At 39.9% G+C, this 144179-nt stretch overlaps 4 protein-coding genes across 27 annotated transcripts in view; 2 read left to right on the forward strand and 2 right to left on the reverse strand.

Moving 5' to 3' along the window:
• Positions 1 to 12021: 12021 nt before the first annotated feature.
• fnbp1 (formin binding protein 1) lies at positions 12022 to 78608 on the reverse strand. Of its 20 annotated transcripts, XM_023338837.1 has the most exons (21): positions 56889 to 57042; positions 55691 to 55806; positions 49217 to 49273; positions 48156 to 48303; positions 42075 to 42137; positions 39701 to 39805; positions 37333 to 37347; positions 35251 to 35379; positions 35026 to 35172; positions 32081 to 32272; positions 29217 to 29405; positions 25936 to 26028; positions 23535 to 23549; positions 23209 to 23244; positions 20433 to 20542; positions 20201 to 20333; positions 19609 to 19730; positions 19299 to 19492; positions 17473 to 17631; positions 16594 to 16645; positions 12022 to 15406 (listed from the first exon to the last, which is right to left on the reverse strand). In XM_023338837.1, exons 1-20 carry the CDS (start codon positions 56928 to 56930, stop codon positions 16635 to 16637), a joined length of 2076 nt encoding a protein of 691 aa, XP_023194605.1. In that variant the 5' UTR covers positions 56931 to 57042; the 3' UTR covers positions 12022 to 15406; positions 16594 to 16634. The 20 variants fall into 20 exon arrangements, with proteins under 20 accessions (XP_023194605.1, XP_023194607.1, XP_023194610.1 ...); XM_023338839.1 differs by lacking the exon at positions 16594 to 16645 and having other exon boundaries at positions 56889 to 57041; XM_023338842.1 differs by lacking the exons at positions 12022 to 15406; positions 16594 to 16645; positions 56889 to 57042 and adding an exon at positions 78259 to 78608 and having other exon boundaries at positions 16652 to 17631.
• Positions 78609 to 82220: 3612 nt separating this feature from the next.
• LOC102232433 (1-acyl-sn-glycerol-3-phosphate acyltransferase alpha-like) lies at positions 82221 to 97772 on the forward strand. Of its 2 annotated transcripts, none has more exons than XM_023338578.1 (6): positions 82221 to 82656; positions 90097 to 90269; positions 94313 to 94488; positions 94605 to 94700; positions 95910 to 95982; positions 96351 to 97772. In XM_023338578.1, the coding sequence occupies exons 1-6, from the start codon at positions 82484 to 82486 to the stop codon at positions 96506 to 96508; spliced, it is 849 nt and encodes a 282-aa protein (XP_023194346.1). In that variant the 5' UTR covers positions 82221 to 82483; the 3' UTR covers positions 96509 to 97772. The 2 variants fall into 2 exon arrangements, with proteins under 2 accessions (XP_023194346.1, XP_005798044.1); XM_005797987.2 differs by having other exon boundaries at positions 82228 to 82656; positions 90097 to 90230.
• A 4552-nt stretch (positions 97773 to 102324) lies between these two features.
• On the reverse strand, positions 102325 to 116416 carry egfl7 (EGF like domain multiple 7). 3 transcript variants are annotated; one of them, XM_023338449.1, is made up of 9 exons: positions 116184 to 116415; positions 111390 to 111568; positions 110793 to 110915; positions 109504 to 109616; positions 108234 to 108329; positions 107901 to 108101; positions 104234 to 104310; positions 103518 to 103680; positions 102325 to 102783 (listed from the first exon to the last, which is right to left on the reverse strand). In XM_023338449.1, exons 2-9 carry the CDS (start codon positions 111467 to 111469, stop codon positions 102764 to 102766), a joined length of 873 nt encoding a protein of 290 aa, XP_023194217.1. In that variant the 5' UTR covers positions 111470 to 111568; positions 116184 to 116415; the 3' UTR covers positions 102325 to 102763. The 3 variants fall into 3 exon arrangements, with proteins under 3 accessions (XP_023194217.1, XP_023194215.1, XP_023194216.1); XM_023338447.1 differs by having other exon boundaries at positions 102325 to 103680; positions 116184 to 116416; XM_023338448.1 differs by lacking the exon at positions 116184 to 116415 and adding an exon at positions 114548 to 114720 and having other exon boundaries at positions 102325 to 103680.
• A 25405-nt stretch (positions 116417 to 141821) lies between these two features.
• Positions 141822 to 144179, forward strand: part of LOC102223081 (torsin-1A-like) — a 3613-nt gene continuing 1255 nt past the window's right edge. The window contains exons 1-4 of one of the 2 annotated variants that reach the window (XM_005815423.3): positions 141822 to 142132; positions 143304 to 143569; positions 143648 to 143823; positions 144108 to 144179. The exon at positions 144108 to 144179 is cut by the window's right edge and continues 56 nt beyond it. In XM_005815423.3, the coding sequence (XP_005815480.2) occupies positions 141934 to 142132; positions 143304 to 143569; positions 143648 to 143823; positions 144108 to 144179 (713 nt within the window). In that variant the 5' untranslated portion in view covers positions 141822 to 141933. Of the gene's footprint in view, positions 142133 to 142246; positions 142546 to 143303; positions 143570 to 143647; positions 143824 to 144107 lie in introns of those variants that run through there. The other variant, XM_023338538.1, reaches the window with a different exon arrangement.

The following is a 144179-nucleotide window of genomic DNA, read 5'->3' on the forward strand; positions in this document are numbered from 1 at the left end:
CCCAAACCGTGACTTTAAAACCGAGTTATGAACTGACTTTACATGTGAATGTTCCGATGGTGTGAATACTTTCGTGTATACTGTAGCTTTGTATTTACTAAAGAGGCTATACGAGCCGTGCCATGTGTCTGATCGTCGGAAAAGAAATAGCTGCAAACCGGTTCAGAACTTAGCAGCTCTTTCCCTCATAAACTTTTAGCAGAGGGCCAGGATGTGTTTTGAAGCACATGGTGTTCAACAACTTCACCTCATTAGATGATGTCAGTGTTGTGCACTCAACATGTTTCCACTGCACATTAGCTTTTTCTTTTTTTTTTTTAAACAAACATTGTAGGTTTCAAGCATGTGACCTACATAATGCAGAAATGAAACTAGAGAGCTCCTCGCTGCTGAAAAACAAGGCAAACAGAGCTTTGAGTGGGAATTTAAAAAAAAAAAAAAAAAACACCTCTGTCTCTCTCTCTCTCTCTGTGGGAATTTAATTTGTGATTTCACTAAAGCTGAACTTGCAAATGTTAGCGAGAAAATAGAAGAGAGCAAAAAAAACAAAAATGTTTTTAGCTCATTAAGTCGAACCAGGGCAAAGAGAGAGAGATGTTTTTCATGGCGGGCACTTAATGCCAAGTGATGTGACTGATGACATTAGAAACCACTACAGTACATTCAGGTGTTCTAGTTCCAGTGTGTAATTCTTTCTAAACGACCACCGTGCCCTTATAAAGTAGCAGATTACTACTGAATGAATATGTGCTCATAATGTCAAGAAAGGAAAATCCATCTTCAAATCTTGAAGATGCCCCCAAAAAATAAAAAATACAAGTAAAAATGTTCCCAAATCCAAGACTTAAGAACATTAGAATAACATAGCGGGTCAGTTTGGGAATGTGTTGTTGGTTCTAAATAGATCACGTCACTGTAGCCATTAAGCTAAGAATAACCACGGCTTACACACATAAAACAAATTACTTTGTGTCTCAGGCTGTCCTCGTCTCATTGTATAAGAATAAAATTATTTTGTAAGAATTCCTCACGTTGGAGTCGCTCTGTTACATAAGTCCTGATTTGGTGTTTCTACAGACTTCTGTTCATCCTTTTTTTGCGGTTGAGGTGTTACATGTTTGGGAAAATTAATCCCTCTGGTTTTGGACGCCGTGCAGCCGGGAGGATTTTTGCTGTTACTTTTAGTGCTATTGGACAATTGCTATGACGTGTAACTATGGTAACAAGGTATTTGGATTTTTATTAATTTATTTATATACAACTGGGAGCAACTAATTGGCGTCTCAAAAGCTCACATAATACCTGAACAACGACCCAAAATCACAGAAGAGTTGAAAAAGAGGATTCATGCTTCACACATGCAAAAGCAGGACCAAATTGCAGAGAGAGAGGAAGAAGTTAAAACTATCTCTTTCATCGAACGTAACTGTGTAGGGTGACATCACAGACTCCAACGACTCTCGACTTTCCAATCATACAGCCAGACAGAGTTAAAGAAAGATAGAGAGAAGCGGCAAAAGCAAAAGAGGTGGATTTGCCAATAAATGATGGTGTCGTCTAGAGAACGGCACAATGGGGTATCGACTTGGCTTCCTGGTTATTGAGCTGTTAGCATGGCATTCCAATCATGCTAACAGCTCATACAGAAGCATTCTTCAGTCAGAGGCCTGTTTAGACTTCTTGCAAGACTGACTGCTACCAGGGATTCCTCCTACCCATTCACAAATACTCTTTGAAGATACTTAGATGATTTGAGTTACAATATTTAATTTCCCTTTGTGAGTAATAAAGATTTTTAGAATAGAATTTGAAATATATTTGTAAGGATATGAAACTCTGAGCAGATAGCTCTCCCAGAATATAAATACATATATAAAAAGGCGTGATCCTCAGCTTTAGAAAATGAGCAGAGCTTGATTCTTCCTAATTCACCTTGATGATTGTGTTCCTAACGCAGTGAAATCACTAACGATTCTTACTTGACGCTTCATGGTTACCTCTTAAGAGGAACAAACTATGAAGCTAAGCCAAAAATTTTTTTAAATCTGCTGCAGAAAAGTGGTGCGAATCTCCCACACGGCTTTGCTTTTTTTGAAACGCTGGAACATGAGGTCAAGAGCTTCCCAAAGTCTGCCTTTGAACTTCAAAGCTTATAGACTCGAGCTGTGAGAAATCCCTTCTACACTGACTGTTGCATCACCCGCCAGGCCCTCCTTACAGCAGCGACATCAAATAACAGATTTCAAAATGTTTCTTTTTTTTTTCTTTTTTTCTTTTTATTCTCAAACTACGAGATTTCCTGAATTTCAGAGCAGAAAAAAAATGTGACGGAAGTTTGCACAGAAAGATTTCAACTCTTAATTACAGTCGTTCGGCGCGGTAACTATTAGCGTAACAATTGAAACCTGTCAGATGAAATCATACCAGTTTTGGACCGCTGTGATACCTGCACTCCTCCGGATAACAAAGTCTGCCTTGTGGGACGGCGACGCTTTTACGGTCGTGTTTGTTCTCCTGGCGGAAATAACAAAAACGGCAACAGCAGTTATTGTCTAGAGCACGTGTTGTCAAACTCGAGGCCCGGGGGCCAAATCCGGCCCGCCACAGCTTTTTATGTGGACTTCTAAACCTTCAGGATAACAGTTGTGTGTTTAACATGTAGACTAAAATATGTAAAGGCAATCCAACTGATCAGCATTAATGTAGGCTTATTAGCCCAGAGTAGCTTGTATTGTGTAATGTGCCAACTTTCAACTTCTTATGTGATAGCAACAGCTAATGCTTCTTTCTGAGCATATAAAACAGCAGAATATTAGTGTTTTTACTATACTTTTGTCAGAAGCTTTTTGCTTTTTAAACTCAAGAAATAATTCATAATAAACTTTTTTTTTTTTTTTACCCAAATGACCTTTTCACCCTGCATGCTCAAATACACAAAGTATTCCATTAACTTCGCCCGCAAAAACCTCTAAATATTTCTCCGGTCTCCTAATGTTTGCTTGAACATGTATGCTCATGTATGTTTGCCCACGTCTCAGCTGCTGAAACAAGCGCAACGAGGCGGCCGAGCGAAGACAGTTCGCAGCCAGACGAAGGAGTAGCGCTGGCACGTGAGGTGGAGAAAAGTTGTTTTTTTTTCTAATCCAGTGATGAAACTCGTCTTCGGTTCGGCAGTGGAAAAATCTGTTTCAGCGCTTCCTGCTCTGGTAGCGTATCAAGGCAAGTAAATCTTGATGTTTCTGACGCAGAGGAGAGCTTAAGCCAGACGCCAGGATTATCCTGGAGGAAACAGAAATATAAATTCGGGGTTTTTTTGTTGTTTTTTGTTTCTGTGTGAGTGAAAAGGAGAGACAATCCTCGAGATGCTTCCCTGGAAACACTTTATGCTGTTGGGTGGTTGGGCTTGCTGGTATACCACCTCTTATTGCAATGTGAGATTGAATAAAGAGCCAGGGGAACCTGTGGGGAACAGACAAATTACTTGCCAACCAACGTTTGAATCTACTGACTTCTTTCATTTCTGAAACCGGTTCTTGCAGCGCTTGGTCTACTTGTGCAGCTAATATTGTTTCCGCGCTGATGTGTTCTGCACACAATTACTGACTATCGAACGCATATGGGCATCTTTAAAGCTAATGCATCAGGGGCCTGACAAGTAGCAGATGACTCACATAATGACCAACTGGTGAACAGGACTTTAAACAACCTGTTAAATTGAGGCTTTTAAAGTTGCACATTTCTCTAGAAACGTGCACTGAAATATCTGTTTTTCTTAAATGTTAATAAAACCTGCACCATACATTTTGATTCCTATAGTCTGGTTTGGGGGTATTTTGTTTATGTAATATAAAATACCCCCAAACACGTTCTGATTTAATTAATTTTCTGTTGCATCTTAAATAAGCATCAATTTAACATATTCTTTTAGTTATTTGGTGGAAATACATATGAAGGAATCCTTTAAGTAATAAATCACTTGTAAATTAAATATTTCAAAATTCCTAATAAACCACATTTTGGCTAGAATCCATTTGGCTAGCATCTATTTAGCTATTTAGCTAGTCCATGATGAAGTGACTTCCTTTACTTTGTCTGAAATCAGTCAAATTACGGTACCTTTCTGTAGAAGCACAGCCAATTCAATTTCAGTCAGCTGTGCAAGGAAAGAGACACTTTAAAGAAAGAAACAGAAACACTGGGCTGGCAGTACTTTCAGTGGTAAGACATATAGAGAGAATACAGAAAGTTAAAAGGCTACAATCGTCTATATCTTGATCCAGGAAAGAAACACGGCTAAACAAGGAGCAGTGAGCCATGACTACATTTTATGGAAGGATTACAGCAATATCTTTATTCTTGCTAATCCAGAAAAAGAAAAAAACATATGTCTCAGTCAAAGCTAATCATATCTGATTCAGTTCAGTTTGCTTATGCTGTTCCAGTTCACTGCGATCAAAAGAAAGACAGGTCCAATTTTATTCCTATTATATAGCTATATGTAAATATTGTCTAAGCTAATCCTACATGTAACACAGAAGGTCATTTAAGATCATACTGTCAATTGGTCAATGAAGGTCATTTATTTAAGGCATTGAGTCAATGGCTTTGCAGCGATCCCTTTTCCTGAGCAAGAATGGGGGCAACAATGGGAGGGAACAGAAGGAAAAATAAATCAGAATAGGCTCAGTGTGAGCGGCCACCTTCCTTGGACAACTGATGTTTGAGAGGATAGAAAACAAACATAGAATCACATAAAACACAGGTCTGGGTGCACTTTCTATGGAAAAGAAGATCTCAGTAGAGTTAAGTGACTCTGTCTTTGTCTTGGAAACAGAAAAGATAAACACAGAAGAAGGGAGCAAGGGATGCTTTCTGTGGAAAATAACTCAAAACTTCAAACTCAATGATTCAAATCAAATAATGCTGTTAATGTTTATGTTATTGATCTGTGTGTCAACTGAACATAGAAAAGAAACTAAAAACTTTGGCTCCATTTTATAGCTTTTGCTTTTTTTTTTTGCCAAGGCTGCAGATCAATATTATAGATATTTCACTTGAAATAAAGTTTGCTATTGGGATTTTACCTGATAAAAATGCTGCCCTGAGGAAAAGGGGAAAAAAGTGACCAAAACCTATAAATCAAGTCGAATCTGGCATGATAACTGACACGTTGTAGTTAGCATGATCTGTCTTTTGGCTGACATCGCAAAAAAAACTTGGGAGACTGTTTGTAGATTTAAGGACATTTTCATTAGTGAAGCCAAGAGACTTTTTCTTCTGATATCGTTGACTCCTAGAGCCGTTTAAGGAACTAGCTGAATAAATTAGATCCGCTCTCCTGTAGGCACCTGGAGATTTCTCCGGTAACGAGACCTTTCACTGAAAACACATTGTTGGGTGATTTAAGTTTCTTTCATTCACTCAGTTGTGGATGGATGTTTCCTGAGAAGATGGAAGTGAATCCTGATTTAGTGCATGTAGTATTCGTTAGCAGTACTCATCCTCAAAATCACCTAATCAGACAGCCTTCTGTTTCCCTCTTACGCCCACAAACGTTTCCACATTTGGATATAATTGACGAATTAGCCTCGACCCCATTAACTTTCAGGGATTTTACTACCCCCTCTATATGACTGGTTTCAGCATCTCCGCTTGCTAGATGACTTCTCTGTGGTATCGCTGCTCGGAGTGAGAGTTGGCCTGGAGGTTTGCCACAGCTGCAGTCATAGCGGGTAAGAAAAAGACCTCATGAAATCGTCCAAAGATTACAAAGAGTGGCTGGAGCAACAGAAGTTCCTTTGTGCTGCGGTGGAGGCCCGTGGTATTCCCTGTGAGGACTCACCGTTTCTTTCCAAATGCCATTTTCTGCAACTGTACATGAGTGCACATGTGACTCACGATGGGATCGAAGAGAGGGGGTGATGATTGAAGCGAGCCCAAAGGTAAAAATGGATTTTAAAAAAGTCACTCTGCAATTTTAAGCGTGTGGCCCGTGGCCACTGTGGAAACCAAATTACAACTCAGGGTGGAGAGGTCGGCGAAGGAATGTCATTGTTAGGGTTCTCATCAAAACCGCGCAGAAGGAAGATTTCAGCAACAATTAAAATGAAATATATAGAGGTAGGAATAGAAATCTGTGCATTTACTTGAGAGACTTTGTTTTCTGTCAGTGATATGATGCTGCTAAATTTTCAGAAATTTCATAGATAAAAAATTTATGTGAGCACAACTGCAACAGGGCTGAATTTGCTCACCCCCCCCCCCCCACCAACCCTCTTTGCCTTGGGAGCTTTCCTTCACTCAACTTTTCCCCGACTCGATGCCAGCACATTTTCCACTTCTGCGCCAAAAGAATAAACGGGATCCATCAGAATTCTGCTGATGCCTGGGGAGGAAAAGAAAGGGGTAAGAGAGAAAGGGGAAAAGGAAAGGAAATGAAAAAAGGAGTGCGCATGGGAAGCATAAGAGAGAAATCCTCCCAGACTGAGAGGTGTTTTATGTTCTTTGACCTGCAGTCGCATGTCTTTCTCTCTAATTAGCAGCACGTAATTAGAGAGCGAAGCGGCAAGTGGGGCTTGCAGGCGGAGAAAGTGAAACGTATCTGCCGACACGCCCTCAGGTCTCGTGTAAACACGTAGGGCAGATCAATGGCGGACTAACCAACCCAGCTCCAGAAGCGATGACAGGACAAATTGTTCTGAATGTGTTTGAGAGCACGTTCGGAGCTAACTTTAGGCCAAGCGGTTTTTGCATGCACATTGTCTTAGAGGAGCATTAAAACCCCTCAACTCCATTGAAATGACTTCTAGCAGCATCTATAAATCTGGCGTTTTTGGTAAAGTGGCAAGAGCAGATACGATAGCGGAGGAAATCCCACTGGTGTTTTGCTTCAAGCCGTGTAAGGAACCCACCAAACATGTGGAAGATGGCGGTCTGATCAGACGAGATCAAATTTTAGGTTTGTGGCCAGCATGAAAAGATTGAGATCTGTTAGATCTGTGGATCATTACAAATTTCTTCTGAGTTGAAGCTGGTTTTATTTTAGGTTTAGATCTTAACCGCCTTGAAATTGTCATAAAATATGTCTGTAATGTCCACCAGCTGTCGGCTGTAATCTCATTTTTTTTCCCCCTTCCTTCCCCAGTCAGGAGTTGGAATCCGGTGGAGTTGATTAAAAATCCGTAGCTATTGGAGCACAGTTTGGACGTAGCCTGCCACCACGAATGATAAGGCTGGCAATGACAGCGGATAAGCTTTTACTTTTACATTTTCATCTGTAAAATTTCACTCATAAAGAAGAAATCTGAACTGCTCAGCTAAATGTGGAGTCAAATCTTAGACCTGTGCAATGCGAGACGGTCAGGTGTGATTAACTCCTGTATTCCCTAGCTATTTTTGGTTTGAAGCTGCACTATATATTTTTATATAAATATTTTTTGTTTTATCTGCTTATCAGAAGACAGTAGCCAAGTATTGGTTTGCTGCTATTATAAAACAGAAAAGGTTGGCCAGCTGGAGCTTTGTAGAAAGGACACACCGAGTAGCTCCTGTAATTTGCTGTTTGCTCTGCTTTGTGTTTTTTTTTTTTTTTTTTTGTAAAAATAAATATGTTGCACCGGAGATGAGTTGGCCCATCATTTTCAGCAGCAGAACATTTAGCAAAGCCAATCCATCTGTGGTTGTTGACAAAAACGTAAAAAAAGTTAACGGGCATGAATAATTCTGCTAGGCTGAGGGACGCACAGCCATCAGGAGAATACTCAGCGCCGATTTAATCCTCATGAGAAAAATCCTGAGCATCAAAATGTGAACTCTTAACAATTTCCACTGCTCAGAACGTAACTTTTCCAGATGGACGAACCAGTGGTTTTTCTCGCCTTTTACCAAATATTTCTTTTCGGTGCAAAAAAATAAAAAATAAAATAAAACCTGATACTCTTACGTTGGTGAAATATCTGAGCTGGATGGTATTAATCTCACCCAGTTGCTGAAATCGTTTTCACATTAACTTGGCTTTTGGTCATTGCCTAATCCAGGATTGTTTGGTTTGGGAGAGAGAGGAGGAGCAGCAGGTGTCGTACTTCACAGCAGTAAAAGTTCTCCATACTTTAAAGTATCTGACCGAATAAATCAGGAGGAACCATTTCTAGAACGCTGATGTATTTTTCAGGAACGTTTTTCTTCTTCTCTTTTTCTCTCCCTACTCTATCCACACCGGCATGTGACTCAAACACCTATCAGGCACGAGGTGAGGAGCTTGATGTGTTTTGCAGACCACCGCTTGGCAAACCCAACCCAACACCAGCGGCGGCTCAGACTGGACCGCGTCTCCAGAGGTGTGCTTTCCTCATCAGGCGGCCAGCTCCTGTCGCTCCGGCCCAGACAGGAACTGCAGCCGTCACGGAACGGAACGGGTTGAAAGCAGCAGCAGGGTGAGATCACAGCCGGGGCAACCAGACAAAACTCTTTACAGGCAGCACCCGGCTGTCGGAGGCAGAGCAGAGGTGGCAAATTTAAGCCACTGGAGGACCGCAAAGTTCATTAGATTAAAAATGCAACCAAAAAAAACTGTTTTAGTGTCATTTCTTGTTTGTTTGTTTATTTGTTACTTCTACCTGCTCAACAATAAAGACGATTTTTTTTTTTTTTTTTTGTATAAATTAAATAAATTAAAGACCAAAAACATAAAAAATGACTTTGGACTGTTGCATAGATTTAAAAAAAAAAAAAACATTTAAAAAAATAATAATTTGGTACATCAATTATTTTGGCCATTCTTGGCTTATATTCATGGGCCGAACAAAATCATTTCAAGGGCCACAAATGGCCCAATGGCCACACTTTAAACACCCCTAATATAAAGCAAAAAGCAGCCCTGGACAGCAATGTTTAGTGTGGAGGATCACAACTGTTATTATTGAGGACATTGAGGTATTTTACCAAGGAAGACTAGATTTAAAAAAAGTAATCTGGATATTTTTTCTAAAGCCGTTATTAGCATAAGTTCCCTTACCTCTAGCAGACAGATGTCATATTGCTCTGCGTTTGTAGAGAAGGTAAAATCCATCCTCACAGTGTGGAAGGCTATTGGTCAAAAGGATCAATTTAAACCATCTTCATGACTCAGTACCATTAAGATGCAACCTGTGCTCTTCTACTGCACCGTGCTCGTCACTTCTTTTTTTTTTTTTTTTTACTCCGTTAGACCACCATGGATCTCAGTTTGACATTTTTATTTTTTGTAGATGTTATAGTTTCCTTGTGTACAAATTTTTCCATACATATTTGCATACTGTCTCATTTTACTCCTTTGTGGATTTTTTTTTCTCAGTTTTTATCTTGTACTCATAGAGTTGTTTTCAATATTATTTTTATACTGCCTAAGAGATCTTATTTCTTGTAATGTTTCTATTTCTGCTCCTCTTTTTTTTCTGCACACTGGCCTAACTGCATCCTGTTGGGCCTAAAGCGATGCAGAGGCCATTGTTAAAATCTGAAATCAGATGATGATGGCAGCTGGCTGAGCTGCTGTAGGTGTAACAATTCCTGTCTTTATCATTTTTAACAAATTTTCAAACCTGACATGAGAAACGCAACCAAAGCTGAAGCTTGGTGAATAAAAACAATAACGGTTCTTCCTATTAGTTTTCATGACACTTCACTAAAATTGTGATTTCACTTGTGTAAAAACCCTAAAATGACATTACTGCATCACCAACACTTCCTAAAAAAAATTTAACCAAGCTAACTTTTTCAAATTTTTCCACCTTTCTAAGTTGATCAGTGTCTAGGAACTTTAATTTATAGGTCAAGAATTTCTTTCTTCCCTCTGGTATAAATGCAACTTGACACGGAGGATTAGTTCTTCTTACCGCTCCTCAAAATGGGCAAGACAGGTCAGGCATTTCAGTGGCACAGCTGGGTATTGATCAGCTACAAAGGCACAGCTACTCATCTGAGCTCGATTGTATAATCAGAGTAATAATTACGAACTAGGCTGAGTGAGACCCAGAGCTAAAGAAATGATCTCTACAGCTCGCTGACAGAAAACGACCGCCTCAGCCAGTTATTTCATTACGTTTTTATGCATAATTATAGCTGAGAAAACTACAAGTCATCAATCTTAGCAATAATTCATCACTGTCCAGGGGATTTAGTTTAATTATAAAGTGGAAATGCGGCAGGAAAATCAGCATCGTCTGACCTGCTGAGGTTTTGATGTGGGCAGCAGTCGCTCCGTGCGCTCAGTCCAGTTCCTGACGCCCCGCGCCGCTCAACTGTGAGTGGAAATTGTTGTGTTGTCTCAGATGGGGCTCCTTCCTCTCACTGCGGGCAGGCCAGACTCCACAGACCTCTTTAACCCAACCGCTCACATCACCAGAAGCCCTCGGCCGTCCACTTCTGCACCGTCCGCTCAGACAAAACGGAGAGGTGACGGTGAGGTCAAGGTTCCCTGCTCATCGGTTTTGCCCATGTGTCACAAAAAAACACTACAATAAGCAGTCATTATATATATACAGTATATATATATATATTTATATATATATATATAAAAGCATGCAAATTTTAACAACGTAAACTTTAACAAGATGGATGCGATCAGAATCTAAGTGGCACAGATTGGCCCGTTGCAGTGATGTATTGTGAAATTATCCGTCTTTTGTGTGTTTGATCTGATTTGGGTTTCTTTCGGCACTTTTAAACTAAAGCGGCGCTCTAAAGGAAAAACGATCTCGCAGAGTTTTGTGCTGTACCGATAAAGTTTAAACGGGGTCTTTTAATCAAGCTGGCCCGAGGAGCGTTGATGAAAAGCTATTCTAAGGCAACGCCTGCAAGTAATGCTAATTGATGAGCAGGGCTTTTCGCTGCCAAATAGACCAATTATGAGTGCAGAGTGGAAGTAGCTCTGAATCACGTTGGAGAGGGGAAGCTCTGTTTTGCTCCAGAGGATTTATTGGGACAATTTTATTATCTTATTTCAGCCATTTTGAGCCACTTTTCTCAGGTTTCAGAGGCCTCGATGAGCGTGGTGGGGGTTGTTGTATGTTGTGGAGAATATGTCAGAAAACACTACTTGTATGCAGTTTGGAGAAAATGAATCGCTCATGCCATGATATACCATTAAAATGCCTATTTTTGTTCTATAAAACACAACCATATGAAGAAACCGACACATCTACAGGTCACATCGGATTCTTATTTTCTTTTATATCAGATTCATGTTTTACACAGACATTTCTAAACATACAACTTAATTTTTTTTCTTTTCAAACTGTTTTGTGGAACAACGTGTACTTTTCCACAACTTGTTCTCAAGTTGTTCAAAGTTAAGAGGAGCTTCAGGTGGAACAAGCCTCCACCCTGCTGGTCGCTCCATGAACTGCAGCCGAGGTTTGCCATTACGTGCATTTTTTATTTTTTTTCCACCAGCTGTAAAATAACAAAGCCTGCTTTGATACAATAAGACGCTTTTGTGCATTAAAGTGAAGCACACTACTGTCTGCAGTAGACCCAGTCAGTTTATATGGCTACTGTATTCTGTTACATATTATGGAGATCTATTCATTAAAATAAAAATTAAGAAAATGAACATTTTGTAGGCAACTAGCAAATCTGCAGGATCGACTCACTTCAAATATTTAAAATTGCCTGTAAATAAAGCCACCTCCTTGACTAATTTATTAATTAAATGACACTCATTCACATAAATTACCTTTATTTCCTCAGAGCAGCTTATCAATATAATTATTATTTGCTGTTTCTCTGTTCTGGGTTTCACCTTAAACTCATTATTTCTGAGATATCATTCCATAAATGAAGTCTTAAAAGAATAAACAGGCTCCTTGGAATAATCCTAGTTTTTTTTATTATTTTTGACATCATAAAGCCTAATAATCGGACTTTATCTGCGTATAAAAAATGTGACTTCTCAAACACACAGTTGTAGATGCACATTAGCGCAGTAATGACTGACGAACGTATTCGCATCGCCAAGAGAAAAGAAAAACACGCACATCGTTCTTTCTTTTCAGGCATATTTAATTGGCACATAAAATTAAACACAATACAAATTATTCAGTGCTCCAAAACAACAAGCATGGGGCCACCAAATGGAACACAAATGAAAAAGTGCAAAAAACACACCATTTGGTAGGTCTCATAAAGGAAAAAAAAAGAAGTCTTACTAGTCGAAGCAAATAAATCCGCGGTAAGACTCTCCATATAGTTAAAATAGATGTTTTCCTTTTAAAACTTTTTTTTTTTTCCTTTTTAATAAATTCATATATACTCTCTCTGACTCCATCATGTCACATCCTCTGTACAGGCAGGTGATTCTGAGGGCTAAAAGACTTGTGGTGAGGCAGATCGCTGCCGTAAATCCGCCACTTCGCTCTCGACGTTTATCACAGACGCAAAATAAACTCGGAAAAAATCTTGACGTGATGAGATGGGGGAGGGTGGGAGCCTATTTATAGGTCTGCTTAATCACTCCTCCACATGGGAAGTGTTTATGAAAACCTGCGGTAGGTGGATGCTGAACAGAACGCAGAACAGTGGGACTGTTTGCTTTATCTTTGCTGTCGAGAGGAGTCTCATTTAGGTGGGATGAGAAACAGAATATTCTAACAAACAAAAAAAAAAAGACACAAAGAGGAAGAATCTCAAAGAGTATAAACAAATAATAATAATGAAAAAGTTGAAATCTTGTACACTATGTGCCGTTGAATGTGGGGAAAAAGTTGTAGTCTTCCAGTCTGAGAGTTAGGCATGGGTCGGTCTGAGTTTCTGATAAGATGTAACCAAAATGTATGGCATGATCTAATTGCTTTTATCCAAAACTCTTTTGTGCTCTTGTGTCTTCCTAATGAGCTTTTATTTCAGTGGAGTAAAATATACCTTACTGTGTATTTGACACTGAAAACACAACGGAGCTCTTGTGTGCTTTGCATATCCCACGTGTGACGCAGCTAAAGAATCACCTCGCCATGTCGAGTGCTTAAAAAAGTGAAATGAATTCAGAAAATACTTCTACGGCCACTTGGTTAGGCTCTCAGAAATTTTGGGGGTCAGCTAATCTGCAAATATGAATAAGCGATCCTGATCTAACGGCAAAAGTAACGTACCCAGTCCTAAACCAGCAGAACACTGAGAATACCACATTCTTGACCCCAATGCACATGTACTAAAAACAACCAAAACAAATGCACAAGCCTAGCGATAGCGGGAGAAATGGCTTTTGGTCTTTTAGCAAAAACAGAAATGAACTTCAACCACTAAAATATGACGCCATTCCATTTTTATTTACATTTTGTGAAGGAGGTTTTGTTTTGCGACGCTCACGTCTTCAGACGTTTTGGTGTAATTTCCTTCAGTGACTCGTGGTGCAGCACCACCAAAGGTGAGGAGGTAAACAGGTTTGCTTCTTTCGACAGTGCAGTGTGAAGGCGAACTGCACCAGCAGAAAATTTAACAAATGTTCCAATTTTTGTCCCCATTCGAACCGAATCTACTTGACAAGTATGAGAAAAACAGCAGTAAAATTCTCCCAGTCAGATGAGCGACAGCCTGGAGGACATGGTGAAGAGGAGAGGCTTGTCATATTTGGAGAAAACTTAAGCCACCTGAGTCTTTAAAAGGAGTTTAAACCATTGAAATGTTGCTAAATGTTTGCAGATTTCAAAAACCACGGCATCCCTTGACACCAGTAATCCGGCCCATGCCTACAGACACCTTCATCGTATTAAACAAATCCAACTACATCTTTTTCGTCCCACCCGGTTAAGGCTCAATTCAGGTGATGATCTGTATGTTGTCACACTTCAGTCTCAAGAAAATGTTCATCACAGTACATCTTCGTATACAGTAGAAGCGGGGATTTATTTTATTTTTTTTCTAAGTTGCCTAAACCAAGCAGAGACATTTCCCACAGGGTATTGGACTGTAAACTAGCCACAAGTCGCATTACGTTTTTACAAACAAATAGAAAAGGACAGAAACTCACAAGAGGTAACCTATCTATGTGTAAGATCAGTCAGAAAACAACATTATGGCTCCCTAACGTCATCATCTGTGATTACACTTTGGAGCACTGGGAGAAGGAGGCGGGAAAGATCACATATTTGCGGTTAAAAACAAGGAAAACATGCTGTTTGAACAAACAAAAAGGAAATGTACATAAATATATATATAAAAAGAAACGTTTTAGAAAAACCACAGGCACTGAACCCAAACAGTAGCATTCAGGTTAATTTAAACAGTGTGACCAGGCAATGAGGGTTAAACTGAACAGAAAGGCTCGAGGCAGCGGCAGCAGGACGGAGTGGGTGGGTGGGGGGTGGCGTAAGCCGCCTCTCCGAGCCGCCAGCAGAGGGGGGCGAGGAGGAAGACAGGGCAAGCATGCACCGCAACGCACCACACGCCCCGAGCCTTGGCAAATTAAAAAAAATAACATTTAAAAAAAAAAAGCAAGACGGGGGAGGCTCGAAGCAGCTGTGAGACAGGTAGCCTGAGCTGCCTGAGTGGGGGTAGTGGGGGGCAAGAAGGAGAGTGGGAACGAAAGGGTGTGGTCAGAGAAAGGAACAGACACAGAAGTGACGAGACATGAGTACTGTGGGGTGAGAGTGACGGGCCTCCAGCCGATCCCAGGAACCTGAACGTGGTTTGACACAAAAACAAAGAAAGAAAGCAGAAATACAAAAAAAAAAAAAAAAAGGTGATCAGCACCTCCTGTTTCTGCTTGGATAAAACCTGCAAAATGAGTGGTTGAATTTTTTTTTTTAAAAAAGAAGACGTTTTTAAGGAGTGAAGGGTGAAGGCGATGAGACTGGGATGAGTTGTTTTAGGAACTTTACGGCTTCGTGCGGCTGTGTTTTAACGTTCCCCTTCGGGCTCCTGCTGCTCTTCCGTCCTGTTTCTGACCACACGCTTTCCCGTAATTGTGAGCGTCACAAGAAATTAGGCAGAAGAGAGAGAGAGAAAAAAAGTGCCAGGCAAGGGGCAGCGTTAGGAGCGAGGATGCCAAAAAAAAAGCCTCTTCATGGCCGCAAGCAGAGTTAGTGACATTAAGAAGCAAAGCTCTGCTGTAAAACACCAAGGATGAAATTGTGTACTGTCCAATGAGTCGTGGTAGGGGGGAGTTAAAATAGAAAATGTTATGAGAGCTAAAACCGATCTCTTTTGTTCAGCGGAGGAAGCTCGACGCTGCCGATAATAATAATTAAAAAAAAGTTTTTGTCAAAATGTTTGTGTTGTGAATTTCAGCGGCATTCTTATCATCCATCGCTCTCTCTTTCTCAGATATTTTTTTTCTTTAAAGATTGAGCCCATCTTTCACTTTTTCACACCGTGGTTTTCTCCGCGGCTGCTTGCCCTGCCATTCCTCTGCCAGCCTCTCACTTTTAGGAATCTGCAATTTGAAAGGAGAATACACACAAACGAACAAAGAAACAAACAAAAAAAAAAAAGACGACAAAAAAAAGAAGAAAGTTAGTCTTAAAGGAAAAACTCGAAGATCCCAAATATTTAAATATGGATAGGAGAGGCGTTGTGGTATATGTGAAACTGCTAAAAGTAATAATAGTGAGTTATAATGTGTGGTGCGTTGCAAAATTATTCATACCCATTCAGCTTTTCCACATTTTACCATTTTACCACCACAAAGTGTAATATATTTTATTAATATGCAGATTTTGTGAACTGGATGAAAAAAATATTCATATAAAAAATTGTGGGTGGCATCCATTTACGTTCATCCCCCTTTAAACTGTTACCTTAAATAAAAGGTTTTTTGGATAACATTGATAAAGAAAAAGAGCCAGGAAGATCAGACAGCGCACTGGGTGGACTAAAAACTAAAATTAAAGTTACACAGTTTTAACTCGAATTAGGCTGAAAAAAAATCCCAAACTCACTCTACAATCTAAAAATGGCAGTGACCCTTGATCTGCTTGAAACTGAGCTAATTGACAGAGGAGACTACCTAAAAACGTTACTAGACTAGTCCCCAAAATGATTCAAACTGACTGCAAAAGACGTGCCTCAAGTGTTGTCAAGGGAGGTTGGATATAATTGCAAAAGCAATTTTGTAAACCATAATTTTCCTTCCACTTTCCATTTTTTCACTACTTTGTGTTTAAGGTTTAAATTCCCTGGTGATAACGTGATAAAATGTCGAAACAGGATGAAAAAGTATGACTTGATTTTGAACAAGGCACTGAATATCTGTAGATCGACCAAAGACATGTCCATAAAGCTACAATCATCACCTTATTTAGCTTTTGTCTGACGTGAGGTTACGCTAGTAAGCAGCCATCGCACTTTGTCACAACATGCCAACTCCAAGTCATGACAAAACACTCACAGATGCTGCAGCATGCAACACTCTTCAAAAACTCTCTGGTAAAAAAAAAAAATGCTATAACAAACCCTGTGAAAGCCAAACTGAGGCCTTTGCATCAATCTGAGAAGGAGTCAGTCTGTTATGTTGCGCGAAATATTATGTGGCAGTGAAGTGGAATGACAGAAGGTGTTGCTAGAAGACCCATGCAAGACACCACAGAGCTTTAAAAAGTCGCAACCTCAGCTCAGTCTCACCATAGAGCTGAGAGCGTCTGATCTCTTTTTCCTTTGTTCCTTTACCACTGGCCTGGAGAGAAAGACCCAGAGCAGGCCAGCAATACGGTTATCAAAAAGTGAATCGAGAATGTGGAAAAAGAGCAATAAAAAAAAATGCAGGAAACTGGATTATTATTCTTATAAAATAATCCCTCATTGGGAACAATAATTGGTTTTACATTTCCTGATGTGCCAGCATCTATAATATTAAAGGCATGCAACATTTTTAGAGTTGAGGTCACGGATTTTATTGTGTTTCTATTACTTATCGGCCTACAGAAAGTAACTGAAGACATCAAATTAATACAGCAGAGCTCGACAGCGTTTTGTCTGATTGCACATTGAGCATGTTTGTCGTTTGGGTGCAGCGAGTTACAAGAACACGATTCAGACGGTCTTTCAGGTGGTGAATCAGACCCCTTGAATAATATTATGATAATTCAAGTCCACATTCTAACATTTAAGATTCTAGCTCAAGTGTAACCAAGAGGTTTGTGTTTGAAATGTATCAGTGATCATTGTCAGCAGCTGATTTTGTCCCACAACTTTGACTGGAGGTGTCATGACTCGTGTTGTACGACCACTGGGTGGCACTGCAGTGAAAATGTGTGCCTTGTCCTCAGAGTCTTCACAGAATTAAAAGGCACGCTCCCTGCATAAACTGTCATGAGGCACAGCAGACAAATCTGATTGGTCCTTCCCTCTACGGAGACGGGAAAGACGGGAAGTGCATCTTTCCGAGCGGCTATTAACAATCTCTAATCTTTGACCCAGTCAATAGAAAGATATTAATTAAAGTAACAACAACAAAAATCTGTCACAGGGTGAGCTTGCCGAGTTAGATGTACGTCATAGCACCTTTGGCATTCGGTTCCAGATTGACCTCAATGTAGGACGTTGGGACATATCCTTCTTCATCCTGGTTCCTCCGAACCCGCGTCCAGCCATCTCCTTTGTCTTCTTCTATGACGTACAGAAGCTCGCCCTCGGCCACGGCGATGGTGCCTTCGTTATGACCTGCGCAAGGAGAGAAACAAAGTGGACGTCAGCTCCTTTAAGCCTGAGGAAAACGGCAAACTGTTTAGTTGAAAAGGCATCCGAAAACATTAATAAACTAATCAACACAAAACGGCTCTCTGAGCATGAGATAGAGGAAAACAAAACTGGCAGCAGTTTGCAATGGAATGGCATAACATCCACCAGTTCAGTTATGCAAGAGCTTCTGATTTATCTAGCATTAAGATCGTGTTCCTTAAGAGTGTTTAAATAAAACATTTAGTGATGAGACGAAGATTGAACTTTTTGGTGTTAATTCTAAGCGGTACAGTATATGTGGAGAAAACGAGGCACTGCTCGTCACCTGCCCAATACAATCCCAACAGTGAAACATGGTGGTGGCAGCATCATGCTATGGGGGTGTTTTTCAGCTGGAGAGATAGGACGACTGGTTGCAATTGAAGGAAAGATGAATGCAGTCAAAAACAGAGATATCCTGGTAGAAAACCTCTCCAGAGTGCTGAGGACCTCAGATTGGGCAGAAGGTTCACTTCCCAATGGCATTTCTCATTAATGAAAATCTGAAAAGTGTGGGAACCTACTGTAGGTCTGGACTTTGACTGGACCATTTTGCCATTTTAAATCTTCAACCCCACTTCACGTTTTCTGCAGCCTTTAATAGGAAAAGCAATTCCCAAAACCTTCTTGGTCACCTCTCCAATTAATAATTAATTCATAGAATGCTCACGTTTCAAACTTTATTTTCTAATCAGTTGAGTTATAAAGGAAATGATTTTATTTAGCGTTATCACAATCAAAGGAGGGTGAAAGCAAATGAAAGCCTCACTTTTTAAGATTTATTTATAATGCACTTTTATGCTTATGTCTAATTTTCCTCGTAATTTGTGGTGGTCTACCATATAAAAGTCCTATAAATACATGTGCATTGCGGAGAGGTTTGAAAGTTAGTAAGAACTGCTTAGCTAACAGCATTTCAGGCTTTTATGGAACTAAAACAGACAGAATTGTTCCAAATTGACTTCAATGTCTTTGAAAATAGATATTTATGGAGAAAGTTAAGCTTTGGTAGCTTTATGTTATACCCATAAAAACGCAAAAAAGGCAATTTACTGCTGAAATGCTGGACTTGAATAAGAGAACACAATGAGACTTTGCACCAAGGCATGAAGGGTTAGAATTGGTTGCCACACACAAACGCAGGACATTTGAAACATAAAATAAAGGTAACCATTAATATGAACAGCAAAAAGTTTCTTTTTGATCTTATGTCAGCAGTCTATAATACAGACCAACTACAAGTAGATGCATCATTTTTTTCAGATGACTTAAGCTTCTTTTTCACTCTTAGGAAGAATTTAACATTTGTCGTGAAAGGAAGCCAATAAAATTTCACCTTTACCAAGTGGGATTTTTGTACCAAACAGCTCAGGACGGTTTGAAAAAGAGGAAGAGAAAAGTGTCTGTACTTTTTTTTTCACATCCCTCCTCCACACATTTCCACAGAAACATCACACCCTCCGCCTCCTCGGTCGAAGGAATCGAGTTTGTCCACATCCTTCAAACTTAGATCATTTCCACAAATGGCAGGCCTTTCCCAGCATCTAGCCAATACCGGTCATGTGTGTGTATCCCCAAACTATATCTCATACTTTACGGCGGCATGTTACCTTCGAAAGGGTACAACGCTTTGCAGGTGCCGATGGTGGCCAGCGGCTCGTCGTCATCGTCGAATTCCTCGTCGTCCGGCATGGTGGTGGGGATGGGATTGGGGTTGGGGTTGGGGTTGGGGTTGATGTTGGCTTTGACCTGAGTTTCTGTATTCTGCTCCTCTGTGTAGCTGCCATCCGGGCTGCTCAGGGGCCAACACACACATTAAACATACAGTGAAAACATTTGCAGTTTCCTACCACACACAAAAAAGAGCTTCATCTCATTTTTGTTGGGCACAGAACTCATGTTTGTCTGAATATGCCATACCTCTCTCTGTCTTGTGCACAGTTATTGCTCACTGCTACGCTGCTCTGAGGCTCGTAAAGTCCGCTTCTACGATGTGAGTCGCTCTTCGAAGGCATCCTCTCCTCTACTTCCGCTAACCACCCCTGAAAAACAGATGTACTGACTCAAGGGCGCTATCCAGAAATTTTACACAAGTAGGAGTAGCGATACTTCATAAAAATATTATGTAGGTAAAAGCAGCAAGTACAGCGGAATAAAACTACTTCTAAAAGTACAAGTTATTCAAGCAAATGTAACTGAATAAACTAGTCACTACCCAACTCTGCTAAATGTATAAAAGTTTCTGTTGGCGCAATGACAAGAGGTTGAAACAGTTATGCATACTCCTGCAAGGCAGTATGGTGATTCAAAATAACCAGCTCCCTTTTTAAATAAAGCTGTTGCCGACCGCTCAGTCTGCATCCACATCTTGTCCTAATATGGACAGGTTAGCATTTGGACCAAAACCAGCTTTAGCGCCTCATTTTTTTACTGCTCTGAATGTACAAACATCCCCGCTCCACCAACATTAACACTGAAGAGAGCTGAGAGCTGCATCTGGCTCTGGACTAACCTCAAACTTCTGCACTTCAGCCTGGAGCTTCTCGATGTTCTGGCCTATTTCCGTCAGCCGGGGGTCGACGCTGGCCGGGTCGCCCATCTGGGGGTTCTTTATGTACACATCTTTCATTTTGGTCAGTGCATCCCTGGGAAGGAAGAAGCAAATTTAAGTCATTGTCGCATGGGTAAAAGACTCAAAATTCAAATATATTTTTCTTTTTTTTTTAAAAATTAAAAATAAAAACCTCTGGTCCATCTCTTTGTGAATATCTTTATTGAGGTCGTCAATCTTGCCCTGCAGCTTCTTCCTCCTTTGCTCTGGTGGCAGATGACTGAAATCCTCTGGTCCAGATCCCTAAAAGACAAGAAGAAGAAGGAAAAAAAGGGGGACAAAAAGATAAGGGGACATAAAATCTCGTAAGAAATTTTTCGTAAGAAATACGACAAATTGACAGCCTGCTATTTGTGAGCTGCTGTTTCCAGAGTGACCTTGTCTAGACAGATGCAGTGTGTCCATTTACCAAACCCGAGAAAAGGCAACGCTTTTAAGTTCTGGTCCAGTTACACGTCTCAGTAAAAGGAGATACTGCAGCCGCTCTTTAACACATTGAGAACTAGAGATTAAATGTTTGCCTGTGAAAAGGCTTTTGAGGCCGTTCACCTGTTCAGTCGCCACTTCTAATCTAGCACTCTCTGAGAATGTTCCGGAAGTGTGAGTTGGCTATTGGGTTTCAAACTGTGTGATTGCTCTCTGACGGGACCGAATGCTCCTGATGTGGAGGTTAAGGGAGTGTAGAAGGTTTTATGATGTTTTCCAGTCTGAATTATTATTATTATTATTTTTTTTTTTGCTGCAGAATGAGTCACAGTGGAGAACATTCTGTCAAACTATCCTGGATAGATTCATTTTGATCCATATATGAAGCTAATAAAACATTAAAAAAATAAAGCGATATAAATGCTGGGGAATTTTTTTTTACAATGGCATGTTCTCTGCTTTAGATCACTTAACTTTTCATAAATTAAAAGACCTCTTTTTTTAAAAAACAACTTATATTTTTTGATAACTATTAATTTCTGAAAATTCGTCATAATTTTTTAAAGAACCAAACTTCTATCTGTTTTAAAAAAAAAATAAAAACAAACTTGCAGAAAAGAATACTTATGTCGGATGTTGAAATTTATGAAAAATGAAAGAAAGCACAGTTTCCAACTTGATGACAAAAAAAAAACTAGATTTAAAATAAATATCACCAGTATTTGTAGTGTCATTCTGTCATAGAAAATCAATTTATTACTTAAAAAACAAATAAAATCAGCATTTGCTATTAAATCTATATTTTGCAACATTAATTTAATGAATTGATTCTGTATAAATTCAAGCTAAAGTTAAGAGCCGTTGTGGAAGACCCAATGAGCCACTTGGGGCCCATGGAGCCACAGGTTGAAGACTAGTGGCTTAGACCAGGAAGACTAAGGGGAAGAGAAGATAAAGATGCAGGTGGATCGAACAATTTAACATCGTCTACAGAGGAATAGCTAAAGTTCTGTTTCTCTGTAAAATGTTATATAAAGCAAGACTCAGAAGTGTCCTATAAGCAAAGGTGGGTTGCTAAATAGTTCTGTCACTGTTGATTCAGTGTGGACTGAAGAGGTGAAGGCTTGTGGTGGGTCTCTCTGAGGCAGCTGGAGCTACACACTGCAGCTAGATCAATACAGGGACCTTACCCTTCCTCCCCGTATCACCATGCAACACTTAACCCGGCATGCAACATAACAAACATCCGTCAGTCATCATGCAGGGACGCCATGCGTCTTCATGAATTAGAGCTCACAAATCTTAAATGCTAAGAAAATGCTAAGATGTGGTTTAACTCGATGTGCTAATTCTAAAGAGAGATATTTGGTGATTTTACATTTTCTTTGGACTGAATCTGTTGATTCGATCATTTTGCATGAAATCAAAAAACCCAAAGCATTCACAGAAACTGGATTCCCTTTTGAAGTCAGTCTAAAGGAAGAGGTAACATTTTTTGGGAAATACATTTTCTTCTCAATAGTCTTGTACAAAACACTCACAACTCCCCAGTGTCATGTTTAGCATTCAGGTGTCCTGAATTTGAATGGACGCCTGTATGCCCATAATTGCTAATGGAACAATTATGGAACTTGTCCCATTAGCAAAATTGGGGAAGTCATTACATTAAAATGATAGTTGTGACATCGGGTGTAGTTCAAGTTTGCATAACCTTTGATTGCTTCCACTTCTTGTCATGTTACAACTGCGTGAGAGACCCACACAAAGTATTTCATCACTGAGAAGCGATGCTCAAATATTTATACTAATAAAAATCTGAAAAGTGTGGTTTGTCTGTTACCCCTTAGTCAAAGGTTTGTGGAATCACTCTCGGGTTTTACCATTTTGTTAGTTTTTGTGGGCATAACTTGACCACTTTAGTCCATCTAGAAAATAGCAGCATTACTGTCTTGTGAAATATTCCGGAATATCGGATTTACGTCTGGCCTTCAACTAGGTCTATTTAATATAAAAATGCTATTGTAGCAACTAGGTAACCCTCCGCCTCAGTTTAAGGTCTTTTGCGGCCTTGAATCGGGTTTTTCTTTCGGGTTTGCAATAAATTTAGTTCCATAAATTCCGACTAGCTTCCCTGTATCTGTGCTTCTTGTCTGGAGTGACTTGTCAAATGGGAAGCATTGTCCCGAAGACGTTAAAAGTGAAATGAAAAAGTATTTCCCAAAACTGTTTTATTAAGCCAAGAAAGTAGCATCTCATTCACAGAAATATTATAATTAAGTTGATTTTCTTCATAAGCATGCCCACCATTCTTGTGTTAGAAACGGAATACTACAAAAGTACCGGCATGCAGTGTGAGAACATGAGACGACACCTTCTAATTTCAGTCGGATTAGTACTTGTTACGGAGATCTAGCAATTTGCTCCGGACAGTGAGGATTACAGGGGCAGACTAACGGGTAAAAACACAGAGTAAATGTGATCACCTCAATGAGACTCCGGACGTGGGAATTGAGTGTGATCTGCACCACAGACACACGTTTCAGGAGAGACAGGACGAGAACACAACCACAACGTAAACAAAACAAAAAAGCACAAAAACGATAAAAAAAATAAAAAATAGCACACAGATGACATAAATTTCAGGTTCACGGTTATGTGCAAATTAATTTCACAATTTACTCGTATTCAAAGCAAAAACAAAAGGAGCACAACAAAACGTAAATTATTAAATTGTTACAGGGCCGGGGAGGTGACATGCGTGCTTCGGTCATGCCTCTAATGGAACGTGCAGTTATACGGTCATGCTTACCAGCTTGAGAGAAAGCTTCATGGGAAGGGACAGGAGAGAGAAAAAAAATGGCGAGAGCAGGAAGGGAGAAAGAGACAACAGATAAACGTCAGCACCAAGTGAAACATCACAGCCATTTATTCTCCCAAAACAAACAAGCAAAAAAAACCATTTACCTTCATGTCATAATAATGCTGTATTGTGCCAGACTGCACCACACGAGGGAAAGAGAGCACTGAACGATTTGACTTTACTAAAAACACACTTGTGACATAAATAAGCCCTTTCAGAAATGATTCCACTTATAAAGCCTGTCCTCTCTTTTCCAAAGTGATGAAGTTTAACATTGATGTATTAATGGAACATGAGAGGTACAACAGCAGGGGGGGAACCTCACCTACATCATAAAGCATGCACAGTGAGATCAATTTAAAGTGATGACAGATGAATGCAAACGCAGAGACGAGAAGTAAACAGAGGTGAAGGGATTCGTTTTTTTTTTTTTTCTTTTACTTGTCTGTCGACAGACTGTTGATGTAGTGACACAGAGGGGACGGCAGAGGGCGCCAAAAAGCCAGTGTTCACATTAGCAGGTCTGCGTGTTGACATGGAGGCAGAAAATGAACACAGACAGGCTGGAGAGACTTGGTCAAATTCACAGTTGTTGGGAAGAAAAATTAAATTACACATGAGAATAATTATGAACTGAAATTAACAGAAAAAAAAGAGAAAGGGTTTGACTCAAAGTTGTTTTGCTTTAATATGTATATATGATTGGCTGAGTGATCTTTGGAGCAGGTACTGTTGGGGTTTTGCGGGGTAACATTGGCTGGTAGAGCTGGAGCAGATGACTTGTAATCCTGTTACAGGTTCGTGTACTGACGAGGTCCACTCTCATTAGTCCTCTAATCAAGTCATCCAGCTGGAATGGCTTGTTACGATCCTCACTGCAAAGCCCTGGAAGACTCGCCTTTACCTTCACACGCATCAACTGCTCTCACATACTCCAAGAGATTTCTGGATGTCGTTAAATCTACGTTGTGTATGTCATATTTACAGTTTTAAAACGCCTGCGGTTCTGGTGAAATGTTTCAATGTCGTCACCATCGGCATGAATATATTATTTTAAGGCCTTTAAAGGCGCATTTGAATTGCAAATGAAAAGATTCAGACACAGACTACATTTAAAACATTTGCATGCTCAGATTCAAATTTGTTAAGTCACAATTGTACATGACAGGGTTTACTCTAGGGTTTATTTTCAATCATAGTGGTGGGCTGATTGGGGGAATAGGTTTTTAATATTATAATCAGGGAGCCTTCACAGTACATCAGAAACATTACGCATGATGGCCAAACTATATTAATTAACTATGTTACTGTCGTTGAAATGTAACACACATTACATCTAAATTCCTGATTTAAGCAGCAATTTTTGCCCATGATGCACATGAAACTTTTCAACGGCAATTGTTGCAACAGTATGAGCAACCAGATAAATTATGACCTCATTGGAAATGCAAAAGGCAAGTTGTTGACAGGCATTTTAAAATTTGGATGGATTACATGGATAAAAAGTTGTGAAATTTAGCTTTCAGAGTGCATCTGTCTTGCTTCCCCTGTTCAGTGACAACCTATTACATGCTGAAGCTTTACCGTAACTGATTATATAATAAGTGCTGCTAATATTAGCAATCAATGTGCAACCTAGCATAAATTTTAATTTGTATGTTAAACTCCAGACAGACACATATATACAAGTGTATCATGGCTTTTGCAGACAGACAGCATCATTGTAATATGGGACACCGGCACACAGAAAGCCCTGGAGGGGTGAATTCTTGGCACTGCGTGCTGAACCCAGATCCAAAGTGTGACTAACACCTCGTCCAAACATGCGTCTCCACCGGACGTTTATTTAGCACACAGTTGGTGAATCCTGAGCGGGATAGTGGTAGCCACACATCCCCACATCCACAATCTCCGCACATCCTCAGGTGCTTGCGACACTTTGTGAATTGACCCCTTTTTACAGATACGGAGCAGGGGGGGAAGCCCCCCGAGACAGCTGCAGGACACTTCAACACCCCAAGCTGATAACATGTGATGAGGGATGAGATCACCATCTTCTCCGATCATTCGTCTCGATCCCGACACGTGACACAGCCATGTGATGAACACGGAGCCAGATGCAGACACTAGCCTCCTTTGTGAGGTAGTTTTGCCTCATTAATTGGGACCAACGGTCTCCTCACATCACTTAAGAAAACGAAAAAAAGAGGCTACTGCCTGCTTTTCGTGTGGCCTTACTAATCACACACACGCTCGCTCTCAATACTCATTCGCTCTCTCTGCAAACATGTATAAACGTGGTGGGATACTCACTGTCTCCTAACGTAAAACTCAAAACACGCACACTTACAATATATTGCCTTGCTTCGAAAGCATATGTGGGTTGACCCAGAGTCCTCTTCATGAGCTCTTTGTGATAAATGAGCGAGCGTGGGGACTGCTGCTGTAGTGGCAGTCAGAGAGAGTAAAGCTTAAAGTCAGGAAAACAAGACCTTAATGACTGCTTGCCTTATGAGATGGTTCCTAAAGCACAAACCTGCTCTTTCTACTTCCGTAACAACAAACATGCAGTGACAGCGGATGGATTAGATAGCTTAATATGCAGCACACAGAGGACTCTCCTGCAGGGGGTGCACATCTTTCCACTGTGCACAACTAGCACACCTCCACAGGCGCTTTAATCTCCAGTGTAACACTGTGTTCTCCTTGCAGGAAGCGGGTAGAGAAGCCAAATCGTTCCTATTGACTTTCATATAAACACTGAATAACACTAGAATTGGGGGTTGAAGCTAGATCTGTCTTTGATAAATTTCTCCACACAGGTGTCTTTATGAAAAAGATGTTTCTAATGGCACTGAAGGCAAGAAAAATTATATTTCTTATTTCATATAAACATTTAAATAAATGCAACATGTACAAGGCAGCAGCCCACAAAAGTGATGAATGGATTGACAAATGGCAACTGGCATCAGTGCTTCACAAAGGTTTTGCATGGATCTACACTGTCCCATCACACGACTTATATGGAAAGCTATTATATTCATATATTAGAACAAATTGTGCTTCACAGGGCTACATTTTGTTATTCCTAAATGAAATAATTAACAAAGACCTTGCTGAACTACCCTTCTAACAAGAAACATCAAGAGAAACATCCAGCACCTTATAAAAGTATTTATACTTCTATAACTTTATTCCTCAATTTTGTCACCTTATACCACATACCTGATTTTGTTTTACATTCAATTTAGTGGTTTAGATCAAAGTATAAGAATATGTAAGAATGACCCAGTCACAGTCTATAATTAAATTTGCAATATAAGATTCAAGACTTGACAAATTGAGGGTCATGGATGCTCTTTATTCCTTTTGATTGAGCTGTTTTGTGGCGAGCTTGGCAAAACCTTCACTCTTTATATGTACAAAGCTCATAGACCCAGATGTCTCTAAATTTAGCATACTGAACATATATTTATATGAAAGGAACTAAACATACGAAAGCAAGTCCCCATTTGCTTCCATGTCACAATAACACACTAATTTGTTTTTGTAGATCATAGCAGATCTCACTGAAATAAGAAGTATTTCTGTAAGGTGATGACATTTGAAGAAGTTGGAGTATGAACACTTTTGCAGGATGCTGCAGCTGATTCTAAGTTAAGCTTGGAACAAGTAGTGTGCTCACAGCTGTAGCTATAAAGAAATGTTAGCACAGATTCTGCCACTGAAATTTGTAAGGTGTCCTCCAAGGGTTAGTTTACACCTTTCCTTAATTAATTTTCTCCCAAACAGAAGGTCTTTCAGTTACAAAAAAAGTCTAAATTCAACATGTCGCTACATATTGAACCTTGCCACTAGACGAGAAAGTCTGAAAAACGTATTTCCTTTAACCACTTCTAGCATCCCCAGGAACCTTCAGCCTTCTACTTCGATCATTTAGAGGTCCGAAAACAATGCCTGCAATTTATCTCTGATCTTTTTCTTTTAAAATCTCTCTTCTTGAAAGTTGTTGCAGCACTTCCGCTTTCGGAAGAACGTGCGCTTCCTGCTACATGCGCCCAGTGTCAGAAAAACTACACACTTCCCTCTTCTCTGCGCTCCCTACCGTCATTTCCTCCTCAGTGATATTCACAAACCGGCCTGTTGCCCCACGTTTGTTCTTTTCCAGGTCATGTTTGCATTTAGGTTTTTACTGTGGGTACACGCTGTCCTTTAAAGTCACGAACACATGCAAAGGAAAAAAAAAAAGACAATTGTTTGCCCGGAAGGAACATTAAAAACGACAACCTTGTTCCTGAGATCAGGGAGAGCTGGATATGGGAGGGAGTGGTCGCATGACAGGAAAGTATACTCTGACCTTCCCCAGTGACCGTCACCCAGTATCTCCACTGCAGCTCCAGCTAGGACTGTAGAACAGGAACTGGTGGCGACATAAACCAGGACACCGGGTTGGTGCTGATAAAAACCACCCACCTAACAGCCTTTCCAAACCCCCTCTCCTGGCCCTTTTCCATCACTCCACTCTTACCATAAACTCACGTTCTTTGTTTTCTGTCTTTCATATCGCGTGCATCAAAGCAAAACTAAAACAATCTGTCTCCAACGTAGACTGCAGAGTGAGTAGCACAGAGGAGGTGGGGGGGAACCACTTCAGTCTCCATGCTACTGCCAGGAACGGCTCAGGCGTTTTGCATCTTTCTGTCAGAGGAGGAGAAGGAGGGGCAGCGGAAAGGTGAGAGGGTCTGTCGCTGTGAGAGCAGTTAATATGAAATGTGAAGGGGACAAGATGAAGAGACTGTCGGTGAGTCAGATGAGTAACGGGGACTCGTAACTATGCACCACAGAAGCACGCAAGTGAAGCTGAGCACTGCATGAGATAAGCTACTTACTCGATCAAAGTTCTTGTCAGATAGTTTCAACAGTTGTTTTCAAATTATACGTATTCAGCTTGCATTGTTTTCAAACTGGCATAATAAAGCTTGGGAAACATATTCAAACCCTTGTAATTTTTCACACATGAAAGAAATTTCATGTTATAACTGTTATAACTTAAGGTAGGGCTTAACTGTGAAACAGATGGTGCAAAGTGTTTTGTTATAAGTGAAATAATCCAGTGGAACTAGTACTTTCGAAAATCAATATTAAGGAATTAATTACTTGAAACAAGTTCCTATATCTTGCTGAAAAGATGCATGTAAGTTTGTTTTTTGCTAAGATAATTACAATAGAAACTAGACCAAAAATAAGGTAATTGGTAAGAATTTGTGTTTTTGCAGTTTACTAAGTAGTTGATTTCTGATTTGACTTAATTTTATTTAGGGGTATTAGTATAAAGGAGGCTGAATACAAATTAAAAGCAGATTTAAGTTCGTGGAAATTTTTTTTTTTGAAATTTTAGGAACATTTTACTTCAGAAGCATCCATAACTTTTGTTTTTTTTAGTTAATTACGATAAACAAGCAAACAAAAAAAAAGCTGTAACGCAACAAAATGGGAGAAAGTTCAGCGGGTTTGAAAAAGGTTTGCATCGCTTCGCTCATGCAGTGCAGCAGGTGCGGAGCTCAGGTACAGGTGTGGACACACAACCACTCATATAAACACATGCACAAAGCTCACTGGACACACACTTACCCCTCGCCTCAGGCTCCGGAGGCAGTGCATTTTGGGTTTGGAGGCCATGAAGTCGTTGAGGCGATGGGAGAGGGGCTCCTTGTGCTGCTTGGGAGACTGGGGGTCGTTGGGAACAGCAGAGGGTGAGGGCAGGGATGAGGCTGGGGGGGCAGGTGGGGGCTGACGGGGGGACGTTAACAGGGACATAAGCTACGAGTGTGAGAGGGAGCCGTTTCGAAAAGGAGAAGGAAGAAAAACATGGAAGAAGAAGAAGAAGAAGAAGGGGACGAGAATCCAACGAAAAACAGACAAAGGAGGAAAAGGAGGGAACACAAAACGAAATAAATAAGCCTCCTACAAATATTAAAAAATAAACGCACAACAACAAAAAAAGCCAAACAGAATGTAAAAGACAACCAAAGGAATGCCAAACCCATTGTATGAGTGCTTATGTTGTGGGAACAAATTAACAGTTAAAACATAGAAAACCAAAAAAAGACAAACTGTTAAAAAGAACAAAACGATCAGCGTGAGTTCAGGGTGCAAAGCAAGCAGCTGCGACAAAGCAAAGAGTTTGAATCAAAGCGCATGCCGGAATCCATTTTAGAGATCCTTTCTCTGCTTTTTTTTTCTTCTTCTATCAAGAAGGAGTAAATTACTACATCCCAGAGGAAATTCATCACTGAATTCATCAGGTCATCAGGAGACAGAGCTAATTGCCTTTTTCCATCCTCAAACCTCAGAACAACTGGTTCAGATGTGAGACGATGAAGCAGTGACAAGGCTCTAGACACGATAATGCACATGCAAAGACAGATTACGCAGAAAGACTGCTTTTGTTTCTTTACAATTAGAAGAAATTACAGCTCTTTTTGTGTGTCTGTTATGCCTGCATGCAGATATTTGTTGTGTTTAAATTAGAGATGCACCGAGAAATTGGTTTGTGATCAGAAAAGACTGATTTCTAGCTTGACTCGACCTATCAAACTCCAAAAGTCTACATTTTTTTGGTCGGTGAACGCGCCGTCGCTAAGAGCTAATAGGCTAAAAAAAAAATCCCGTTACTGAGTGAAGAACAACCGGTGAATTTTCAGCATTATCGAGATTGTACCAAGCTATTTAATGAAAGAATATTGTTTAAAATTAAAGTTGTGCTGACCATTCACTTATGATAATGCAGGACTTTCAGCAAATTACAGGAAGACTGGTTGGTCTTTTTAAATTTCGATCTCTCCATTTATGATACTGGATACTAGATTTAAAAATTATGGAATTAAGGTAACAAAGAACATTGTCTAAGAAATGTACAAAGTTTAGAGATACTGATGCTGACCACAAATATTTTGGTAAATGCAACTGTTCATTACTTTTTCAGGCCAATGGTGAGAAATCACCTCTGTTTCTATAAACAGTCAGTGCCTCCAAAATTTTATGATTATTTGTGCTTTTTTTTTTGCAATCAAAATGTGATTTTGCGATGCTACTTTAGAAATATTTGCAATTATTTTTTTCCTCATTAATCCCCAAACATTACTATTTTTTAGAACACTTGAATAGCTTGATATCAGGAGACTTTGCCCTAATGTATGACAGCAAATGTCACTTTTGTTTCTTGCCAAGTCTATAAAGAACTAACTTGAGATCAAGTAAGACTGAGGACTCGGTGGTAGAAGTAAGAAATACTGTCACCTGCAGGAGGGAGTTAGCAGGTTTCTTTTGTTTTGTATTTACTGTTTGTACTTTTTTGTGTTTATTGATACATTTGTTGTAGCTAGGTCATTTTAACCTTGTTTTTGTACAACCTTTGTTTCTAGCAAGAGAAATTATTCATTGTCCAGGGACGACAGATGAAAAATAGCATTTTGGTAAATTCTGGTACATTTACAGAAATGTTAATTAATGTTTTAGTGCAATGTTCCCCCAGGATAAATTACATTTCCAAATTAGTACCAATGTTTTTGATCATTTTTGCACAAAATTTTTAAATAGTTATGTATCTGTTGCTGTTACATGAATTTCCACGATTGTGCAGTCGTGAAAAACTGGAGGGACTGAATAGTTAATGACCACTTACTTATAGCTAGCTGGATGGCTAGAAAAAAATAAGAATCATATCTAAATTCTTCATAAGCAGGTCAAAGCTTTACAAAAACCAGACATTGCCCACAAAAACTCAGACTGGTGCATCTCTAGTTTAAATGTCTTTCCATAAGGTTACATGGAGTAGATTACACTAGTGCCTGCTATGATTTTTTTGGCCAAACACACTCACACACATACACTCAATTACTCAATTACCTTCTTGGCTACTTTAATATTAACAGTGCTACCAGCCCATTAGACAGCCAAAGGTCAGATTTAGAGTTCATAAGCCATAACCAGAGGAAAACTTCATGAAACTGATGACCAGTGGAAACGAAAAGGGTAAAAAGGAGAGTGTTACTTAAGATTGGACAGCGGGTTATCATCTGCCAGTTGAGTCCGCCCATTAAGCAAAGATAGAAATCCATTAGTGTGTGTTATATTAAAAAAAAAAGGTTGGCCCCAACATCGGTGAGGGTGATTGAGTGGGAGGAGGAGACGGGTGGCAAATAATAACAACCAAAAATGGCAATAGTAACAAAGAACTAGAAAAGAAAATTCACGAGCTTAACATAGTGAACAAATATCGAAGAGCACTAAAGAAAAAAATGCAAGAAAATGATGCACTGCAATTAGTGTAGAAAGTCTAACTTATACTAATTAATTTTCAGGTAATGACAAGAAAATCTGAGCTGCCTCCAGCTTTTTGTTCCACAGTATGCTCCAAAAAGAGCAGGCTGCCCTCCCGGAGAGAACAATGCATCGAAACGAGTGAGGCTTTTGAGTGCAGCTCCGTGCGTTACCTTGTTCTTGTTCTTAATGAAAGGCCACAGTTTGGGCTTGCTCTTGCCGGCAGGCTTCTCTTTGCTCTCTTTGGAGTTGGACAGGCTGTTCTCGGACACCGTCCTCTTCATGGCCTGACCGTAGTCTTCAAACTCCACGTCGCTCGGGGGCTCAAAGCCAGACTTGAAGGACTCCACCACCTGCTGAGAGTCCTAGAGGGAGAAAGCGGCCGCACTGGTCAGTGCAAAATGTTTTTATTTATTTTTATCTTCAGAAATATTCAGACGTCGCCATAATAACTACATTTTAAATCAAATATGAGCATACTCATTGCATTTTCTCTCACTGTCTTTTGTTAAGTCAAGCTAAACTTTAATGAGAGACTATTTTGGATACTTGCCATGTTTCCTTGGAAATCAGATGTTTGCATACATTTCCTGACTATTTGGTAGAATTATAAATTGCATGGCTTAGGTCAAATGTTTGTGGTTTCCTTCCTGAAACATCTCACAGTAGTTTGCTTGAATTTTGGCCCATTCCTCCTGACAGAACTAGCATAACTGAGTCAGGTTTGTGGGCGACTTTGACACACACACACACACACACACACACACACACACACACACACACACACACACACACACATTTTCATTAGTTAAACCCTATTTTTTGATAATATTGTTGGTCTTAAGCCACTTAGTAGCTAATTTGGCATTATTTTTAGGATTGTTGTCCATTTGGAAGACCTATTTTGCCAAAGCATCCACTTCCTAGCTGATGTCTATGGATGATGCTTCAATATTTCCATATATTGTTCTTTCCTCATGAAGCCATCTAGAAACTGTTCTCAGTGGACTTGTGGAGATCCACAGTTTTCTTTCTGTCTTGTCAGATTTGTTTTGATGCTTTTTCCATGATGTCAGATGAAGCGGTGTCTGAAGTGCTATTTTACACTAAACAAACAGGCATGTTTGTGTAAAATGTTGTGAATTAAACTTGCAAAGTCATAACATCACCATCTGGGCTTTCCCAAATTTGTATAGCATAGTAACCAAAGTAGATTTAAACCTCTAAATTTAAAGGAAGTAAAGACATCTCTTAAAGATTATAACTCAAAAATATCTGAATTAAATTGTATTTTTCTTGCTTAAAAAAACACACACGTACTGAAAAGGTTTAGGTGTTGTTTGTAAAAAGAAAAAAAAAAGAAAGACAGAAAACCTCCTGGAACACCATCACTGGGAACCACAAACACAGGAAGAAGCTTGTGAATCAGTTGCAACAGACAATGAACTGTTGGAGCTGATAAGACAGTCTGCCTGGAGTTCAACGGGATCAAGGTTTGAAAATCTGCTATCTCCTTATACAGTATGACAGAAGAATAAGACCAGAGTGGAGGAGGAACAGACGAGGAAGCATGTGATATGTCATCCTCAGCCATTGTTTACTTTAGCAGAACAGTTTCAGGCTGGAGTCGTCTCCCTGGAGCGTACTCACGATGGGATCTCTGGGAACAGTCACCTTTGTTTCCGTCATACACCAAGCAACTAGTATATGACATCCTAATTTATGGCACAATTTTTTTTTTCAATATCCAAGTTCTAGAGACCACGAATTAGTGACAGATCTTCAGCTAACAAATGTGCTTTGGCCTCAAAGAAATATTAGAGTTGCGACACTTTCCAACAAGATGTGGTGACCAGAAGACAACGATGGCCTTGAATTTGACGCAGAGCAGATTTTACAAACTCAGCTGTAACATAACATCCATCAACTACAGGCTCTGTTAAAAAGTTCTTAAATCTAAAATAAAATGTTAAATATGTCCCTATAAAAGTGCCATCTACTGCGGCTCGATACTGACTACTCTGTTCATAGAATCCAGCTTTCAAAAGATCCAAAGAGAGTGACTTCTAGAAATAAAGTTGCATTTTGCTACCTTTGAATACATCTATCACCATATCTCTTTGACTTTAATTCTAATTAAATACTTTGGCAAAAACAGCAACCACCGCATCTGATTCGGCTTCCAAAATAATCTAGATATTTTGGAGCAGATCTGTTCCATAACTAGAATTATTTCAAAAGCCGATCAAAAATTATGTGAAGGTTTCTTAGTCTTAGCTTTGTAGCATTTAGTTTCATAAGACATCAATCCCTCCTCTAAACAACTAATGTAAATTTAGGGCTTTGTTAAAAATTCCAAATCTAAAAGCCAAACCCAAGATAATCCTTCTGACATCATAAAGTCCTTTTTTTCAGTTCTTGGAAAGCTCTCCCCCTAAAGGCACAGAGGATGTTCCCACAACTCTTCTGCTACGATGTGAATCTCTCTTAATCACAAGTTCAGTGAACTTTTTCTGCATAATAACAAGTGACCGTTTAGCTGAGACCACTGAGTATAATTTTTAACATAGAGAATCAGGCAAGTTTTACATATGCACTGCAAAAACACAAGTCTTACCAAGTCTTTTTGGCCTATTTTCTAGTGCAAATGTCTCAGAACACATGAAATAAAACAAAACTAACTTACAAGTAACTTTTCAGCAAAAAATAGGAGTTTGTTTTAAGTCAATAATTCCTTAATATTTATGAAAAGTTACTTGTAAGTTAGTTTTGCCTTATTTCAAGTGTACCAAGATATTTTCACTAGAAACTGGACCAAAAATACGTTGTAAGATTTTGTGCACAATCTATTTAAGTTGTTAGTTTTCTTTTAATAAAAACAAGAGTGTTTGTGTTTGCTCACCCACAAAAACCCCTTAAAAAGTCCCTAGTTACCTTGTAATTCACATTTTATTTCATTCTAAAACACCACCCACAGTCCCATTCCACTTGCACACTTCTTGTTTTAGTGCTACCCTAACAGACAGTGTGTGGGTTGTAACCGGCAGCCTGGTTGAGCGAGTAATATGTCCCACATGGGGGCGTCTGTGTGCACAGACAGATAACACCGTATACTCACAGTCTTGGGCTCGATGGACTCGGCGGCTGTAGTCATGCCGTCTAAACACTTCCCCACGATGGGCAGCACTTGGCGGTCCACCTCTGCGAACGTCTTCATGCACGCTCCTACTCTCTCGATCCTTTTCTCCTCCATGTCTTGAAGTTTCTGCAATTCAATGCAGGTGTGAGGTGACTTGCGCTTGCAAGCGGATGCGCGTTTATGCAGCCCTCAAGTCATATTTACCTGAAATATGTTGGGAATTATTGTGTGGTAATGATCGTTCTGCTCCTGGTTGAACTTTTGCAGGTAGGACGAGTAATCGCCCTTGCTGTCAGAAGCCATCTGGTGCCTCATCTGAGCTTGCTGTCGTGCCTGCAGGATGGAAAAGACACACAGACTTGAATACTGTGAATATCTCTTTGCTAAACCTGTGTGTTGATATGGATGTGTGGGTTAAACACAAACCAAATAAAAAAAAAAAAACTACATTTCTATTTGTGAGGCTGGGTCACTGACAAACACATATACAGGAAGCAAATGGACCCACAGAGACAGGTGGAAATCCATGTCAGGAAGAGGCAATGGCCTTAATCGTATGTAGGCCAGAACAAAAAAAAAAAAAAAAAATATATATATATATATATATAAAGAAAAGATGGCAGAATTGGAGGATTTGGATTGATTTGACTGCCTGCCCTATTTGGCCATGATGTTGATTATTTTAGGCTAGTATACAGTAAGGGAAGCAGGCAGACAGTCAGAAACTCAGCAGGAGCAGGTTATTACTGACCAATAGCGAGCAGATGGAGATGAGATAATCTCTGCTAGACTGTGTGTGTGTGTGTGTGTACATGCTGCTAAGTACTCATATCTGTTTCCTCTTTCCGTCAGCTCTGGAGCCCATCCACACATAAATAGTAGCTGGTAGTCCATAGGAAGAGTTACCTTAGGAGCCTGTGATTATGACTAAGCTTGTCACAATAAGTAATTAATCGCATGATTAATTGAAGTTAGTTTGATAGTTTACATCTGATAATTAATATTTTGTTATGGCTTTGATTTCAAGTGGTCTTTATCTCCATTTTATTTATTGTTTTTGGTTGTGGTGTCTTATTTTTGGATAGCTAAAATATACTCCAGTTCCAGTGTGAAGTGATCTTCACAAAATTAAAGTTTATTTGTCTCTCAGAGGGAAAACTTGCTTAACTATACAATGCAATACATGACTTGAAAATGGTCTCAAACCAACAATATTATCGTTTATCACAATAATTACTGGGACAATTTATCGTCCATTAAAATTTGTTATTGTGACCGGTATTTGGTCTGTTAAATACTTGCATATATTTATGAAAAAAGGCTAGAAAGGCAAAAAAGAAAAAATGCGTAAGACAGCTGCGGATACAGACATCAGAGATTAATCTTTTCCAGATATCTATGAAGAAAACTAGACATAAAAACTGAATGGAAAGTTTTTTTTAGTAATTATTAAATAATTTGTTTTACTTATTTAGTTTGAAGCTTAGCTTAGTTTCAGACACTTTGTGAAATACAATTTAAGACACTCAAGAGAAAACCTAAGTTAATTCATTTAAACATTTAACATTTCAACTTTGTCGATAAGCAGGGTCATTTTTCATACAGCAGGAGGTTAAAGTTACAGTTACATCCACTTTAGAAGGATATGAATACCTAATTTCATTTCTTGGCCCACCCTTCTACCACGTTGTGCTGTATATGCTTCAGTTTTCTTTGTGTGTGCCTTTGTAAATGAACATAAAAGCATTAAAAACAGGAGGGTAACATATAACACTTAAGAGGAAAAGTAGAATCACAGATAAGTGAAATCTACAGAACAGAATATGTGATTTAAAAAAAAAACTAGGTACGGTTGCTAACTGTATATGCATGTGAAGCTGAGCTGATGTAGGTGCATGCAAACAGTGTAGATTGTGCTTAGCAACGATATTGTCATCAAGGTAACAAGGCAGGTAGCATAACTCTGAAACCGGCTGCTGTGCTGCAGCCGCATCACATCCTGTTGTCACGTTCCGGAAATGGCTCGCTTTGCTCTCGTCTGTGTGCAAGTAATGGTTGAAGCCTCCATCCATCCCAACAGTGTTACCTTACACTACTGATTCACCAAGACTTTATTCTGCTTTGCACATATAAAAGGCTTGCACGGACACAAAGTTCAGCAGAGGACGGCGTTCAAAGCCACTGACAGGACAGGACAGACCTGGCTCAAGCTGTGTAGGCCACAAAGTCGAGACAGTGTGTTTGTGTATTCGCCACAAACAGAAGTTCTCCGCGCGCTGGACCTACCTTGTTCAAGCCTCGCTTCAAGGCGTGGCATAGAATAAATACACAAACACAAACAGAAGGGTCGTTAGCCGTCTCCCGCTTAAACAAGGTGTTGCCATAGATGCGCATCCTGAATCACAAAGCTTGCCATCACTTTAAAGGGGAAGTTGACATGCAGTCATAGCAACCGCTCACAGTAAATACTGGCTTTATTAAACACAGATATGGACTTTTGGGGACTTTTACTCATATGTAATAAGGAGTATAACATGCTTCTTTTTTTTTTTTTTTAGTTAATAATTTGGGGTATTGTGTAAGAGTGTGAGAGGGCCAGAGTTGGTGATTGGGGGCGTTCCTGACAGACATTCAACAATCTATTAAATTGTCTGCGGTAGAAAAGCAAACCCCAAATCGAGACATTTGCTTCCCAGAGGTTGGAAGAAAACAGCAAGAGCCTCTTTCTCCAGCTCTGAACAAAACCTCAAAAACCTCAACTCAACAAACAGCAGCTCTTTTGCACAGAAGAAACCACATCGGATTTCAGGAAAAAAAAAAAAGCTACTTCTGGAACATTAACCATCCATCTGTTTCCTGAACCTGCTATATCCTGTCAATTACCACAGGAACTATATATGTGTGTGTAAAGTTACACACATTTTCTAATGACAAAAGATTTTGCAAGAAACCTAAAGTTTATCAATTCCATACTGGATTTAAATTGTACTTGCAGTACGACACAAAAATATTCATGCCCCTTGACATGGTTTTGCAGGTTTTACCAACTCAAATTAAGGCTTTTAAAGACCTAAGCGGCGAATTAAATGTAAGACCAGTACAAATACGCTAAAGAAAATCACACTTTTTATTTGTATTGCCAGCCTCTTTTGACGCATGTAGCATCTAACAGGTTGACAACAGAAGTCGGTGGCAAAGACAAACACTGGCCAGCCAGATTTACTTTGGCCTGCTTTGTTTATTAATGTTCTTTATTACTTCCTTCCCATTTGGCAGCTTTTTCCTGTTTGTTGGTCTACCTTATCAAATCCTAGCACATTAAATTGAGGGTTGAGGTTGTTACATGAAAAATTGTGGAAACAGTTCAAAAACGCTACAAATATTTTCCCAAAATTAAGCAAAAGATTAAATTTTTACATATTCAGCTGCATAATATTGTTTCCTTCTTTGTCTCCTTGAAACAAATAGCTGTTCTTTTAACCACATATGTGCTCAAACACAAACTTTGTGGCTAACATCCAAACCCAAACTAGTAGCACATTTTGACATGCATTCCCTCCAATTACTAGTACTCTGTCAGCTCTCTAAAAAAGGAAAAATATGTCTTTCAGAAAACAACAACACAAGATGATCTGTTCTTCATCAGTGTTAATAACAGTTAAGCTACTTGGCTTTCAGACTGTGCAGTTTGTGGGAGTGACATCAATATTGTTTTGCATGGATGCAAAACAATGTCAGGATTTCTTTTGGGTTGGGCCGAACAGCACTGAGAAATGTAGCGCATAATATAGGTGTCAGGTTAGGGTGATAAATGGTAATTAAATGAAATGAAAATTAAAAACATTTAACTACAATTTTCTTGGAATCCAAAACTACCAGGGATAGCTAAGGCCAGCTTCTTGATGTGCTTTGCTGCATCTCTCCAGAAGAGTTCAGACTTCCCCAGCGTGTCCTGAGTGCAGAAAGCCTCTTTCTTCCCAACTATATTTGCATAATAATCACGTCTGAACCGTGTCAGCTCGGAGCCTGAGCCCTGTCTCAGCAGCTGATGGAAGCAGCAGGAGCACGCGCCGCTGACCCATGATGCCTTGCGGGCGTGGGAGCTGAGTGGGTTACGGGCAGAGATTCTTGAGGGCTCTTTTAATTGGTCATGACAACAGGAAATGACATCAGCTACAAACCCACAGGGCCAAAGGGAAGGGATGGATCTGTGAGAACTGGATAGTGACGTTTCATAATATATCTGATACCATCGAGCTGCACGTCGATTCAGTGCGACGAAAAAGCAAGTGCACAGGAGGAATCGACAATTTACCTTGCAACACACACACACACACACAAGTGTGGCATTAACACAGTTTTCTTTGTGACTAGGGCTCATGCAGCGCTGCAGAGTGTTTGGCTGCTTCTCTGCAATGATAATGAGCGCTGAGTTGTGCTACCAGCTTTGTTCGGCAGCAAATCTCTGTGCCGCTGAGACAATGCCAGCTTTGACACAGCATCCCTGGCATCAAATACACAGTCACTCAATCTTTTCGTTTGTGTCTTTCAGGCATGGTGGTATGACAAATTAGGGTTGGGAGGTCAAAATTGGCCACAAAAAAAAAAAAAATGAAGGGATCAGAGGGACCCAGCTTGACTTGATGACACATACCTTTTCCACATCAGCTTTAGTCACGTTAATGTCAGCATCCATCTTCTCAAAGTATTGCTGTGCTCTGTCTGCCTCTTTGCAGTCCCTCTCAAACCTTCTTTTACACTGAAATGAGAAGAAATTAAATTGAATCATCGTTAACACATGCTATATTAATACGAGGTGACCTTTACATGGGTATAAAACGGGCGTCATAACTTCTACGCGTACGTCATGCATGTTTTATGTACTGCATTGTGCGCCGCGAAGGCTAACGTCCGCAGGCTGAAGAATAAACAAATATTCATGGCGGTCATTTGTGGAGAGAAAAAAAAAACACAAGCATTCATCCAACCCTCTGACCGAACAGTCACTGTTTGTAGGGCCAGTGTGCACTCTGAACTGTGCCTCTCCGCCTAACACACAATGGTATCATTGAGCGCAGAGACAAGTTTGAGGAGGGCAAGGCAAGTTATGCATTTCTCTCGCGCTGTTCCTCTCCCTCGTCAAAGGGGCCAGGCGGACATGAGAAGTGGTGTTCTGGGATTTTTCTCTTGTAAGTCCTTCACTTAGGCTAGAAGGATTATTAAAAAACTATTAAAAAAAACTTGATTTTTTTTCTCTTAATAGACATTTGTGTTTTAAGGAGAATCTAAAACTCTAGCTAAAAGAGTTACTGCTACAGTCCTGTATGGTGATTTGTCTTTTTCTTTCCTCAGTTATTACATGTTATTTGCTTGGTAAACAGATTTTGATTTTAATACAGTAAATTTAATTTTTAAAGTAAAATCAGATTGAGAGATCACTATGATAGGAAAAATACTGACATCAAGTTGCATATCAGATTATGTTTTCTCACTTCTTCCTAACTATTTTTGTCACACAGGTCTAGATAGCATTTGTGAGGTGACATGTGTCATACGGTTTTTGATTAGGAATGTCTTCATCTGATCTCAGATATAAAAAAAAAATTCTTCAAATGATTGGTATTGGAGTCCTTGAAAAAATTCAACTCCTTATGCATGTTTTTTGTGGTTTTTCAACAGCTGTACCCACAGCAAGCCATCTGGCTGATGTATAGATTTTGTGTCTTTTCGCCCTTTACAAAGATGCTTACAATGAAAAAGAGACTGTAATGACTGGTGCAGCTCCCAGAAGGATAATGTGTTTGGGCTCCACTCTGTGCTAAGTATCCTCAGTTGTCCCTGGAGAGCTGCAGCTAAAACGCTTGTTAGCTAAATTTGCGCTATTCGAAGCAGGAGAGCAACCATTACTGTAAGTTAAATCTGCATGAAATGAACGGGAACCAAACTGAAATATCCTAAAATAAGTATTTTACAAAAGTTGAACATACTAACACTTAGTCTAGCACTTTAGAAAACTGTTCTGGTTGAAAACAAGAGCAAAATATTGTTTTGAATGTTTTGCTCTTGATGTTTGATATATATTTAGAAACAAATGATAGAGCTAAGCTCACTTTAGTTGATACATTGTCAAAGATTTATAGTAACTGTATTAGTCAAGCTAACCTGTAAAAACTCCTGTTGAGACTAAATATATTTTGCTGCGAAGATAAACAGATAATGCAGCATCTGCAACTTCTGGAAAACTATTCGTCAAGTGGGACACAATATTAGGCCATGTGATACTGATTAATCATAGCAAGTTTAGTTTTTTGGAATTTTTTTAGGATTATACATGGCACAGATTTTATTAACTTTACGTTGGGAGATGCCTAATCCTAAATGACTCAGCTGAAAAATAAAAAAAAAATCCCAATCAAGATCTCAGTAAATATGTTTTAGTCAGAGTTGACTGTGGCTGTTATTAATGTTAATAAGTATAGCATGTTTTAAGGGTTACTGATTGTATCCAGGACTGATGTTCTTAGGTTTGTATGGTAGCACAAAGTATTAGGCTCATGATACCACTCTGGTTCATATCAAACTCTGGCTGTGAACAGGATTAAGGTTTATTCATAAAAGTAAAGCAGACTTGAATCAATAAGACATTTAGCATAAATTTCAAATGCATTTTTCATAGTTTTTTGTTACGTGGACACAGAAAGTCCCATGGGTTCCCTCTCTGCTTGTGGACCTCGCTTGATGTTGCATCACATTAAGGAATATCTAGTTTAAAAGGTGTGAGCGCTATGTAACCTACTGGGGGGTATTAATAAAAGAAAAACAAAAGTATCACATCAAGACATCAAGAAACATAACTTTAAGAGTTCAAGTGGGTTATTTAAACCAGATGTTTTGAAGCAGGCTTTACATTTCCTATTGGAGATTTGACTTTGTTTCTCTATTAATTTTGCCAATTATATTTCATTCAGCCTCTTGCAATTGATGTTAACTTGTAAAGTAGAAGCTTCTGTGTTTTGTGAGCCACTTACCGATTCCAGCTGCTTCCACGAGCTTTCAATGTACTGCTGTGCTTTGCGTCCATCATGGAAATGCTGTGGTGGGACGGGGGGGAGGAATTTAAGGAAATGATTAATGACATCATTCTAATGAGACACTCAAAGGAATTTTAAAAAGCAGGTGAGCCTGACCTTGACATACTAAGGACTAGAAATAGGAAACCATACAATACCACTTTGAATATTATTCATGACAAATTCAACATTCCTTTACAGACTCTGTATGACAAATTTAGGTCAGTTTAAAGCAATTAATGTTCCTTTATATTAGAAGACAGTAACCATTTCAGAGCTGAAATAATGACAGCAGGGAACCAATAATTTTGGGAGGAAAGAGAAAGTAGCCAGTGAAATCATAAAGCTTCAAAGTCATATGTTTGTTACAATGCCTGAAGCAAGGATTTTGCTGCTGAGCTGTTGTCTCTTCTCCCTGTCGGGAGGCCATTCATACTTCAAATTCACAATGATTATTATAAACCCAGTGAAAGGCATGGACACACTTTTTTTCCTTTCTTTGTATGATCAAAAAATGTATCCATGAATACTTTTAAAGGAGTTCTGCAGCAGTGTCACTATCCCAAATGTTGCTGCTCACTGCCAGACAGGCTGGCTAAAAAATGCTACTAATTTGCTACTGTCTGGCAAGTTGATTTAAGTCAAACCAATGAGATCATTTTTTTTCCTGTCTGAAATTGTGTTATTAATACTATGACATTATGAAACTATAGTAGCTTTATTCAAAGTTGCCATTACAAATGGCAACTTTTTTTTAAGTTTCACTTCTCCACTCATGCAATTTGATAAAGTCACCTAACTTACTTGTTTAGCTCACAGTGAGGTTGACGTTTGGGGTTTAGAAATTTCTAGAGCACAAACGTCAAACATCGGAAGAGAAACCAGCAACAGACATTTAAGTTTCCCCGTCTGAGTTTATTTGAATAACCCTGGTGATTCCCCCAGAATTTGTGTGGGAATTTTGGTGAGTTTATCTGACCAAATTCAAGCAGATCAAATAACTATTTTACTCTTTTTTTTAAAAAATCCTCTGCCTCGGTAAAAGTTGACATGAAAAAATAATTTAAATATGTTAGTGTATATTATTTCGTACAAGTTATTTACAAACAACTACAGTAGTCTGCGTTATGTGTTGACCTTGCTTACGGTGCGGTTCAAGCAATAGGAAAGTAGTGCTTCTTAATGAGATATCAGAATGATGAATAAATGAAATCAATAGTGGAGGAACCGGGTGGAGTAATGGCGGTGGACTCCTGGTGGATCTTGGCACTGCTAAGTGTTGCCACACAGAAGCAGCTGCTGGCTTAAACTCCCACAGAACATATGCTGTGTTTCTTCACAAAGCCTCGCTTGGCTTATCTCAGCCCTCTTGTCCCAAAGGCAAACCACAACTATCTCCAGCTTTCTGCGTACTCTAGGAAAAAAATACAAAATAAAAATATAGAAACACAGACCATCCAGATCCAAATCTCAAAGTACTTGCTTTCGGATCAGTTTGTGATTACTTCTAAAGCGTATAATTGTTTCCTTCTTGTCTTAAGTTTGGCAAAGAATTCAAAAGCCTACACAGGCTCTAGGTTGTCAATGGCGTGTCCCTTGGTTACCCACGCTGCGGTCGCTGAGCTCAGTAGCTGAGCTGAATGTCGATGTCTCTATTCAATAACTTACTCTGAGCTTGTGGTTGGGCTTCAGAAGGAAGTTGGTAAGAAACATGAAATCAAGTGAGGTGGTGGGGCAGTAGGAGTTTGGATTCTCACCTGATAAAATACTGGACATGAGAGAGGTTTGTGAGTTATGGTTTACCTCTACTAGTCATACTTCTCATTTCCCAAAGAGTTTAAGGGAAGTTTTACAAAAATGGGAAGTGATCCTGTGTTTCAGAGGAAGTTTGTGAAGGTCTACCAGAAACGAGACTTTTAGGCGTGGTTGAAGTCGTGAAGTCTCTGACCTTCACTTTGAAACACCTTAGATAAAGGTGGTGCTCTCGGTGCTTTGAATTGATGTCTTACAAACTGATGAGTAGATAAAGAGAAGACGCAAAGACGTTCCTGTTAATGTGGAGCATTCTTTTAACTAAATATTTGTCTCCATAACAATGTCTGTCTATAACCTTCCACCATCTCATTTTGCTAAACAAAAAAAAACTGTTTGTAGAAGGTCAAACTACGATGACAAACAGCAGCATCAGATTTGAAAATGTTCACCACACGATGAGCAAACCAAACCGTAGATGATTGAGCTTACTTTCAATCCCATAAAACAGACCATCAACCATCTGGGCTGCAGGTGTTTTTTTGCGAAGGAAACACTCACTTATCTTCCAGATGTTCCGGGATGTTGGCTTCCTACATTCATAGACTCCTGAGATAAATTTGTCCTAACCTCTTGTGGCGAGTCACCCACTCATCTTGGTCGGAAACAGCACAGGACTGCTATCAGCCCCGCTGCTTTGAGCTACGTCAAGTAGCGAAGTAACTCAGTAGCTGGAAACTATTCGACAATTTGAACCGGCAGCTTTGATCATAGCAAAACCTTCAATAACACTATCCTTGTAGGTATCTCAGGAAATAACCATGTTGAGCAAAAACAAAAAAAAAAATATAGAAAAATCTGATTATTTGCTTTTATTTAATATGTGATATGTGGCTTACCACCCAGGGCAGCATGACAACAGAAAACATAAAAATGTTGTCAGGTGGAAGTTTTCTACTACTGATGTGCATGTATATTTTCATAAAGATTTGACATAAACACTGAAAATATTGTTGTTTGTGACGCTAATAGTGTTCATTTTTATCAAAAATAAAATGATATTTTGGTGTTATTTTTAAGGAGTATGGACTGCATTTGATTAAATGTAGTACAAATTCTTAAATGTTTTCACTGGGTAGGTCTGAACAGAATGATTTTACACAGTGAATCTTTTTAATTTTATGTATTAAATCACAAAATGTGCATTTTTGGGGGCATTTGGATTACCATAGAGATATAAAAGCATAATATACTATAAATATACTGGTCAAACTTTGACAGAATAATTTCAGATTAGGTTTTTATGTTGTTTTTTTTTTTGCTCTTTCTGATAATTAACAGAGTTATAGGGTATTTTTTATTTTTCTACTCTGATTGTGATTGTGTATTTGGGTGTGTATGAAGGGTTCTAGAAGGCGGTGCTCGCTGCACCTATAAACTGTGGAATGCACTTTGATCCAAACAAAAAGGGATGAGTTCAGTGACTTGTTCTGCAATCTTATGCATCTGAAGGTAAGGAATGCTTTCCTGTTGCACCATTTCTGGGTTTGCTTCTGTCAAGAGGTGACCATGTTAGTCAGTCATTAACCTGACTTGGTTCACAAGAAGTTGGGAACATCGAGCTGTCTCCAATAACGTGAATGTAGAAACTAAACAACTGTGTTTTCATCAACCTCAGTCTAAATTAAGGAGTGAAAGCAGACTCTATGTTAAGATTCAGAACGCTATCAGAACGTTCTAGTCATTTCAAATTAACCAAATGCTGGAACAAAATATTAAGGAGGACTTAGAAAAACTCTAGTTGGAGCAAAATATCAATGCAACTGTTGGAGAACTGTGAATCAGCACATTCCTAGTCTTAAATGATTCAGGTCGGTATTGGGTGGGCAAAAAATCTTGAATGATCATCATAAAATATCAGAACCAATGAGAAGTGTCCGACTGTTGAATGGTCTTTATATGTTCTTATTAGAGAAGACAACTAAGCCCCGGCCAGGACAGCAACCTGCTGACCGAACAACTTATTATGATTCCTCAGCACAACGCAGTCCAGTGGGACTTATGTTCTTCATCCCATATTAACCTCTGCAATAGTATTCATTCAGTTATTAGCCAATGCATTCCAAAGCCATACTGTTGTTATTGTTTAAAGCTCTTAATTTGCACTGTAAGTCTGAAGCAGGCCAAGCTATAAAGTTTACAAAAATGTTTCTCTGACTCACCTCCACCCTGAGATTAGCAAAAGGTTAACTTTGCGAAACATTCAAAAGGAAGCGGGAACAGTTACACAACAACCCTGCATGGGAAATTAAGTAGGTAATTTTTCTCCTTGTATGCTTGAGGTGTAGATTCTACCTGACCAATAAGAAGCCTGTAGAGACAGCAGTGGGCAGGCCTTTGGCCCACAAATCCGACTGTCTGGGGCCTGGGCTGCACAGCTGCATCCGACATGTACACGGATGAAAATACCAGTAGGTGCTTCATCACACTTGAACATCAGTGGGAGGAGAAAAAGGAAACCAGTGAAATGAAGGGAAGCTGGCGATACAAAGCATGACTGTTTTACAGCCACCATTCAGGGTATCATTACCACTTTCTCTGCAGTACCATGAATGCACTTACTGTAAAAGCCAATGTTTTTTTTATGACTTTTAATCAAGCAAGGCCTTTTACTAATAACAGCAACTTCCTATTCTAATAGACTTTTCTACATGATACCGTTCATTGGTGGTCTTTAAAATGCCAGGGCCTATGTTTTCTCTGTAAGGACACTGTTCTGAGTGTGACTGAGAAATTATGCGCTTAATGTCTCCAGATGGAACAACTCTGTATTCAGGGAAACACTGGCTAGCTGAATGGATACAGCTGAGACAAGACACATGACACTATCAACAGTATCAGCTGTGAGAAAACATGGTGTTCCGATTTTAGGAAAACAGGAAGTAGGACTGGTTTTGAAATGTTATAGTTTCAAAACTGTAAGAATCTTCCATCATCCCATTACAATTGTTCTCCTTTGTAAGGTCCTTTCAAATAGATTCCTGAGAATGAACTAAAGTGACCAAAGTTTTTTCTGGCTATATGCTGCATAGGGTAACTCTGCTAACTCTTCACTGAGTAACACATGTTGCTGAGCACTGCCAGTCAGTTGTTAATAAAAAAAATAATTAAATTGTATACACAACTGCTCATGAGGTGGAAATTAAAGGTGCAAAACCCATTACCTTTAATATGCTAAGTTGTATGCTAACCAACCAATTGCAAGCTAACCTACAGCTTATATTCATAGTTTATTGCCATATCAAGCTAATGATAGATTGTTTAGCTACCAAAAAACACAAAGGCAAAAGGGCATAATATTTTGCGAGATAAGCACATAAAAAGTTTATTGAGAGTTTAAGATTAAGACTAAATTAATAAAGTTATAATTTCCAGAGAATATCATACAGGTCAAGGCCTAGCTAGCTAGTAAGAAGAGAAGATCCCAAAAAAGAGTAAAATAAGATAAAAGAGCAGGAGAATCATCAGCAGAGATGAGGAGGAAAATTCCCAATAAAGTGACATCCTGCAGCGTGAGAGCATCAAAGCTCTATCAAAGGATTGTCTGTGATATGAATGTGAACACAGTATCAGATTATAGATGTGCCAGGCTAATCTAAGCCAGGAGGATTCCCCCCCATGCGCTGGAAATCCCCTTTTGCTTTTGCACCAGCTGCATCTAAAATGAATCTAAAAAAAAGGGGGGGTCTTCGTAGTTTTCTATATGAAGAAAGAGCAACTGCATCAGCCTTGATGCAAATTAGTGTGTATGCTAAAAAAAAACATCCACATCAACATGCCTTTGAGCAACATTCAGGTTTTCCACTCTAGTTCCCTGAACTGTTCCTCAAAGATAAAGGCCTTATGACAGATTGTTTTTAGAACTGACTTTTTTCACATGGCTGCGTCTCTATCTTACATAGTTCCACTATTAATCCGGCTGTTTTTAGTGGTTGTCTCAGTGTTGACTGTCCACCAATTGTAAAATGTATCTAATGGAGTATAAAAGAAGAGACACTTCTGTAAAAGTTGGTTTAAAAAAGCAAAATGTCGCTATATTGTTAGATAAAAGTCTGGTTCTATAAGAAGGACTATCAGTCACATTTCACGCTTCTGCTAAGCCCTTTGGTGCATCTATATTTACACAGCAATGACCTCAGCTCGCATTGAGGGGGAGGGGCTGTTTAATTTCTCATCCCTGCAATGTCAACCTTCACGTCAAGAGAAACTAACTGCAAAAATTCTCACCGTTTTTCTCTCAGCCTTGAGCTCCTGCAGGTAGCGCGTAAGCTCAATGAAGATTTGGGAGGTCAAGTTCTCCGCTATGACCTCGTGCTGACCTGCGTAGTCATTCAGCTCATTAAGGGTCGTGAAGAAGGCTCGACAGAAGGTGTACCTGGTGAGAAATAAGAAAGGATGTCGGAGGCAAAATGGTGGTCGAACACAGGAAAGTGGAGTAGGAGTTTGGATTTCATCAGACAGACATTTCTGCTTTGAAAAAAAGGAACAGTTTAATATTAAAGGAAATGAGTTTAACTTTCTAGATGAGAACTCTACAGAGTAGTGAAATCAGGACTACCGTAAGAGTTTCCATGTCACAATCACGCTTTCACCATTCTACATGTAGCTCAAGAAACTGATATATCACCCTTATCTTTTCTCTTCATTTTACTAAACAGTGTTAACCAGCCGAGTGCTTTCATATCTCACAAAGGTTTGAGCTGATATGTTATTCACAGCGCCTTTAAAAAGCATTCAAGTCTCTCATAGTTTGTGACAAAGTTGTAGAACATAATTTTGAAGTGGGGAGTTTTTTTAGAGTCTGACGAGTCTGTGGTTTATAATATCTTTTGGATCGCTCTCATCTTTCCACACCTAGATATTGATTTTGCTCTTTCTTCTTTGAATTATCTATACCTGGATACAGAATGCTTGGGAACCTAAGACTAAATCATGCCACAGATTTAGATGTTATGGTCATTCTAACACATATTGCTATACTTTCATCTAAACCCTTCAGTTGTCCTATAGTGTCTAATAAGCTCTCTTTAGGGTTGCATTTAGCTTTATCGGTCTTCTATACACACACCACCATGTTTCAGTGAGGACAGTGAGTTTATGTTGATTTCTTAGTCATATTTTTCCACTAAGCATATCGCTTTACATTTAGGTCATAGAGTTCACATTTTGGCATCATTTGACCAGAGAACCCTCTTCCGAAGTATCCACGACTTGCATTGAGTCGGCACCGAGGGTGTCAATACGTCTCCGAGGTACAATGCTTTTTGTTCCACAACTCTTTGACTTACTTGCTCTCTTCTTCTTCCCTTGAGTTCTTCTTGGGTTGATATTTCTTTGAAAGATTCCTGCAAAGACAAACAGATCAGGCTTGTCAGATGTTTCTCACTATAGTGTGCAGACACCATTCCCAACGTGTTTCCCCGACACCGCCCTTACGGACCCGCCAGAGCAACCAGCGGTTCACCATTAAATCCTTCTGAGTGCTCTCCACTCCTTCCTCCTCATTTCGTTTTCTCTCTTCGCGTCATAAATCGTCGCCGCCGACGGGGTGGATGGAGAGCAAGTCACCAGAAAACTAGAAGTGCTTCTCTTAAGCAGCCACTGCCCCTGTTTTCACTGTGGCTGCACATTTGTAAAATGAGATGGGAGCAAGGAGGACGTACAAAATGAAATGTAGAGTAAGCCAGCTTGGATATGGATTAAAGTAATATGGCACTGTGCCATCGTTGGTGAAACAAAGCTATCTGGATTAGTCTGTCGTCGCGGTGATGTCTCTCAGTACCCTTTTTTTTAACCTCCACACAACGTTGAAATCTAGGCTACATCATATTATCCCCCGCCTGATCTACCAGCAAAGCATAATACTGTATTCTGGGCTCTGACAGATGAGGATGTATAGTCAAAATAGCCCCCCAAGTTAGAATGCTGCTATCGAATACAAAATGGACAGATCTAAACAATGCAGCACCCGCTACATTCATTGACTCAAAAAAATAGAAAAAAACTCCACATTTATCTTTGGGAAACATTCATTCAGGAAAGAAAAACTCCATTCGTCAGTTTCCTATGCCTTCTAATTTTGTCAGTGTACTTAGGTAAGGCAAGGACTACACCCATGAAAGGTCACCAGTTTATCACAGGTCTCCAGTTTTTGCACGTTACTTCTAAAAGACCCAAAGATGACCTGTTTTCAGTTTTTTCTTACTTCAGTTTCAGGAAATCTCAAAGAAAACTCTGGCATCTACCAGGTTTTTATGAAAAATGTCCTGGTATTTCAAGGGCTACATGAGGCAAAGAGAGCTAACAAGGTTTCTAGCGGATTTAGATGAGAAGCAGGCCAACAGGATGGAGGCAAAATGCTTTTCTAGACTTCTATCTTTTCTTTTTTACCAGCTCCTCCTTGTTTGCTATTTTAACTAGGGATGCACTAATTGACTGATACTGGCCGAACATTGATTTTTAAAAGCTTGACGTGCCAATACCATTTTTCTTTTTGTCTGAAAAAATACTGAATACAGAAACAAATTTACTAAGTTGGCAACATTGGGGTGATTATTGCTAACCGGCCATGTGCAGACATGACCTGTTGGGAGGGTTGGTCATCAGCCCTCTTGTCACGGCAGACCGAAAGGGGACAGTGGCTTTTCAAACCTTTGTGGAGGTAGATGGTATCAGTGGATAAGATTGGTTTCACATCTAAGTATCGGCCAATCACCCAAAATTAAAGAAATCTGTGCACGCTTAATAGTGATACCACAGAAAAACAAAATGTCACAAATTATTATAGACAGTCTGATCTACTAAAAACATTAAGCGTAGCTTGCAAAAATGTTTCATTTAGTTAGATTTTATGGAAACGATCACTGGGAATTTTGTAAAAACAACAAGTATATCTTAGTATTTATTTCCCCAGTGACAGAATATACGGTACTCAAATCTAAGACGGCTTTGTGCAGATCAAATAAAAGTTTTTCAATCACACTCCTCCTAACATTGCACATCTACATTTTGTATCCACAGCCTGCAGAGACCTGATAAAATTAATTGCTATCTCTGTGTAGTAAGATTATTGCACCTTAATCAATGATGAAATATAAACACTTCTGCTTTGGTGTTCCCAAAAAGGACTCACAATTCCTACTTTAATAAAAGATGCATGTGCTGGGAACACTACATGTTGTGCAGAGCAGTCCGTTCAGCATCCCCCCACGTTTTGACTCCCAGGTGGTGTTTGGACTGTTGCTAGGCAGATTTATCTCTGTGTCTTGCACGGTCTGTCCTTCTCACCTCCTGTATCTAATTATAGCGCCAGTTCCTATTCGTCCATGCATGTCATATTAACACGTGAACTCATATGTGGGTTAAACTGTAGCTCCCTGCTGACATCTTTTACACATTCAACAATTCTCTGAAAATGAAAACTGTACCATTCTTGATTTTTACATGTGTACTTTTTTCACAGATGGCGCAATATTACTTTAAAAAAAATTATATACACTATATGTATAAACACCGGCTTATTGTTTGACCATGTAAGCAATCACTCCTTTTATCACACTTGCACAGCAGTTCCTTTGTTGGCAGGACGTTATTCCTGCTTTATTATGGATTACGCCAGACTAGCATTTGGGGGAGGAGGAGGCATAAATGCACTGATCTGCACAGACTAGACTGAAGTATTGTGCCCGTTTACACTGATGCAATGGAAGAGGATTAATCATGGATTAGAGGAGTATGTAGTTGGTATGGAAATGGCAAGGAGGGTGCAAAGTAGTGTAGTAGAGCCTTCATTGATGGGATTTTTCAACATGTTTTTAATTTGCAAAACATATTTGCAAAGTAGTACAGACCTCACTTAATAGAACTACTGATCGATATTCAGTGCATCATAAGTGAACCAGCTTTGTTGGCCTTTTGCATTATTGATCAGTCAAATGTTTCCTGAGTGTCTCTATTGCTTCTTTTTTATGATTTTTCTTTCTATTTTTCCTTTGCAACAAAACAAACACCACCGATTATTCAATTTCTAGCTATTTGGCTGACTTAGTGAGTGAAAGCAACTGGAACTTTGCAGAAGTGTGTCTAAATATTCATATAATACAAATATTATCTAGCTCATATGGAGATATGCCAGAATGTCAGCTGTGGAAACAAAGTTCACCTCTGAGTCAAGGAAAATCTGCCCAACGACACAGCCCTGAGACAAAAGAATAACATCAAAGGCCCAGCTCCATTAGTTTATTAGATCTAAGAGCTCTGCGTTTCTTTTGGTGCGAGTTGTGGCCGATAGATTAAACAGGATCTCACGAGCTAAGTTGATTATAAGGGATGATTACACCGTGTTCCAAATTATTCTGCAAATTGGATATAAGTGTCATAAAGATTACATTTTTTTGTTGTGTTATTAAATTTATAGATGGTATTCTGTGTCAGGGCTCTTTGAATCTCTATAATTAATTTCAGAGAGCTGGTTGATTAGTTTGTCTGGTGAGCTCAATTAAAGAAAATCTACTTAAGAAGGATGTTCCACATTATTAAGCAGGCCACAGGTTTCAAGCAATATGGGAAAGAGAAAGGATCTCTGCTGATGAAAATCATCAGATAGTGTAGAGCTGTATGACAAGGTATGAAAACATTAATATTTAATAAAAACTGTTGCATTATAGTACTGCGAAGAGATTTGTGGCTGATTCAGAACAAAGATGGGTTTGTACAGATAAAGGCAAAATGAGGAAAGTTTCTGTTAGATACATTCATTGGATTAAGAGAGCAGCTGTTAAAATGCCCTTACAAAGCAGCAAACAGTTATTTGAAGCTGCTGGAGCCTCTGGAACCTTAAGGTGGAGGATCCTCCAGAGGGTTGCACCATTTCATGCTGCAAGGAATACCACTGTGTCATTGGCTGCTGTGGGCATAAAAGCGGAGAAGCTCATGGCATGGTCGCCATCCTCCTCTGACCTCAACCCTATTGAGAACCTTTGGAGTTTCCTCAAGCAGAAGATCTGAGGATGGAAAGCAGTTCATATCAAACCAGCAGCTCTGGGAAGATATTCTGACATCCTGCAAAGAAATTCAAGCAGAAACTTTCCACAAACTCACAAGTTCAATGGATCAAGAATTGTGCTGTGATATCAAAGAAGGTCCTATGTTAACATGTAACTTGGCCTGTTAAGATGTTTTTGATTGAAACAGCTTTTAACTTTACTACATGTGACCACTTAATGCTGCACATTCAAAGAATGACCGTTTGCAGTTCTTTATAATCCATAAAATGTTTAGAAAATCTGCTGTGCATAATATTTGGAACATTTTGCATTTTGAGTTTTTTTATTCTTGAAATCAATACTGTTCTCATGGGGAGCTTTGTTCAGTAAAATTTGATTTATACAGTAATAGTTCATGACTTGAAAATTATACTGACCATCATTTGCATTGACCGTTTAAGAAAATTTGACAAAATATCAATTGCATAATAATTTGAAACACGGTGTAGTTCTTAGGTATGGCGAAGCGGCGCCAGAAGACAAGAGACAATGTGTTGAGCGCACCTGGAAACTCTGTCTCAAGCTATCCTCTGTCCCCGTAAAAAATATTCCTGGAGTTAGCCTCATCCGATAGCGTGTGCCTATGCGAGAATGCGCTAAATAACAGACATGGTTAGGCAGCAGGCCTCTTTGTGTAAGCACGAAGGGGCGAAAACATCCGCTCCATCTGTGGTGGAGCAAGTTTAATAAACCTACAATGGTGAGATGAGCTCAACATGCTGCAGGCACATGCTGACTGATTGAATTATGTCCCATCTATGTTTGTTCAAACATGCAGCTGCTATATATAAATGTGTGGTTTTGTTGCGACACACAATGTTAATTTTTTGCTCACTTTTTCACATTACAGCCAACAATTGTGATTGTTATTAAGAATTTATTTCATGATATTGCTAGGAAACTTGTGACAGGCTGCAGACTGGGGAGGAGATTCACTTCCTGAATCACACTGACCCTAAACTTGCAGCCAGAGCTACAAGGAACATGATCAAAACATATTTAAGAATGACCCAGTCAAAGAGAAACCACTGTGGTCCTTTTGCAAAGGTTAATAAATACAAAATGTGATCTTTAGATGTGGAAAGCCGTTAGACACATACCCCATATCACGTATTATTCTTGTTTCACTTCACAGTTACGTACTACTTTGTACTGGCCTATAAGATCTATTGAGGTTGTGAGAATATGTGAAAAATAAGTGTAACTATTTTTGCAAGGAGCTCTAATCATATGAGAAACATCATGGGGAAAGCTTTTTCTTTTGAATCTGTATTAGAAATCAATAAATGCTCTTTAGAATATAAATGTTCAAACAGATTTACAACAAAAACTAAATCCTAAAGACAACCAAATACTGACAATCTATTAAAAACAATCTAATTGCAGAAAGTTACAGAGGGTTTACTGAAGCAATCTTTATACGAATCCTGTCATAGTATTAGTTATTCATTCTGAAACAGGACAGTTTCAGAATATTTAGGGCAGTAGCCGTATTGACCATCCTCTTTGGAACGTGAGGGGGGACGAAGATGCGGATTTGGGGGAATATCTTCTTCTGTTGCTGACTAATGAGCGGCAGGAGGCCTGAGGAGACGGATCCTCTCTGCTCCAAAAACTGCCTTTGAAAATCAGCGACTGTATCACAACACAGTGTGTGTGAGAGGAGGGGAAGAGAGGAGGAAGAGGAAGAGGAGGAGCCGACACATGTGGTTGGTGGAATAAAAAAAAAAATCTGGGTCAGACCTGGGGTTGATAATGCTGATACCTTGTCATCTCTATGGAAACACAGGCCCCGCCCCCATAACCCCTCACAACCTGACTTCCTTTCTGCCTGAAGCTCAGACCAGTGACAAAAACACACAGCTTCACATGCAAGGAGGAAAGAGGCAGACAGAGAAACAGCTAGACGGGGAAAAAAAGGATGGAGAGGGGAGTCGAGCAGACGTCCACTTTGACTTATTTCACTGGCTGAAACCAGACATTGGGATTGCATGGAAATGTGCTACTTTGTCATAGAGATGCACTTCAGACACAAATTCATTCAAGTACTTACATTTTTTTATATCTTTGCATATTGGAACACTTTTGATTTAGTTTACTATCGAGGAAACAGACAATACCTTTTAATGTTTTAAGGCCAATTAGCTTATTTAGTAGCTAATTAGCTTACTTAGCAACGTGAGTGCTTTTATTAAAAAGAAGATTGACTCATCAGATCTATTCTATGCCTGAATGATTTTATCTGCTAAGCAAGGCAGCCGCTAAAATGTCCAATAACTTTTTCGAATGAAACTTAAACTTCCTGTGACGCTCACATTGCCTCTCATTAATGGGGAAAGGAGAAAGCTGGCTGCAGGTCAACATCACTGGCCCCAAATTCAGAGGCATCTCATTAGACCTGATTCAGGGATCAGCTTAATCTGTTGACAAAGTCTGACATGAATATGATAGAAAGGAAATGCTACTGTTCCCTCTAAAGTAATCACGGCATGTGGTAATGCAAGATAAAACTGCGGTGAAAAAGAAAAAACAAACACACCCTGCTTGATGCCATCCAGCCTTATTTAAACTTTGACAATTTGAGCACGATAGAAATAACAAAACTGGATCAGAAGTGTGTTTTCAAAATGTGACATTCAGATTCCCCGCATAATATGAAGTACACCCACTTTTTTGCCCCGACTGCAACATCAAATACGGGTCAGCTAAAGCACTCACCTAATTTGTTTTGCATAGTTGATTTCGATCTCCGATCGCTCCTTCACAAATTTGTTGTACTTCTCCACAAACTCGATCCCCCACTGCGTGTGCTTCTCCAAGTTATCAAACTGATCCTGTAAAGAACAGGAGGCGAAAATGATTAGGTTGCATGATTAGCATAGAACATTTTATTGAGTGAAGAACAGATATGCACCACAAAATCAGCTGTTGTTCATTTTCAGCTGCACCGGTATTACTGTGACCACGATCTTTTTCAGCAAAGTCATTGAACTCACAATGCTGTTTGTTGTGAGCAGTGTGCTGTTCTTACAGACTGACAACCTTATGTCAATTTTAGAGTTATGGATTGACATTCTCAAGGGAAGGCACATTTAGACCACAATTAGTAATGCTGGTTTCAAACATCATTTTGCCTTTAATTTAAAACAGTATAACCTTATTTTACAGCGAATGCTCTCTATCACATGCGTCACACACAGTGTGACGCCCCCTCTTCCCTTAAAATAAATAGCGACTACTCAAAAAAGAAAGCTGAAGAAAGAAAGAAAGCTGATGAAGAGCTGTTATATGCTGGTAATAATAGAAACCGCAAACAGCTAAAGCTAGCTTTCCGTCTTGACCTACGGAGCTGTTCAAACTGCTTTTAATCATCTAAAAGGTTATGTAAGGGCAAATCTGCACCTTCTTTAGATGGTCATATTGAGTATATGTAAATACTAGCATTACTTTTAGAATGGATTTTGAGGTAAAACCCCCATATGCATGGGGTGACCTTTTCGTTCACATCTGCGCAATGCATTCCCCAGTGAAAGGCGTCTCACCAGAAACACGACACTCGTCTTTCTCCATAAGCAATTAATCAGCGCTACCAGTTTCACCAGCGACTTCTCCTTCAGATCCACATATGATTTAAAAAGTGTGGGATGTTCCAGAGCCTTATAGTAAATCCAGACCCCAGCAGTCTATAGCACTGATAACCAAACACAGCTGCTCAGACTGAAGTCATTATTTAAGACTCGCTCGTGACTTGTGGGGGAAAGTATGAGCCTTGACTTGGCTAAGGTCATGTCGGCAAAGTTGTCAAATGAGGAAAGAGAGCGAATAATTCATCTGGCAAATCAGCACACATACGTCACGTCTAAATCCAGACAATATTACCTAATCTAAACAACAACAAAAAAACATAAAATGAGACCTTGGTGTGGCTCCAACAGTCTCCCATCCTCTCCTCCACCATGTCTTTTGTCTTCTTTGCGTCCGACTAATACGGGGAGAATCTTAGATGTCAGCACCAGAAAAAAAGAAAACCCTATGTGATTTTTAAGCAAACCGTGCAGAATGATACAGCGATGCTTCAAGCATCCTGCACTGAAAGCATAAGTGACACGGGAAGTGGTTGTGGTGATGAAAAAGATGAAGAGGTGTGCTTCAGTCTGCAGCTCTGTGAAGCAATGTCAGGTTGTTGTAGAGGAAAGCCAAATGTTTTTTTTAATAATGCTTAGATTTGTGCAGAACGGTAAAGTTTCATCGCTTTACTTCAGTAAAATTTCATCACATGAGGAAAGATAAAATCACTTCAACACCCCTGAATGAAAACACTCAGGAACTGAACGACTCTCAATTGAAGCACTCAAAGAAAACAATAGAATGAGAAGTGGGGGAGAGGACTTTCCAGACTGCATCGTCAGCCAATTTCAATGACAAATCCCTCATCAACAGTCAGGAAAATCAATGGATAAAACCCAAACAATAAGACTTTCTCTGCTTTGGGTGAAGAATCTTCCTTTGGAATTTCTGTTTATGCTTCTCCTAAATCCCCAAATGCTTTCTTTGAAGTTTGCTCCAATTGAAGTATCAAAACTTAATTTACTTTATCTCAACCACAAAGCGAGAATTCAGAACAAAATAAAAGACAACATGCAGCCCACGTCAGAGCAGCTAAATCATGCACAATAAAAACCTCCTCTCCTCCTCCTCCTCCTCCGCACACATTTCTCAGATTACCCTTTTCTGTAGGGGCACCATCTTATCCGGTGGCTCTCAGCATGGAAACATCCAAACTCTGGAAAATGCCCATTCAATTCACCGCCCTCCGAGTGAATGCGGTGAAAAGCTACAGTTAGTTTGGAGAGGTCATCCGTGGGACCTTTGTCTGGGTATCCCAAGTGGGAGCAAGTGCAGATCAGCAGAAGTGTGCCGAGGTTGGGAACAAAGTCTCCTGACCCCCTCACCACCCCACAACCTTCCACACACAGTAAAAAAGGAGCTGGTTCAAATAATTCCCGATTTTCTGGAAGGAGTGAAAGGGAAAAAAAATGTGAATGAAGGGAAAGATCCAAAGCCTGGCTGGTTCACTCAACAACCAAATGAATATGAGTCCCTGGCTGCCAGCAGCATTCAGGCTTATTGCTCCATCAGGCGTAAGGTGGAATAAGTGGGATGAGAGAAGAGGACAGAGAGGGAGAGAGGGAGAGAGAGAGAGCTGCAAAACAAAGGGAGGGAGCTTGAAAGGACTAGGAATGACACAAGAGGCGGGATTACTCAAGAGGAGATTACATATGGCTGGGGGTTGGGAGCCTCTTTAAGTTTGAAAACCTCTCCAAAATGTGAAAATTGAATAAACTATACAGCAAACCAATAAAAAAAAAAAACAGTGCAAAGCTTTTTTTTCCCCTCCCCTCCAGGGGGTCTTTTTGTGGGCTCTAGTGCCCCTTATATGAAAGTAGGCTGACAGGAAAGGAGGAAAGACATGCAGCAAATATCGCCGGGTCAGGGGAATCGAACCAGCAACGGCCACGTCGAGGACTCAAGGCCTTTAAACGTGGGTCACGCTATCCCCTACGCCACCACAGCACGCCCAGTGCAAAGCTTCTTGATCAGGTCATGATGAGTCACTGGGAGGTGATGCTCTTGCCAGAGTAAAATGGAATAACCATCAGTGGTGCAATTTCCAAGCTACACTAGAAATATCAGATTAATAATTTATTATTCTCAGGCAGGGAACTGTTAAGAAAACACACACATTATGAGAAACGATTGTGGTGTATACTGTTACAGCCTTCCTCTTTATCACATCAAACTCCTGCCATTCCAGCCAGTAAAGTATTTAAACCCATCCAAAGTATCACCTCTCCATGACAAGATGGAGCAGATCTGATAACAAAAATCTATTTAAAAAAAGGGAAAAAAAGTGCAAAGGACAGCACAAGACCATTAGGAAGTTTTCCTTCATTATATGTTTGTTTAAGCTTTGTTTTTGTCAATATAATACATTTCCAGGTCATATGTTTACAAAATGATAACAAAAAAATTAATAAAATAACCAACCACGCTTTAATCAGCAAGTAGTGATATTTGTCTAACCTATTTTTTCTAATTTTCACCAGATTTGATTGTTTTATTTCAATTAATGTAGCACAAGAAAAAAAAATGATTATCCTCAGGTATACCACAATACATATGTTTATGTATTGTGTAAACTGAAAACATAATGTAACGATTCTGTGTTTTAGTTCTGCTGGGGTCCATATGGTTATTTGTATTTGATATAAGTTGCAATGTGATCCTTTTTGTTTTATGTAGTGTTATGGGCTTTCCCTGTCTGACTCTGCTGGCTCCCTCTCACATGTGATAGGCCTGTCATGTGGGCGGGGGATCGGTGGAGCGGGAGTACCAGGACCGGAAGTGGGGAGAGTTCAGAGGGGAGTTAGCAGTGAAGCTAACAGTTGAGTTTGCCCGTTTGTTAGAGGCGTGAGCTGCAGCCTCAGAAATAGCAGCTTGTACTTATTTCTAATAAACCCTGTTGGCGGGACTACATCTGCGGTGTTGGCGTCATTACAGTAAAAAAAAGGGGGTTGGTGTGTTTTTTAAGCCGTGAATAGCTTACAGTTCTCAGTTTTGATGCATTTAATTAATAGAGCCTCCAGATTAGCTGGAGGCTAAAGCTACCGGCTAGTCAGAGAAGGGTTAAAACCACACAACAGCAACTACAAATGCAATTTTATGAGCCTTTAAGCCAGCGGTCCCCAACCTTTTTAGTCGCGCCGACCGGTCAACCCTTTGCGGACCGGGGGGGTGTGGGGGGTGGGGGCGTCGGAAGTATCGAGTCCGATGCTGTCGTTCGGGGGGGTGCGCGCGCAATACTCCGATGTTCTTTTGTTACTCATTCTGCCGCAAGGCTTGACGTGCAAGACGTAACCGGTAAAATCCGGTTTAGGATTTTCAAAATAAAAGATCCGGAAGTAGTTCATTATTTCTTGCGCGGCCTGGTACCAATTGGTCCAATTGGCCCGGTGGTTGGGGACCACTGCTTTAAGCCATCATCGTGTTTGTGTTGAACAATTGTTTTTATTGAATCCACTGATTGATCACACAAGAAACTGAGTTTGGAGGTGGTGTGTCACCAGTGATTTTCCTGAGTGAAACAAATACTTGTGCAACACGTAAAATGGTTCCAGTTAGAGTAACGGTCTGATATAGATCCAAAGTGGTATGAAAATTACAACTACATATGCACTTTTGAGTGAAGGCTGATTTATAGATTTTTACATGGACTTATTTTATTGTTGGGTAATTACTCTGAACTAATCATTTGGATCAGACTGAAATTATTCAACAATGTTTTGTAGCACAGCTGCACTGCTTAGGAAAAATTATGTCATGAAAGACCCATTATTTGACAATATGTATTATTTTTAGAGCAGCCTTTTGTTTTCGTATGGGTTTGAATGTGTGAGGTGATAGATTTAAAGACAAAAATTATTAGGAATTTTTATCTACTTTTTACTTTTTATCTACTTTTTAAAAATATATATATATAATGTCATAATATTTTAGGTTTAATTCGCCAATCCAAAAATGTTCCTAAAGGTCAGATATTAACTACTTACAAACCAGAACCTCACTTCAAACATCGTCAGCTATTACTTTTAATAATAGGGTAACATTTCTGTTTTATTATTTTTTAAACCTGCATCCCCCCGCTGAAAATGTAAAGCACTAGTGTCCCAATGATGTGTATGGTTAAAAATATTTTGACTACAAATGCAAAATGAACAAACTTCTCTTTTACTCAAAGTTCACTCTTGGGCTATGTATGCAAATTATACACTGTTACCAACTCTGTCATGGTTGGCTGCGTTAGGGTCAAACCTGCACACAGAATCTAGTGAATTTTCCTCCTTCTCTCCTACTAAATCCCTGTCCTGACCTTTACCTGCTTCCATTTTTTCATCTGCCAGCCTCTGACGCCTAACCTTGTTCCCAGATCAAGGAATACACAATGTAAGCGATCCCTTCCAGAAACACTCAGCTTGTTATTTCAGGCCACAGCCCCAACTCATTGTGTTTCGCCTACTATTGTAGTAGAACATGAACTGAAAATAAATAGAACTCTGCTACTAACAAATACTTAGCAGCATGCAGGAAATTAGAAAAAAGGGTCAAAAATAGAAGATATTTTAGCAGTTCCTAAATACATAGGTTCCTCATTGGTGGTAAGAAATGAAAACAAGTGCATGTTTGTTTTATAGGAACGGTTTTCTGACCCTGCAAAATCCCTCCTAAGTAGAGAGCTGGGGATTATGGTGCAGGTTAACGTATCAGACTAGTGGTTAATCTAAACTAATGCACATTATTTAGCAACCTGTTCAGTCCAAATTATTCAATCACAGCCATAAGGGGATAAGGGGACACTTTATTAGTGTCCAGCACAGACACAGAATTCATAAAGCAACAAACAATGGGGAGTGTGTGTAGGCGTGTGTGTGTGTAAGTGAGTCTGCTCAGTGTATGGTTTGTTATGTGCGCTTCATCTAAGGGTGGATATAAAGATAAGCCTTCACGCTTACTTCATTTATTAACAGGGAAAAAGTGATGTGTAATGTATAAAATAATCCCGAAGTGGTTGTAATTCCCTTATCTAACATAGATGGCAGTAGAGAGTAAAGTCATCAATCAAAAACCCTCAAATGTAAATATTTACATAAAAGACCTCAAAAGACTCTGACAACTTCTAAAGAAATTTCTGAGTCTCACTGAAAATTGAGCATTTTAAAAAAATCCACATAAAAATGTAATCTAATATTAGATATTCCTTTTTTTAAATCCTAAAACAAAGCTGATAAAGAAATGGAAAGAAAAGAGGGCCAGTAAAGGCCCTCTTGCGCCACATCATAAAAGGGAATAGAGTGAATTTACAACATAATGGTAAAAGAAATTTACTGATTTTAAACTCCCTGAGCAAACATTTCTGGGGACATCTTCGTTTAACAGGTTATAGACATCTCCACGTAGGGCACCGTGCTACTCTGGCAGTAACAGCTGAAATCAATACGCTAATAAAAAGACAAGAAAAGAGGGGAAAGACAGAGCTGCTTGTTGGCTAACAAAATTTTAAAAACGGACAATGCAAACAGGAATTGGCAAACTAGCAAGCTGGAGAAGAAGCAAATGTACCAAAACAGTATTTCATTATTTAGCAAGTTGGTCGCAAACGCACTGTTGTAGTTTTCTGACCCCGAGCTGCACAAATTATAGAGGGAAAGAAAAGTCCAAATAAACAGATCTGAACCTGGAAGGGCGACATGGAGGATATTTTTAGATGAATATTATCAAGGAGAATGGTGGAGACCTCAGTACTTTTCCCTGCCTGTCAGTGGGCGAAAAGAGAAAGACAACATGCTGGGATCAGCAGGGCTTGACAAGACAGATGTTCAGCTGGATGGAGAACAATGAGAAAAGAAGCCTTTTTTTCTTTTTCATTTGTTCAGCATATTGACTGGGGAGTAAAGACTGGTAGGTGGGTTTGGGTTAGTCATGCTGAAAACAACTGCTAACCCCCAAAACCTTTTGCAACGGAGGAGCTAAGTTCTGTTTTAAGACGATGACTTTTTATTCCAATTTTGTCACATCACAACCACAAATTTCAATAAGATTTTCTGCTACAGACCAGCAATGAGTAGAGTCTTGATGTGAAGTGGAAGAAAAGGATATATAATTTTAAAAAATCCATACTGAACATTTACTTAAGCCTGTTTTATTTTGATAACTCTAAATCTAGAGCTAGAAATTGCATCCAGATGTCATTGGAAAGCAGTCAACCCTCACATCCTCACAGTGAAACATGGTGGCGGCAATCTAAAGCTGTGGGGAGGCTTTTCAGTGAGTCAGTAGTGAGAAGGGAAGAGTTGATGGGAAAGTGGATGGAGTTTTGTGCAGCAGGAAAATATTAGAGGCTGCAAAAGACTTGAGATGGGGGCAAAGGTTTACCTTGCATCAGGACCTTAGCTTACAGCCATAACTATAATGTCATGGTTTAGAACAGAGACTTTTTTTGAGATAGAATAGCTAAATCTAAGCTAGAATCTGTGGCAATGCTTGACAGGTTATGTTTAAATACAAAGTTCTACCAATCTCACTAAGCTTGAGCTATTTTGCAAGGGAAATATCCTGGAGGGTTTGGTTTTCTACAAACTATTGTTTCAGGAGGGCTGAATATAAGTGTAGGTTACAGGTTTCTCCAGGCTTCACCCACTCAAATTTAAGACTTTTTAAGACCATTATGAAAGGAATTTAAGACATTTATCTCCACAGAAATCTGCGAACTTTGTCCAGTCAAATGGTGAATAAATTTGCACTTACCTACGATGGACGCAAAAAAGTTATCAAGCTAGTCGACTAGATAAGATATGTTAGCAGTGAGTTACTGGTAGCATCAAGTGTCTCGAGTAGCAGAACGAAATGAAAATGTCTGAGTGTGACTCAAACATTTGTCTGACAGAAAAGACCCGCAAGAAAGAAAATACACTGAATAGACAATATTAAATAGTTCTGACAAGACAAAATTTAAGACCTTTGGTTAACATGTTAAAGGCGAACTTCCATTTTTAAATGAATTAGGTCCTTAATTTAAGATTTTTTTAAGGATGCGCAGACACCACCACAAATTAAGTCTATCACAAAAAATACCAATACAAGTTTGAAATTGTAATGTGGTAGAGGAGTTTTGGAAGGCCCTGTAGTGTAACTTACAAGAAGAGCTTGATGTCGAAACAAAAGAAATACGAAAGGTTTAATTCTTTATTTGTCAGGTAGTCTCATTAGCTAATAAACCCACACCTGCAGAAATAATGAGTATGAACAGAAAGAAACAGCATCCATCCAGATCTGTTCAGTGGGCTGTTAGAGTCCAACCAATTAAAATAACCAACAAACAACTGAATTGTTCCAGCAAAAGTCCTCCTGGCCTCGGTGGGAAAAAAATAAAAAAGTACACAAAATGTTGGAAAATTTGGACTTGTCCTTTCACTAATTATTCATAACCTCAAAGAACACAGAGGAACGAACAGAGTGGACCCGACCGCACACTTCACAGACTCAAAGCGAGGCTCTATCTGTTCAACCAGAACCGCTCGCCATGCATGAGCCGACTGCTGCAGGCAGTCACAGGGCTTCATGATGGTGGGCGTCCCGCAGCAAGAACAAATATTTAACGGAGATGCCAAGCCCCCTCTCGAACACACATTGTGCTTTGTCCGAGAAAGCGGGGTCTTTCTCGGACAAAAGATCGCGGCCCTGTACAGCTACAGTATCAGAGAGGATTCACAGGAAAACATGCAAACTCGCACAAATAAAAACAGACGATGATCATATGAGTGTCCACAGCAGATGTCATCTGATATTTTAGTTCTGGTTATCAGAGTGGTCATGAGCTGCCTGTGACCTCAGCAGAAATGAGGGCCTTTTAATACGGAAATGCAAAGAAATATGATCAGGCACAAACAAAACAGTCTTGGGTAACGTTTTCTCATCATATTTATGAATTTATTTGTACAATTCTAATAATTAAGGGTACGGATGACTTTAATATTGCTAATTAGAGGCTTTTAATGCATACAAATTGTTGTTCTTATTATTTATCTTCAATCACTGACAGACAGAAAAAGTTTTTCCCTCTTAAAGATTTCTTCTATGTATGTGTTTTGTGTCATTGACATTTACTTTTAATATAAATATATTAAAATATATATAATATAAATAAATATGTAAATATATATAATACATGTATATAAAATATATGTGATATTCTGAATCTTTGAGTCCAAATAAAACTCCAAATGTGTTCCTAAACTTATGACAAAAAAACAAACAACTATACAGCAAAAATGTATTTTTTAGACTGCAATGCACTTCCTTTTGTAAAGTTGAATGAAAAATAGGACAAGATGACACACACATTTGGAGGCAAATGATCACACATGACTGAGCAGCTGGTTGGTCCAGAGAGGACACCTTCTGTTTGAACGCTATCAAGGTATTTATAGAAGCAACACCTCGGTTTCTCAGAAACGATAAGAGAAGCTCCCACTGGTACATGTAACACTTCCTGTATGTCTTTCAAACTTCCTACCTATCCGTGTTGACAGCACAGAGAGACATGACGTCCAAGTCGGCGCCTTCCTGTGATTAGTAACTATGTTTACTTAAAATGACCTGAAGTGCTCCAGAATTAAAACTCTAGACGTCAGATTGATCCAGTTGGAAAACCCACAGTAGCTTTGAGCGCAGTCTATATGTCTGAAATGAGAACTTCCTCACTCTTCCGCTCACTTACAGCACTGGTCGTCTTCAAGTGGAGGAGCGTCTGCAGATACTCCTCAAAAGGGCTCGCTGTGGGCTCCTCTTCCTTTTGCTCCTCTTCTTTTTCCGCTTTCACAGAAAGAGCGTTGTCAATGAGCACAAAAAACTGGCTTCTTCTTCGCAACATGGCGCGAGGTTTTCTTGTAAGGACAGCGCAGAAATCGGACGTCCTGGACAAAGTTAATCCATCTCAAGCGAAAAGCAGGTTTTGGTTGAATCTAAAAATCTTGATTGGTTCGATTTCCATAAAACTGTAGTGTAGTGTTAAAGTTAGTCAAAGTAAGGTAATAAAATAGGAATATTTTTATCTCACAAGGCTGAACAGAAGCTCACCATGCCGAGGTAAAAAAACAGTGAGAGAAAGAACCAGTAGGGAACTTAATTAAATGACCCTGTCATTAATCTGATTACTGAACCTCCCTTGTACCTTTAACACCCATTAGGCTGCTCTGTGGATTAAGCCTACTAGGCCAGCCTGAACACACATTAGCCATTGTTCCCCCTGACCTGTTTTTGTTCCATTTGGTACGGCTAAGGCTCTTTAATTCTTATAAAATATATTCCTAGGAATGAAGCAAGCTTTGAACTTTAACATTAACCCAATATCAATGAACTGCAACAACACCTACAACCACAAACTACTTGAAATGTATATAGACTTCCCTAGAGAACAAATTTGCAGAACCACTTATTTGCTGTGCTTAGAGCTGCTAGTCTTTTGGGGTATGTGTTGGAATTCGTGGACATCCATTTTCCAAATTCTCATTTGGATCTTGGTCTAGATTTTACCTTTTTGATCTATACTTTGACTGGGGCACTCTAACACACTGATATGCTGTTATCTGTAGACTGTATATTTAGTGCTGATATCCTGTTTGACATTTAACCTTTGCCCCTATCACAAGTCTTTTGTAGGCTCTTTCCATCAACTCAGACTAGTTTATCTTTTTGTGTTGAAGAAAACCATTCCAACAGCATGATTCTGCCACTACCATGTTTCATCACAAGTATGATGTGTTACCCTGGGTCTCTTGGCTTGGATTCCTTTTAAATAAATGCACGTGATGTTTTAAGAACCACAATTACATTTTTTTAACTAAAGGACAGATACATTCACTTCCTTTCTATTCTTGAGGGTACAGCAAGTCAGCATCAAAAAATATAATTTTCCTACTTTGATTAACTTCCTAAGCTGATTTTTTTTATTAGAATACTTTAAATATGCTCAAGGAAAAAATTGTGAATTTTACACAAATTATTTAGTCACATTCCACAGAAAAATACTGAACCACAACTGGATGGGGATCCACTGTAGTTCGTTTTAGCCAAAGTTTTACAAGAGCCATTGCAGAAGGTCTAAAGAGCCACTTTCGAGTTTCCACACTTCCAGAGTTTGCAGACATCTAGCTTAGGTGAACGGAAGCGCCACATGCTACTTCAAACCGCAAGAGGCATCACGATGTCAGAGTTTGCAATATCAAAAAGGGCAACTTGAATGCAAACTTGGTCAGATCTTGGAATTCAACTGCCATACGTTAGTCCCCTGAATGTCATCCTTATATTTAGCCATTTGGATTCCCCTTGATTTGCACAGAAGATGTATTTGTTTAATAGACAAAATGTTAAAACTCAGATGTGGAGAAATTATAACAAAAAGGGGACTGAATACAGCACACCAAACAATTCAGGGTTTTATTTTAGAAGTGTTTTTTTTTCCTTCACAATTTTGCCTTACTTTACCACGTAAAATCAAAATAAAACACAAATGAACATTACTGTCATTTGTCTGCATCCTGCTCTTACTGTGTAATACTGTAGTTAAAGCCCGGAACATGAAATGAAACAAGCTGGAGGCACATAGGGAGGAGCTAAAACATAATTCAGCAGGCTGAACTTCCTACTTGCAGCACCGTTGCTTCGTAGGTCTTAGGTGAAACTTCTTGTCAAAGCAGCCATGCTGTTGTGACATGTTTCACTTCTAGCTGCACTAAAAAAAACTTAGAATGGCAAGTTTCTCTGCAGAGCCAAAATATATCCTTTATGATTAAGAGTTGTTTTTAAATCCAACTGTGACTGCAGCAGAGATTTTGCAACTTGGAGGAAAAAAAACTCATAAAAAAACTAGTTATACTAGATTATAATTAAGTCAGCTGGCAAACACTGTGGATGTAAATGAGAGACTTCATAAAACATGTTCCTTATGCACTTTACTCTAAGGCCTCACTCCGGGGCTTGTGCACAGTTTCAGTTCATAAATAGATCAGTCAAATACTTTTTCTGTCTGTCAGGTCAGACGCTGCTTACATGCAGGGGCTGTTTCCTGACTTACTTACTCGAGTCAGAACTCAGTCCGAGAAAATGCAGTCACAGTTTACAATTACTCAACCCAGTTCTGAGTAATATATTAAAATTTTTCCTTTCAGTCTTAACAGCTTTGTCGTTTTAAAAGTTTCTAACATTCACAAAAAACGAGGGACTACAATCAAACACACATATTGTCTTAACACCTCACCACTCAGAGGCCTGAAGACTATTTCTAAATATTACCTTAAAAAATAAAAGATAATTTGACTCTTTTTTTGGGGAACATTACGGAAGGTTACAGAACTTTTAAATTATTAATATGCTCCACGCTGTCTGTTTTTGTTTGTTTTTTGGGGGGGGGGGGGGTTTCCTTTAACTCTTGACTCATAGAACTTTGCACAAAAGTTCCAGTGTGACTGGACTGAAGATTTCAGGCACTAAAGGCAAATAAAGAACCTTGAACTTAATATCTTGTTACACTGTGAAGATGGTTTGTCTGCACTGGTGAGGATTCCCTCACGTCGGCATGCTGAAAGCTTGGAGTGACTGGCATATCATGGGAGTTGGCCTTGTCTTGAGTAATTTACTCTGACTGGGGGCGCTCACTACATCTATGTAAAGAATTGAACTTTCAGCTAAACAAGATGAAGTAATTGATAAGTATAACACCATGCCAAAAATTAACTTGCATTGTAGCACACTGTAAATTGTGTATCTTTTACCCCAATACACACATCAGTGCTTAATTTCTTCACGTGGACCCATATAGAATTCATTTTTTGATACGTCAATATATGAAGCAAGATACTATGGCACTGTAGAGTGCCAAAATTTAGACTGTTGCACATCAGCAGTGGCTATGTACTTGTCGTAGGAGGCTATATCCACTCCGAAGCCAACTACTGATCTGAATAATGACAGGCCTGCACAGATAACTGAGCAGTGGATGTTGGAAATAAGTAGGGGACTACATAATTGAGTTATCATTGGAGAGGCTAGTAACTAGCATGCATAAGCTGCTCAGTACCCAGTTAAATATGCTGGCCACTCAGTTACCTGGTGGTGGCCTGTCATTATTTAAAGCTGTAGATGTGAATGGATCTTTTCTACATCTACAACAAGGATGTAGAAAAGAATAGCTTTAGGATAGTACAAATTATACTGCTGTAAAGCAACAGTTCATATAAAGAAAAGAGTGGTTGCTTTAAAGTTTGTCATAAAACATTAAATGTGTGGTATTTTTGAATCTATTACCAGATCCAAAAATAAGTTTTCATTAAAAAAAATTTAATTGATGCATGGTAGCTCTAGAAATATGACAGGGAACCATACATCATCATTTCTTCCTCAGTTTTTCAATAATGTAAACAAAATCTGTCTTTCCATTCAAGATGGGGTTATTAACTTGAGAAATGTATAATACATGGTTCCCTGCCACTAAATTAGCAAAATCTCTGCTGGAGTTTCCCAGGCTTTCTCTAAATTACGTGGCAGCCTTTTCACTCCACCCATGCATGCCTTGTTTCAGGATATGAGAAGAGATGGCACTTATATGAGACTGCCTGACACAAGGAGGATGTTTTTTCTTCCTCGCAGTATGTTTTACTTGATGTTGTACATGACACATCTCATGCTAGGCGGTGTACTGAGGGGAAACACTGATTCAGAAACAGAATTTGATTATGAATGAAACAATAAGTGATTACAACAGTGGAATCAGATCCTAATCTAATTATGTCTGTTGCTTAGCATAACTTACATTTCATGCACCAGTACCAGTTTTGTAGAATTCGGTTAAAAGAAGAATAAGAGGTAGTCATCTCTCATGATTCACATGCACAAGAAGAAACTGGACAAAATCTGAACTCTACTTAACAATATAAGTAGAGTTTTAAAAGAAATGAGGAAAATTCCCAAAGTGGTGTCCATTAGGAGAATGACTCAGCCAGATGAGAGGGAAAAAAAGCAGAGGAGGCAATATGAAGAGATTCAAGATGGGTCAAGAGTGAGTGCTGGAATCATTTTCAGCAGTTCCACTGTTTTGAGGTAGCGAGAGACCACAGTGACATCCTTCAGTTTTCAACACGGCTTTGGGTCATTTCGGATTAAGCCATAAAAACAAAAAAAACTGTGGTAAAAGTGTTTGCACATGAACTGACCACATGTGGCACCTCCTGGAAACAGAGGGATTTTAAGGAAGCACAGTGACTCCGATTTGGCTACAGAAGCATCAAACTCACCGATGCGTGGCCTCAGACCGCGAATGTGCACAGATGGAGAACTGAGACCACAACTCTTTGCTGTCGTGTTTGCCCACACAAAAGTAGGAGTTTAAAATGTATTAACCCTCTATGGCATGACTTTTTATTTTTGTGGGGAAGAAATATTTTCCTGCATTCTTTGGGAGCTTGGTGGTCCCTAATTACATGTCAATCATAAAATCGGACTCTGACACCTCCTGGAACCAGATTTGGGTTTGTTGCCTCAGGGTAACATTGGTCTAGAACACCAAGATTGTCTACACTGATTATGAGAAATGAAATACAAATCAAACAAAAACTATATTCATAAAAGAACTATTTTTTGGACAAAAATATGTCAAAAATCATGCCCCCCAAAAAATAAAATAAAGGAGCAATGTGAGGTACAGCTATGTGGTTTGTTGCCTGAGGGCAACGCCATGCCATAGAGGGTTAAGATGGATTCAACAGACATCATTGCTGCTGTATTTTCCTCCATCTTTCCGGGACGGTAACGAAGCAGTAGAAAAAAGAAATAAGTGATCTTGAGTCTGTTATACTTATAAGCTATGGTTTCAAACTACACTGAAGGATAGCATAAAACAGTGGGTAATTTTAGACTAAAGGTCAACAACCTGAGAAAGTTGTTTGTTCACAATCATCCACCTTGACTTGCTATAAATAGCTAACCATGCTCTCTGCTGCCACTGTTGAGGAAACTTGACACAGTCGCCACCTAAAGACCAAATCACATCGACAGTATGTAGAACAATATAGCAGTACTTAGCAGACTGCAAGGCTCAATCAGTGGCTTCAGGACAATGGCTGATTTACAGTATGACAGCAGTGCTTAGAGACTGACTGTGCAAACAACATGGAGGAAAAAAAGGCAGTGATGAAACATTAGAGGCTGCAACAAACGGTGCTGGGAAGGGATTGAGTCACTGTTCTAAAGACAAGATGACCAATCGGTTCCAGCAACGGCTATCGTTCAGTTTTGAGGGGAGACAACAGCTCTACTTACATAAGATATCCTTATGTAATCCAAGAGGAGCACCTGATTAATCGTTTTTGTATGAATAAACCTCCCCTATTATAACATTTAGCTCATTCACCAGGTGTTTGCTATACCATCTGCTTTTTACAACTTTGATATACTTTTTAAATCATTATACTTGTTTTATAATTCATTGTTTGATAAAAAATGAAAGAGACAATCCAGATGTACTTGTAATTATGGGTGACATGGGCATTAGTTCAGGGCAGCACTTGAAAGTGTAGACAAACAAGTATAATATAAAAACACAACTCATTTATTTGTCCCTGAAAAGTTTTCTATTGCTTTTATACATGTGCACGCAATACGGAGTTGATGCCACCTGCTTGCTGGTGAAAATAGAGAGGTCAAGGTATGGTTGCTGTCAATCATTGAGAATCTGTGTGGTGTGAGGCCCAAGTTAGTCTGTCGTCTCCTTTAGTAGAAGTGGTTGGGTGCAACACCTAAAACAATAAATTAAGAATTAACAATTTATACTGAAAACACAGAAAATATGTCCTCTAAGAGTTCAGCTTTTAGATAATAGTAAATATTGTCATATGAATGCCTAATAAGCTTGAATGTATCAAAAGCAATGGCATTAACTTTGCCCTTTCAACCTACACATGACACTTTGAAGCACTGCTTCGGTTTAGATTTAAAGTCTTTTAGTAAAAGTCTAATTATTTTTAATTTTTGTGCCCATTTTTACATTAGGCCATTGTTAGGATATCTGCTTCATGTCAGGTGTTTCATCAAAATTTAAATCAATGTTTTATCTTCCAGCATTCACACTGTTGTTTGGCAGAAAATGTAGTTTTTTCTAGTTTTGCTGGCGCTGCTTTACAAAAAGCAGAACAGCAAAAAGAACAATAATCTGTGCAACACGCAACTGAAAGCTACAGCTAAATTTAATAAGTGCTACGTCTTTATTTTTGCTCAAATCTAGCAAAAATAGATTTGAGCACAACATAAAAACAACAAGAATAGGAGTTGAGTGATTAATTATGACACATTTTTATGAAATACAGTGAATCAGTGGTGTATTTACTCAAGGTTATTATAAAGTAAGAATCTCATCAGTCTATTCTTATTCCACACACATAGCTTACAAGTTGATAAAACAGTAGCTAAAAGTCTTTAAATGAACAACTTAAAAGACAAAGTCCAAAATCAATGTACAATACATTTCCTTTAATAAAAGCTTGGTTTAAATCTATTATTGCCACCTGTTTATCTGCATATCTAATTTTTCTAATTAAATCCGTCTTCATTCTACCCTCCACTCTCAAGACTGAACTCAGATCAAATGCGGACGCGTTCATCATCATCATTTCACCGTCACGTTGTTTCGAAGGGGCCTGAGGTAGTATCACTGAGCCTGCAGGTGTGTGGTGATGAGTGTAAGATTTAACGAGGAGCCCCGCTGTAGGCTGGCCCAGCTCTCAGGCTTTGATGGAAACAAGGTAGCTCATATTTCAAGTCCTGCGATGTCAAGCGAGCAGCAGGGGGGATGCAACTGAACCCAAAGCGGGGAGTTCAGGGTGACTCATGATGATATATAGGGAGAAGAAGAGACTGAGGAAATCTCAGCCTAACAACAGGCTGCTTCAAAGTCTAAATAACACTTCAAGGAAATCAGCTGAGACATCTCAGAGCTGGGAATGCACAACCAAAACAAGTCTAGACCCCTTTGGCGAAGTGTATTGAATGTCCCTTGTCTTTCCAGACAATCCTTGGCACAAAATTTAATCGAGAACGACAAGCAAGCTGCAAATTCCTAAACAGCGTAACCGAGCAACCCTGCAGCGTTCGACTCACCTTAAGCTGCTGCTCTTTGATCAGAGTTTCAACCTTGTCCATGCTGCCGCATCAATACGTTGTGATCTGCCGAGAAATCCGCCTTCATTCCACGCAGTTGGAAGACAACTGCATGCATCGGTATGAAAGGTAACGTACATCTACTTCCCAAATGAATCACATGTGGGAAGTGAGAAGTTAAAGGTGCAGAGGTGTGACAGCTGGACGGTTTTCCGCTTTACACTTTGGTTGCGAAGCCCCTTTGACACAGTTCCAGTTTTAGATCTGAGAAGTCTCTTGTCTTTTTATAAAGCAGATCTAGCACGGCGTTGAACGTTCACTGAATTAATGTAGCTGCAGAATGTTCTTGCATTATTTCATGTTTTCTTGTTTTCACTATGGTTTCACTGCAAACCGGTCACATGCGCTACCAGATTTTACTTCCTTCTTTGGTTGGATTTGTACATTATCCCTATTGAGGAAAAGTTGCATGCATGTGATTCATGTCAATTTCTCAATTCTCTCTGCTTGCACAAAACATTTTAAAACACTGCCAACTGCCTGTGCATTTCAACTAGGAGTGTCAGCACAGCTCAGTTAGTGAGCTGAATTCTGTCTAAATTTCATCCTTCTAGCCAAAAGCTGCAGTAAGGTTACAACAATTCCTGAGCTATCTAGTTGGTAATTTTTCAAGGACAGGATGGTGACGACAACAAACACTCCCACCCTGTGTTTATAAAGCTGGTGAATACTATAATCACTGCTGTGATGTTGCACTGAAGGCATTCAACGTTTTGGAGCTGAGTGACAGCTGTTTTACCTGAGGCGAGTCGCAAAAGCTGAAAACAAACGGCAACTGTCACAATCAGCTCTGCTTCCATTCCCTCAATTACATCAGCATCATAAGTGCTGATGCAATCGTCACAAAGTTTTTAAACCATTTCCGCTAAGATTTCGTCTTCTTCAGCCTTAATGTGAGTAACATTTCACTTAGATGTGAAAGTTTTTAATAAAACGGCAAGCGGACGGCATATCACAGTCCGACGCGCGCGCAGCCTCACCGCAGTCATGATGGTGAGAGGTTAAGCAACCCTGCTCTAGTTTAACTTCACTTCCTATCGCTTGCTTTCCTGTTCGCAGCACAGGAACAACAGGATGAGTGCATCGAAATGTGTCATGCATGTGATGAAGACAGAGCGCTTGATCGCTGTTTTAATAAATGCAAGAATTAGTTCATGCGAAGAGCTGCAGCTAGCTAAATGAGCAACTTTTTACTTTTAGCCAAGCTGTTCTAATGTGATAAGCTTGTTATCACATTACCAAGCTCGTACTAAAAATATCTATTTTATCTAAGAGACTAAAAGGAACGACAAAACAGATAAAAAGCTGGAGAGTCCGCCATGGATTCGAATTTAGTTCCCTTAAAAAATCCAGTTTAAGGATTCCCAAAAGCCAAGCAGGGGACGCAGTTCTACTTGTTAGAATGGAATAGTCAAAGTCCATACCTTACCCCAATTTGTTTAAAAGGATTTTCTATCCACTCTGACTCAGTTATTTTGACAAAACTTTGCAAAATTTAGTCTTTAATTGTGCAAAGCTAGTAGAAATATGCACCCAAAGAACCAATGGTGCTACTCCAACTGAGCTGAACATAAATGCAAGCCACACTTTCAGATGCTTTTTTTTGTAAAAGATTTTGAAAACCTGTTCTCATTTTTCTTTCTCCTTCCAATTACAGAGCTTTGTTAGTCTGTATAATCCTAAGTTTGTGATTTGAGCATGTCAAAATATGGGAAACTTCACCTGGTGTGATTCCTTCTGCAAGTGTACTGTACATTTAGAGTTGCTAAATGACTAAAACAAAGCAATTTGTCATCTTATTGTAATATTCTTGTCTTGTATTACATATAAAATACAGACACTTATTAGGTGACCTGTTTACATGACAAGGTGCTTAGCTGCACCCCTGTGCATAATGACTAGGCTTAATTTTAGCCTTCGGTACTACAGACTAGTTCTGATTTGCATATCAGCATGGCTGCTCCCAGAGACAGGAAGGTTGCATGTTTTGCTACTCTGACACAACATGTCAAGCTGTGCACACTTTCCAATGCCACGAGCCACCTGCAGAGATGTGCAGAGCGCTCTCTGCTTCCTTACTGAACATATTGAGATTAAAGGAAAAACTGTCTGGACTCCACTGAGTGTGCCGTGGAAACAAAGCTTTGAGAGAGAAAAAAAAAAAAAAAAGGAGAACAAGAAAAAAAACTCACCCACATTTTCTCAGAGTCAATTTGTACGTGTGTAAGCCTGTGAAACACCTTTGGGCTATACTGGCTTTTCTGTGTGTGACTAAGCAATACTAGTGACTCTCACATTGTAAATGTGAGTTAATCCAAGAGTTCCATGTTTTTCCCCAAAAAAAATGTACTATAACTTCATAAATTTCAATATCTTGAATATTATTCTTCCTAATAAAAACTCCAAAAGAATAATAATACAACTCACCTGATATGGACCTACCAGTTTTATAGAAAGTACAATGTTCACAAAACAACAACAACAACAAAAAATAATAAATAAAATAAAATAAAATTATTTGGGCCACCCCAAAATGTGCAGCCCTGGGCTATTGCCCTTGTAAGTCATTTCTAGAGTCTGGCCCCTTCTTCACTGAACCTGTATCAGAAATCCCTTAATGTAGTAGTAATGCTAATCATCAATAATGAGGAATTTTTATTATATGACTCCAATAAATTGAATCCATCAGCAAGTTGCTCAAAGTTATTTTTGTTTGAAGCCTTATAATCTGTTATACTGGCCATCTGGCTGAAACGGTGCTCAGAAACTGAACAAAACCTAACTAGGGTGAAATATAAAATCTTTAGAATATACATGGTTAAATTATAATCTAGATTTGAGCATTTTTAATAATATTTGTCTTCAGATTACATTAAAAACCTTAACTAAGACATGGGTAAGACATGGCTTGTTTAGAGGTTTGAAATGGAAGTAGTAATTGGTTAAAGGGACCCAAAGTCATTTCCCCTTTTGAGGAATACATCTGCCAGATACAACAAGGACACAGAAACTCCATTTATATCTAGATGAGAGGCCACTTTATTCTTTGTTTTTACTCATTTTATTCTAACTGAACAAATGGATTTACAGACAAGCTAATTATCACCACGATAGAGATTTACCATTTAGAAAAACGTTTATAAAGTTGTCTTTTTTTAAGCAATTCTTTTTACAACATTCTGCCAAAAACAAGCCAACGAAGGGCAGTTTTCTTAATTAGCCCAGATAGCAACTCTAACAGCTACTCAACCACATTTGGACATCATCAGATATTGACAGAGGATTCAATTTAATCCAAGTACACATTTGGAAAAAGGCAAAAGCAACCTTTCTATTTATTTTTTTAGGAGATTTTACCCTTTCCACTCTACCATTGTTGATAAAATGAACATTACTGCAAAATATTGAGCTTAAGTCACAACATAAAGTTCAGAGGTGCTTCAGGCTTTTAGGTCAGATGTTTCAAGAAGATACATATCAAACCAAGTCTTATGAAGGTCTATCTCTTAAAAGAAAACATTTCACCTAAAATCTCACCGTCATTTATTCAAAAATGAGTAAAGAATCGTGCCAAACGGCAGGCTCGGCCAATAAAATTACATGAGCCGTAATATATTTAAAGAAATCCCAGACAAAAGGAATTCCACTCCCCAGAGCTGCTTGTTATCACCTCATAAAAACGGTTGGACACAGGGCTGTTTTCATCATTTTCTGTTTGTCTCTTCCCACCCCTTACATCTAAATACGGCAAAATACTGTAACAGCGACAGAGAGGCAGGCCTGATAAAGGCCTACCTGCCTCCTTGAAAGTCGATTTGAGAGGGACGAAACGTGACATCACAGCAGAGGAATGCATTGCAGTGAGGTCACTGAGGCTGCTGCTTTGTCTCCTCCTGCTGCTGTGCACCGCACAAAGGTTTGGAAAAATGTTGAGCCAACATGAACACGAGGAATATTAGATGCCACGCAAGGTCAGCCTTGAGTTTGTAGACACCAGAGGTGGATTTTGGTAATTTAGGCCAAAATATGGCCTAAATCTGAGCTTCACATAAGGTGCTAAAAAGCTGAGACTAAAATAAAAGGTTTTAGATATCTTTCTTGATTGATGTTAAACAAACGAATTTGCCAAAGTATTTGCGTCTCTTCAACGTTTCCACATTCACACCCCAAACTTCAATATATGTCATCAGGATTTTACACGACCAATCACAACTTAGTTGAATTTGTACATGACCCCCCGCAACGCCTTTTACTCTAACACACCTAAATAAAATCATGCTTAACCGGAATCAGTAACCAAAGTTCAAATCTCTGTAACTTATACAGCTGTATCAATACACTTGTTCTGCAAAAGAGTCAAATAGGCGCAACATCGTGCTGCGGAAATTTTTATTTTATTTTTTCTTGACTTTGAGGGACAGGAATATGGATGGAGGGTAAGTACTGGCCTGGTGGCACCCAGGGCAGCATCACAGCAGGTTTAGAATGCAAAGCATGTGTATTTGTTGCAATGGGCCTAATCAAAGTCTAGACCTACACCTACCTAAGAATCTGTGGCAAAAATGGAAAACTGCTGTTCACGTAGGTTCTCCAGTCAACCTGACTGAGCTTGACCTATAAAGTTAAGGCAAACATTTACATATTTACATTTGGAAAGCAAAGAAAGTTGCTTCCATCAACTCAAGAGGTCTGAATACACATACACGGCACACTCAGATCTGTATTTGTAAAAGAAATGAACTCTTTTCTTTTGCTTTGCAGTAATGTGATTTGTGTATCACATGTAAAACCCCTAAAATACATGGAAGTGGGTGGTTGTGAGGTGACAAAAAAAATGTAAACACTGTTTTGTTAAAAAAGGCTAAAATTTAGCAGTATTGCGTGCGGTAACTCCGAAGCAGCCTGCAACATTGAGTACTGATGAAAGGAAGAACCATGTGTACTTCCTCTAGTTACAGCGAACATACTTCCTGTGAAAGGCACGGTGCATGTGCACAATATTTACCTGCTTTGGTACATGTCCATCACACTGTAACAACACACAAGCAGTGTGAGGAGACAGCCTGCAACAACCGCCCCGCGTCCTTACACTGATCTGTTACATTGAAATTGTGAGGGGGTGTGTGCGAAGCGTGATTTGAAACGCACAAATGTGAACTAAAATGGATGGTGAGCTAGCTTTAGCTGCGGGCTTTTTTAGGGTTTGATTCCTGCCCGTACCTTCCTGCCGTCACCGTGACACATGGAGGGAGAAAACACATTAGCCCTGGTGAACATCGCGACAAATTAGCCTTAATGTCCCCGAGGCTGTGGACGTGCGCAGAGCGGCGCATGCTAATAAAAGCGTTGCAATAGCGGTAAAAGATAAGAGGGAAAAAAAATGGGGGCATGCTTATTTTTATCTCCGAACCGTTACAGCCTCCCCAGCTGAATAACTAAAGAGTACATGTGTGGCTGAGACTCACCCATAGCTCCGTCCCCCAGCTCATGGTTTCAGCGCGGTGTCCTCTGAATAATCCACAACTGCTACGGAGGTGGTTTTTTTCCTCAACACGCGCATACAGAGAAAACAGCGGCAGGCAGACGGGGTGTTTTTTTGTTTTTTTTTTCCTGTCTCTGATATATTCGCCTGTCACCAGCTCTTAGCAGTGGGAAACGTATCACCGCTCTCAGATTTTTTTTCTTTCAGTGCCTCATCGTGTCTGAATCACGCCGGATGGTTAGACGCTCCTGCGTAATAATCTTCAAAGTGGATAGGCTCGCTATACGCCGCGCGCTACTCAATGACAGCTGTTCCTGCGCGTGCACCAGCAGCAGAGAGAGAGAGAGAGAGAGGGAAGCATGGCGGGGGGTGTCACTGCGGGGGCTGTACAATAAAGCCTCAACCACCAATACTTTGCTCAGTCACTATCTCCTGCGCAACCGAACAGGGGAGAGGCCCTGTTTAGAAATGCGGGAGAGACGGTGAGGGGTGCTGGGAGGCTCAGGGAGGGGTCACCACCCGTGGCAGATGTTTAATTGAATACTCCCAGTGGGTTGCATGCTAACCTCTGGCGAGCAACCCCACTTTCTCTAGACTTTCGCTCTATAGCTGTTCAATAACCTTTATGTAAATTTGCGCGGCACTCGCCCTGCAGCAAGCAGCTTTGCCGTCCCGAACTGCGCGCACACAGGATGTTGCATTCAAGTTGCACAATTTTCGACGACAGACTGGCGCAGAGTCGACAGTGATCGTAATCTGCCTTCTCCATTGCCATGACTTTATTCAAAACTTCAGACCTCCTGGCCTGTGGTTGTTTGCATATAGTCAGCTCTCTCTTTGCACACATTTTGTCACGTTGTAACCACAAACCTCAGTGTGTTTTATTGGGATGTCATGAGATAGAGCAACACAAATAGTTGGGTGCATAATTGAATTGGGAAGTGAAAATAAATTCTACGTGGTTTGAAAAATAAAACCCTTAAAAAGTGAGCATGCAGGATTTCTCTCCTTGTAAGGCCAATCGGTCCAACGAATACTACATTGTGAGGACCAACTACTTCTAATGGGACTCAAAGCCCAGGCCATTTAAAAAGAGGTGCTGTTTTTGTGTTAGGGCCTAGGTTTAGGAATAGGGTGTGAATTGAGTTTAGGCCAAACAGGGATAAAACTCACTAAAAACGTCTCAAGGAGGAGTATTCATTTAGTTATGCCAAAACTAGTATAGCGTATAGTACAAAATAAATCTGTCAAGACATGACTGTCCACTAACTCGGCCATAATGAAAAAGTGGCTAGAGGAATGGCATTCTGGTACTGGCCTGACACAGGCACTGAGAGTTCTGGTTCACTGATACCTTCCTAAAACCCGTCACACGCAAGCAAAGAAGCTTAGTAGCCCTTGAAGAGATAAGGCATTAAAACATCCTCTTGTTTATCATAAAGAATCCTCTTACTTCTCTAGATTGTTCTTTAAGCAGCTAATAGTCAGGTGTCAGCGGTGCAGTCCCTGTATCTGCAACAGCGCTGCCATCTGGTGGTGAAAAATAGCAAAAACACCCGTTTCTATCACGTTGCCCACGTTGCTATCAACGTAACTAATACACTTATCCCGCCTGTGACTGGAACTGCGCGTGGCTTATTAAATTATACAGGAAACAGAGTCTAGATTAATTTGTTTCACCAGGGTGTAATGAAGAAACGTCTGCAGTTCAATGTTTCTATGATACAAACATGTTTTATTATATGAATTTGACTGTGTAATGTGGAAAAGATATTTACAACTGGATGTCCTTAAGCCTAAGAGACTGCTTGTTTCATGTGAAAAAATAATTCGAACAACACAATACGCATGCACATATATTATGCCTTGTGAAATCAAATGCATGTTGAGCAAGTGTCCTTTCATTTAATTGTTTTGTCCAGATTCATTATTATTAAGCATGTGCAGACCTTTATGGGATATACTGTGATACAATAAGAGTTTTGGTTTAAGTTTAAAAAACTATGCATTTATTAACTATCATATCATAACTGCAGTAATATTGTACACCATCAGGTGGAGCTCAATGTCTTTTTTTTTATGTCAAACAAGTGGTATGTACTCTGGTTATTTGTGCTTAACAACTCAAAGATGCACGAGCCAAAGGTTATTTGTTTATTTATAGGGTCATTTAAAAAAAAAAAAAAAAAAACTTATTCTGGAAAATAATTGGTTGCTTTGTGGTTCTTGATTTGTTTATTTGTCAGTCAGTAAAACCAAAATATATTTACAGCACAGAACACAATGTACCGTAGGAAAGCAGTAATATTTGTATTCATTTTGGTGTTTTTCAGCATTCTATTTTGTTTTTTTGTTTTAATGCTGCAGTTTTTGTGGAAGTACATTGATAGAAATAAGTGCTAGAATATTTCACTCATGGCCGCAGTTTGTTGACTCACACTTCCTTCGCAAACATTAACTCGCCCCACCAGGCCAACTCCACACTTCTTGTTGACTGTGCGTATTTAGTCAAATTTGAACAGTCTAACATTAACAACGGAGTTTACTCTTACACTGAGCCAGGTAAACGTATTCACAACCCATTTTCTCATTCTCTGACCGCCAACTTCAGTGCATATTCCTGAGTTTCACTGCAAGTTGCACACATGTGGGGATGTCTTTACTAATTCGGGGCGTTGCACTGGAATTCATTTAGCCAAATCAGAGAAAAGAAGGTGCACAAAAAAAACCCTGAAAGTCTGAAATTATTCAATCTTGTTGATAAAAACATTTTTGAAAATCATCAATAATGCATGCTTTTCTTTTCACTTCATAATTATGGACTATTTTGTGTTGATTGATCATCCCGAATTGCAAAGAAATACTTTAAAGTGTTTGATTTTAATGCAGTAAAGTGTGGAGAAGTTTACTAATTATGATTCAAAATAATAACAAAAATTAAATCTTGAGGATGTTTTTTTTTTATTTTTCTTATGTGCATGTAAGATGTATTTAAATGGAGGTCAGTAACAGTAACAGTATCTCTACACACATTAGATTAGGATTATCTGCCACTTCATCATAATCCTCCAAATCATGTCAAGTAGAGCTCCTCGACGTAGCCGAAACGTCTTTGTCAGGGCGACTGGACGGTGTCAGATTATGGCCCGGGACTGGATTATTACCACTAATCCAATTGAACATCTGCTTTAATCCGCAGCCAAACTAGTCTGATGCCGAGGGGTAACAGCAAACACCTGGAGATCATCACAATGGTAATTTTGGATGGTGAACCACATAGAAGGGTAATAAAGAATCCTCCAACAGGGCCAGTCAAAGCTATGGATTTACTTTGCGGCTTTTTAGAGGCCCGTGGTGGCGCCAAGACAACTTGGATTTACAGTTTGATGAATGCAGTGCACCAGTTGTAGGGAAACCTCCATTACTGAGACGTTATGCTTGCAGAGTTATAATGTAAGCTTACTGTTGGTATTGTATTGTGAGATGCACACAAGAGAAAGCAATAACAGTTACACGTTGTGGCATTTGGTTTTAAGAAGCAGATTAACTTGATGCGTAAGGATACATTTCAGAATAATGGACAGAGCCGGGGCCCTCCTTGTTAGCGCTAATGTTACATTTGTGAAAGGTAAATGTAACATATGAGTATAAAAAGGGGAACATTTATGGTGAACTTTAGTAGAAGTGGGACCCTTAAGTGACATTTTGCCCAGGATCTTAATAATAATAATAATAATAATAATAATAATAATAATAATAATAATAATAATAATAATAATAAACATTAAGCAGGTGCTCTGCTGCCTGCAGTTTTTGTGATTTCGAATAAACCAGCTGAAAGTTAAGAATGTGCTGACGGACGTCCAGCTGTCTCTGCGCTGTAAATCACTAATTATGCAGCTCGTGACATCTGACCCGTCCGCCGTGAACCAACCGGAAATAGAAAAGCAAGCAAAACTGATGACGATTTGACTCCACCTCATGATGCCATTTAGCAACAGATGAGCCGCGGAGCTTGTTCATTCCGTGCTGCCCACGGTCTCAGCGTCTCTTTCACTCTTGCGCATTAAAGGGAGCCCTACCCGGTTGTGTAATGTCCGTCGGGGTCGCGGCGCGCCCCTTCTCCCTTCTTGGACCGTAGCTGGGCGGCTTCCTCATCCGACCTGCGAGCGCTTTCGGCTGGCCGCGAGTCTCTCCAGTGCATCGCTATGGATGTGGCGTGGATGCTGCTGCTGCTGTTTCCACTCCTGATGTGGACCAGCAGCACGTTTGTGTTCTATTTCAAAAAGTTCTTCTACGTGGCCTGGATGATGTTCCTGGCCATTCTGGGGATTCCCGTATGTTTACTGAAAAGCGGAGGGAGAGACGTGGAAAACATGAGGTGAGTTGGAAATGTCTGACAGTTAGCAGCCGTTAGCCTGCTAGCTGTTTAGCAGCAGCAGTTGTTGATATGAAACATTCAGACGAGGCTGGCTGCGCTTTTATTGTAGCCAAAACTTTTGTGAAAATATAAAAATTAGCCAGCGTGTAGGACGAGGAGAGAGTCTAATATATGAAAAATATTAAACTTTTCTGTCGGAGAAGAAAACCGAAAAAAAAACCCCTAAAAAAAAAACAAACTAATTTTTAATCGTGTGCTATATTAGCCCCGCTCACACGCTGGCAGCAGGAATGTGTTACTGTTAGCTAACGTTGCTAACTCCGGTTGATGTTTGTTTTAGTCTCAGGCAAGAATGATTATCCTGTTTATGCTGTCAGCAACAATCTCAGTCAGTTGTGTAATATTTATAGCATTAGTTAAGAAAGCAAAGTTTGTTTTCCCAAAACAATAGCCTAGCCAAACCAATTAGGAAAATTATACAACTTTTATATGTACTCAGATAGAGATAAATCTTTATTGTCATTGTCACAAGGACAGCGAAATTTAAAAGGTGCCATCAGTATCAATATCCTCCAGCATAATTAATTAAAATCTTTTCACTTAATATGCATACTTTTTCCATTGAATTTTGAGTTTCAAAATAAGAGTATTGGGATTTAACTTCTAGAGAACCTCTGCATGGTACTGATGAGTTCTTTAAAGCTGTACAATCTATCCAGTCGTGTCATTGCATGGGGAAGTGACTGATTGGATTCAATACTTGCGGGCTATTTTAGTTTGCAGTGTCATGCATTTATAATCTTAATGTTAATAATGTATGTTGACAGTTGCATGTACCTTGCTTGTATTTAATTTCCAGAACTGATGTAGATTTCAGTGAGTGAGAAGCTAAAAATCAGTGAAAGTGATGAACACTAGGCACCGATCATAAATTTGTGGCCAATTTTTGATGTCAGTTTTGTTATATTTAAACTCTGACCATCCTATTCTGGTTTATTTTTAAGAATTGTGAATAAGTGTTTCAGATATATATTTTTTCTAGCATTCCTGTCATTGATGTTTAATATTGGGATGTGTGTGACGTCGCACAGAACGCGCACAAAAACAAGCTAGAATGGTTAGCATCAACTGTGAACAGCAGTGTCTGAGAATTTAGACACTATTTCTAGGTGTCTAGAAATAGATATGAAAATTTGGGCCGACATTAACGTTATTGATATAGTTGACAACTGATACTTACTGATATCACATTTGTTATTCCGTTATATATACTAGAAGTATTTTCCTATGCTTTTGACACAGTAAAACAACGACCACACAACTGACAGTGCTTCCATGACAGCTCATATTTATAAGTCGTGGGGAAAATATTGGCAAGCATAGACCAAACTTACAAAATGGCAAAGGTGCAAAAACGACAAGCACCCATTGAATTCTGGCTTTCTGTTGTCGATATCCCTGTGTAAAAAAAAATAGTTGTCTTGCATAGTTTTGCTTCTCCAGACTTTAATTTAAAACACTTCGCTCAAACAGAAAATCCCTAACTTTGAGTCTTCGTCCTGCAGTAACGGCTACCAAAGCAACACATTTTGTAGGGAGCGAAAGGGATGTGTTCACTAGATTTTTTATTTATTTATTTTTTTTAGTTTATGGATCGTTGATCACTGGTCAGTTGAAAATTGACAAATTTTGTTCACCTTCTTGGTGTATCTCTTCTGGGAACCTACTGGTGACTGAACCAAAGATTGAAAAGAGTCATTGCAGTACCCGACAATAATCCTTCATTTGCTTGTTTCTGCTAATATCCTAATGCTGCTTTGTATTTGAATTTCTCAAATCTTGACTTTGCATGTTTTCATCTAGATCTCATACATTCAGAAGTATACCTCATTCCCGACGACGGAAGGAATCAGTTATTTTATTTTTAGCCAGCAAAGTGTTTGGATATACTGACCAGGGTTTTTTCTGATAGACTGCTGCACACATTCCAGTAATTACCTTGAAGAGACAGATGCCAGAAGATGAATTTTTCCTGATTAGGCTTGGGTTACTGAATAGTCATGAGGCAGATCTTCCTGGTAACCTCATCGGGTGCCGACTGCAGACCCCAGGAGTTGCCTCAATGCACTAGGAATAACTGTTTCGCAGTCTGGTGGTGTCATGTTGCACCAGTGTACCATGCTTGCCCACTCTAAGGTTATCTGGACTTGTTGACTGTGACAAAGCAACTCAGTTGGGGTCATACCTTGAACGGAGGGGTGAACAGATTTTGGTGGGTACACGTTTGGCACTCGTGCGCAAAATGGTCAGAGCGATTCGACAGGATAAATGGGGACTGTCAGACATTTTGCTGCCACACAAACGCCCGAATTCTGGGCCTGACTAGGGACTCTGCAGCTGACTTGGAGCCCTGGAATGCATTCAGTCGACTCACTGGGCAAAACAGACTCACATCTGTTCAGTCTGTTCAATGCACCCACAAAAGCTACATTTAATTTAGTGCTTGTGTTTTTGTTTGCGTGCTGTTCTCCAGGGAATTGCCTTGAATTGCTGCTACATTCTGGGTACCAGTCCAGTCTTCATTATCACGGCTGATTCTCATGATAGCAATTAAAGATAGACGTTTGTTTTTTTTTTTCTTTTTCTCATTCATCACTGCTTGAGCTCCGGTTACACCTTGTGCAACTGTACTACAGTCAGTGGGAGACAAGTCTTTGTCTTCATGGCGGTTGTATGTTTGCTCAAACAGGAGGATTACAGAGGAAGTCGGTGTACACGATCAGACATGCATCGCCTTGCAGAAGTATTCAGTCTCTTGAAGACTTCCATATTTTGCCATGCTGTGTGTTTTGGGGGATATTTTGTTTTAGACCGACACAAAGTAGCGTGTGTATAATTAGAAACCTACAGGAAAATGATGCATTGATGTCATTTAGGTTTATGAATAAAATCTAAAGAAAATAAATTTGGATTCAGCCTCCTCATGCGAATACTTTTTAGAATCAGCTACCACACCAGTTACTGCTGCAAATATTTTGGGATAGGTTTTCAGTTGGGATGCATGATGTGCCACATTAACATCGGTATTAACCAATATTAGTAATTTTTTTTGACATATTGGCATCGGTCCGCTAAGTAAAACTGGACTGATTTTGACAACCGACAACTGTTTATTTTAAACTTGTTTCCCTTTGCGTTTCTGAAATAGTAGGGGATTGGCCATGCGGTATTTGTTTGGTCACTTGACCGTGATAGTGATGCAGCGCAAAACCTGTAGGATGTTGAATCGAAGCGATGCGGTCTATTTTGTCGCCGCCGAAAGGGTAGGGAGATGTATAAAATCGGTTAGCGGCCTTAAAAGCAAAAATAATATTAGATATTGGCCTAAATTTCATATAGGTGCATCCCCAGTTTTCACCAGGTTTGATCATGTACAGTTTGACATCTTTGCCTTCTCTTCTTCAAAAAACCACTTTAAGCTGGAGACCATCTTTGAACACCAACTTTCAAGTCTTGCTACCGATTCTCAATTAAATTCAGGTCTGGACTTTGTTTAAGCAATCAGAACACATGAATATGCTTCGGTGTGAATCACTACGTTTTAGATATTTTGCCAGCTAAAGGAGAACCTTCACCTCAGTCTCGAGTCCCAACAATCGTGTAACGGACTACTAGCTTTTAGATGTGAGTATACTTAAGGGTTGACGACAATATTTCAATGTATTTATTACAATAACTTTAAAGGGGATGACGAAATCTATTTAAAAACCCATTACTGTTTCTTTGTCTTCAATTTTTCGGTAGTCGATTGTTTTGGCAGGGAGAGCGTGTCAAATCCTCACTAACACAAATACTCCTCAAGAAACAACTTGTAGATTTCCAAATATGCTACGTCAAGACACCAGATACATCTGTTAGTACAGTGTAACTAAACAATTACAAATATTACAAATATTTATTCCTGCTCCAGTGAGGAACAGATGAAGACTAACAGTCTTAATGATACTTTTAGTTATTAGTTTGCAAACATTAAAGTGTAAAGTTTATCATTGTTATTAGAAAAAAACAATTATAGGATAATTGGCTGCCGTGCCTACTTTTTTTTCCTAAAGTGGGTGAGATCTGACCTGTAACCACATGATTTAGGAAAAAAAATTCACTTATTACCCAAATCCCAGTGAAACTGCTTTATCTATGTGAATTCATTCATTTCTGATGAAGTAATTGTTTGTTCAGTCCCTCCTCCCTTATGATCACGGCCCTGCCCTAGACAAGCTTGACCTTTAACTTGTAAAAAAAAAAAAAAGGCTGACTAAGTTGAGCTGTGGTGTGTCGATTCAGTAGTTTTGTGGATTGCAGGCCAGATTTACTCTTAGTTGTGCACTTTGGTTCTTGCTTAAACATGATCACGCCAGATAAGTTCAAAGGATCTGACTTTTGGACTGATAATGAAATTTGCCCTAATGAAATCTGGTTGGGTTGATTGTAAAACTCTGGACTGGTGTTGCAGTCATTGCAACAGCGAGTGATTGCGTGTCGGTGCCTTTTGCACCGGACTGAGCACTTTATCACCACAAGGTCTTGTTGAAAGGTTACCTTTAAAGCCAGAGTGTGATTTACCAAAGGGGAAAAGCGAGGTTTGATCCTCCCAGTAAAGGCTGTTTGAAGTTTATCAGATGAATGTGTGTAGTATTATTTTTCATGCCCTGTCAAAAAGTCTATAAATGTTTATATTCTCAAGATGAGACCTATTAGTCTTTCTATTCCACATTCCAGAACAAAAGACAGTTTAATTCCATATGGGCTTTGTTTGAGATTAGTTTTGCTCTGTTGGTAGAGTTTGTTGTGCTCATTGGCTTTTTTTGTTGTTGTTGGCGACATCCGACTTCTGAAAAAAATTTTTTATACATACCCGAAGGACTGCTGAAGTGGAAGGATGGTAGAGATTACATTCAAACAAGCAAACATTTGAGATGAAAAGACTTAACGTCGAGTGCCTATAGGTTGCAGTTCACTATAGGGGTGACGTGCAGTGATGGTCTTTCTCCACACATTCTGTTTTGCAAGTTATGTTTAAACAAAAATCAGATTTGTTAAGTGCACTAATAATAGATTTCTGCAGCTTCAACTAGAGCTGTGGATTTCTGTTTAGCCCAGATTTTCTTAATTTTGAGTGATCTGTGATTGGTCGATACTTGTACGTGAAACCGATTTTATCTAACGCCACAAAGGTCTGAAAATCACTGAAGGAACTCCCTCATCAAGTCAGAATGTGTTTGTATTGTTTCATGGGTATTGTACAATATATATATATAAAATAAAAACTAGGAAAATGAAAGGTTTATTGTGACTTTGTAACATCTTACAGCGTTGGTTATATATAAAAAGAAATCGGTATTGGCCTAAATCAAAATCGACAAGTCAAGCTTTTTGAAGATCTGTGATCGGCCTGAAAGCTGCAATCGGTGCACCACTAGTTATAAACATAATAAAAAGTAAAAGGGCAGATTTACATGCCAGCTACAATTTAGCAGATGTGTGATTAAGTTTGGGAACAAGGTAAGTTTACATTAGGTTTGCATGTGTGTGCTTGTTTTTTCTTTAAGGTAATTCTCTTCTTTCTCTGAAGACAAAGTTTAATTTCCAAGCTAGACCAGTCAAGGATAACGATAAGTGAAAACCGCTACTATGAAATTCTCCATTGCTTGTTTGTAAACAGCTTTTTATGGGGCTTCCCTTCCTGGTCTTTTTACATCCTAAAATAAACTCATTTTGACCTGAGGGTGGAGACATGAGTGACATCTGAGACCAGATTGAGCAAAAATACAAACTGCACATGATGCTGCGTCTTCTTTTAGAAAACACTTCCTCTGCTTGATTTGCAGCCCTCGGGCTTATGTCAGTGCAACTGTGTAATAACAAAACCACAAAATGCAATCACAGCATAGGAGTTAAAAATGTGCCTTTTTGCAATTTGTTTACACTGAAACCAGGATGAGTTGCTGTTCAGTCACAAGGAAAAAGAGCAAAGGTCGAGCACCAAGGAATAAAAAAAATTAAAATAAAAATTCAATGGAGTAGTTGGTGCTTTTCAAACCCGGCTGCTTGTGGGCATTCATGTAGCGTGAGACTACAGAAAGTGATTCCAGAGAAAGCAGAACCACCAAATTCAGCAGTGAAAGTTGAAGACGGTGAAAAGAAACTCCACAAACGATCAAAGTCAGACCTGGAGTCTTGTAATTCTTGTGTGCACTGATGACTTCTGATACATTGTTTGAATTTCTATATCAACCTTTCAATCTTGTTACATAAAGACTTCACAGGAACTTATTTTAGTTTGAAGGAAATTTAAAACCTTTGATATAAATAGTGTTTTTCAGGAAGAAAGTTGTGTAGTCAAGCAATGAGAGAATGAAGAGGATGATTTTCAGAAATCTGACAGTGTGAGCTATAATTCTGCTTTTTGGGGGTTTTTTGGGTTTTTTTTTTTTAAAGAGAATATTGAAAAACAATTGCTGAAAACCGGCGGCTCATCAAGAGATCGACTGTTGTCTAGAACCAGATGATTTTTATACACTTGACCAGCTCTGATCGGTGACCAACCAATCAGAAAACGACAAAATTTGACCTATATCAGCAGATGTACTACCAGTTCACACTAACACTGCTGGCTATATTGGTCCGATTTTAGGCAAAACATGAGTTTCTGATTATATTGGGGCTATCTAAAATCTGATCAAAGAATTTCCCACCAGCGCTTGAATCCTGAATGAAGACCCATTTGTTAAAAATAAATGGTTCAGTTGTTCTCCATATAATATCACTTGATGAAGCCTTTTCTAACACTAAACACTACAAAATAATTAAATAAGTATGTATGATTCATGGTGATATCATATCGGGTCAATATCGATATCGGCAAATACTCAAAGCTGTGATATTGGTATCGTATTGAAAGTGAAAACCGTATTAGAACACTCTTACTGCCTACTGTGAAAGTTGTTAATAAGGGAAGGAAATTTAACTATCAAGTTAGATTAAACACAAGATGTGCAAGAAACATCTAGAAAGTAATCTGTACTTCTCACAGAAGCTTGTCAGCTGTTCCTAAAAGCAACATCCAAGACGAGGGTTGTACAAAATTTAAACATATAACTGCGTTTTAGTCATTTTGAAGAGTGCAGTTGTCTCTAGTGGGAGTTGATACAAAGGAGTGATGGTGTGAGCCACAAAAAGCAGAAGAGTGAGCCGGCTGAGCAGCCACCTGAGTTATCATTTGTGTTCTTTTACCTACGGTGCAAGTTGTTTTGTGAGAATATCTGCTGAATAAACTTGATGACATGTCTGTCTGAGCAGAGCATGATGGTAGTTTAACTCTAAAACCAACTATTTTCAGCACTGTCATAACTTTCTTTCCCCCCACCCCTTTTTCCTGTCCAGGATTATCCGTTCTATGGTCCGTCATGTCAAGTACTTGTTTGGGCTTCGAATTGAAGTGAGCGGCTGGGAGCACCTGCAGACAGAAGGGCCTTATGTCATCATCTCCAACCACCAGAGCTCCCTGGATGTTCTGGGTAGGCGTCGTGGTTCCTGTCATGTCACCTCTGAACCAGGTTTTGAGTTTATTTTCAACCAACACGATCATTTATTTTTTAGCACCGACTGAAAGATTTGAAGAGTCGTCCAAGATGGTTGAGCAGATGGTAGTTTCTCCTTAGCTTTTTTAAAAATAAGATCCGTTTCATGGTAGAAACCAATGCTTGTTTTTTTGGGGGTGGAGGGTTTCATTAGCAACATAACCCCAATTTGAGCACACACACACGCACTCACACACACACTCACACACACAATTAGTCCCAGATGGAAGAATTGTGCCACTGAGCTTGTAAAGGGGGGTTCTAAATATAAATCTGCTGAATCCAATCTCTCTGGCAAATGTACAGAAAAAAACGCTCCTGCATAATGGGAGCAATATGGATTTGTTTTTTTCACCCTCTGCTCTGCAAATCAGTAAAAATGAGCAATCCAGTGTTTCAAAGAAGGTAGAAGCCATGATTACGCTTTCAAATGAATAACTTTCTGAATTGCTGCAATGTCTGGACCTCATCTCTTACTGATTGGTAGATGAATTTTATTCCTTCAAGCCAACACTACACAGTGATTTGGGTTCTTATCTATCAGATTATGATAACGTAATGTAAAGATGCCCCAGTTTCATGGTATTTAAATATGGATCACAATGTAATTTCTATTATTTAAGTCAGAAAAGGAAAAAGTCAGATGGATATTATGCTATCAAAAATCAATATTACATTTGCTTGATTTTTGAATCATCAAATGGAAATACTTGCTAAATTTGGCCTTTTTCAGCTAGATTTGCTCTGAATTTTTGCATGTCTTAAATATGTCCAAGTTTTCCACACCAGTTCTTAAATTGGTACCTTGGTTCATTCATTGCTTAATATATAACTTAATGTAATTTCATTTTGGTAAATAGTTGTGGTTGCATTCATTATTTGTATTGTAGTTCTTTCCAGAGAATGTGGAAATTGTTATTGCTTGACAAAACCGTAAAGCTCTTTTTCATTTAGTTATTTCCTCAAAAAATCCTGCTCATTTTGCATTCATTAAGTAATTGAAATGAAGAATTTCTATTTAATTATCTAAATATGAGCTCCTTTGCTATGAAAGGATTTACATCTAATAAGATTTGGCTTAAAAACTAGTGTTTCAGAAGTTGGCTGTCAAGAGTAAGCTGTGAAACTTTAGAAAGACTGCATAGGAAGGCATCAAAGTTAGGTAATGATTAGTGGTCAAAACACTCGAGCCAGCCCCCAGCTAAAACAACATAAGTGAATAAAAGATTTTTTTATATATGTATATATAATTTTTTTTAGATATATATATATCAAATGTATGTCTCTCACTGCTGTGTGTGATAGAGATGTCAATTTCTCTGCAGGAATCTTCCAGAGGGATTTATAAATCTAATCTAACTATTGAAGCTGCTTAATATATAAAGTTGGTTAGAGCCCTTCACACTACATTCAGTCATTCGCATGCTGACAGATGACCATTTGTGTCAATTTATGGTTTATTTGCCTCAGCGTTTGTCTGTCTCTAAAACGGGTCAATCAATGACAGCTTCCCTGTAGTTTTTCTTGCTGTAGAAAACCTTTGTGATCCGAGACACCGAGGCTGTCTGCTGTAGATCTGGAGTTCAACCCACCCTGATCCTGTGGACGCCGGCCAGCCGTCACAGTCCGCTTTAAATCTCTGACCAAACAGTATCAAAGTGCACTTTATAAGGTGGAGGACTGCTGGATGCATCAGTTCCTATGGCCATCCAAGATTTAATATGTCTGTCGGTTCATTCAGAGAAACGCAGAGCAGACCATGACTTCATGAGTCCACCGTTGAGGCCCGGTGCCAAGTATATTACTTTCAAGCTTTAGACCTCTGCTTTTTTTTTTTAAGTAACAATTCCCCCCTTCCTCATTCTTCCTGAGGATGGATTTGTAGAGTTGGTTTTGCTAAAATTAGAACGAATAACAACCCAGCATTTCACTAGAATGCCTGGCGATGCATTTCATCATCTTCGGTTGAATTCTTGGCCACTCTGCTGTGTTTGTTGTCAGTTTTAGTGCCTTTTTTTTATTTTTTTACTTTCAACTTAGTCCTAAATCTAGAGTGTGAAGTGACACATTTAGGTTAGGTGTGTTTACTTCCCATTATTGGCCCAGGAGGAGTGTTTCTCTGTGTCGGTGAGTGATGAGCGCAGGCTCCTGGCCAGCGTGATGACAGCATGAGGAGAGCCAGGCATCTCATTAGTGTAGGAAAAAGCTCAGCGGGAGGTTGACTCGGCATCCAAGTCGCCATGCCAACAGCTGCACTCGGCCATTAATACCAGAGCTCTTTCTAGAGCAGATGTAATTTTCTCTCTCGGTGTTCAGTTTTCCGTTGTTCTCTACGCTGGTAGAAGTTCACTCACCCTTCACTTTTCTGTCCTTTCTTCACCCGACGTTGTCTTCCTTTCTCTTGAGTTTTATGGCTCTGGCATATCGCTCACTACAGAGAGGTTGTTAAAGCAGGCAGGATAACTCCCACCAATAAAGATATGTGGTGTGTTTTCACATTCAGCATATACCTGATATCAGGGATTTAAACTTCAGCAAATCCGACTCCAAGTAGAAGAAGTCAAAGTTCGTCCCAGACTCCTAGATGTTATTTCTTAATAGGATCTTTGTACTTGCTGTACTTGAATGCAACGTGATCTGTCATTGGGCTAGCACTGTGTAAAACGTATATGGACTTGAACAGTATCTTTTTCTTTTTGATTGAACGTTTGAATATTTTGTCTAGGATTCCAATCAAAATCCTTATGTTTGGATGACCGTCCAATTCTTGCATGAGAAACCGTCTGTCTTATAAACCAATGCAAAGCTCTAAAAATCAGTTGCTACCATCTTTTGCTCAGACAGACCCGCCTACCAGGTCACAGATGCATGTGCACGATTAACAATAGTCACCCCACTGTTGCCAACTTGGCTACTTTTCAGACAAAAAAAATCGGTATCGGCCAATATCGAAATCGGCAGATTGGACTTTTTAAAGATCAGAAATCAGCCTGAAAACTGAGAATGGTGCACCCATAATTTCATCACTTTACAATCAAAACGTTTTTAGTATTTAACCGGTGTTTTATCCGGAATAGATAAAAACCTGGGGCATCTGATAGACCGGGGGCAACTGAGTTCAAAGGGAGTGAATACTTTTGATGACGACGTATGTGACGCTAAAAGTCTAATTCTGCAGCAGTACATGTAAAATTAGTGAACCACATGATTTGAAGGAAAATGTTTGCCGAGGTAATAAACAAAGTGCCCACTCATCCTTAAAAAGCCTTACATTCATGTATCTAAAGTTAAGTCCTTTAAAATGTCTTAAATTTATTAGAAAAAAATGAAGTTTGGTTGGCCTTAAATCAGTCACAGGTTGTAAATTTTGTTGTGGGAGGAATATTTAATCTTGTATATTCTATGTAGTTTATTTTTCTTGAGACATTTTTGTCAGGTGAAAGTTCAAGTTGCACACACACATCTTCGCTACGTTCTGTGACTCGAGGCGGTTGAGGTGACCGCTAATTAGCTGCTAATAAACCCTTGCTACCTAGCTTTTTTTGCTTCTGTCGATGAGTGTAAATTATCGCCTGTTGGCCGGACGACATTCATATTGTCGTCCGTTGCAACTCATACAATCTTATTTTGTACAAAAAAAGAATGGGGCTACTACATAAAACATGGAACTTTCTTTTGTATATTTTTGTTGTAATACAGATTTTAAATTTCTTTTATATTGATTTTAAATTGGAGTTGGGGAGACGTGCAGAAATGAGTTAAATTAAGTTTGGGTTTTGATTTTAAGTCACACCAGTCGCCCCCTGCTGGCTACTAAAGAGTTCAGATTTGAAACGTTTCCCAGTTGGCCTAACACTACAGCTTGTGATCATGCACACATATAAAGTTAAATGTTTGTTCATAATCAGATCATTTCTTCTCCTAACCAAGTTACATTTTACACAGCGCCGAATGTAAATAAACCGTGACATTTAGCGTTTCTGTCCTTTTACCACCATAATAACCTGCGTGTCTCTCAGGGATGATGGAGATCCTACCCGACCGCTGCACCACGATAGCCAAGAAGGAACTGGTTTACGCCGGCACGGTCGGCCTCATCTGCTGGCTCGCCGGCATCGTTTTCATCAACCGCAAAAAGACGAGCGACGCCAAGAGCGTCATGGCCGACGCTGCCAAAACCATGCTCGATGAGCAGGTAATCAAAGTGTTTAGGAAACACGGGGGCACGTCTATATCTTGAGGTTGTTTTTGGCAGAGATTTTGGTTCTAAATCACCCTCCTTCCTCCGACCCTCTGTTTCCCCCTCGATAGATTCGATTGTGGGTCTTCCCAGAGGGAACGCGCAACCAGAACGGCGACTTGCTGCCCTTTAAAAAAGGGGCTTTCCACCTGGCTGTGCAGGCACAAGTAAGTGTGTTTGACTTATCGTCGTTTGGCTGCGCTGCGCCGTGTGTGTGTGTGTGTGTTCTCTCACGCTGACTGGAGTCGGTCTGTTTGTGCTGCTATTCACACCCTCATCCTGCTTGTTCCGCCGACTTTGACTGAAGGGACTGAGACGGACTTGGCCGTATTCCAAAAAACTTCTCTCAAACTTTGACTCACCGACACACGGGGGAGCCAGAAGTCTTGCATGGAGCGCAGCCAAGTTATAATGCAGCCTTACTGACTACATAGATTACAGTATCTGCATCCTGAATGATTAAAAAATAAACAAATTTGTAGCATGTTTGTCGAGGAATCCTAGCTTTGATCCTCGTGCACATTGTTTTCTGTTGTTTTATTGCCTCAGATGTTTAGAGCAAAGGTGAACGGAGCTCTCCGCACAGATTGACTGCTGTGTAATTCACAGCTCAGCTGCGCGCGCTTACGATCTTTAATCTCCGCATGCCTGCAGGTGGGAGGTCTCCGTTCTGTCGGTGGCGTTTCGTGGCGCACATGCAGGTGGAACGAATTAAAAAACACGTTGTGGTCTGAAAGCACAGCTTTCTTCACCCTTGAAAACAAATGTTAAGCTAATAGGTTCGTAACTTTCTGCTAAAGATTCGTATCAGTTGACTTCACATGTACATCAGGACTGAGGCGTATATATGTCTATACAAGTACGGTACCTTACATTTTCATAATTTCTCACCACCACAAACTTTTATTGAGATTTTATTTGATTATGTGTAAGCACAAAGTAACGCGTGACTGTGGATGGAGAAAGATGCATGGTTTTATTTAATTTATTTATTTTACTAATAAAGATCTGAAATGCGGCACACATTCATATCCTGCCTTGAGCGAAAACTGCAGTTATAGCTGGAAGACGTCTGATGGTAAGTTAAACACCTGGAGGATGAGAATTTTACCTTGCATAGTAGATGAACCTCCTTTATTCTCTCTTTTAATCGGTATTTTTGAGTTCTGTAGATATTTTCTGTTGGATCTGGACTTTGATTGGGTCATTCTAACACAATTTTGCTTCGCTTTGATTCATTTCACTGATTACAGTCCCATACATTTAAAAACAATAAATGGTTGTAATAAAGGCATGGATGGTCTTTTCAATACAGGATATTTCTATTCTGATATTTTGACTTCTTTGTCTCCCTTTTTTTATTTTGATTTTTTTAGGTTCCCATCGTACCTGTAGTCTTCTCCTCCTACAGCAGTTTCTACCTTCGGAAAGAAAAGCAGTTCAAATCAGGTAACTCTGCTCTAAATGTTGCACAGTACTTATTCGGAGTGTCCCGATGCAACTTTTTCACTTCCGATACGATACCGATATCACAGCTTTGAGCGCTGGCCGATACCGATATTGACCCGATGCGACATCCGCACAAATTGTACATACGTTTCTTACTTATTTTGTAGTGTGGAGTGTTAGAAAAGTCTTGATCAAGTGATGTTAGAGAACAGTAGTCAACACGAATAGGTATGAGAACAACTGAGCCATTTATCAGACCGATTTCCGATATCGGTATCGGATTGGGACGTCCCTAGTATGTAGGCACATGTTTTTGAGGAGTAAGATGATGTTTGATGGTTTTTATTGTTTGTTTTTTTTTTACACAGGAGTCATCAGGTTGAGGATCCTTCCAAAGATTGAGACAAAGGGACTGACCTCAGACGACGTGTCTTGTCTGTCTGACCAATCGCACAGCCTGATGCGTACCGCTTTCCTGGAAATCTCCGACTTGGTAGCCAAGAGCAACGGGCCCCTAAAGCACTGAAATATCGGCCAATACAGCCTCTTGTTTTTTCTTTTTCCAACCCGTGTCGGAGACCTCCCAGCCCCTCAGACCTCTCTGCTTTCTCCCGGAAGGCCCCGTGGCCTGACCGGGAGACGAGACGAGGACGTCTCTGTCCTCTGGCCCGATCGGAAGAGCTCAGTCAGTCCTGACCCTCGGCGGCGCTCGCCGCGGCGCGAGCGGAGTGACGGACGGCAAGCCGAACAGTACGGATGTGTGTCATTCATGCATGCCTTCTGGATGACTTTGTCCGCCTTCATTGTTGCTTTGTACTTTGGCTTTATTTCCCCGATCTTGAACAATTTTTGCTTTCCTTTCGCCTTTCTCCCTTCCCCCATTTTTTTTTTTTTCTTTGTTGCCTTTTGTTTATTGGACAAACTTTGACGGGGTTTTTTTTTCATAACGTCTCTAGATATTTATGTGCTCCTCTCATATTGCCTTGAGTTTATTTTTTGGCTTTATAGATATACTCACAGCCCCCCATCTTTGTCCTTCCTTTGCTTTTTAGTTTTTTCTGACTTTTCTGCATTCCAGACTCTTTGCTCAAATGGCCAGCGGAGCGGGATCTCCACCAGAAGTTGGAGGAAACGCTATGAATTCAACTCTTTTACGTTCACATTGGCTCAGTGGCGTGACGCCCCATCAACGAACCGATCGGTGTCTTGTGTTTGTGGTCTTTTTCCAGAGCAGCAGAAATAACCGTCGTGCAGCAATCAGCAGCAAGTTTCCTCTCGCGGTCTTCTGTGTATTTTTTTGTTTTGTTGTTTTTTTTGCTCTATTTATTATTTCCACATAGGATTAGATTTGTTTTCCTGCTTTTTAAAAGCGAATCACATGTTTTAGCTCCTTAGGAACAACTATATATTTGAAATGTGTCAGAAAGCGACTGACTTTGTGTCTTGAAGTGATGCCGTTTTAGCATTACAGTTCCAAAGTGCAAGCTACCTGCTGTGCCATGACATTTCCTATAAAAGCGTCTAAGGAATGCTGACTGATTTACCTTTTACCAATAATATGAAGCCGATCTAATGGGCGTGTCGCTAATTCTTATCTCACTCGATTAGCAAACCTGTACCCAATAGGAGTTTAAGTTAAAAAATCTATTTTTGGGTGACTGAACTGAAGTTTTTGTTGTTGTTCATCTTTAAAAAAAAAAAAAAGTTTTTTAGTTTTGATTAAGTTAAGACTTCTTCTCCAGAGGAATTACTGCATTATTTGAAATAAATAGTGAAGATTTTTGGCCTTATTTTTGATTGGTTGCTGTTGCACTTTGACATTTCGGTATTTTGTTTTTCTTTATGTTGTGTATTATGTTCTAGCATTAACTTATATTAACCACATCAGACTGACTGACTTCCTGTTATTTTTGCCTGCAGGTTTTACTCACTGCCTTTACACTGTAACCTGTTTTGCCCATCAAACACCGTTTAAGAATGTACTGCAGTGTTCAAGATCTTGTTTTTGTTCTTTACTTTTTGATTATTATTATTATTTTTAGCTACAGCAGCCCCCATTTTTTGGTAACCCCTAAAAAATTGGTTGAAAATCCTTAAAAATGTTTGTTTTTTCTCCTCAGTAGCAGATTTTACACTGAAATGTCTGCGATACATTCAAACTACGCAAGTTTGGAGAACTTGCATATTGCGTAGACAGACCTCTGACTTAATTTAAAGACATGTTCTCTCGTCTTCCCTGTTTTGAAACGTGGCAGAATAGAAATGTGTCGCATATTACTTATGTACCAGGGAAACAGAACATTGTTGATTGCTAATGAAACGTTCCTCAGCAATCTGATCATCTTAAACAAGTGAATAGAAATAATTTTGTTGCACATACTTTGTGCAACAAACTAATACTAATGTTTTAAAAGGTTGAAGCATTCATAGCAAGGAAGCGTACTTCTTGGGGAATCGTCTCTAGATTGACCAGAATTCTGTCCTTTTGCAGATTTTCTGTTGGTTTTAGGTCTAGAGGGTGAAATGCAAGATGGTTGGTATTGTGTCTGAAGACTTTGACCAAATATTTTCGTCCATTATCCTACCAAAATACCCCAATTCCCAAATTTCTTTTCTTTTCTTTTTTATAATTGCCCTAGTATTTCAAAAAGTGAATGATCGCTTGGACACTTTAAAGGCGCACTGGCTGGAAAACGTGCCCGCAGCATCACAGGTCCTCCAACGTACTTCACAATAAGAGTGTCTGGTGCCAAAAAAGAAAAAAATCAGGTTTAATTTGACCAAAGCACTTTGTTCCATTTAAACTCCCAAGTAGAGTTTAACTAATGGTCTTTAAGTCAGAAAAAGGTTGTTTTTTTTCTTTCTCTCTTCTTTTGACCATGTAGGTACTGTCACCTAAATGTCAAAGTTTCATTAGGTGCTGATCAACCTTTTTTTAATATTTTATTTTATTTTTTTAAAGAAAGCATAAAAATACATAAAACTAATACATTTATGTTATAGGTACCACTAGGGGTTAAAACAACAAAATGTACTCAAATTAAAAGTTAGGTTTTTCTGAAGTATTTTTGCACGTCTCTCATCAGGGTGCCGTATCTGTTCTGTTCTGTAGCGTACAGCAGGTTTAAGCACCTAGAAGTTTTTTCTTTGAGCTGCAAATTTTCTCCCAGCTTGTTATAAACACAGTCCTTCAGAGTAATGGATTCGTTCATCTAGACCAGTGGTTCTTAACCTGGGTTCGATCGAACCCCAGGGGTTCGATGAGTCGGTCTCAGGGGTTCGGCGCAGCCTCTGCCGCGGAGGTAAAGACACACTTGTGTAAAGTCGTGATGACGCGCCCCGCTTGGCCATCACTTGCTGCAGAGGATCATGTTACATTGCTCGGCCAATCAGTGCTGCGGGAAATTTAGTGCACGCAGTGTCAGCGGCTGTCGTAGTTGTACGTCGTGTGGTTTCTTTCTTAATATTTTAATCCATACTAAATATGTCGAGCAAAAAAGAAGTAAATGAACAGACTTTGCTCTGAAGATGCACTTGCCCAGGTGAAGCCACGCCTCTCTGAACTGGTCTCCCAAAGACAAACAGCAGAAGTCACACTGATTTGCAGGCATGTTATTTGTGCAAAACTTTATTCTGGCCCCAAAAAAGTATTTTGTGGATTCAAAGTGACAAAAAACAAATTAAATTTAAAATAAAAAAAATTAAGTTATTAAAAAAAAATGTAATTCTTTGAAAAAAAATCCAAATTTATTTTTAATTAGTAAAATAGTTAAAAAATATTTTTGGGGGCTGAAATTCTTTTATGGGGCCGAAATATTTTTTGGGGGCCAGAGTGAAGTAACACTGTAACTTGCTGTGAGTTCATGGTTTTGTTCTTTGAGCAAAGATGACGTTCATGCACGGCTCATTTTGTGCACCAGCAAAAAAACAACATATATATACAGTACAGACCAAAAGTTTGGACACACCTTTCTAATTCAATGGGTTTTCTTTATTTTCATGACTATTTATAAGGCAAGAAATCCCACTTATTAACCTGACAGGGCAGGTTGACCTATGAAGTGAAAACCATTTCAGGTGACGACCTCTTGAAGCTCATCAAGAAAATGCAGAGTGTGTGCAAAGCAGTAATCACAGCAAAAGGTTGATACTTTGAAGAAACTAGAATATAAGGGGTATTTTCAGTTGTTTTACACTTTTTTGTTTAGTGCATATTTCCACATGTGTTATTCATAGTTTTGATGCCTTCAGTGTGAATCTACAATGTCAATAGTCATGAAAATAAAGGAAACTCATTGGATGAAAAGGTGTGTCCAAACTTTTGGTCTGTACTGTATGTCTTGAATTTTGAAAAAAAAAAATTTATTTATCACTAAAGAAGGGTTCCGTGAATGCGCATATGAAACTGATGGGTTCGGTACCTCAAAAAAGGTTAAGAACCACTGATCTAGACGTACATATTCAATCTGTACCCTACTGTTTGTACTCGGTAGTTTTAGGGATTCCCACTTCTAATACACAAGAGAGCCTAGATGGCATCTGAATATACTTCAGTACTACTAATAACTAAACGTTTTTTTTTGTTGGTTTTTCTAGGTTAGATCAGATGGTTGCCTTTTTTTTTCTTTTGTTTTTAGAGAAATATTTGAACTCTACAGCAACTTGTCCAAATGTTTAAAAGCACTCTACCAAACTGGATTGTTCCAAAAATACAAAGTGTACATTATACATTCTGTTATTTTTCTGGTTTTATTCTACTACTACCTTTTTTTTTTGTATTATTATTTCTATTGATGCAACCGGCTCTAAAGCAATCATTACTGTTAAGTTTTGGGCGCTTCTTTAACATGTAGGAAATAATTTTAAGATATTAAAAATATCTGTTTCTCCCCGCCCTTTTGTTTTTCTTTTTCTTAAGCCAAAGTGAAATTTGGATGCATAGGAGCAATAGAGCCGAGCCTTGTGTGAGTGACGTATGTATGAATGTATATTCTGCTGTCCTATTCTTGGTAAAGGTGAATCCTTTGCATTGGAGGAAAATAAACTGTTTTTTTTTTTCTTTTCTTAAGTGGCTCTATGGAAGTTCTTGTTTTGTATAAAAGTTTCTAAACGAGACAGTAATATTACATTTACATGCACCTGTTAAAAACTGTTGGCACCACATGCTGCAAGAAAGCCCACAACATAACGTTTCAGTTTTCCCGTGTTTCTCCAAACGTGGTTTGCACAATGACATTTTGCCTCATCTGACCAGACCACATCTGTCCTGGTGATTCCCTGATTTGTTCAAATCAAACAAGCACCGACACTCTTTTGCTCGAAAGTGGAGTCTTGCGTAGTGATTGTGCATTAGATGCCATTGTGGCAGATACAGGTATCCCGCAACTCTTTTTAAAAAAAAAAAAAAAGATGATCCTCTCAATCATTTTACCGAACGTACCACTCTGTGTAATAGTTTGTTAATCAGAACCTTTTTTTTTTAATAGGTCATTGGTTAATATTCCACCAGCTGATATTGGTTTGTCTGTAGTAGCGTTGATACTTTCTAAACACTAGAGGAAAAAAAAAAAGATGACTTCTTGGGTTTCTATGCCTTTTTGAGCATGTTTCAATACTAGTTCCCTGCTTCATTCCACTACTTTACTACAAGTGTTTATGGGCTGAGAGTAGAAACGGCTCCTATTTAGTTCAGAAGCTGTTTCCACTCGTCTAAGAAGAAAAGAAATTGTAAAAGTAGCAGCCACGTTAAAACGTCTTAAATTCAGGATTCACTCACTTGAACGTCCATCAGCACTCATTTCAAAGCAGATGGTTTGGCAGCTTGCTTCTCATGAAAAAAAACAAAAAGATCAGGTACTTTTTTGTGTGTGTGTTTTGTTATCGCAACATATTTCTGACATCAGTTCAGGCACCTATTGCTTCAGGCTTTAATCCTCTTCTTATCTGACTTCTGACTCAAATGCAACCTTTTTTTGAGCCAGGGTCACGGTCACCTTAACCAGCCACTCTGTTATTATTGGAGCAACCATACCCACTGCCATAACCCCATCTGACAAAACCTTGTTATATGACTTGAAGAGATTCATTAGCGAAAAAATATCCAACCATGACTTCTCCCCCTCCTCACAGTTTTAAAATAATTTTTACACCCTAAAACATCTCAAGGATATCTGCTACTGCTCTTTATGGAAACTCTTTTAGCAGAAGGTTTTTATTTTTCATCCCTGGCCTGTCCCGTATTTACTTCCATCCTACAGCATTTCATTGAAAACATACAAAAATGATGTTTTTGCAAAGCAATTCATTTATGTGTTTGATACTGATTGAACACGCATACACAAGTTTGTTTTTTTAATTCACACTTTTATTACAAAAAAACGTTACAAAACTAGATCAAAACTAAGAGCACTTAGGAATGCCTACAGGTGACCATAACTTAAATACATAAATACAGATGTGTGCAAAAGGCCCCGGGACCAGGGTGGAGCTCTGACACAGGAGAACACAGCTGCACTGATGCGAGTGGCTATACGTCAAGCTTCGACCGACGCAGGGCGGCGAGGCCGACCCGCTGCTGCAGGTACCGTTGCAAAAAAAAAAAAAAAATCAAGACCCCATACGGAGAGACTCAACTTAGAAAACCAAAAATAACAACAACAAAAAACTAATTTCACTGAATTTTTCTTTTTGGAATGGTGGGGAAAAAAATCAAACATTTGTGCGGGTGCATGCGTCACAAAAGCTCTGAGATGGCTTCTGACGATTTTTTCCTTCTTGTCCGCTAATTCTCCTGACAAGAGCCTGGAGGAGAGAATGTGGAGAGAGTTACGACAGCATGAACACGAATGGAAAAGGAGCAGAGAGGGAAAAAAAAGAAAGAAAAAGATGTCAGATTTTTAACGTGCTGATCAAGATGAAACAGAATCTGGTGCCGTTCCAGAGTGAGGATCCTTCCCGCCTCTAGAGGCGTTTGAACGAACGAGGAGCCTTCAAGGTTGGAGTTTTGTAATAGTATATATTTTTTTAAAAGCATTAAAAACTGTTATTTGGATAGCCTCAGGCTGATTGTTGGAAATATCTGCCGCATTTATACTTCGATGCTAATTTTTTTATGTCTCCAGATGAGATTTTCTTGGCCAGGAAACTCGTCTGGAGACGCTTTACTCCGCTCTTTCTTAATTAGATTATAATTTAAGAGCAAATATATCACTTTGTTTGTGTCTTTTGTTTTATATTTAAGCTATCATTACACAGCCAGGGACATTATGATGTTACACGCTAAAGATTTAACCATGTTATTTCATTATGTTAATAATAATAAATTTATTAACCGTATTACATTATAGACAGTCGTCTTATCTGCACTTTTAGCTGCTATCTGGAGCCCTTCTTTCCTGGAAAATAACTTTCCCTGTAACTTTGGACTAAATCCAGCGATTTTTTTTTATACTTCTTTTTATTTATTTATTTATTTATTTTCCCCTCCTTCTTCTGAGAGCAACAAGGAATCCAACGCCAAGCGCTCGGCTGCTCACATGTGCCGAGGCGCTCCTCCAGGAAGCCGATCTGCTCGCTGAGGGAGTCGATGCGGTCCAGCTGCCGGAAGGAGTGGGACAGTAGGGTGGTCTTCTCCGGGAAGCTGTCGTCCAGCGGCGGCGGGAAGAAGCTGCTGAATGGCGCCAACACCAGCTGCAGCTTCTGCGGGAAGCGAAAGGTGCAAAGGTTTAATCAATCAATCAATCAATCAAATTTTATTTGCATAGCACATTTCAGCAGCAAGGCATTTCAAAGTGCTTTACATCATTACAAACACAGAAACACAATGCAACATAGAATCAAAACACAGCATTAAGTCAAGTTCCATCAATAAATGTGTAATTGATTACGTTTCAAATACAATCCTAAACAGGTGGGTTTTTAGTCGAGATTTAAAAGAAGTCAGTGTTTCAGCTGTTTTACAGTTTTCTGGAAGTTTGTTCCAAATTTGTGGCGCATAGATGCTGAAAGCTGCTTCTCCTCGTTTGGTTTCGCCTTACAAGGTTTAGCCACCTTGTAAAGCGAAATAATGTTGTTTTGTTTCAGGGTAGGCTATTAGGAACAACAATAATTCAGGTGTTTTTTGTTCTTTTTTTTTTGTCCCCCTACAACACAAGACCAAGAAAGGTTCCCGTGGAGCCAGGCCGGACGGGTGTGTGGGAGGGGGTCTCTATTTAACGCCAACACGTGTTCAGGAGTTCGCTCACTCGTCTACCTTTTCCAGCAGCTCCACTCTGTTCCTCAGGCTCTGGACCTCCTCCGTGACGTTCTCCGCCAGGCCGAAGCTTCCTCCTGGAAGGAGACACGCAGACAAACGCACACGCGTCACGATTTGTAGGCGACCGCGCATGAGCGGCCACGGAAGGAACGAGTGACTGAAACGCTTCAGACACCAAAAATAAGAATAATAATGGTAAAAAAAACAACAACAACAACAACAAAAAAACTGCGTCTGGATTGTGAGGCTGCAAAAGCAAACTGTGTGAATTTAAGGCAAAGAAATCAATAACGAACATGAGCGTGTTTTGTTGGGATTTTATGTGTCGGACCAACACAACTTAGTGGGAGTTTATGACGTGCAAGGAAAAGATACATGATATCCAACCTATTGTTTTTTTTTTTTTTACAAATTAAAATCTAAAATCTGTACATTTTATTTCACCTGGATATTTATCGACTGAATTTTCTGCCAGTCATTTTTGGTGCTGCCAGAGACTCTCCGTTGGTTTTAAGGGTCATTTAGGCTAATCTGACTGTCGCTACCGGCTTCCATCCAAAGTTTCAGGTTTAAAGCACTTTTGGGTCACAAAAGTGTTTGTTTTTTTTTGTCTTTTATTGATAACAATAAATTTGCTGCTTGCTTATGCAAGCCAAACATGTGGTTAATAAAAGACAAGCACTTAAGAGTTATATTTTCCAGTTTGAGAAGAACATCTCTTGTTTGGGAGAATCAACCCCTAAAAAAACAAAAGTAAAATAAATCATTAGCTCTGTACCGTTCTTGGACTATACAAAATCTTTCCAAGGGCCACAAATAGAAAATGAAATGACTAACACAAGCACCTTTTTTTTGTACTAATCTCTAACAAACTACCGACCCCTTCGTAGAACAACTGTATTTATGTTGAACTTAAGTTACACACTTTTTCCACCAATAAAGCGACTTCTGGAGGCCATTTTGTTGCGCTGGACTGCACTTAGTGATTTCAGAGTGAGCAGGGTTCAATTCAAAGGTGACACTTTTATTCAAAATGATTATTTAAAACCACTTTTTTTTTCTCTCCCCTTCAACTTCACCATTATTCACAACTTTCTGTGAACAAGAAGTGAAAAATGCTTTAGCTTTTCTTTTTTTTTGCAAGGCAGTGAAGCCATGGGAACAGCCAGTGGGAGGGGGGGGAGACACGAAATGACCAGAAATAGACGAGCAAAACGCTCAAACCCTCCTGTGAATCGGTAGCGTCTGGCTCAGAGCCCCTCGAAGGGGGGAATGTTCCTTCCAGAGACGGGGACTCTGACCAGGATGAGGATTTAAGAACAACCCTCCCACCACCACCACCACCACCACCCGGCCTCTCCTTCCACTTCTCTGGTTGCACCTCCGCAGACGGACGGGGAGATGTTCAATCTCTCCCAGATGTGGTCCACACTGGAGTGGAATAAGCTAAGGAGGAGGTGCAAAAGGGAAAAGATTGGGAGACGACGGGGTGGGGGGAGGGGAACAAACTGAGGTGCATGACCCCCAGCAGACAGAGTTGATGGAGCTGGAATGAGAACACAAGCCCCGGCCAAGAACAGAGTGGATGAAAAAAAATTTAAAAAGGCGGGAGGCTGAAAAGCTTAAACGCGATCCAATGCATCTTGGCAGAGCGAGAGTCGGCTCCCCGAGCCTCTGTTTACACTCGTGATCTCCATCAACATCCCTCCGACATGTGTATATGAGCAGATAATAGAAAGACGTCTCTCGAGCGAAACGGCTCGCAGAAGCCCGTCTGCAGGCATGCGCTCCCCCCCCCCTCAAAAATAAAAATAAAATCCCTAAATTCTCTGTCATGTTTTCTGCTCTTCTGTGCGTTTCGCGCCGACTCAGCCGATCCATCACGGTCGCCTTCGGAGCTTGTGGTCAGTTTCCAGAAGAAACTCTGATAGATGGAGGGGAGTTCGGAGGAAGAGGAGGAGGAGGAAGGCCTGGGAGATTTGGCAATCTCTCGTTTATGCACAGATATTTCTTTTACTCTGAGTGCAGGAGACAGCACCCCCCCCCCCCCACCCCCTCCCTTCGTCCAAATCTCCCCCTTTTGATTTCACAGTTAGGTGACTCACCAAAAAATGAAAAGAGAGAAAGAAAAAATCCCCCAGGCTGGAAAGAGTTGACGAAATCAGGAAGAGCTACGTCTACTTCAATTTTTTATTTTTTATTTTTGTTGTTGTTGCACAATTTCCCAAAAGAGCAACAACGCGGACTCGGAATGGGACTTGAAAGGAAAATCTTGGGGTCAAGAACATTTGGAGACATAAAGCAGAGTCAGAGGTGGGGGCGGTTGTGTATTGTTTTGAGGCTACATTGCCTAGCAAAAGGCTTGGAACTTTTTCCACATTTTTGTCACGATAAAAAAAAACACACAAAAACTGACATGTATTTTACTGAGATTTTATGCGAGCCACCAACACAAACCGGAGCACAGCTGCGACGTGGAAATGCTTTCCAGTTGGTTTTCCAGACATAGTTTATCTTTAGAAGTGTGACATTAAATCCCCTCGACTCAAATACCCAGGGCCGGATTGAGAAGGACGGGGGCCCCTGGGTTGAGCCAGTTTTGGTGCCCCACTCAAAAGCAAGATTTTTTTTTACTGACGCAAATCATGGCACACTTATAGGTAGATCTTTACGCTCCACTTTGTTTCTGAAACGATGTACAATAATTTCAGAATTTTCAAGTACTTAACTAGTGTTTATATTTAGAAAAATCCAAAAATATTAGTACGGCTTACCTGATTTGGGCCAGTGAGTTTTAAGCAAAGCACAACATTTTCAAAACATGCATTAGGTTATATATATATATGTATATATATATTTTGGGCCCTTGTAAGTTCTTTCTAAAGTCTTTCTAAATACTCCTAATAAAACTGCTGCACCTTTCCATTGTCTTTAGAAGTCACCTTCTTGGTTAAGGCTGAAGTATGTTCATGTGTAAGACTGGTCCAGTCAAAGTCCAGACTTTAACCTGCTTGAGAATCTGTTGGAAAACTTGAATATTGATCTTAACAGAAGAAGCTTGCAGCTGTAACTGCAGGTAAAGGTGGTTCTGACTGACAACAACAACAAAATGATGGCATATTTTAGATTTTTGAATTAATTTTTTTTGGTAAAGATTTTTGAAAACCACACATAATTTTCCTTCCACTATATAATTTTGCTCCACTCTGTGTCGGTCTGTCACATAAAACCCCAATAAAGCACACTTCAGTTTGCAAAATTAACGTGAGGAACTGAAAAACGAGAAGAATGCACAAATACTTTAAAGGCTTTTGCCTACAAAGAGACAAAAATCTAACATTTCTAATGGAGAACTAATGGAGTGTGTGAGGTGAAAACATGTGTGCATTAGCTCGGGAGCCGGATTAAATGCAGATGTTTACTTAAGCGACGGGACATGCAGTCATTATCAAAGTCCAAATGATCCCAGTCTCACCGCATGGAGCCAGCCGCGCATAACATCAGTCTGGAGTCGGCACCAGTCGCAGTGCATTATTACTCACGGTACGAGTTGAGAGTGGCATAGCGCGTACCAAAAGTAATAATGGACCGCGAAGCTGGTCATGTTTTCTTCCTCCGTCCTGCTGCAGAACATGAAAATATGCAGTTCGCGGCGCTCGTTTACCCGCGTCGGCGTGGCCACCCACTGCTGCCTGGCTGCCCTGGGTGGGTGTCGTAGACGGAGACGGCGGCGGAGGTGGAAGCTGGTGGCAGGACCGTCCGTCTCCGGCAAGCGTGAAGCCGTCTCTGCAGGCGCATCTGTAGCTCCCAGCTGTGTTCACGCACAGCTGGGCGCACGGCTGCCGCCCGCCGCACTCGTCCGCATCTGACAGCCGGGAACAAAAAAGGGGTTAAAAAAAAAAGAAGAAGAAGAAGGAAAGAAAGAAAGGAAGTCCTGAGTATGCATATGGATTTAAGTACAGCTCCTCAGGTGAATCTGAATGTGGTCTCTGCGTACCCGTTTGGCACCGGTGTCCCGTCCAGCCGGGGGGGCACGCGCACTTATTGGGTTTCAAACAGGTGCCGCCATTAGCACAGGGTTCTGCACACAGAGCTGGGGAACACATCCAAAAATATTCATTAAAAAAAACAAAAACACAACCGATTCGTGATTATTACTTTAAATCGACTCGGCAAACAGTATTGTGGTGAAATGAATGTGTTGTCTTTCCGTTATGAGCCAAATTGGTTGGCATAAAACTGGATCAGCCAGAGGGACACGAAACGTGGCATCGCATGAAAATGGCCCGTTAAAGTGAAGAAATCTAATGCGGACCTGTTTACGTTTTTGTTTTCATTCAGCAAACTGTGAATCAAGACAACAACAAAAAATTCAGAGTTCTGTACAGGAAATTAAACCTTATAGTCAGATTTATTATAACATTGCAATCTATATTTTCTTGTGAATACTATGTGAACCGTTAAACCATCCTCATGTTTGTACTGTACACTGTATTTACACAAAAAAGGTTGCTTTCATTTTGTAGAATAGAGACGGTGCGCCACCAATTGTCTTCCTGTGTGAAACACATCTAGAACACGGAACATGTTTCTGGTTAGAGTAACTGCATAATAGAAAATAATAACAATAATAATAATCTTATATAAAAATATAAATCTAAAATAACATTTTACTGCAGTGAAGCAGCAGTGTGTTCTGATGTTGGAGACCACAGCTGCCTGAGAAGAGCTAACATCTGCAAACGCAAGGGATCCCCTTTTAAAAGACGCCTGTAATTGCCTGTTTTAATAGTTCACACAACAAATATACTTTAAATTATATTAAAGTATATATGTATATATACTTTAATATATATATTAAATATTATTGTAGTGCTAAGACGTGGACATTTTCTTAGCACTACCGCACGAGCTGATACACAGATACAGACTGTTGTTCTGACCAGAACCTTTTAAATATCCAATTTTCAGAAGCGGTTTCGCACAGGAAGATCTTTGGTGGTGCACCGCCTCCGTTCTCCATTTCCTGTGTAAACACTCATCAGGTTGTTGGTAAATACCTACCCAATGCAAATCTAACTATACATATAGTTTTGGTAATATTTTCTTTTTGAAATAGAAGTTGCTAAAAATCTCTGCTGTCTTGGCCCGTTTCAGGCTACTTGTCAGCTTAAGCCTTTAGGACCAGCTAATCTGGAGGTAGGCTAAATAAAGATGGCAGCAGAGTTCAACCATTAAACACAGCCTCGTTTAAAACCGTCTTTCACCTTGGTTGCAGTTGTGTGAGTGAAATCTCCGCCAACCGGGGCAGCAGTCTGGGTAGAAATGTGAGGCCGACGCTATCCTGCTCACCTGCCGGTAAGCTAACGAGTACGTTGTTCTGTGAAGACAAGCGAAATCCCAGAGGTTACGGATCATTTGAGGTGCAGCAGAGCCTTCTCTGTGATGAGACTGTGTGACCATAGGTGAGTTTTAGTAACTTGGTGGAAAAGTCAAGCCACGGGTTCAGAAGAGAAGAGGCTGGCAGCAGTCAGATCTATAATCAGCTATTTTGGCTGCAGCCTGCTGAGAACCCGGTGTGTTTAGCCCGCCAGAGAAGGGGGTGGGGGGAATTAAGAGCAATAAATTGAGGCTAAAACTAGAGACTGGAGACATGTTTGCATGAGGACCCAAGAAAACAGACCAAAAGTGAAAGTGAGCTTTGGTGAGAGAAAAGCTAACAGGGATTAAAAAAATGTGGAGAAGGTAAACTGGGAGGGTGCTGGCGTGGAGTCCAAGATAAACAAAGCACTGGTCTCTGCGGGCAGGCAGCTCATTTCCTGTCGTTACACAAAGTGCTCGATATTTAGATTCCACTCAAACTATGTGCCATCGTGACCCACTGCTGTGTGCAGTTACGGTTTGTGAGCATGGTCGTCCTTTTGTGAAAGAAAGTGAAGATGTGTTGCTCCGTCTCCATACTTAGCCACAGTCAGATGTTATTTACGTGCGCAGATGCCTTGATTAAAACTCTGTTTTGACAGCGCTGTGACCGGGTGAAGATTTTTTTTTTTCGTTTTTTCCTCTCATTGTTACAGAGGTGCACCTAAATTTGGACCACAGCCCCCTCTTGAAAAATGTTGGCCAACCCTCAGGACCCCACCGCCCCCCTCAAAGAATCCTGTTTGTGTAGTAGAAAGGCATGCAGAGTCTTCTTCTTCAGTTGAATTGAACTGAAGAATTTATTTCAGACATTCCACCAAGAAAAAAAAATAAGGAAAAATAAAAGTAGCACTTCCATATTCCCAAACACTCTATTACCAGCCATACATACACAATCGCATGCAAATACGTTGCTTATTTTGGTGAATATGCCTGAAAAGACATGAATGTAAAACCCAAACAAACAAGTACAAAATGAATACATACAATTTTTTTTTTAATTCTCTGCCCCACTAAAATTTTAACTGACCTGGTCTGCCCCCCTCCATCTCCGGCCCTCTACGTTTTCTGCCATTTTCAAGCTTTGTGTGAGTACTAAGAAAAAAAAAAGAAAAGAAAAGTGTGAGCATCTTACTTGTATGTGCTGCAGAGGCGATGGCCTTGACACAGGGTGATGTAGGGCTTGTGCACCGGCTGGGCGTAGGACTCTGTTGCCAGGATGACATTGTGTCGGAGGTCGCCGCTGCACGCCCTCCTTCTGGAAAGCAGACCAAAGAAATGACGCGTTAAAGCCAACTTTCTTGCCTACTTTACCTTTCTCTTCAGCCAGCTTAGTGGCAGTGTGCAGCAACAGGCACGTGCTATACGACAGCAGGAAAAAAACGTCCTCATCTCATACGGGCTTAAAATGGATACTTTTGACATGTTTTCTTACTCAATATCAGTATCGGTGTCTATTTAAAACCCCCCGACTTGTACAATCGCTCCTGATTGTGCCCTGGTTAAAAGCTGACCTTTGACCTGCCTGTCTGCGCTCAACCCTTCGTTTAGTTTATTTTTGTCCACCCCCACCCCACCCAAATCAGCTCTAAAAAGGACAGCAAATCTACTCTCTTCTTAATCGCCTGATCTTTGGCCCCTGGGAGACTGACCACCTGAATGTTTGCCATTTGGGAACATCCCAAATGACAGGCGGTGATAAACGCAGACAGAGAGTTACGAGTGCCGTTACCCATGATGCCCGAGGAACTGGGGAGTGCCCATCACATGGAGGAAGAGGAGGGCGGAGGAGAGGAGCAGCTCTTGGTACATCTTCTTCCTCTTTCCCACGTTTCCCTCGCTGGGGCTCTCACACTCTGTCTCGGAGGGAAGAGGAGGATGACGGAGGATGTCTGCGACGGCCCCAGCTACCTGTGTAAAAAGAGAATAAAAAGACATTTTAGATCACGGCATGTTAAACATGACATTTCCTTCTGCACAATCTGGATGGGAAATTGGGGAAAAAGTTCAGCGGAGAGAAAAACGGCTTCATTCCTGCGAAGCCACAGGTCATCTTTGTCCGCAGACTCGAAGAGGGACGGGACTAATTTCAGCGCGCGTCAGCTGCGTCGTGTCTCAGAGAGCCGGACCGGCTTTCAGAGCAGAACACTAGCCTTTAAATCAGTGCAGACAGCAGTGGGAATCTGTGTAAGCTTGTCATTTAGCATTGGATAAGGAGGAGGGGGAGGGGGACAAAAAGGTGAGGAAGAGCAGCTTTTAGACGCTAAAACTCAAGAGCAGGAAGTCGTCAAGTGAGATCAAGTGAAGAGCGGACTGTAGAAGAGTTATTGATGTGTGTTGAGAACCAGTGGGAGAAGAAAAGCGTGTTTTAGCTGAGGATGCTTCTCTGTCGTGGTGGGGGTAGGTTAAATAGGAGGTATGGAAGGCTTGGTGTGCCAAAACAATTTTAAAAAATCAGGATGCAATTGTTTTTAAAAAACTGTAGCAAAAAGTGATACAAATAATATTAATAAATTACTACTAGGAAACAAAATACATTAATTAGAACATTTTACAAAATGAATGGAGACACACCTAATTTTTTCTTCTTATGCGTTTTGTGATGTCTGTTTTGCATTTTTGTGTGTGTGTGAATTTCCATTTGTGCTGCTTTTCTGTGTTTTTTATGCTCTTCAGTTGAAAATTGTCAGCAACTTCATGTTTTTTAATTCAGCTTGTTTTGGGGAAAAAAGTGACAAAATCTAGTTTTGGATTTCATTTTCAGGTCATTTTCTTTAGTCAAATGTTCAAAAATCTCACTTTGTTCTGTTTTTATAGTTATTTTTCATTTTTTGTTTTATAACATTTTTTTATTTTAGTGATAGCTCATAACAATTTTACAAATAGCAAGGAAAACTTGTATAGTTTTGTGAGTCATACATGCTAAGTCTTACTTTAAAACCTTTTTTTTTTCATTTTATAAATAAACTTACTTTTAACACAATATCAAATTTGGCAAATGATGTAGAATAAAGAATGCACACAAAAAACACAACACCCAATATGGATACACAGGAAGTGCTCTCAACTAAAGGCCCCCCCTCTACTGCACCCCTGTTTAGGACCTCATAAAAGCTTGGACCGGCCCTGCCCACACCTTCTCTGACTCTAAGAAGATCCAGGCAGGAGAGACAAACACCTCTCGCACAGATTATTACATACTGCAGATTACAACAAAAAAAATAATAACCCCAGACCACCTGTGAAACCCAGCTGACCCGAGAACAGCTTCCGCCAGCCTATGGGTCGAGTTTTAACACGGCTACTAAACCCCTGGGAAATCTCTCCCTGCACATTAAAGCCGTCCGAGTGCAATTGCAGGTTATAACACAGTGCAGCCTGTCGGAGAAGCAGAGTTATCTTGAAGGCGACGGTAATCCTCGGATGACAGCGTGCGTGTCTGTGTGACCCCTCCCCGCTGGCCGCGGGCCCAGAGATCCGTCGTAAAGCCTGTGTTCATTCATAAACCACAGCGGGCCAGCAGAGGGGCCTACTTTGAAACGACCGGTGCATGTGAGTTTTGCGCGTGTCTGCACACAAGAAGGGAGAAATTTACAGCGGGAGGCGGAATGCAAAAAAGAGTGGAACAGTAAACCATTTCACAAGTGCATTTCATTTAAAACGATTCATGATAAACATCACGTGTTTGAGACAAACAGAGAATCGGAGCCTGGCCCAAAGTTCTACGGGGCTCTAAGGAGAATTTGATGCGGGGATTCACTTCCAGTTAAGAGTCCACAAGCAACACAACTCATTTACATCATTCATGCTGGACAACCTGTTGTGGGGCTAACTAGTGAGCATATAAACGTCTTAAATGAGTTATACATCAGCTTGGTTTTGTTTGACAACCGCATAGTCATTCCATATTACTTATGTATAAAGCAGACCTTGGATTCCATATAAATTTATGAAATCTGTATCTGTTTGTTTTTCCAAAAATGCCACATCCAATAGTGAACGCCTCTGATCTGAAGATTAAATTTGAGAAACATTAGACACAGATGCCACAGTGCTAATTTATTTTTAGCAAATTTGTCAAACTGTGAATAAACGGAGTTGTTTATCACTGGCGGGTTTTGATTACTGGGAAATATGGCTCTCTGCCCGGGACGCCCTTCCACCAGTGGGTGGCAAAAGAACCCAAGAGGAAAGAAAAGGGAAGTAAAAGTCATTGTGACCACATTTTTATTTGCTTATTTGAATGACGGGTCAGTACAACCCTTGTGTGGTGCACAGTGTAAGCACTGTAACAAAGATGTTTGGCAGTAAACGAAAGGGATTTTTTGTTGTTGTTGCTGCTGCAATCTTTCATCTCTTTTGGTCAAATTTAAATCGGAAAATAACAAACTGATCAAATATTTTTCAAAACGCAATTTGAAAGTCATAAAACGATATTCTGTTCGAGAAAACTGCTCCCCCCCCCCCCCCCCCCCCCCTACTTTTTGTCTCAAAATAACCTTAGAAGCAGACAAGAGTGTAAACCAAGGTCAAAAACAGACTTAGTAATTCTAAACTGATGGGTTATTCCCCAAAAGAGCAAAAATAATATATAATATTAAAACTCAAACAAACTCCAAGCAATTCGGTTGTATTGTTCACATCTGCCACCGGGTGGTGCTGTTTCACAACATCAATGTTAAGATACGAGCGCCAAGACCCACGTCCATCATTTCTACGCTTCCCCGTAACATTAACCCGCACCTTGAAGTGACGCTAAAGATTCTTAGAAATAAAACTGAGCGGACAGAGAAAGGGGGTATGTCCCTTTAGGCGAAAAACACAGATGCTGCGGACGAACACACACAGACTAAAGACGTGCACGGATAGGGAAGCAAATCAACTACAAACCGTTCAGCAAAAAACAATCAGCCTTCCCACAGTCTGTCCAGTCAAAACACAGTCCTTCAGTGACGACGACTGAAAACCAACTGGCTTCTGTAAAACCGCTCTACTTGTTCAGGTGAAAGTCCGGGGATAACGCTCCGCCAGCAGTCAGGTTTCTCCCGGAGCTCAGACTGTCAGAGAGGAGCGCATGGGGGGTGATGGGAGGACCTCCTCCCACTCCTCCAGCTGGCTGTCCCGCTGCGATTTGGAGGGGATCCGCGGTGACGTCACGCCACACGCTGTGCTAACTTTTTTTATTATTTTATTTTTTCCCCCCTTTCCCTCTTGTCGTTCAGAACCCACTGTTAAAACTTCACAAGCTGACGACAGGCAGCTGGTCAGTAGAGAAGAGCCAGTCAGTCGCTTTTAGGCTGAGACTTAATTGACTGAGTGACGTAATATTGACCAAAAGATCAAAGATGTCTTCATGTGTTTGTCTCAATTGCGAAACACTTGCGAAATAAAGCTATTTTTATTCATTTTCTTAGGAATAATCATTTTTAATCTCCTAAAATAAATAATAAAAGAGTTAAACTAAATAAATTCATAAAAACAGACAATGGTATAATTTTTTTGATATGTGCGTCTTAAAAACAATTAGCTAGCTTAGCTGATTATTAAACTAGCTAAACTAGCCCTTAGCTAGTTTAATAATTGGAATGCTATACCTAATGAAAAATACGTCCCTATAGTTGTGCAATTCATAATTTGTTTTGTTTTAATCTTCCAAATGTTTCCCTTACATCTTAAAGAAGTTTATGTTATTTCATTATATATTTTATTAAAATATCTCAGTGTCCTGTGTTATTTGAACTCCCAGTCTCACCCAGCAGTCAGTGGACATGGCCAACATGTTTAGGATCTAACTGACAGCAGAAATAATCAACTTTGAGTTATTTTTTTTAAATGTCTGATGCATTCAAGTTTAATTTCATTTAGGTATTTTATAAAGCCTTGACGGCTTGTTTATTTATTAAGTATATTTATGAAAAATTGTTAAAAACATTACACGTGTGAATAGTTATTATTAACTACACATTTACAAGTAAATAAATGTTTTTATCATTAACTTACCGGACTAAGACACTTTTGGTCTTGGATGATATATTTACATCAATAATGCTTATGCAATATTTACTTTATGACCTCGTTATGCTGTGCAAATGCAAAACTTTGCATGGGAAGCAAATTAATTCCTACTGACAATTATCCGAAAAGACAAGAAAACAATTATTCTGTTGGTTCTCCGATAGGAGTTATAGTTTCTATTGAAGGAACTGCAAGATTATTTCCATTGATGCCTTGAAGCACACACCCCTAACCTTTATCTGCTTTTTATTGAACTCAAAGAAGTGCGTGAAATCCCATGTCGTTTTCAGATGTGTTTATAGGTTTTAAGATGCTTTTTTGTGTTTTAGCTTTGATGCATCCAATGAACGGGAATAATGTCTGGTTCTTCAGTATTTGACTAAATCAGAGTGACTTTCAACACTGTGAAAACGAAAAACCTGTAATACTTTTGAAAATGAACGTCCACGACGGACTGATGCAAAAAGAACATTGTTAGAATGCAGGTGTGTGAGCTGTGTGCTGATCTTACCCAGGCAGTATGCGTTCACCGGGTGTGTGTGCGCGCGCAGGCTGACAGGCGGCCCCGGGCGCGAGCCGCCGGACCCGTGGCTCAGAGGACCTCCTCATGCTCCCAGTTGCTTTTTATGGCTTGACTTTCGTTGGGCTCTGAAAATGCAGATTTTTTTGTTTCTTAAACCCACCCCTGCGACCAATTTGAGGTGCTCCTTGCGAGCCGGCTGGCGACAAATGAAATGTCTTTGGGCGTGTTTCAGTTGCTTTTATGCTGAGCTTCCTGTGGAACGCAGGAATTGGACGGACAATCCCCAAACCGGACTTCCTGTGAGTGTTTGCCGCTGATAAAAGCCTTCTCCTGCACAAACACTCTCCATCCTGCTGGAATCTGATTTTGGAGCACTTTTCGGACTCCCATTGTGGAGCACCGCAATCTTGAAGGGGGCAAAGTGCCCTCAGCCTCCTCACCTCTTGCCCTTGTGCTGCCTTGGCAGCTCAGCAGAAAGCAGCCGTTACTCGTAGCGATTTATTGAGCCAGGTCGCTCTACGCCACTCCGCCGAAGGCTGGGTGGCTCACACAAGCTCATGTTTACAACCATTTGAGATCAAATCTGGGAAATTGCAGCTTGAAGCCAAAGAGCGGCACGATAAGGAGTTTCTTTTCCCTTCCCTTCCATTCTGTGCTCCAGTGCAAACCTCTTTAATCCTTGAAGTCGCCTATAGTTTGAAGAACAGCAAAAACATTAAAAGGTCGGTGCAACGCAAGCCGAAACGTTATGGTAGATGTATAAGATTTCCCACATGTAAAAAAAAAACCTGAATGTTTTAAGAAACAATTTAGCAAAAAGACTCCTGGAACTCTTTTCCAGAAGCCTTGACGTGACTTGGTTTTTGTCGGTGTTTCATAAGTAAAGGCCCATAAAATAAAATTAAACTAAAACAAAAAAAAAGATCCAAAATAGGTTCTCCGACTCGTCAGGACAAGAAAAAAAGAAATGGCCCTCTGTTCCTCTAAGAAGCGGCCTCTCCCTGTATGAAGATTAAAATAACCGGTGCCCCCAACACAGCAGGATGAAGCCATATGAAGGCTGCGAAAGATTTTCAGGAGCCCGTTTCCTCTGTTTGTGTTGCAATTAAGGAATGGAAGCTTGAGTAATGGTAAAGGTTGGGGTAAATTCAGGAAGACCAAGAGCTGTTTCGGGATTTCATAAAAGAAAAAGAAAATAGTCGAGATTTTGATTATCTGGTGCTCAAAGAATTATGGGAACAAGCCACTGTAGATGGATGAATTTAATTGAAATCACTATGAAAAAAAGCAGTACAAAGCAACAAAGTATGGCGCTATTAGAGATTAGCATTTTTTTTTTTTTCTTCCAGCATGGTGGGGGTGGATGGTCATGGTTGGAGCACGAAAAAGTATCCACAAATTCAGAAATCAGAACTAAAACAGTTTCTACAAAATGGCTTAAAATGAAACCAAGAGAAATGGTTGATATGCAAACTTAGGTACCGTCCACCAAATGACAATAGAAAGCCAAAAAGAAAAAAAGTGCAAAAAGTGTGAACAAGCAGCCATTCTTTGATGCCAGGTGAATTGTTTTCTTGTACTGGAGGTGATCAAACGCATTAATTAAACTTCGCGTGCCTTTGGAAGAGTCTGTCAGAGTCGGTGTTTTCACATTTTGTCACTTTATGACACCAAACATCTATGCAGTTTAATTAGTCTGGTTTGAATACGAAAGAAGATCATCACAAAGCAGCACATGTGTTGTCAACTTGGAAGAAAACAATAGAGGGCTCCTACCTAAAATGTTTTGATCTGAAAAATATTGTGTGCAGATGGCCTCCCCTGTACTCTAATACCCCTAACTAAAAAAAAACACCCAAAAAAAACAATGCAACCCAACACATTTAGATGCTACCTATGTGGAATCCAGATGTGGGTCATTTATTTTCAGATGCTTTGTGGAGTTCTTCACAGCAGGGAGATCATGGATAGTTTTTTGGTTTTTTTTGGTCAGAGTGAGGTAAAAAAAAATAAATAAATATATATATATATCATCTTAAACTGATCATCCAAACATGGAAACATGGTGACGGCAGTGTCATGCCATTGGGAAGTCTTTCTTGAGAAAAGTTTAAATAAGTTTTGTAAAAACGAATGGCCTTTAAAGGATTTAATGGAATCTGAAAGACAATTGCTACAGGATTTCTGGTTAGTTTCTGCTTGTCCAAACGACGTCTTATGGAGGCCTTTCTTGCAGCCCCAGAGCTGCATTCGGACAGGCCCTACAGCCCTGTTTTGGGGTGCAGCTGTCAGAGTGTGTGAATAGAGACAAATGCCGCTCCTCCTCTGCCTTTACCCAGACTGAGAGATGTCAGACAACAAGGACGCGTTTGTCATTCTGACTATGTGGCGAACTGATCTTGGTATGCGTGCCGAAACAACTTTTATATGTATGGCATCATCCGGGACGCTTCACAGCGTGTGCAATCTGGCAATCTTTTATTGTATTTAACTTTTTTTTTGTATTTTCCTTTTTAGTTTTCCTTATAGAACTAAAAAGTTTTATAACTTTGTGAACTTCTAGCAATCTTAGAAGTTCACAAAGAGCAAGAATAATAGAAATCTCATAAACGATGGTCTGTGATCAACTACATACAACATGGAGCAGACGTTTCAAACCATAACACATTTGAAAAAGGGAATGTTTTAATAATTAAAGAGTTCATAAAACAGAGTTTAAAAATACCAGTGATGTAGGATATATGAATTATGTAACCAAAAGTTGAACAGAAACAAAAAAAATGCTGTAATTCTTTGCAGTTTGCTCAGTATTCAGAAATATTTGACCTATTTTTGCCTGTATTTTCTTTTTTTTCTGTATTTTTTGTTATATTTCTCTATTCTTTCTTTCCTTTACATTTTCAGTTTTTACTTGCATTTTCGTTTTCTTCTCTTTTCCTATCTTTTTATCTTTTTGTATTTTTCCTCATATTTTCCTTTTTTCTTGTAATTTTTTTCTGTTATATTTCTCTAATGTTTTCTTTTTTTCCTTTACATTTTCATTTTTTTACTTGTATTTTTTTTTTCTTCAGTTATTTTTTCCTATATTTTCTTCTTCTTTTCTGTCTTATTTTGTTACGTTGATCTGCACACTGAGTTCCCCTTTTCGGGATAAATAAAGTCGTTTATTTGATTCCATTTGATAACTTGAACTGCCTTTTTACCTGGATTATTGTTTAGAAACGACTAAAATACTGACTCACGTTTATATTTTTTTGTTCTAAACTTAGTTTTACTGCTGACGGTTGGCCAGTGTTTGCTCTTTTATTAGTGGGCCTACCATGACTGAATGCTCGATCTGGCACTCGCTGCGCGCAAAGAGCTATTTTCTGAGCGATAACAAAGAGCCTACGTGCTGAGGCACCATGGGAACTTTCTACTTCAGGGATGCAGGTGAGCACACACCTTCCAGGGTTACGGCTCAGATGGGACCTGTTAGACTGGAGGATGTGAAACATCATGGGGGTTTTTTCAGAGTACGCTCCTCTTTACGTCCATTTTCGTAATGCAACAGCTTGTGTAACAAAGACCAAAAGTGGGAAGGGTGTGTTTCTTTAAAGAACTCTTTTCATTCTTTGAAATCAAGGCTTGGCCACGCAACAAGCTACGTTCTGCAGCTCCAAGCATTCCAGATTTGTCCCAGAGAAGACGCGGGATGGAAATGAGCCGAAGCCGAGCGGCGCTTCCTCTTTTGGAGGAAACAGGAAAAGACTGGACGAGCGAGATTTGGCAGGCTGCACCCTTGGAACAATAAAAATCTCACCCCGACAGGAAAAGGATCTGCGTCAAAGAGGACCTGACAGATTTTACTAAAGGGCAGTAGCTGTGACCCTGGATGGGGGCATGAACAGGAGGGTGCCCCGCAATAAATCTGGAAAAGGTAAAATATGAAAATGCGCGGAACGGACAGATTGCAGTGTGGCTCTGCTGCACTTCGAAAATATGCGTTTGCTGACTGGCGATATCTTTATTTTTTAGTCTGGTTGTGCTGCACAAAAGCAACACAATAATCCAGTTCACATCACTTAAGGGAGTAAATGCGATTCTGGGCATCATTTGCTAATTTAGATTTAGACTGGATTGCATGATTAGCATCGTTGTCCTGCTGGAAGGTTTACGTCTTTTGCTTTCTTTAGAAAAACATCCCAGAGCTTAGTGCTGCCTCCGCCATATGTTAGTTTTCTTTCAAGAATTGCTTTTATTTTTGCGCTTGTTCTACGCTTCACTTCGTACAGAGAGTCTGGAGCCTCAGCTTTGAGAAACCACTGCGTGATGGAGGTGTGGATTCAGTTGAAGTTTTACATGTAAAAGCTTTTAAAAGTTTGCCGTTTTACCCAATCTAACATTTTGTCGTTGGGTATGCAATGCGTCATTTCGATGCTACAAAGCTCACCGGAAATTGTGAACACCCATCTTTCGCAACTTCTCTTTCTGGTCGCTGATTGGCCGGGTTGAAGTTCTGCTGCACAAATCGAAGTCTGCGGGAGAAATCCCAGACGGAGTTGTGAACAGAGATTAGAATCTCATGGAATTGCGTAGGAAGGCAAAACCCAGGCTAGTGGCAGACTGCAAACAGGATTTGCTTTGAGCTTTTTGTCCCCTCCAATATTTTCATTCTTGCCTTTACCTGTTCTGTAAATCAGCCTGGCAGCTGATGCAGGAATCCACAATATCTTCCCAACAATTATTTAATGGGGGTAAACTTTGAAGCTGCTAACAACTGGCTGCAATTCATTTGGGCAGCACAACTCACTGTCAGCAATGTTCCAATATTCTGCTCTACACTTTTCCTGTTATCACTAAAAAGTGAATTTTTTTTGTTGACAAACTCACGATCATAAGGCCAGTCGAACATATGAATTTCTATATAAACATCTTGAGTTTGTTGAATTAGAAGCGAAATGTGTTCAGGTAGAAGCTACAGGTTTTTTTTTTTTTTTTCCCCTCTCCCTGAGAGAAACAGAGATCCAGCCTGTGTCTCTGCTCCGATTGTGAAGCTGAGCAGCCAAACAGGACATCCTGCCCTCCGAGCCCTGCCACCACCACCGTGTCTTCCTCGAGCTGGAGCCGTCCACTCCTGTAGATCCATCCTGGAAATAAGCAGAGCGGTCCCGGCGCTTCCTGTGCTCCGGCAGTCAGGATGTGGCTGAAAAGACGCAGCTTAATCTTGTCGACTTGGAACTGATTGCAGCATTCACCTGTGCTTTTCACAGCACTCAAAAGTCCGTCCAGCATTAAAGATACAAACTCGTGGAGAACTCCAAGTGTCATTTTGTCGCATTTTATTAATGAATATATATATATATATACATATATATATATATAAAAGCTCTCCACGTTTCACACATTCTTTGCAGTCAAGCTCACATTTTCCTTTTATTTGCGCAGTTTTGTGTTTATATATGAAATTGACAGTGGCAGCTTTTGATATGGGCTCTTTGCCTAGGGCGGCACAGCCTTGCGGGTGCTCCAATAAAGTTTTCTGTACTTTTGTAGATTTCCTATACCGTCTCCAAGTGTTGGACACTGCAGAAGCATAAACATATTCCATGGCTAGTTAAATCTGCTATCTGATGTCCGTCGTCTGATTTGGAGTCTCAATAAAATGACTATCTCACAGTTTTTCATAGGGTCACTTTTACCTCAATACCTGACTGACTGGTCAAACTTGTACTGAATTATTCTAACAATTCATAGAGATTCTTCATCAATATCACAGTTTGTGGTTTTAAAAAAAAAAGTCACACAAATCTTTGTGTGTTTTTTTAGTTGTGAAAACACACAAAGATGGATTTTTAACAATTTAGCAGAACATCGGGAACGCCTCAATCTGTTGTTGAGTTGTCCAGAGTGCCACTCAAACAAGAACCACCACTGGCGGGAGGCGTGGGGGAGGACATTTCTCCTCATTGTATTTCTAATACAACCCCGATGAGCCTGTCTTTTGGAACCGCTGCCAGAAAAAAAAAAAAAACCGTCTTGATGATCTCCTTTTGTCTGAAGCCTCAAAAAAGAGGTCACTGCTCTTCAGTTTAGGCTTTGACCGTTCAAACAAAAATTCACCAGTTCACTTGGCTTTCTGAATGACATTCTGTTCCGTGATGACGTAAAAAAAAAAAGAAAATGCTAGTTTCTTCATGTCTTTCCTCAAGAAAGTTATTTCAGAATATTTAAGAGATTTTCTCACAAACTTGCTAAAGCATCAGAGAGACAGTTTGACCTTATTCAGTCTTGACAATAGTGTGACTGTTGGGAGGGTTTAGGTTTTGGTTCAGATTGAGCTTTTATTGACTTTTTTCACAACAATTCTGGCAAGGTTTTGACATAAAAAGTAAAAAAAGATTCAGTTTGAAAAACTCTTATACAGCTTTGATCCTGTGGACTTGTTTTTCTTTCACAAGCAATTAAAACTCATTGAAATAGATCACAACATAAACTGAAAAATGTAAATAATGTTTATTAAAATAGCAAGTGTTTAATAAACACCTAATATTTTAAGTAAGTTAGAAAAAAAAAAGCTAAAACACACATTACAAAAAAAACCCATTTCATTTTAAAGCTCTATCATCTGGGGAAAAAAAAGGATTTAGGGTTTTATAAAGATTCTGATATAAAAGTTTAGTGTTCAAGCTCAAGGACAAGAAGTTCAAAGGCATTAAGATTGAATGTTTCAATCTCAGTGAAACTTTCTATGTACAATAAACTTTGTTGGTGTGAAAGTAGCAAAATATAAATTCTTAAATAATATTTTTTTCATAGTGTTTCAGCTTCATGTGACGTGAAATAATAAATCCTGTGCTAAAACCTGGGAAAATATGAATCAGCAAAATTCTTTTTTGTCTTTATTTTCTTAATTTGACTTCAGACAGTTAAATGATGGGCAGACTGAATTAAAATTTTTGATTTTATAAGAACAAATGTTGGATTAATCCGAGTTTAAAACTAAACCGTGCTTTAATATGTACATCGTCAATTGCCCCACTTTCCCCTTTTGGTCCATAAAAGTATATTAGACATTTTATTTTCTATTTCTATCATTATTATTGCACTTTATAGGATTGCACTTGCACTATATGCACTATGTGATGAGGCCCAAATATAACTTACTTGTTATGACAATAAATATTGAATTGAATTAAACCCTCAGTTGTCAAAATCAACTGCATTTACACTAACAAACATATATATATATATAAACACTGGCAGTGAAATATTTAACTGATAAGTTAAAAATATTAAATGTGGTATGGACAAATGCAATGAGCTCACCGAAAAGGTCAAGCATCATTTGTTAGCAACAAAAGGCCACTCTGTTAAGCAGATCCCTTAAAAAAATCCATCTCCTACTTTGCACAATTGGCCATATTGTGTAGAGGTTAATAAATGGAGCTCTTGGAACAGCAGCACCCAACTGGACTGAATAAGTGTGAGTAAAATGAGGATGACGGACAAAGGGGGATTTGCCTCAGTGATTAACTGGAGATACCAATGAGACACGTTTAAAACAGAAGAAATTCATGAGGCAGATCAAAGCATTAAGCAAAAAAATAACTCTAAATGCTGATATTTTGTCCAATATGGTTAAAAGCAGCAGTGCTCCAAAAATGCTAAGCTGAAAGTAACCCTGACAAGGTTTTTTTTATATTTTCATTGATAAATGCGATATAATTTTATAGTAAATGTTTTATCTACTTGTTTTATTTTAATACTGTGCTTGTTTTAATAAAACAAGTACAGTAGATAAGAATAAATTATTGCATATCTGAAAAGAGGTTTTAGATGTTTGCCTAAATAAAAGAAATCTCTACAGTCTCCTTACCTTTCGAGTCTTATATTTTGTTGGTCTACAAATAGTTTATAGTCTATCTCCACCAACAAAAACGGGAACTTTTTTTTAGCCACGTTTAATTAATGAGCGTGCCAAATGCATATTTTACGTAAAAAGCCAAATGCATATTTTACATAAAAAGCTGGTGAATCTTTGTAGACTGACTCACTATGACACTGAAGTAAAATTATAAAATTATGGTCAGTAAATTAAAATACTTAGTGTTGTGGCTTTTATCTTCCATTTAAAAGTTCACAGATTTCTTATTAGAAATCTCACCCTTGGGGGTGCAGTGGTGGCGCAGGGGCAAAGCACGACCCATAAATTGAGGCCATAATCCTCATGGCGGTGGTTGCGGGTTTGATTCCTGGCCTGGTGACATTTGCCACATGTCTTTCAAATAAAGGCCACTAGAGCCAACAAAACCTTTAAAAAAAGAAGCATGTTTTAAAGAGAAAAAAAGAAATCTCACCCTTGAAATTGTACAAAAGGTATTTGATGGAGGAGCAAATTTGTGGCATTCATGAACTGCCAGCAGCCGGCGCACAAAATCATTCCAAGTGTCACAAACGCTCCGCTGGCCACTCTCTGAACACCCCTGCTTTCAAGACATTGAGCACCTAGATTTTTTATGAAGGTTTTGTTGGCTCTAGTGGCCTTTATTTGACAGTCAATTGGGCAATGAGAGAAGGAAAAGACATGTGGCAAAGGTCGCCAGGCCGGGAATCGAACCTGCGACGGCCGCATCGAGAACTAAAAGCCTCCATATATATGGGTTGCCCCCGAGCGCCTAGATTTAAGAAATTTTGCTGTTGCATAATATCAAAAACAACGGAGGTAAAAGCGGACTCGTTTTCAGCCGCAAACAGTTGAATTCAGTCTCCACGCTCCCCACCAGACCACATCTGTGCCTGGAACAGCGAAGCAATCCACTTCCTGGTCAGAGTGATGGATGAACTTTCCCACAGAGTTCATGCTGGCTTAAAACTGCTTGAGCAGATGACCATAATACCTTCAGATGCCTAGGAACTGTACCCAAGGATGCGCAGTTATGCATGAGGTGCTAAGCTCTGCTACTGGATGAACTAAAGTTCTACTTCTTCAGCCACATCCATTCAACTACAATGAAATTTTTTTTTTTTTCCTTTGAACCAATTTTGCTTTGGAATTATTCAAATAAGAATAATAGCTTGAACAAATCAAGTTTTTTAAAGTTAGTTGAATAAAACATGTTTTTCAGTGTATGGTGTTTAAATGCAAAATTCTCTTTGATTAAGATGAATGTAACTTTTCTTGTCTAAGATACTCAGCCAAAGAATGCTAAATTTGTTGTGATGTCCTTAATCAATTCTATAGATGTAGAGGAAAATATGATTTGGTCAGACAAGTATAAGCTATTTAGTGAAAGGACAGATTGCTACAACCACATTATTTCTTCTGTTTTGTTTGTTTGACCTAAAACACATGGAGAAACACATTTTCACAGACTTGGCTTGCATAATGTTGAGTCTGAGTGACAGAGACATCCACTCAGAGCAAAATGTGTTGCTTCCCCCCCCCCCCCCCCCCCCCCCCCCCTTCGGAGATGGGCAACTGGGAGTCGCATCAAATCATAATTTTGCCATGTGGTAAACCTGTTGAAGGTGCACGCGTGCCGTGCAACCTCACACATCCAAACATGCTCCTCACAGAAACGCACGGATAGACGAGACGTTGCCTGCAGATCCGGTCAGCTGCGCGAAAGGTCTGCATGGTGAATGGTGATGACAGTCCATGTCTCAACTGAAGGGCCATACACAAGAATGATTTGTTTAAAGAAGAAAGGAAAGTTTGACGTTTGGCGCTCCCTGATGAAAACCGAGGGTGGCCCAACTCCGCGGCCGGCGGCAACAATAGCGACGATTGGAGAGTTTAACTGAGTTGGATTTATGACTTCTTGACAAAATCTGACATATTTACATATCAGGAGGAAATTAATTATTCTGGTTGGCTGTGAATTTTTTTTGTTTGTTTTTTTATTGTGCAATATCGCTGTTATAAGAGAATTTTTCTGCTTTTAGTGTTATTTTGTCACAATGAAATATTTCAGACCATTACATTTATTTTAACAACAGACATCCTTTCTGTAAAAAAATTAAGAGACCACTTATAATGATCAATTTCTCTGATTTTACTTTTTATAGTGTTCGTTTGAGTCAAATGAACATTGTTCTTTTGTTCAATGAACTATTGACAACATTTCTCCAAACTTCCAAGCCAAAATTTTTGTATTTGTTTGCAAAAAATGAGAATAATCAAATCAGGACTAGGGTTGACGGTTAGTGTTAGGGTAACAAAGCCTAACCCTAATCAAAGCTAATCAAAATAACGAAAAAGATGCAGTGTTTTCAAACCTCAAATAATGCAAAGAAAACAAGTTCATATTCATTTAGAAACAACAACACTAATGTTTTGACCCAGGTAGAGTTCAGAAATCAATACTTGGTGGAATAACCACGAGGTTTTTAATGGCGTTCAGGTCAGTGGTCTCTTCATTTTTTCTATACTACGTGAGCAAACACGTCCATCTCGCTGGAAAGGTTTGCAAAGTCGCTTCTCATGCTTCCTGCTGCTGGGGAACCACAGTGAGAGACATCATCGAAACTGGAGACGGTTGGGGGACATTCCAAGGAGTGGCCTTGAGCACATCGACAAGTCGTCCAAGGAGGTCCCAAAGCATCCCACACAATTTAAGAAACCTTTGATTCATGATCTATAGCAAAACTAGAACTTTCCAGTCAAGTAAAGGCATTTTGTGTTATCAGGCGTTACTTTTGACTTAAGGAGACCTGTCATTCATAAAACATTTTAATTTAGAAAGCACAGGACGACATTTTGCCTCCTCTAACATTATGACTTCTTGTGTTTGGCTCGTCTGCAACACCGCGCCGCTCTTTCTGTCTGCTTGTGGCGTCATTGATGTTGATGTTGGTCGCACGGCTTGTGCCGGGAACAGCTTTATAATGAGCGCAGACCTGTTTGAATTTACAGGAGACAGCAGAAAACCACAGGGAGAAAACCGGCCTGGTGTCGTTACCTCCCGATGATGGGTTCATTAAAAAGGTATCTTGCTCTGTAACTAAGCACAGATGGCGCAGAGGCAGTGCATTATATCAGATAGAGACTCTGGAGGATATATTTATGTCGAACCACGGCTGAACCCCGGGAACCTTCTGCAGCAGTCTCAACATTACAGCCATTTGATCTCATGCCTGCGCGTCTATGGTTTTTACATACCGTCCAGAGCGGCGCTGTCCATGCCGCCGGTTCAGCGTGAGCACAATCATTCACTCCAGCGGTGGAGAGCCAGTGGAGACGAATCCGAACCGGCAGTTTGTTCGGTGCTTCTTTACATTGTGCCTGTTGAGCTTTAGAGCACCGTGTGGGACATCCATTACCGTCTCATATTAAACCTTCTCGTATTAAACCTTCTCGTATTAAACCTTCTCGTATTAAAATGTATAGAAGCAGGATCACCTCTTGAACTCTGGAGCCCGGCATGCACAGCGGAGAAATCCCTTCCCAATCGAGACAAATGGGCTTCCCTTACGGCTTCTTCATGAGGCGGTTATGAGACGTTGCACTCTCATAACCTCCTTAGGCAGAGGCAAAGGGAGCAGAGAGAGCCCCCACAAAGTGTGAGTGAAAATCTCCAGTTGAGCGGTACTGATGGCAACGACGGCTTCTGGAGATAAAATGTCTTCCCCGCCACATGTTGAGTGTGGCCTAGTCGATTGGCCGCCTATTTTGGGCACAGTCCTGTTATCTCTTCTCTACTGATGAAAACCGTCTCTGTCAAGAGCATGTACCACTTCTAAGCATCACAAATACTCTTATGAGCTTTAGCTGAAATATATGTCTGACTCAATAAAACCTATTAGTCATGTAGCTGTACAGACACACAGACAAACAGTCATCAAATAAGCCCTGTTTGCTTCCGCCCGATGATTTTCCTGATTGATTTTGGGACAAACAAGCCAGTCTGTAGGTGATGGTGGGTCAGACGCCTTCACCCGTCACGGTGCTTTCCGATGCTGACAAAGCACCGTGTTGAAAAGTTTGGCTACATGAAGACAATCCAGAGTGCTAACAAAGAGAAGAGACAGCGCAAGGCAAATCATCCATCATCTCATAAAAAAAGCTTTGTAAAAAAATGACTATTTTTAAGAATATTTTTGTTTGTTGTTGTTTGTACGGAGCTAAATTGGGGCCATAAAATTTGTCCAAAAATAAATAAGTAAAATTGAAACAAAACCAAAAATCTCGAGCTGAAAAAAAATCTTGAATCTGAAAAGTAGTTCTGAACATTTTTTTTTTCAGTTGCAAATCTTTATTTTCAGTTTTAAATTGTTTCTTCATTTTAAAGTTTTATTTTTGAGTTTCAAATACTTTTGTTGCCATGTTTCAAAATAATTTTTCAGGTTCAGATCATTTTCTGTGGAACAAACTTTATAGTCCCAATTTACCTCCATGTGCTTTTTACACATTTTCTGCACCCTTTCCTTTTTATTGTTTCTAGTATAACATGTTGATGTTATAAACAGACAACTTAAAAGATACACATTTTAAATTACATTTTCCAAAACAGTTATGTAGTGAAACATAACTCAAAACTGATTTGTGGAAGGCGTAAATATTCAAAGATTTTTCCTTGGAGCTTAACTAAAATATAATTTTTTAAAAAAAAATAGAGGTTCAGAAGTTGAAATGCCTAGGCACAGTGCTATTTAACATGCTGTTTCCTGCCTTTTGCAAAACTATCTATCTTCCTGGGTGTTAACGTAAACCCAAGAGCAACAATAAAGTTCACTTCTGGAGAAAAAAGGGGCACAAAGAGGGACAATTCTAGCTAAAGTCCATAAATATTTGAAACCCCCTCTAAAAATGCCTACAACTGCATATTTTAATAGTTCAAACACCAAACACACCATAATATGCACATTGGAAACCATCTTGGCACCACCGCTGAAGCTAAAATCTACAGTCTTCCTGATTTCCAACCAGATAAATTAGTGTCTGCGCCTAGCAAAGCTGCTACTTCCCTTAGCAAGGTTTTTTTTTCTTTTTTTTAGGGGCGTCATCTTAATTTACCAAATGAAAGGCTGCTGAAGCTTTTAGCCATGCTACGTGTTCCCATTGGACCAGGTTACAGTAGCACTGCATGTTACCTGGAACGTGTGGAAACAGATTTTAGCAACTCAGCTGCCAAATGTGGACTCGCATTTAGCGCAGATCTAGCTGTCTTCTCACCTGACTCTTACGGGGAGAACAAATGTCCGACACGTCAAATTATTCCCGTGATGATGGATGTGTGTTAGCAGAGCCCCTTACCCGGGAAATAAAAACATTACGATACTTTACGCTGGGGAATCTCTGCACTATTTCCCTCTTTTAGACTACTGTGATTGCCTCTCGAAGAGCCAGAGAAAGAGAACAAAAACTCGCACGTTCCTCGACTCCCACTCTTTCGTTTCAAGCTGGCACACACAGTGGGGTTGACGATGGTAAGCACACATCGGTGCCTATCGAGGGGTTTTAATGTCCAAAAATAGCGGGAACTCGTGCACCCATTACTGCCAAACTGGATTTGGGAGGGGAAAAAAAAAGAAGGATTTGCTGCATTTCAGTTGAAATCCCTCTGCTGCTGACTGCAGTTTCCTGGAGAGTCATTAGAGGGACTTCGGAGGGGAGATGAGGGGGAAGTTCTGGAGAAAAGAGGTGGATTTCCGCTTGTCTGTGTGTGCAGAGCTGGGCATCGCTGACAGTTCCCGGGAGACAGATGCCCATCAGCTAATAATAGCCTGTGGACTCGCTGTAGGTGAGGACAGCATGACTGATGGACCAGTGTCACCATGACACAGTCAGATGGAGGTGCTGGAAGCTGTGGGAATGAGCTGATCGGCTGAACCGAAGGCGGTTTATCGTTGGGGCGGAAGACTGTGTGCACGCAGGCAAATTTATGCCCACAAGTACACACACTTCCTTTTGAAAGATGAGGATTTATGTTGGGACGAGAGGGTTTTTGGCGCGTCTCTGGATGGCGGCCATGAGACACATCCACAAGGACAAACCTGCCACAGGATGTGAAGCGGGCGTGGTACCCCTGTTTTCTCCGTCTCCCACAAACCCTTTGATATACACACACAAGACACAACGGTGCTATGGAACCGGGTACTTCTGCTAGCTTAAAAGAAACAAAACACATTTAGTATTTGCAGTACATTTGCAGCAAGATGTGAATCTTGTCCGTTTTAATAATTCACGCAGAAGCATCCCAACTCGTTTCCCTCCCCGTCGCTCCTCTACGCAGAGGTTAATGGTGTTGTTTTGAATTCCTTCACCTCTTTAACAGGAACTGCATTCCGAGCCTCGGAAAAAAGCGGCTCAAACAAAGACGGGAAGTGATGTGAGAGCACTTCCCATCGACTCCCTTCTGAATTTATCTCGGCGCTGCAGGCCCGTTCGCCCCAAGCCTCCCGCTTGGCCCCACCCGAGAGAAAAGGGAAAAAAAAGAAAAAAGAAGAAGCGCACATCTGCACCTTTGACCTTTTATACAAATGCATCCACTTGGTTGACCCCACCGTTTTGAAACAATGCAAAGCGAAAACCTTGCGATTGTTGACTTGTCTTTGATCTTCTTGATCTGAGCCTTCGCTCATTCCATCGGTCAGAACCAGTTTGGGTTGCTGATTCTCGACCCGGACTTTACATTTGTGTATGTCACCCTCCCCCCCTTGATGTAAATGTAGATGTATTGGCGGTGAGGAGTGCAGGTTACATTTGTACCGTGTTTCAGGGTGGATTTTTTTTTTTTTCCGATGCAAACCTTCTGTGACCTTTGACTCCTGATTAATATGGCATTCTGCTGCAGGGAAAGCAAACATCCACGAGGGCTGGTAGAGTGTGTTTTACTTGTGTGTACATCGTAATTCATTCAGTGGTGACAAATGTATGCGGAGTGAGACACTTTTTTTAGGTAAACATGGGCTGATAACAACAAACACAAGACGGCATTGTGCTGTGTTGTGCTACTTAAAGCTACAGTATGTAACTTGACATACTGCAGCTTGTAAAGTTAAAGAGCTTCTATGGTCTATGGTCTGGTGTGGTCATACCAGAGTATGGTATGAATGAATGAGATGGAAAATTTGAGAAAGAAATCAAGCTCATCTGCCTTCCCCCAGTGCTAACTAGAAACAACCAATCAGAGCGAGGAGGAGGGCCTTAGCGTTGCCATTCGCCCTAACCCCGTCACTTCCTGCTATAATACGGCTTCTTCCTGATGACAGAGGATAATAAGTGATTTTCCTGTAACGTTTCTCCACCGTTAGCACATTAAGCAGTGCATACAAGAGCATGATTGGCAGTGATAAGACCCTCCTCCTAGTTCTGATTGGTTGCTTTTCAGATGGCAATAGTAGCTCAGAAAGGAGGTGGAGCAGCTCACTTTGTTTTACAGATTATATGTCTCATATTATTACCGTCATGACATAGTGACAGTTTTAACAAATATGTAAAAATGTTTGTACATTTTCTTTTTCATTTTACAAAAGTTACATGCTACAGGTTTAACTTAACACAATTTGTAATATGGAACATATGCATTACAATAGCACTTTGTTCCTAAGAGATGGAGATAGGCTACTGTTTACAATAAGGTGGAAACTAAGGGTCAAAAATTCAAATGCGTTCGATGACATGCAAAAATCACAGCGCCATATAGTGGCCCGGCATGACAACTACAGGTGTCATGGCGGCGTCATCTAAACGTGGAACTTCTCCCCAGTCGACGTCTGAAAAACATAGGGTGACAGTTACAGCGTAGATGAACTTTCAAATCAAGAACTTATGGGGTTTTTTTTGGGCTCAACTCTTGACCACAACAGAAATGCGTGGGTTACTGCAGACAAAGCCATCGTCCGGAGTCATGCTAGGTGTTGCAGAAGATTTATGCAGCCCATTACCTCCGATTTAGACTCCTCATGTTGAAACACGGTACCTTCATACTGTGGGGATGCTTTTCTTCAGTAGGGACAGTGAAGCTGGTCAGAGCTGATGGAAAAATACATGGAACTAAACATGGGGCGTCGCCTGGAAGAAAATCCAATGTTTGTATAAAATACATTTATGTTTGTGGTTGTTTTGCAAAATACGTTGTATTTACTGCAGATTAACAGCAAAAATCGTTTTACTGTCACATACTCACAAAATGAACCACTAACCAGGTCTGTACAGTAGCACGAGACTTTTAGTGTTGATGTAATAGTCCTGCAGACAGCATTAGAAAGGGGGGGGGGGGGAATAAAAGGGGAGCGGGAGACAGGAAGCGTCATTTAGTCAGTAGTTCAATCTGCAGGAGCAGATCTTCCGGTCCACCGTTGCTTCCTTGAGTTAACACAACAATAATACATGAGCCACATTGCAGGCTGATAGATGAGGAGATGAACAGGAGGAAAGGGTGGACAGAGTGTGTGTGAGTGTGAGGGGGGAGGGTGTCTAACAAAAGCAAAGCTGTGAAGGAAAAGTAGAGTTAGAACTCTATCATATGGAAGAGCAGGGTGGTCTGTTTGGGAAGAAGCACCGCCTGACGATGTCGCTGGTCAGCTGACAGGGAAAAAGTGTCCAATAGATAACTTTCTGTTTGGACCTCTGCAGGGTAAAGTTGCTTCGCGTCGTATCGTGTGCGCAGCCTGCGGCGCCGAGGCCTCAAGAAGAGGGGAAGAGAAGTGATGAGCAGGACACTTTGTATTTCACCAGAATATACGTGGACTGGCAACTGGTTGACTGTCTTTCCAACAAATCGAGGAAAATAAACCCAGTCGGGTGTTCTACATCTGGATTTAAAGACACAAAACAAGCCTGACGATTCATGCCTGAACGCCAGTGGAGATTTTCAAGTGTAATGAAAACACAGCCAGCCACGATCGATTCAAGCACGTTGTTCAATGCTTGAAGCAGCAAAGCAGTCCCACTCTATCAATCTACACCACAATGACTGACTGTAGATATAGTGAGCTTTTTTCTGCAATGCTGTACGAGATATAACAGGAACATTAAGAACATTCTAATTTAGTTTCTTCTCTCCATAAAGTATTTTCTTGCTATGGGGGTCATCTTGATATTTTTCAGCAAATGTGTGATCAGCCTTAGTGTTCCTTTTAGCCAACACTGTGTTGCACCTTAGAACACTCCCATTGTCCCCCGGATGCAAATCTTGCATCCAAGATGCAAGATTTGTTCTTGCGTCCTGGATGAGTCATCAGTGCTCCCTTGGAGTAATTTTGGTAGGGAAGCTATTTCTGGAAAGGTTAGAGAAGCAAATTGTCTTCAGTTGTGGAAAATGGCCCCTTATTGTAGTTCAGTAGAGTCCCATTGCCTTAGATTTCATCGGTGACTTTATTTCTGGTCGGTTTCTGAGTTTCCTTTGATTTTTGAGATCCCTTACCTCATCAGTTTCCATTTAATAGATTTCTTAATAGTGTATCTCTTGAAATTGAAACCAAACTTTTCAAGATATGTGATCAATCATAGTAAATTCCTATTTTATCAATGGGGACCATTCATTTTTCTTGCTTTGAATGGCTTTTTTTATTTTTCCACAAACCAAAATTTGTGCTTCGCTATGCTCCAATCGTGATCCCCGTCTTTGCAGAAGTTCTTGTTTGAATTTGACAACTGGCTGGAAGAGATGGGGGTGATTGGAGGGGGAAGGAGAAGGTTAGTATGGAGGACAAACATCCACACACAGATACACACCTCCTTGTGCAGATGGTGCGTGACCATTGATCACCAGAGTCACCGGCGGCTCTTATCAGCATCCCGTTCCAAGTGAACCCGCACTGATTCACTTTCACAGTCTAATCAGTCCACAGTGTTTATCTCAAACTCGTGTTTGCTAACTCGGAGTGTGAGTGGGCGAGGGCAGGAGAGGGGGAGGTCAAAGGGCAGGAGCGGCGGAGTAAATGAGTAGCAAAGTAGAAAAGGCTACAGATGGCTTCAGCAACCTCTGGCTCTCCATCTTCTTCGGGAGACTGACATCGTTCCCCCGAAATCACACAGCTGAGGCGGTTTTTGTGTCAGCGTTATCTTTGTGTGTGCATTTCTTTCCGCTGTAATCTTAATTCATCTTTTCATATTTCATATTACCTTTTACATTTTGTCTGAAAATGTAAAATTATACATTTATTCTCCATCCTCAATAATAATAATTAAAAAAAACATTTAAATGTGTTAGTCCATGAGACAAACACCCAAAATGAGAGTTAAGCCCTTCCTCTTTAATAAAACTCATACCTAAGAGTTGCACATCAAGGCACCTTTTCCCAACTCTGCTACATTCTGCGTCTACTCTCCAATTTTGCAATTTTTTCTGCTGTTATTTTAGCGTTTAATTTAAACGACAACCGGCTGAGAGTTTTTCAGTTTAGCTCTCTTCCAACGAATCTGTCTGTACAAGCTTACATTTCTCCAGTCAGAGCATTTTCTGACTGTTGGAGAGGTTCAACAACATGCTTAAAGAAAAAGGTAAGTTGAAAATCATCTGCATTCTAAACTTAGAAGACTCTTGTTTTAATGTTCTTAGCAAATTACTGAGTATTGATTTAATTTGCTGTAAATCAATCACATACCATAAATCTTAAAGAACACTACCCATTACGTTTCAAAAGGACTCTGATTAGAGAGATGAAAGAGATCCACGACAGGAAGAGAAACTCTGACTGATATCCATTCTTTGATTCACCCATTTTACTCTCAGTATTTACAGTCTTGCTTTTTACTGTCCAAGATCTCACCATCGACTCCACCGCCTACGAAGCTGTGCTGGCCTAAAGTCTTGATTTACACACTTTCACTCGCAGGACTTGAAGATTTATTCAAATCGCTCAGACAGTTAACCCTCAGCAGATAATATAAAACAGCTGCCAGAGCAGGTGGATGTAAAACCAGCCCCATGTTTGTTTGTTTCTCGCCCCAACCTACCCGTCCTTCCCCACCACCCCCTCCCCAGCCCCTTTCATTTATTCGGGGTTTCCTCCTTTCCGTCTCTCTGCTCCGTCTGTGGCAGGCCGTTCCCAAGCCCCCTCTCACAGCAGGGATTCACACATGGTACAATAGTTGATGGCTAGATGATCTACTACTGTTTCTGACCTGGCCGCAGCCTTGCAAAATCCGATTCGGAGCTGTTACTTGTGACACTGTAACCACAGATTTGGGGGTTTCTGATGGCTGTGAAAAATTGTTTTATTGTGGTTTTTGTCGTGAAGACAGGCTGTCAGGACCTTGCTGGGATTCCTCCGAGGCACCTGTGTGAAGAACTTGTGACCCCAGTTCGATTTGTGTTTGTTTGGCTTCCAGACCAGAAGGACACTCAAATACTCCAACAACAACAATAAAAAGTAAAAAAACAAACAAGTGAAGGTCGGCACAGATTGGTTTGATTGCCCCGTCCTTTAACTGTTACTGCTCCTAAAAGCTGGTTTAGCATCTCAACTGTCTCCCTGCCTTCCTGTTTGCTCTGTAAACGCAAACTTCTTGACTTCACGCCTTTTGAAATCAGCTCAACTTTCATACACGAAAGGATCTGTTGCTAATCGCTGCGTAGAGCTTTTTGTTTTAGTGTTGTTTTGGTAACACCCATGCCCGACATGTCACTTAAATTTCCCAGACAGTTAAAATAGCGTCCCAGATGAAGCATCCATCCGTTCATCCATTCGTGTTCTGGGATCGATCACGAGTGAGACCAATAAGCAATCTGGCCTTCTTGAACCTAGCCAACGTTTTTCCCTGAAGTGGTGCTAAGTTCAAAATGTATAGAAATATGTTTGCTTTACAAACCAAAACGATTTGCAGACAGGTATTTCTCCACTCCTTCTCCACTCTCTCCAGTCAGCACGTTTCTCTGCGTGCGTTGCTGCGTGTTACATGTGGATTTGCTTTAAACTGTACCAAAACTCGACCCTTAAAGCTTCCTCTCAGGTTTTATGAATGTCAGCCAAGTATGTCTGCCTTTTCGTCAGACCGTTAGCTCGCTGCTTGTGCTCTTCAGCCTTGTTCCCCACCTGGCTCACTGTAAGCTGACCTAAAGACAGACAGGTCTCTGTATATTTGTTGGCTATAAGACACACCAGAATTTTCTCATAAACTAAGAAGAAAAAAAACCCAATTTATTTATTTTCTTTCTTTTGCCACACAATCAGCCCTCTAGATTTCATAGTTCCAATGTTATGATGTGATTTTCCATTTCAACTAATCATCCCAGAATTAAAATGAAACGGAGAAACATTTTTTTTTGTATGATATCATGACTATTATATACTCTTTGTGGAAAATTGTGGAAAACACAATTACGATCCATTGTACGTTTTCTGATGGAATCCACCAGAGATTTAATTAAAATCATCTGGTCTTTAAAGTCTGTAATACCATGTGATATTTAATCCAAATATTCAGTTTTTACCCACCATCAAGGAGTTTATTATTAGTGATGCATGTTTTCCTGTTTCACTGGGACATAAATTTGCTATTTTCCAAAAGTAAATAAAAAAACCTTCACAATGGACAACAACAACACAAACATTTAGATCACAACAAGATTAGGCAAACGAACGTAGTGACCCAAACATAAATGTGTTCATAAATATGAATAAAAAAAAACAAACAAACCAGGAAGTGTTTGCTGCTTGTAGCATTCAGTGGCATCACAGTCTAACCTCTGCTTCCTTGACCCTGGAGGTCCGCTGCCAAGTATGTTCCCCACCTGAGAGAGGAAGAGTGCGGCGGACGCTGGACATGAAGTCACTTCCTGTGGGGAGTCCGAATATAGTTGCGACTCGGCACAGAGAGAGGATGTTTACATTATGCACCGCTGCTCTGACACAATAGGGAATGTTTGTGAAATGACTGCAGGCATTGTCGCTAAGACGCGTTTTTTTTCCTATTGACAAGCCTCGGCGTAGAATTTGGGGCCTGTCGTTTTTTGTTGCTCTGCATTGTCCTGGTGCATGATGGGAAGTGAGAGCTCCATCTCACCGCTGCGTGGGGGACGTTCACGTCCGACAAGGGAAAACCGTCCCAAGGTTGAGGATTTTAACTGCAGCCACCGCAGCGACTGGCATGACAAAAAAACAACAACAAAAAAAAAACTGTCTCTGTGGAGATGTAAAAATCGATTTTGTTTACATGGAAACCAGCAGAAAACCCCCGTCATAATTCACTCCCTGCTGAGGCTTACACACATGTGGTGCATCCGTTTGGATCTGACAGCAGGTGTTGCAGATTATCCGTGGGAAGCCGAGCCCGGGATCATCCAGGTTTCTTCTCCTGGCGGATGAGCAAACCAGAACACAAACACAGTTGGTTCTGGTGTTTTGAGTTATCTTTGTCATATTTTATAAGAGCTTAACTTTTTGCCCTTCGATGATCATAATCCATCACGGAGGAGATGCTTTCGAAACGTCGTCTTCCTCTCTTTGCTCTGTTTTTATTCCATGTGGCGGCCAGTTGTCAAGAGTTTTTAGAAATCCCGATTCACGTTTGATTTTTACATTTTCTGCAAAACAAGTAAGACAGTAGTTTAAGATTATGTTTTATTGTCCATCCACCAACATATCGAGACTAGTGGTGGTACTTCAGTCTGTCAGTTATAGAGCAAGGCGTTTGTCCCAACAGGGAAAGACGAAGCGTCTTTTGCTGTAGAATTTTACTTTTTAAAATATCCAAGAAATTATTCGTCTCAAAGAAGCACCAAGTCTTAATGTCGGTATTCCACGCAAAACTCTAAAACACTGCATGAAAATATCAGCACCAAAACACATCAATAAAATTAAATTGCCTAAAGATGGACCAAGTAATTGCTTGATGGTCACAATTGGCCAATTTTCAAACTGATTGGTCCTACCTGGTGAGCGACCAGTTGGAAAATCACAAATGAAATCTTTTTTTAGAGCAATTAGCACAACACACAGAAGCACTACCGAGTTGTGGCGGCGACAACGTTCTTCTCCAAGTAGAAGTGAACTGTTTTAATGTCTGAGGTGGAAGAAATGAATAGATGTAAGAAGACATTTAAGGGAAAAAATTTCAGCTCTTCGTTCAGGACGCTAACCAGTAGCGCTAAACTCAAGAGGGCGTCGGTCTCGAGATCTTAGTAGAAAACAGGAAGCTTAAACGTGCCCAACCTCACCTCTGTTGTTCACAGCATATGTTGGCTTTAGACATATTTGAGAAAAATACAAAACCGTCCTAATATGAAGATGTTGATAAATCTTAAGGCCGCAGTAGTTTTGCCTTAAAAGGATAAAACCGTGTTTTACTGTGACTGCTCTACCACGTATGGTGGGACGACGTCTCTGCTCAAAATACATGATATTGACTTGTTATGGCGAAAAAGCTGGATTGAGATTTGAAAGCGCTTTAGTAAACAAAAAGAAAAACGAATTCTGCATGACAAAACTGAAGATGAGAATTTACAAATATCTGATCTGTGCATCAGTACAAAAAAATCCTGGGAAAAGACCTATTAGCAACCCAGAACAGGGATCAGAACAAACTTAGAATCCAGAAAAACTACCTTAGCAACTACGTTCTCAACTCCTATTCTTCCAAACCAGAAAAGGAATTAGACCAGAGGATACTTACTTATACTCATCTACCAACCCTGAATAGGAGTATCTAGTTTACATACTTTAGATCAACATTAGATTCTTTTTCTTCTTTTGCTCTTTCCTTTGGTTTATTTTGTTTGTATTTCCTTTTAAATCCTGTAAAGCACTTTGTATTGCCTTGTTGCTGAAAATGTGCTATATAAATAAAATTACCTTTACCAAGTTTATAGCTTTATTTCTTGCTGCAACAACACTCCGTTAATTCACAAGAAGAGATTAGATTTGGTGTTAGATAATCAAATGTTGTATATTGTTGCCCATTACTGAGTTCAATATAAGTTTTGTTCTCCCTTCTTCTCATCATATCAGTGATTTTGAATTTTTGACAGTTTTTTTTCCCACCCCACATAAGTCTTGTACGCCAGCAGGTCACTCTTTCTTTAGACCAGAATAACATTTGTATTGTTTATACGTTCATTAAACATTTCTGTTTTTATTTGCCATTTTCCATGCAATAAATATTGCAACCAGAGATTGTCGAATGTGAGCCTCCCATCTCACTCCTGAAAGCAGAACATGATGGAACTCCCTATGGTTTCCACTGAAGCTTGGTATTACTAAAATGTGTCTGCAGCGCCACCAGCAGGGAGAGTTTAAGTCCCGCACAGATTGCTAGTTTTACAACAGATCAAACAGAGGCAACAAAATATAGTTGTGCTGCCCGCTTCGCAAAAATATGCACTTCATTTTATGTCAATATTCGGAGAGCAATAATTTCAAAATGATTTAATTTAGGGGGGGTGGGGAGGACATTAAGACATGACAAGTTATTAGATGTTGGGGTAATTTCTTTTTCCCAAAGAGACAATTTGTTTAACCCAAATAAATTAAAGCCATTGTATGATTTTTTTTGTTTGTTGTTGTTGTATTTACTCAGATTATCTTTGACAGATAATACAATTTGTTTAAAGCTCTGAAACATTCGAGTGTGCTAAGAAAGCCAAAAAAGAAGAACTTTGAAAAGGAACAAATCAAGAAACTGCCTATTTTATTCTAAATAATATAAGACATGAAGGTGGAAAAAGACACATTCATATCTTTACTGTGACAACAGCTTCAGATTTTGGTGTTGATTTGTGCGATTTTGATTCTTATTCTCCCTGAACTCTTCAGATTTAGAGAACAGACGATCTTTTAAATATTACTTTACATAAAGGCTGTTTGACATACATTTTGGAATTCCAGTCCACAAATTCCACAATCTCGTCCTATTCTTTCAAAGAGCTTACATCAAAGTAAATAAAATAAAATTCTTCAACGCGATAATTGCTCAAAAAAGGTGCGACATTTTACATGCCTACTGTACCTACATGTTTGCTCCCCTGCTTTATGAATCAAAAATACTATTGTCAGCTTTGGCAGTAAAAGGTAAACAACATTGTTTTACAGCTAACCCTGTTTGCGGTAATATAAAAATCTTCATAATTCTACATAAAAATAAAAAAAAATCACAATTAAATAATCGTTGTTACTTTTCCTGGGTTTATCCAAATGTGAGATATCTATAAAAGGACTTTTACAGTTAAGAATGTTTTTATTTCTTTTCATTGCAGATCAAGTTTATCCATCAACCGGTGACCTTAACCTTACAGGTTCTTTTTCTATCATCTCTGTGACCTTTTTATATTTTCTAGACAAAATAAAATAACAATAATTAAAATTAGATTGGGACAAATAACAGGAATTATGCCCAGCTACACCTCATGCTCGCTGTTCGCGCCCCTCCTGGTGGGTGAGCAGCACCACCACTGGAAAACACGCCTGGCTTTCTTATCTTCCAGCATTATGTACATGCAGATCTTCAGATGTGGCTCTCTGAGCCTCCTTTCTGTGGATCATCTCATTGTTCATGTCACAGGAATGTGCTTTGATTCTCCGAGAGACCGTCCTCCTGGGGGATCAGGCAGGCGAGCATGAGACGAGGTGAACAGCGTGGGAGTGGGAGTGGGGGGCTGGAGGGAGCGTTTAAGTGAGTGGTGGCACTGCTTTCTGTTTATGGAAGGATTAAAGGTTGACCTGTGCCCTCTGGTAGCCTTCTCCTAACTACTGTGGGAATAAGCGCTGGAGAAATGAAAGGAAAGAGCAAAGAGCTCCAATCATCCAGTCATCAGATCGCATCCACACACTGCCTTTTCCCACCCGATGACGGCTGAAACGGCGACCAAATTTTTCTGGGGGAAGTCTTATTCCTCCACATAAAAATAGGCTGCTTCCACAATTGGCTGCTACTTGTTTATTTGTCTTTTCTGAAAAGAATCTCCATTGTTTACATGTTGATCAATACCAACCCGGAGGAATGACTGTGATTTCAGATACAACAGTATCTCCATGGCACCAGCAGTGATGTTTTATTTTGTCACAGTATTCATCCAGTTTCTGTCTTATTTTCTGCATCCTAATGGAGATGAGGTTTTTTTTTTTCTCTTCTATTTTTTTCTATGCTTTTATTAAAGTTTGGTCGGGAATTGTGTGTTTTGTGCGTTTTATGTCTGGTTCTTAATTCCTGGGACCTCTCTCAGCTGTGCTGTAGCGCCACCATGAGGCTGATAAGTCTCACTTAAATGTATTTGGTCTGGTGCTTTTTTTTTATTATTTTTTTTTACATTTTGTACATAACGCAGAAAAAGTTGCATTTGGGTTTGTGGAGATATTTTTACTATCAGAAACCAGGCTCCACTTATTAAGCAGATGACATCTCTTTTAAGCTTTTTTTTTTTTTGCTTTATCAAGAGCAAAACAAAAATATTTTAGCAGAAAGGGTAAGAATATATATAAATAATTATTATTTTGTAATGTGAAACAGTCTATGACGTGTCTTACAGCCACGTTTTTGCTAATCTTGACCCTAGGGTCATGACCCCAACCGTGTAACAGTGGCGTTCATATAATCTCCAATGATTATATTTAAGCAACAATTTTGTAAAGAGATAAAAAAACAAACAGTCATTAGAGACTTGTGATAAAGATATGTCTTTACTTCATGGATTCAGAGGTTGTAAGAGTTAGTGAAACTCAGCCTGTAAACTGATCCCCTTTAAGAAGGAGAAGAAGAAGAACCTTTGGACCCTGACGTCACCAGTTGAACAACAGCAGCACTTCCCGTTCGGGACGCTTCGCCATAACAACGCGTCCCTCTCGGCTTTTATCCCGGCTTGCCTTCGCGAAAGAAATGCAGCCGAGAAAGCAACACGTCCTGCTCCTCTGGTTGCTTTTCTACTCCAGCATGGCGGAGGCGCTGGAACCCATTAGCACCACTATCGCAGTAGGAATGGCTGCGGCTCTCACGGGAATTTTAGCGAGATACCAGAACATTTTCTACTACTTCCACGAGTGCTGCCGACCCGAGTGGATATCATTCAATATAACAAGTAAGCAAACAATCCTGCAAAGACTGCTGCTTTTTAGTGTTGTTGGGTTTTTTTTTTCACTTTAATCCTCGTGAGTATCCAGTTTAAACGATTTTTTCAACCCTGACTTGAACGAAGCTCAAAAAATGACGTAGGCGGAAGCGCCCGTTGCAGGCTTTCCGTCGTTTCTTTTTCTCGCGCTCTACCATTTTATGACACAAAAACGTCTTATGTCGGAAATAATCCTTGTGGCTCGACAATGAAGGCCTCGCATATCTGTTTGTGGGTGACACTGGCATCCAGCGGGTTGGTGAGCGCGTTTGATCCGATCACAACAACGGTGGTAGTCGGTTTCGGGGCCGCGCTGGGGCGGGCTATCTTCAAATACTTCAAGGAAACGTGCGATCCAAAATGGATAGCCTATAACGCAACAGGTGAGCTCGGATGCAACGTTAATGCTTGAGCCTGGTGTAAGAAATCTACTTTGTTATTCATTTGCACTAACGGTAAAAGGCGGTAAAATGGCGCTTGTGGAAGTTGGGGTGGGGTGGTTGGGGGTAGTGTAAACTGAAAGCGGAAAATATTGCCCTTTTAGCTAATGTTGCAGAATTTCTGCATCTGTAGATCTCCACAGCAGTGTAGTGCACATTAGAGGGCTCAAGAAACTTAAAAAAAACAAAACCCTCATAAACAACAAAACGGACATAAATAGTTAATACAGTTTGTTATTCATTATCGTGGCATAGAGGTGTCGTTACCCCATTTCTTCTTCTTCTGCAGCCAACTTCAGTAGCAGTCAGTTTCGCAAAGATTTCTGCAGAAACCTCTGACTGAAGACACTTTTACCTTGTCAACCTTATAGCACAATATCCAGGGAAAAAGGGGATATTTACAGTCGTATAACCTGGATGACATCTCCAGTTGTTGGCAAGCATTGCTAATCCGCCTCATTTGCTTTTGCAGCTCCTCTTTAAATCTCTGTCTTACCATATAGTTGGAAATCCAGGTAGAGAGACATTGGAGTCAAGGTTGTGATCCTCCACCATTTTGATCAGTGGGAAACATCTTGTTGCCACGGTTACGAATCATGACAACCGTAGGAGAGTGAAAAACCAAACGGAAAACAAGAGGAAAAATCAGAATCGACTTAACTTCAACCAATCCTGATGCCTCTCTTGTCTAACTTCTCCAGGGCTCAAGACGGACCTGGACAGCAAGCTGTTCGGACAGCACATTGCGTCCCGCATCATCTTAAAAGCCGTGAACGGCTTCATGAGCAACACGAACCCGAAGAAGCCCCTGGTGCTCTCTCTCCACGGGTGGACCGGCACCGGGAAGAACTTTGTGAGCCAGCTCATCGCCGAAAGCGTTTACGCCGAAGGAATGCACAGCCGCTTCGTCCACGTGTTCACGTCCACGCTTCACTTCCCGCACGCGGAGCACATAGCCACCTACAAGGTGAATTATAGTCCATGCAGAATTTTACAGCACATTTCAGCCGTCTGACCTGTTTTCATTGCTTGCTTTTGTCCTCAGTCTCAGTTGCAGCAGTGGGTCAGAGGCAATGTGACCAACTGTGAGCGCTCCATGTTCATCTTTGACGAGATGGACAAGATGCACCCGGGCCTGATTGACAGCATCAAGCCATACCTGGACTACTATGACAAGCTGGACGGGGTTTCTTATCGGAAATCCATCTTCATCTTCCTCAGGTAAACGACTAAGTCTTCAGAAGATTCGGCCTGTGTCCTAGGAAAGTAATACTCCTGGATTTTTGTCAGTGTAGTAAATGAAGAGAAACAAAGCATTTTTCTGAGAGCTTTATATATATATATATATATAAAATCAAACTAAGTGTACCCGACTAACAGTTGTGACAACACCCTTTATCCACTGATAGTGAACTACAAGTGAACTCCATTTCCTAATTACAAGACTTCTAAAGTCAATTGGTTGCACTGGATTTTATGTATCTCTTCTGGTTTTCACCCGACAGCAACGCAGGAGGAGACGGCATCATCCAGACGGCTCTGGAGTTCTGGAAAGCGGGGAAAAATCGAGAAGAGAT

The sequence above is a fragment of the Xiphophorus maculatus genome, chromosome 8 (genome assembly GCF_002775205.1).
Source record: "Xiphophorus maculatus strain JP 163 A chromosome 8, X_maculatus-5.0-male, whole genome shotgun sequence".
Classification (NCBI taxonomy): Eukaryota; Metazoa; Chordata; class Actinopteri; order Cyprinodontiformes; family Poeciliidae; genus Xiphophorus; species Xiphophorus maculatus.

What these genes read in the sequence shown, in the direction of transcription:
- fnbp1 (XM_023338836.1), bottom strand. Translation starts at nt 56,930, where the DNA reads ATGGTGGAGGAGAGGATGGGAGACTGTTGGAGCCACACCAAG. An exon ending in AGTCCATCGAGCCCAAGACT is followed by an intron (nt 32,273 to 35,025) that starts GTGAGTATACGG and finishes TTCTCCCTCTAG; the next exon opens with GACTCTCAGCAGGTGGTGGA. An exon ending in AGCGTTGTACCCTTTCGAAG is followed by an intron (nt 17,632 to 19,298) that starts GTAACATGCCGC and finishes CTCCTTGCGCAG; the next exon opens with GTCATAACGAAGGCACCATC.
- egfl7 (XM_023338447.1), bottom strand. Translation starts at nt 111,469, where the DNA reads ATGTACCAAGAGCTGCTCCTCTCCTCCGCCCTCCTCTTCCTCCATGTG. An exon ending in CGCCTCTGCAGCACATACAA is followed by an intron (nt 109,617 to 110,792) that starts GTAAGATGCTCA and finishes TTGTCTTCACAG; the next exon opens with AACAACGTACTCGTTAGCTT. An exon ending in GGGTGGCCACGCCGACGCGG is followed by an intron (nt 104,311 to 107,900) that starts GTAAACGAGCGC and finishes GTCTCCTTCCAG; the next exon opens with GAGGAAGCTTCGGCCTGGCG.
- LOC102232433 (XM_023338578.1), top strand. Translation starts at nt 82,484, where the DNA reads ATGGATGTGGCGTGGATGCTGCTGCTGCTGTTTCCACTCCTGATGTGG. An exon ending in AAACCATGCTCGATGAGCAG is followed by an intron (nt 94,489 to 94,604) that starts GTAATCAAAGTG and finishes CCCCCTCGATAG; the next exon opens with ATTCGATTGTGGGTCTTCCC. An exon ending in AGAAAAGCAGTTCAAATCAG is followed by an intron (nt 95,983 to 96,350) that starts GTAACTCTGCTC and finishes TTTTTTACACAG; the next exon opens with GAGTCATCAGGTTGAGGATC.